The sequence below is a fragment of the Cryptomeria japonica genome, chromosome 11, assembly GCF_030272615.1.
Source record: "Cryptomeria japonica chromosome 11, Sugi_1.0, whole genome shotgun sequence".
NCBI lineage: Eukaryota > Viridiplantae > Streptophyta > Pinopsida > Cupressales > Cupressaceae > Cryptomeria > Cryptomeria japonica.
In genome coordinates this window covers 580,996,891-581,141,069 of record NC_081415.1, presented here as the reverse complement: position 1 = coordinate 581,141,069, position 144,179 = coordinate 580,996,891, and the positions used below count along the sequence as shown (strand labels likewise).

Below are 144,179 nucleotides of genomic sequence, written 5' to 3'. Positions count from 1 at the left end.
CAATCATCTTCATAATTTTAAATAAATAAATTATAAACATTTATTTAATTAATTAATCATTTCATAATTTTCCTCTATAGTCCATCCTTAATTAAATAAATTCAACATTTATTTAAGTTCACCCTTTTGTTATGTGGGAAATGAGGATCATGGCCTATACATGCAAACTAATATCTCAAATCCCCTTGGCATATCATTGGAACATGAATAGGATCAACTACAATCCTTATACGAGAGTTGAGCACTTGGATTAGTGTTCTTTTGTTGCAATGGAGTTGAGATTGTGCAATGTGTGTAAAACAACTAGGTCAAATGATAATATAAAACATAAACATAAAGATACAAAACTAGAAGCAAACACAAAAGTCCAGATCTAGAAATGAGATGTAGAGAAAAACTCTAGTGCTAAAAGTGTTGGATTATGGAGATAGGCACCCTAGTCCTTAGGTGTCTTTGTTAGCTAAGGTTTTAAATTCTAGATCAGGAGCGTCTATAGATATTTTTCTCCAAAATTCAGCCTAAAAGTATCAAATGGGTGAGCTAATCAGCATAGTCTAAGGGTTTTTGCCTATTCAAAGTCTCAAACTGTGCACTTAATCTACTTTGTGCAAATCTACAACTCTCTGCTATCAAATATGTACTTACACACATAAGAGAGAGGTAAAATGGTTGTGTTGTATAGGGGCTTACTTGAGTCAAACCTTGTGTTAGTGTTCCCACCTCCATAACAATAATAATAATGAACATAAAGCTTCCCCTGGATGGGGTAAATCTTAATAAATGAAATGTTGAATTGACAATATTATACCTTAGGATTGATAATGGTGGTGATACAATGCTCTTTAGACATGTTCTCAAGTGTTGATGCAATAAAACAATAAATCATAACAAAATCCATCATGAAATCGTATTTGAAGCTGGGTTGTTGCAGCGTGTTGCTCCTTGTACTCAATCTTGAATGATTGCTACTCTTGAATTGGAATGATAGAATGAATTAGGATTTGTGAATGATAAATGATTGCCTTGTATAGGGTTCTTAAGGTATTTCTCAATTTAGACTGACTTCCAACAATAAAATGAAAATATTAGGATCGGGTCACAAATGGCGAGAATTGACACTTGCACATGTTCAAATCTAGGTCCCTTTTGGAGTGAATACAGTGTTAGGCACCTTAGTCCACTCAAAAAGAGACAAAAAAGGGAAGTGGAAAAGTACCAAAATCCTAGGACATAAGATTTAGTCTCAGTCTTGACACGTGACAAAAGTTGTTGGACATATGTTGTCATTGATGTCAAATGAGTATTGTCTTGAATGTCAAAGGAATGTCAATTGTGCTAGTTAGTTCTATCATTGATGCATTGACATCTAAAAGATTGAAAATATATATTATTATTTCATATCGAACCATTTTGAGTTGTAGTTTTATATGTGGCTATCTATATGATAGTGGACATAGTTGAGGAATGTTTGTGATATCATGTTGCATCTATTCATGTTAGTGAAAGTGATCTAGTGGTCTAATCTATAATGTTTGAGGTAAGTTACTCAGATTGTGAGCCTATTTTGGTAACTCGTGATCAACATTTTGTTATGGTTGTAACGCCCCATGCCAAGGAATGTAACTCCCCACCAAGGAACCCCAAAGGATCTAACTAAACTATCTCAAATAAGAATGAAATATTATTTTATTTTTTTAAGATTAAGTGTGCATCCTATTACAATTTAGGAAAAAATAAAACTTAATTGCACAAGCAGAAGGAAAACTACCAAACTATCCTCTAAGGTTCCTCAATGATGTTACTAAACCACCCATAGAACAAAAAAGAAATTAAATATAACCTTAGTTAATATTTGATCCATTCATGATCATAAACAAGAAAACTAATAGAATAGAATTATCTATACACAATTAATTTTACTAAATTAAGAAACTGAATAGCATTCAATTAACTTATAAGACTAGATTCAATTTAAACCCAATACCCAAAGTTCCTACAACATACAAGATAATGAACAATGAACATATATGCATTTCAAATTACATAAGACCATTATTTCAATTTGCTAACATAGCTCCTACCAAATTAAATCACCTAAATCACATTACATTCACGTCATGATTACATCATAGTTACATCATTTGCCTAGAAAGCACGTACATAATACAATTGCATTTGATATAAACATAACTACAATATGAAAGATGAATGAATCTTCACCTAATCCACTAAGTTGACCATCTCCAAGAGAAGCAACTAGAGAATTAACGAACCCAATCCATGCATGGACAGGTACAAAATCCTCAATGGAGAAGGCATCTACCACCTGACCATGTGGACCTTGAAGGACCACCCCCTGTGTTGGGACATATACATATGGACCACAATCACACAAACAAGGGATAACCAACACAAGGTAGATACCTACCTCCACAAGCATTTAAGGACATAACAACAAATGTAGAAAGACAAACCACATAACAAGGATAACTCTGAAATCTCACACTTATAACACATCATAGAAGTAGGACACTAGTGATCACAAGGGGAGAGTGTCATCACATAGCTTGATATGGGTTATCCTGGCAGGTCTCCATAGGCCCCAACCCCCATACAAGACTCATGCAGACCCAACATACCTTTCAAGAGGACAAGGTAGTTGATCTTGCCATTCCAGGCCTTCCCATCTCATCTTGAACCTAAACGAGCACTCAAGCCATGAGTGAGGCATACATTATCTTGATCAATGTGATTAAATACCCAACCCCTTAATTGTTTTATTAAGGTTATCACTTATTAAGCAAATCCCCCAATGGGTTATCATGGCAATCGCTTTAGGATCCCAGCCCCCATGGAGAGTCACTCCCCCTTATGACACCAAGTCCGCTCAAAATGCACTTCAAAACATCAAATGAAACATCATCCAAGTATACGTCAAAATGTGATCCAAATAGATTCAAAACCAACATTACAACTTCGCCACATACATCCATGTCTCAAGAAAGGCACACTAAGGATCACATGAATGGCTAAACCATAAACCAATCCTCAATTACAATAACCACACTTGGAAAAGTGGAATAAATTGTGAACTAAATGCAATTACAAGAGTATGCATTGTTAATCATTAAATACAATACACCAAATTATTATTAAATTAATTTCATTAAAATAATTAACATCTTTTATTAAAACAGTTGTCACATATATATGTCCCTATTTAATTATTTTTTTAACTACATGACCATACAATATAAATATGAAATTAATCAAAAGTAATTAATTTAATAAATAAAGAAATTAATTGATTAATATCAACATATTTAATAAAGATTAATTCAATAATTCCCAATTACTATTCACCCAAATTGCACTCCCAGGTTAAACACATAGGTGAAAAATAATAATAAATAAATAACTTGTCACTTCACCAAACAGGAACAAAATATTGCTCAGGATATGGCTATTGGGTAAATGGCAAAGCCATATGACAAAGACACAAAGCCCCTAAACTATAATATCAATATGTGAATTTCCATTGCAACCAAATTTTAAAACTTTAAAACTAAAATGGAAATACTACCATCAAAACATTATAATAAAAGAATCATAACCCAGACAATGGAATAGATGGAACTCCAATAGCTATCGCAACCCTAAAATCACAAGCTCAATGAGCAAAACATTATAAATGAAAAGTTATGCAGAGGGAACCCTAAGGTTAAATAAAACCAAACAAAACTCTACACATAAAATATTAGTGCACGAGAATCCTAAAGTCCAAAACCATATATATATAATCATTATGTTATTACATTAGTTTAAAACAAGGTATACATATAAAACTTTACAATATTATCTCCTTGGGAAACCCTAAAATCAAATCCAGCCCAAAACATTATCATAAAGAAATAATTTAACACTTAATACCCAAATTCTATTGGCTAGAAACTGAGGGAAGCCTGGTATACACCTGTAGAGAGGATTCGATGCACAAAAGGCGTGGACGAGGGAGAAAATTGGAATTTTTTGTGGGAAGAAACCCCCACCACATTGGTAGAGGACTCCCCATAGTGGGAGAATTTGCCACATGCGCAGGTACAAGGCTCCCCCACATGGGAGAGAGTCCTTCCCACCACGTGGGTTGAGGCTCCCCCACAGTGTGGGAGTGAGTCCTCCCCACCACGTGGGAAAGGAACTCACGCCTCTCCCCTTCAAAAATAATGCAGAAACAAAATAAAAACAATAAATAATTAAAGGAAGAATACATGGATACCAGTAAGAAAATGCATATCAATAAAAGAATATGCGATCCCCAATCGACTACAAGATTATAAATACAATTTTACAAATGAATATATCAGATTCAGAAAGATCATAATGAAGGTATAGAGGTTGTAGAGCTTTGAGCAAAACTAATCATCCATAAGGATATTACAAGCAAGACATAAAATTAAATTTATATAGCTAAAAGCAAACAGGAGTTGCACGGAACTACCAATCACGCTTACATGGGAAGGAGAAATACAAATGCAAGAGAACTACATTCATCAATTATTGCACAGGAAAGCCAAACCAACCTAGCAATCCAAAATCCAAGCCTGAATGAGAGCAATCCATCGATCCAATGTCAAAACTCTCATGCACTAGCCTTCCTCCAATCTCCTTTCCAAATTTTCTTTTCCAATTTAATTTTTTTCAAATCCAACCAAGAACCCTTTCTTTAGATAATTTTCGAGAATTAAAACCTCCATCCACAGTTTTAGAACTAACTCTCGTGAATGGTAATTTAATTATTAAGTAATTTTATTCTAACCATAGTTTAATATATTTAGTTATTTATATTACATTGTTTAATAATTTAAATTAATTTACCCTTTTAAATTATAGTTTAGTATATTAATTATTTATGATATTATTTTAATTTAATTAATTAAAATATAAATACAAATTTGTTGATTAATCTATTAATATGCTTATTCGTTAATATGTATACAAATATATAAGTTAAATTGTCGCTAATTAAAATAAAACCTCATGATAAATGATTATGATTAAAAATTACCAAAGAATAAGACAAATTAAATCCTTACGCAAAAATATACACATACTCAACATAACTAGGATTATCGCATTTTGCCTATGTAGCATTCCGATCAGGTAAATGCAAGACAGGAAACATTGCTCCAATATCGAGCAGGGGTTAAGGGTTTGGGTAAACGGGCCAATATGATATCTCCCATGACCTCCATCAAAATTTTGTAGGCATGCTCAGACTTGTGGAACCAAGTGGAGTCAATGCCTTGTACCTGCAATCTTACATCGTAGACAAATGCATATACATGAGTAATATACATATACATGCACAATGGTGAAGGGAAATCGTGACATCCCATGTCTTTTCGAGGAGAGTGATAAGGCATCATCCCCTTGCACCATGATCAAGATCAAACACGTAAAACATAATTCAAGTTATAATGCACCTCGTGGGCTAAGTAAATGCTTTAGTACATGGGTCAATACTCATAAACCTTATGTGTGTGTGTGTGTGTGTGTGTGTGTGTGTTAGCACCTAATATTACCTCACAAGTAGAAAACATAAACCATATCATCTAAGACATGTATTATCACCGATTTAACATGGAAGAGGAATCACACATAAACCTACTTAAAAAAATCATTCCAGAATGCAAAATCAATATCACCAAAGCAATCATAACAAAACTACCAATGTCAAAGAGAATATCTAAAGTGCAAACAAACTCATAATTATCTTACATACCCAATCACCAAGGATGGATCGGGGAGGGGCACTACAAGGAATCCTAGAGATGATAAGAGAAAAATGCACAAGAAACACATGAATTTTTATTTTTTTTGAAAGTATTAAAGTGTTGGCATGCATTACAAATACAAGTATAATGCTCAACCTCGAGATATGGTAAACTATTTGTTAACCAACCATGCGCATGCAGAAGTATAACTCTTGGGACTCCATTCAAGATAACTCGAGTCACCTCTAAGGATTCCTTGACATCGCTACATTAGTAATGCATACAAGACAAGATCAATATCTCATGATCCACTAGGAGATAACTAAATCAACCTCCAACACTAAACCAACACATCTATGTTCATTTTAAAACACCAATAGAAATGTTCCTATGATAACATCATGATGTTGGAGATTGTTGGACATTGTTTCTGCTTGGATATGTTGTTGTCATTTATGTCAACACATTCCTGTGATTTTCTCTGGTGTTTGTAGATTGGGAAGATCTTATGATCTGGTTTTGCAGTTTTGTTTTGTTGATCACTGTTTTGCAGAGCTCGGTATTTCTTCAGTATATTTCGATGTGATCAGATCTTGTACTGATATTTTGGGATATTGTTTGGGATGGTCTTGTGTATCTTCATTTCAGATGGATCGTGATTTGGTGCTTTGCAAGTTATCTTTCTTCGTGACAGTTGCTAATTGGTTGTATTCTTGAGTTTCAAACGTTGACAGATGAAGATTTGATAAGTGATGTCGGTGCATTTGTTCCTGATGATTTTGACATGCTCGCTAGTGTTTCCTAATTGTGTCATGTTGTTTTTTATGATCCATTGTTCTTTGTGCGAGTTTTTGGTGGTTTTCATGAACCGGTAATGATTTTCGTGTTATGTGGTATTTCTGGTGGTGTAGCGTGTTGTGGTTGATCTTGGCGTGATTTCTAATGGAGTTGAGAGTTTGGGAATTTGAATTAGGTCCATGTTATGTCATGTAAATCATCATATTGGTCTGGTGGTTGATCTTTATATCGTGTGATGTAATTTTGTAATTGTGAGTTGAGGGTTTAGCCGAGCTTGTTGTCAAGGTTGATGATTTGTATATATAGGTGATATTGTCATGTAATTTAGGTGTCGAGGTTGTGTTTGCATTATTAGAGAGTGGTGTATGTGTGATCAATTGATTCATCTTTCACTCTTGTAATTGAGGAGAGATTAGTGTTGTTGAGAAAACAATTGTGTTTAACCGGAACTATAATCAGGCATTTGGAGATGATATTTCTTTAGTTCATTTCTTTAGGATTGTAGTTTGAATCTCGTTGTAAGTCAGTGAGACTTCCTTGAGGGTTGTAGCCTTTCGAGTCATTATATTTGAGCAGTGAGCTCTAGGTAGTGTGCCTGAATGCATGTGCATCCCCCATTGTAATATTCTCACATACTACTATAGAGTATCATTTTACTGTGGGTAGGTTCCCATCGTGGTTTTTCCCTTAACTAGGTTTTCCATGTGAAAAATCTTGGTGTTGTGTGTTGGGCTTTCAAATTGATTATCTTTGCTATTGTTGCAGTTTATCATATCTATTTTTGTGGTTAAGTTGGTGGATCTAGTGAAGACTGATTCACCCCCCTCTTAGTCTTCCTTCATTATTGTTGCTAATAATTGGTATTAGAGAGAGATCCTCCAGAAGAAGCTTAACCACTTGAGGAGATTCGGGATGGCAGTTGCAAGTGTTATCTTTAAGAAGGACAGTATGAGATTTGATGCAAGTAACTGTACTAGATGGAAGTGCACTTGAAATGTCTTGGAGAATATTACTAGAAGATTACAAAGAATGCCTATTCTACTCCTCTGAATGGACCAATTACTGTTGATGAGATCAAGGAAGTTGAACATAATATTAGAGCAAAGGAAGCATTGCTTAGTGCCCTAACTGATTCTGAGATGACAAATGTAATGGGACTTTAGATTGCACATGAGATCTGGGAGAAGCTTGAAATCATGTATGAAGGTGAAAAATAAGTGAAAGTTGCTAAGTTATAGAGTTTGAAAGTAAAGTATGAGATGCTGAAGATGGGAGAAGATGAGAACATACAATCTTTTATGGTTCAAGTAAATGATCTTGTCCTAGGTATCAGATGTGTTGGTGGAACCCTTGAAGAAGATGAAATAGTTGCTAAGGTGTTGATATCTTTGCCTCCTACTTATAAACATAAGGTTTCTACTATTGATGAGATCTAGAGTGTGACTACAGTGACAAGAGATATGTTGGTTGGAAAGATTGTTGCATTTGAGCTAAGCTAATTTAGAGAATCGCATGAAAAGTCTGAGACAACATTTATAGCATCAACATCTGTATCTGGAAAGAAGAAGTATGATCCTGATGAGTGCAAAATATGTGGATATGAAAGAGAGAGAAGAGAGATGGATGAGAAATAAAAAGAGTTGGATGAGTTTGAAGCATTGATTTCCCAGAGATTGCCTAAAGGAGCCGGTAAGTATGATGGAAAATTGCCTCTGAAATGTTTCTCTTGCAATGAGATAGGACATTTTGCTTCTATATTCCCAGAGAGAATGGCTAAGTATGATAGGCATGATAAGTTTGATAAGCATGATCGGAATGATAGATATGAGAAGCATGAGAAATATGATAAACCTTACAAGTCTAACCAGAAGTATAGGAATCATAAGAACTGTTATTATGTTGTTGATGAAGGTATTACAAATGAAGAGTCAAAAGGAGATGAAGTTGTATTTCTTGCCATTAAGGAAGATGGACCTGTACTTGTTGATTCCACAAGCTGCACTATTGAGGAGAAAGCTTTAGTTGCTAAAGTTGAGGAGAAAGATGAATGGGTGATTGACAACGATTGTTCACATCGTACGACTGGTGATAAATTCAAATTTGTGAGTATGGAAAGATATGATGGTGGAATAGTTAGATATGGAGATGACAAAGCCTGTGTGATCCATGGGAGAGGTTCTATTTATTTTGATGGTAAGCATAACACTGATGATGTCTTGTATGTTGAAGGTTTGAAGCATAATATTTTGAGTGTTGGATAGATGGTTGATAAAGGTTATGATCTACAATTAAAGAATCGAAAATGCAAGATCCTAAATGCCTCCGGTGTAGAGATTGCATCTAGAACTAAGACTGAAGGTAACATTTTTTCATTTGAATGTCGGTGAGAAAAGTTGTTTGATTGCTCAAATTAATGAGAGTTGGTTGTGGCATAGGAGAATGTGTCATGTAAGTTTTGATTCAATGATTAAAATTGGTTCTACACAAGTTGTTAGAGATATGCCTAAGATTGTTAAGCCTGCTAATCCAATATGTAAAGACTGTCAATTGGGTAAGCAAACAAGAATTTCTTTCAAGAGCAAACAGTATACATCTGATGGATTGATAGATCTTGTGCATACTAACCTGTGTGGACCTACAAATGTTAGAAGTGTGTAGGGCGATAGATATTTTATGCTGCTAATTGATGATTATTCCAGGATTATGTGGGTTGTCTTTTTGAAGGAGAAATCAGAAGCATTGGACAAGTTTAAGATATTCAAAGTAAAGGTGGAGACTGAGTCTGGATTGAAGGTGAAGTGTTTGAGATCTGATAGAGGTGGAGAATTTTGTTTTGATGAGTTCAATTCATTTTGTGAGAAGCATGGAATCATAAGACAATTATCTGCTCCTAAAACCCCTTAGCAGAATGGAGTTGTTGAAAGGAAGAACAAAATTGTCTTGGATGCTGCAAGGACTGTGCTAATTGAAGGAAATGTTCTAAAGATATATTGGAGAGAAGATATTAGCATTGTTGTTTATGCTTTCAACCGAGTTCATATTAAAGGTGATACCGATAAGACTCCTTATGAGCTATGGTTTGGTCATGTTCCTATGTAAGATATTTCATAGTATTTGGTAGAAAATGTTATATCAAGAGAGATGAGGATATAGGAAAGTTTGATGCTAGAAGTGATGAAGGAATTTTCTTGGGATATTCTACAAAGAGCAAAGCCTGCCAATGCTACAATAAGAGATTGAGAAAGATAGTAGAAAGTGAAAATGTGAAGGTGGATGAGAACCTTGGGAAAGAGATCAGAGCATGTGGATATGATGATGGACAACATGTTGTTTTAGCCCCTATTCAGACTGAAGATCCGAAGCAGACTGATCTAGTAGAGACAGTTAACCCAGATGTTGTTGTTGCCGGTGAAGAGGTGTAGGAACTTGAAAATCAGAACAATCAGAAGACTCTGAGGTATGTAAGAGTGAATAATTTTGAAAAATTAGATTATTGGTGAGAAGAATAGAGGTGTGATGATTAGAAGAAGGTTAGTTGTTGAAGAAGTATGTTTGATTTCTAAAGTTGAACCTAAATATGTTGTTGAAGCTTGCAAAGATGAAAATTGGATGAGAGTTGTGGAAGAAGAATTAGATCATATTGAAAAGGATAACACATGGGAGCTTGTGCCTAGACCTAAAGATAAGAATGTTATTGGTACTAAATGGGTATTCAAGAACAAATTGAATGAATTCTGTGAAGTTTTCAAAAATAAAGCTAGATTGGTTTGCAAAGGGTATTCACAGAAACAAGGAATTGACTATGATGAGACTTTTGCTACAATGGCCAGACTTGAAGCTATTAGACTGTTGCTTGCATATGTTGCTTATAAAGATTTCAAAGTATATTAGATGGATGTCAAATCTGCCTTTTCGAATGGTGATTTTGAGGAAGAAGTCTACATTGAGCAACCAGATGGATTTTCATTATCAGATGATGGAGACATGGCATGTAAACTGAAGAAAGCTCTTTATGGAATCAAGCAGGCTCTAGAGCTTGGTATGCTAGATTAGATAAGTATTTATTGAAATTGGGATTTAATAAAGGTGTTGCTGACATTAATTTGTACTTTAATATTGAGAATGATAACATCTTGATTGTTGAAGTTTTTGTTGATGATATTATCTTTGGAGGAATGATGACTTGAGTATGAAGTTTTCCAGTAATATGCAAAAAGAATTTGAGATGTCTATGATAGGTTAGATGAAATTTTTCTTAGGTTTGCAGATTTCACAAACTGCAAAAGGTATATTTATATCTCAAACTAAGTATGTGAAGGAATTGCTAAAGAAGTTTGGGTTAGATGGCTCCAAACCAGTTGGAACTCCTATGGTGACTGGTTGTAAATTATCTAAGAATGGTGAATCTCTGAAAGCTAGTTAAAGTTTTTACAGATCTATGGTTGGTGAACTTTTATATCTTACTCAGACTAGACCGGACATTATGTATGTTGTGTGTATGGCTGCTAGATATCAAGTTGATCTGAAAGAGAGTCGTGTCACTGTTGTTAAGAGGATATTCAGATACCTAAAGGGAATTGTGGATTATGGCTTGTGGTATCTAAGTAATGATTATTTCATGCTATGTGCTTACACCGATGCTGATGACCAAAAGAGAACTACCGATGGAGCATTCTTTTGGGGAAAGAAAATGGTTTCGTGGGCTAGTAAGAAACAAGATTCAATGTCCTTATCTACTGTTGAAGCTGAGTACATTGTTGTTGCTAGTAATTGCACTCAGGTAGTTTAGATGAAGCAAATGATGAAAGATATCAGAATTATCTATGATGAGCCTATTGTCATATACTATGATGATTCCAATGTTATTAACATGTCAAAGAATCTTGTGCAACATTCAAAGACTAAACATGTGTCAATCAAATATCATTACTTGACAGAGAAAGTCAGTGAAGAGAAAGTGAAGTTGGAGTATGTATCTACAAAGGAACAAATTGCAGATATTTTCACCAAGCCTTTGCCTGCAGATACATTTTTCTATTTGAGAGACAAGTTAGAGGTATCTACCCCTCCTAATGAGAACTAGATGCATTGAGTTGCATCAATCCAGTGGACTTTAGAGCCTTATCTCTTTATTCAGATTGGTGAGTTGTTGTTGCTCCTCTAGTGGAGTAGTATGTGTTTTAAGGGAGAGATTCCTGAGATTCATGTTTTCTATTTTGAGATCTTTTGCATTGCTGTCAAAGGGGGAGAGAGATCATGTGAAAAAACTGCTTTATCTGTCTTGATCTTGGGGGAGTTTGTTGGAGATATCTTCTTACTTTGCATTGACTGTTTTTCACATTCATATGTTGCCATCAATGCCAAAGGGGGAGATTGTTGGATATTGTTGTTGCAATGATATATTGTTATCATTGATGTCAACATATCCCTGTGATTTTCTCTGGTGTTTGTAGATTGGGAAGATCTTATGATCCAATTTTGCAGTTTTGTTTTGTTGATCACTACTTTACAGAGTTTAGTGTTTCCTCTGGTATATTCCGGTGTGATCAGATCTTGTGCTGTGATTTTGGGATATTATTTGGGATGGTCTTGTGTATCTTAATTTCAGATGGATCGTGATTTGGTGCTCTGCAAGTTATCTTTCTTCGTGACAATTGTTAATTGGTTGTATTCTTGAGTTTCAAATGTTGACAAATGAAGACTTGATAAGTGGTGTTGGCGCAGCTGTTCCTAATGATTTTAACGTGCTTATTGGTGTTTTCTAATTATGTCCTAATTGTTTTGATAATCCGCATTGATCATTGTTTTTTTTTTGTGGTTTTCATGAACCGATGATGATTTTCATGTTATGTAGTATTTCTGGTGGTGTAGCGTGTTGCGATTGATCTTGGCGTGATTTTCGATGGAGTTCAATGTTTGGGAATTTGAATTAGGCCCATGTTATATTATGTAAATCATCATATTGGTTTGGTGGTCGATCTTTGTATCGTGTGATGTAATTTTGTAATTGTGAGTTGAGGGTTTTGCCGACCTTGTTGTCAAGGTTGATGATTTGTATATATAGGTGATATTGTCATGTAATTTAGGTGTCGAGGTTGTGTCTGCATTATCAAAGAGTGGTGTATGTGTGATCAAGTGATTCATCTTTCAGTGTTGTAATTGAGGAGAGATTGGTGTTTCTAAGCAGACAATTGTGCTTAATTGAAACTGTAATCAGGCATTTGGAGATGATATTTCTTCAGTTCATTTCTTTAGGATTGTAGTATGAATCTTTTCGTAAGTCAGTGAGACTTCCTTGAGGGTTGTAGCCTTCTGAGTCATTGTATTTGAGCAGTGAGCTCTAGGCAGTGTGCTTGAATGCATGTGCATTCCCCATTGTAATATTCTCACATACTTCTGCAGAGTATCATTTTACTGTGGGTAGGTTCCCACCGTGGTTTTTCCCTTAACCAGGTTTTCCACGTCAAAAATCTTGGTGTTGTGTATGGGGCTTTCAAATTGCTTATCTTTTCTATTGTTGCAGTTTATCATATCTATTTTTGTGGTTAAGTTAGTGGATCCGGTGAAGAATGATTCACCCCCCCTCTCAGTCTTCCTTCATTATTGTTGCCAACACATGATACATCAAGGATAAAGGAGCATAAGAGACCATACATCATGCCCAATTTTAAGATCAGTGCATATAAATCAATACCAATACATATCCATTAACAATTACACATCCATATCTAATTGGAGTGTTCCATACATACTTGATCAATGATACAATACGTGTTATAATATACAAATGATTACATCATATAAGAAGGAGAGAAAATGAGAACAATCTAGTGTTGAGGAAGGAGTTGAAATCCATCAAGCCAGTCACAAACCAAGACCTCCAATCACCAACAGTGGTTGCCAATGCCACCCAACCATGTGATACCCTCATGTCCACCCCACTGTTCTCATGGAGATATTCACACAACCCAAACAATCATACACGAATACAATGAAGGGAAATAGGTTTACACAAGAGCCAACATGGAGAAAATACTTAACACAAGCATGACATCCAAAAAGAGTCATAAATCCACATGAAGATGATAATGCCAACAAAGCATCACTCACATCAAAGAGAAAAAATCAAGTAGGAGATGGTGCTCGAGCGACAATAAGTAAAATACCAAAAGAATGAGGAAGCATCCTCAATCGACAACAATAAGGACAAGAAGGCACCCACAAGAGAAACACCAAATCTTCCATACAACATATGTCACAATGAGATAACCAAAAGACCCCCAACAGTAAATCAATACTAGAGTGCCAAGTATAGCCTGAATGTCATCATGTGTGCTCGTGAGGATGCACCACATGGAGCTAAGAATTCTCTCATATGGATGAGAATAGAAATCATGAAAGTCCCAATGCTACATGAGCAAGCATGTCTCTCTGAACAAGTACCAATGCTCCATGTGCAGGCATGCCTTCCCAAGTCATCTGTAGCCTCTTACTAGAACTCAAGTCATACTTAGATAATCAATTATCTTAATTAATGTTTTATCCCATCCCAAGTTTATTATTAATTTATCACTTGATTAAGAAACTCCCTAATGTGATTGCTTGCATACCACTTTGGGTCAAGTGCGTGTTGGGAGCTACTCCCTAGGCCCACTCTAGTACATAGTCCTAGGCTCATCCCATTCAATTGAATGAGGTATAAAAAATAAAACATAATGAAATGATTCACTTTATATATGCTCAATAACATCAAAAATATCTTTTACTCATGCCATAACAACCATATACAAGGTATACTCAATTGGTCTTACTACCAAGAGAACGGATCCACTTGATCCCATAATGAAACTCAATCACATAGATGGTACAAAGCATATATTCAATAAATCTATAAGCACTCAAGCATTTGTTACAAGTGCTCTTAACGAGAGCTATTAGTTCACTACGCCCGAGAAGACACGAGTCAAACAACAATAACAACCTCATTGCAAATCAATATACCAACATAAATACACCATCTCGACCATCAATAAAACACACTCAGTACCTCATACATGAAAAAGAACAAGGTATAGAGGTTGGAATCAATGAACACTGAGAGGGGGGGTGAATCAGTGTTTTGAAATTTATAAACTTATTAAGATGATTCTTAAACCATCAAATGCATAAGAATGAAAGTAAAGTGCAAAAACATAAAGCAATCAACCACACAACCATAACATCGGGATTTTTATGTGGAAACCCGGAAAGGGAAAAACCACAGTGGGATTTGAACCCAAAATATTATTATACTATGGTCAAAAGTATGATAATATTACATAAGGGGAATGCACTTGCATTCAGGCACCCTGCCTAGAGCTCACTACTCAAATACAAAATGTCTACAACTCGAAGGAAGGATCATTGCCTTATAGGAAATTACAAATGATTGCAATAATGAATGAACTAAAGTGTAGCATCTATATATGCCAAAAAGTAGTTCCAGTTAGACTCTGATTAACTTTTGCAACTATTATGTCTCTCTGCTTTGTTTTCCTGCACTATCTTACATTGGAGCACCTAAACCTTCAATAACATTCACCAACCTTCACAAATTTACTCATATAGACTTCTTAAACTTACCTCATACATCAAAATGATCAACCAAATATATCCACATCAACAAAATGAATCATTAACTATGTCGGCTTCCAAAAAACCGTATAACATGCAACATGAAAACTGTAACCTTAAGTCAGCTCAATCTGCCCACAAATCCATATGTGGACCTAAAAAAAATGATGAAAAGCTTCATACAAGTCGGCCCAAACTCCTCGAACATGAAATCAATCACTGAAATCAACCCAACAATTCCATAACACACGTTACACCAAAATAGCTCTGTTCTAGCTAAATTACCGAATACCGGACCTTTAATCTTGCTCATGAATCAACACCAAATATCGGGATGACAAAATAGGCCACCAAGAACTTTGAATCATCTACCTTTATCACTGTAACCAAAATTACACCACCAAAATCAGGATGTGCTCAATGATCTCATGCTCTACTGGTTACTGAGTTCCACCTTCCAGACTTATGCCTCATGAACAATATGACTTCTAGCAAATCAAATCTATATACACCGGATGTGATTTCTGAATCGGGTTGCCATCAATGAAAACTCCTAAGCGTCAATCATGCATCAATATTCATCGGAACAATGTCTCTTGCCAACAATAGATACACCTGCTAATCATCATAATAACATCACAAGAGGTCACACACTCAATGCATAACAAAGCCATACTCAAGGAGAAACCTGAAGATCTCCAAAATAGGAAACTGATCTCAGATTGATCCCAAATCACAAGTACAAATACATTTTTTTAAGACACATCATAGAATAATGCTAAAACCATCTCAATTAATTCACATTAGGTTCATTTAGGTCATGAAAGTCAACATAGGCTACAGACTGAAATTGATTGAATGTTTCACACTATTGATTATATGTGCTATTATGGGCATCAAATGTGCCACAATTTGGAAAAACTATCACTCTAAACATCAGATGTGCCATTTTGCATATCAATCGTGCCACAACTCGGTAGATGCACCAGACTACATCAAATACACAAACAAAGTATGAGAGGCCAAGTAGGACAACAAGTCAGACAAAAATGAGGCATGGGAGGTCAACCCATTTGAGAACCACCTCATGATACTTAAAAAACACTATAGAAACACACAAACAAGAACCCTAAAGAAAATTGGGCAACATTTTCCCATTGACACCCCATTCTAACATCAAAACCCCAACACTCATGCAAATGCAACCATCAAACACATAGGGGACCGAATCACAATTACAACGTTAAATTAAGACTTGAAGATCATTTCAAATGAGAGTTATGTACAAAACCTAAAGTAAGGGATAGAAACAATTAAAAAGATAGTGATTGTAATAAACCTAGAAGATAGTTTGAAATGTCAATGATAGTCATATGTCACCAAAGAGCCATAGAGTACCGTGAACTTAAACATATAAGTATGAAGAAACATTCAAAAGACTATTTGAGCAATGGATAAGAAATGGAGAAAAGGGCTCTAAATTAATGAAACAAGTGGAAAATTCTACTCCTAGAAGATCTAGACTTTAACAACCATATAGTACCTTAATTATAATAGAGAAATTATAAGATCCATTCAAATCAGTTGAAGACATTCAAATGTTATATTAAAGAAAGGACTTTATCAATCAGAGAGAGCCCAAATTATCACAGAGCCTGCATAGACCAAACTAAATATAGGAAACCCTATGAAGGGATGACTCCCATTTTCTTTTGTATCAAATTTAGATGTTTTAGAATAGCCCAAGTCCCATTCAACTCGGCTAAAAGAATTGAACCCTATGCAAAAGAGAGGATTTTAATAAATAAATAGGCACCTTTTTGTCTACATAAGTATATTGGAACACAATTAAATTAACAGGGCTTTGAATCCCATATCTTCTCAAAATGAAATATAATATTACGTAACAACATAAATCCCATTCAATTGAGTTAACAAATTTAAGTATTGTGTAAAAGGTTTGACTTTCCTAGTCATATAGTGTCCAAACACTCACATACGAATAAAAGAGCCCAATAAAACTAGGGTCCATGAAGGATAAGTCACATTTCCTTTTATTATTGGAATTTGTTGTCTTGTTTCCCAGTCAATTCAGTTAAGAGATTGAATTATATGCAAAAAAGAGGACTTTCGTTGTTAGTTAAGTACCTAATTCTCACAAAACCAAAATTTAACCAAATAAAAGATGAATTCTACTTAATTTTCAAGGCATCACTTGGTTCAAATCAAATAAGAGAATTAGTGAAATAATACTACTATTAAGCATAGAAGAATCAAAGTAGGGGCAATGTAGATGAATATGCTATTTAACTAGTAATCTTGTTATGTTGAAACTTCATCCAAAGGGAAATAAATGCACCTGCGAAAATGTAGGTTGATGGAAAAATGAATGTGCACTTGAATAAACTACAAACTATAGACAATAAAAAATTAACAATACATACATGAGTTCCCTCAATAGAATTCAAGAACTTGAGAAATTTACATGACTAAACATTATTAGTGTAGACACTGAAAAAAACCCTTGAAACTTGGAAAACATTAAACAATCCAAAAATAAATCATTTTTATTTCATCAATAAATTGGCTCTTTTGTACATAGACAGACATTTTAGTGGATGTCGAACAAAAAACATGATTAACATTGCGTTTAACAAATCACGCATCAACAGATGAACTTTTCAATCAACCAAGCATTCAAACTGGTCAACTTGTCTTATCAATCAATCAACATCAATATCATTGGTCCTTGTCAATATTATCATGGGTCTTATACAGGGTGTGGTATACTCAAAACCAGACTGTGTCCTATCTTAGATGGGGTATTGCATTCCTTGAAACCAGGTAGCATGATTGTCCTATCGTCAAAACAAAACATTATCAACTTTGACAACAAGATCAGAATGGTTGTTCGACTTGTTTGAATTTGTGCATCTTATCTTTTATTGATTTATCTTCAATCATGTTCCTATGTTTCTCAATGATGTCATCAAGTGATTTAGAGTGGTCGGGATGGCTCATGATCATTCTTTTGTTTTTGTCTTCTGTTTGTGGAGTGTTTCATAATATTTTGGGGCAAGTATGTCTTGGGTGTTTGTGTTGGCACGTTCACATTATGGCTGTCACACATACCTCGACCTTTGATGCACCAAATGTCTTAGGATGGTTGAACCATTCCTTGTTTGCAACATGTCTGTTTTACACAAAAGGATTGCATTATCGCCCTAGCTATCAGTTCCATGGTGCATCGCATCCATTTTGCCATATCAATTAAAGGCTCTCACCTACATTTAGCATTTGTGAAAACAAGGTTTCATCACACTAATCATTCTTCACTTATCACTTGCATTTCTTTTGGCTAACATTTCTTCTATCCAATCAATCCTTCTATCTATTCATCAAATCAATTATCATCATGCTATCTATTCTATCTGATCAATAGAGAATTTCTTCATTTGATATCAATCCACCCTTTTCTACAATCAATTAACATTCTTCTCTTCTTTCAAGAGATCATTTATTTATTTCATACATAAATAATCTCTCGAGGGGGCATCCTACCTCCATCTCTCGGTTCGCTGGGGCGTGATTTTTTTTTTTCATTGTTTTTAAGACAGCGCTCATAATCGCATTGTCTCAAAGAGGGTGAAAAATGTAGACACTGAAAATTGTCCTAAGTCTTTGACAATACTTTTCACTAACTTTTTTCGTTTAAACTGATTAAATAATTTAAAATTATTTAACTAGTACTAATATTCTTCTTCTAATTTCCTATAATCAAATAATTCTTGATTATTTAATTATTGTTCTTCTAGACCAATAATTAAATAATCTAAATATTATTTAATTAATATCCATCATTATCTCTTTCTAATCAATTAATCTTGATCTTAATCGACTAATCCTAACTATTCCTTTTCAATTGAATAATTCTCTAATTATTTAATCCCTTTATTCTAAGCTAATTATTCTTCTATAATTAAATAATTATTTTTAATTATTATTTTTTTGGTCGATAATAGTGATTTTTATTAATTACTCGGGATTTTGTACTGACCCGAACCAGGTGGTGCTACAATTAGGGAGCCACCTCCCCAGATCCATCTCCCCCTTCAAGAGGGGGGTCATTACAACTATTCCCATCCTTACCCCGCTTACCCTTTTTTCGCTTCACCTCTATCCATCCATAAGATTTGGCATCCTCCAACGATTTCAGATTTTGAATTTCCATTCCAACCAACCCCTTACTATCCTAGCAATGATTCTCAGAATGATTCCCCTCATCCATGCCTGCATTTAAACCTTTTTGAGAGCTAGGACCATCCTCCATCATCTGTACACCTCCAATAGCATCCTGAAAGGAGCTGCAACCCTCAGGAAAACCTCCCTGACTCGCACCAACCAAACAACCAGCCAGACCTTGCCCATCATTTGAAAGTTCTGGATCCTTCACAATAGAATCATTGATCAATCCCCCAACATCCTAGTGGGATTTCAGATTCACAACCACCTTCTCCACCGTGTAAGATTGGGGGGTAACATCCTTCCACCATGAAGCTAGACTCTTCACCCTATGCTTAGCACAAGATTCAACATTATGTCCAGTCTTAAAGCATCTCCTACACCTAAAATGAATCCTTTCATAATCCATCGACTGAAGCCAACTTCCCTTTGAAGTAGAAATAGAGATCTCTGAAGGGAGATCCATGGACGTATCCATCTCCACCAAGACACGAGCAAAAGTTGTATGTAGTAAATTGAGAGGGCCATCATCAGTCAATAAAAACTTATCGAGGGAGTTTCCAATAGCTTCAAAACATGAGTCAAACCAGTATTGCAACGGAAGGTTTGGAATTCTAATCCACATAGGAGCGTGAATTATTTTTAATTATTTAATCCCCTTTCTCCATTTATTTTGAATTAAATAAATTTATAATTTATTTAATTACCATGTGTGGGTGAAATAAATAAATTTTATTTATTTATTTATGACCCCACTCAGTTCTTCCACTTTCTAATTTTCATATTTTCAATTATCTCTTCCACTTTCTAATTTCTATCTCCCTTATATCTTCAACTTGCTAATTCCCCACTAGTCTTTTCCTCTACTTCATTTTGGCATATTTTGGTGAAAATAGATGTTTCTAATAATTATTTTCACTTATCTCTTTTCATTTCTATTTCTTCCTAAACATTGGAAATACAATTTCCTTTTTATCCTCACTTAACAAGTCATCTCATTTAATCTTGTCCATTATTTACTTTCAATCTCAAATCAATCTTAGACATCCAATCAATCCTCAATTTGCCTATAAATTGGACATTTTTCTCATTCAATTTAAACCACATTTCGAATAACCTTATGCTGCGATTTTCATCTCTCATTTCACTTGCATTTGTGTTTGTAGATGAGATCCACATCCAATTTGAAGGTGAAAGAAGATCAATGGAAATCAATGGAGGCAAAATCTGCATTTTGGTTTGCGTTTTCTTTTGATGTTTTGTCTTTCATTCTCCTATTGATTAAATGAGGAGTATTTTGTCATAGCTAATTAGGTTTGCGGTTGCCTAATTGTGTGCTTTTGATGCCTATTCCCAAATTCCTAGTTACAATTAGTATTTTTAAAAAGAAGTGTATAGAATAAAGATTAATATTGTGGATGTATATGAGTTTTTAACACTTGTAAACCTTGTTTTTGGAAAGCACGGGTTTCAAAAGCACTTAAAAATATTCTTGAATAATATTAAAGCCCAAATATTAAAGCCACCTATGAATTTATTTATTTCCAGAGTTTCACATATAAAAATCTTGACAATAAATGAGTTGGAGGATGCAATCATGTACAACATAATACAATTTATATGTTTGATGATAGGCTAAGGTCAATGCATCATTACGATACATGTAGCTTAACTAAACACACAAGTATTAGAATTAGATGTCCATGTGATTATTGGGAACCTATCATTTACCATCTAACCATTCAATTAAAACAAACAACAATCAGAGGTCAATGCATCATTGAAAAACATTTGGCTGGATTAATACAAAAGAATTGGAATCAACTACCCAGATGACTATTGAAAACCTTTATATACTATAGTAACCATACTACCAACCACCAAGTTCTCGGTGTATCGGTTTTGGGAGGTTATGTAGTGGATTTCTTAAATTTTCTATGCAAACAATGACAAATACCAATAAAAATTTAAGAGTGCTTTTTAAATTTTATAATAAAATACCAAGAAGAAAAAGGAGATAACATTTTTTTACCTATCAATAATTTTTTTTTAAAAAAGGGGTAAGCATTTCACATCTACCATATTAGAGTGATGTTAGACCAAATTTTCCTATGGGTATACATGTGTTTACAATAAAACCTTACAATATCTCATCTACATAAGTGATCCATGTAAACTAAACTAATCCCTGTAAACCAAACTAATCCATTGCAAACTGAAACAATTTAAAACCAAAGACTATATACATGTTCGTTTGTGAGTTTTCTTTGAGCACTGTTGCATGAAAAAATTTAGTGTGCAATATTTATAGGAAGATAGGGTAGCGGTAAAAGACAATAGAAGACATAGCAAGGCATTTTATAAGTTTATCATTTCCTAAAATTTCTTAGCCAACCACCACAAATTAGAATGATTGTCTTCAATTCTCAACAAGGCATTTTTATTATTTTAATTGTCACTCTCTTCTTTGAGGATGATTACGCATTCCTTAGATACCAATCTTAAACAAATATTTGCTAGGCTCTAAAATATCTATTTTTTTGGTATGCCATTAAGATGTTTTTGCATCCCATGAAGATGTTTCTGGCTAGAATACTATTGGTTTTAAAGCGTGAGAGAGGTATTATGTCATTTTGTGGACCAACAAGTCCATAATAGAAGCCTATCGGCCAAATATTATAAATTAAAATATTATATTATATTTACTTGTAATTTTTTTTTTAAGTTTTATTTAGAAGCCTATAAGACAAAATCCCTCTTAACAAGTAGGAGGAAAACCCTAAGCGGAATCATGATGGATTATGGAATGGGTCGGGTCCAAAGAACACCAAAGGATCCTTCAGAGTTGACCCTAAGGCATGGGTGGATCTAAGAAAAGATTTTCGGTTTAAAAACCAGAATAGAAATAATCAATAGAAAACAAAACCATAGGGTGGAGGAGTTCGTTGGCCCAACAAAGTTTTGGGAGAAGCTAGGTAGAGAAGAGATCCAACTTTTGTGAAGAAATCCGGGAGTAAAATTGTTGTGCTTCCTCCAAAATTTCTTAAAACGTCTGCGGATCGACTGAAGGATAGGGCATTATTTGTCAAGTGGAATGAATCTGAGAGTTCACAAGAGGAGATTATGGATTGGTGGAGAGAATCCTATCTAGGCAAGTTATGAATTCGACCCCTTCAAAATAAGTTTCTTCTTATAACATGCATAAATCATAATTTGAAAATGGATCTACTATATGGTATGCCTATTTTTTTAAGGGTTCTAATTTTTATAGAATCAACTGGAACTTAGGGTTTGATCCTCGAAAACATAATATAGTCAAAAAATAAATTTGGATTAGTTTGTTAGGCCTTCCCTCTGAATTCTAGTGGGAAGAATCCCTAATTAGAATATGAGATGCATTGAGCACATATCTAAGTATAGCAGAGGACTTCCTAAATGGGAAATCAGGTAATGTGGGCAACTTGTATGTGGAGATCGATTCAAATATAGTTATCTATAAAGAACTGGAAATTCTATCAGAATTTGGCAGATGGATTCAAAAAATTGAGGAATTAAAGAATAAAAACCCTGGGAAATGTTTGATGAGATAAGACATAAAAACTGGGTTCTCTACCCCCCAACAGGATCAAATAATCCCAAAATAATCAATATGGTCACGAGAGTCAATGAGGAACAATCATATCAAAGAAAGGAAGGGAGTTTTGCAGAAAATAAGGACATACAAAACATAGCGATATTGAATCAGGAAGTTGTTCAACTAGAGAAAGAAAGCCTAGGAGACAACCCAACCGATCATACACATCTAACCCTAGGACAAACTAAAATGAACCATGAAGAGGAAAATGAGGATATAAGGAGCACAAATATAGGGGCTGAGTGTTCAAATAAGATTGTAGAAAATGCAAATGCAAGCCTGGAGAGGAGCTTGGGGAGTAATGAAGGGGAGGTCCATGTCCCAAAGAAGCAGAGCATAAGAGAAACTTTTATTAGTGATCTAAAGGACTTATAGAAGGATAGTGATGCTCTCAATAGGGAGATTTCTGATCTAATAAATCTCCTCAATGTAAAAGGGACAACAAAGATGATAGAGAACTCAAATGAGGAAAGGATCTCTAAGACAAACACAAAAAAACCCTAGATATGGGAATTGCCCTTCAAAATTAGATGGTGTATGCAAATTTATAGGTTTATCCCCTTTAATTGACATATATTTGGAGATCCTTAGAGAATCCAATTATATAATGGTGTAGAGTGTACTGGAAAACGAGGGGATAGAAGAGATGGAGCAAGGCTTACCATGGGAGAATGAAGATCGTGCTAATTTGAAGGAAGAGGAAGAAGGTCAGGCATGCCGAGGATTATGCCTTTGTTGCCCTCAGAAAGAGAAACCAGACCGTGGCAAATCAAGAAGGAAAAGGAGAGGGAGGAAATCTCTAGCTGAACTCGGGCTAATAGATGGATTTGTTGTAGATCAAACCAGGATAACATCAATGTTAAATGCAGGAAAGGGGAAGATCGTTCCCAAGGAACCATAAAGCTACTAAATTGGAATGTTAGAAGCCTCAATGCCCCTAACAAGAGGCACTTAATCAAGCACGGTATTAAAAAGTTTCAACCAAAGGTAGTTTTTATTCAAGAAACAAAACTTAACAAGGAGGAAATGGAGGGATTTAAGAAGGGTCTATGATTTTGGGAATACAAGGCAATTTAAGCTAAAGGAGCTGCAGGAGGAATTGCCATTCCGCGGAACCTAAGAAGACTAGATTGGAGGTGATAGTAGAGAGAAACAACTTGATGGTAGACTTTGTGAAAACTATCAATAGTGTGGTAAGATTTAGAGTGATTAATGTTTATGGGCCGACTCAAACTGATTAAAAAAAGCCTTATGGAGGGACATTGATGAATTTCTTAACAATCATGATTTCCCCCATACAATCATAGGTGGGTATTTCAATGAAATACTACATCTATCAGAAAAGAAAGGTGGAATTCAAAGGGAGCTACAATCACAAGCAAATTCAAGAGAATGGGTCACCCGAAACAATCTCTTGGACATTAAGTGTGAGAATGGGGTCTATACTTGGAACAATAGACGAAAAGGTTTCAGTAATATAGCAGAAAAATTAGACAAATTTTTCTTTAAAGGAGATGTGTTATCCTTTATGGGAGAAATGGCTTCTGCTATTGTACCTCAGGTGGGATCAGATTACTATCCACTAATGTTAGACATTGTGGAAGAACAGAGACCCAAACATGGCGCCTTTAAATTTGAAGACATGTGGATGAAGGGTGGGGATTTTTTTGTTCTCATTGAGAGGTGGTGGAAGGAGGAAAACTTTAATGGATCAAAACTGTTATGCTTTGTTTCAAAATGAAATCAGTAAAACAAAAGCTGTTAAAATGGAACAAAGAAGGAAAAAGGAAGTGCAGAGCTGAAGATAATTTCAGAAGATGTTATCAAATTAGGAATGGACACAAAGCTTTATGATAATTATTAATAATTAATAAAATAAAATTAAATCAATATAATAAAATTTCACCATCAATTACAAGCACTCCAAAATAGAAAACTAAAAAAAAACATTATTAATTGTCTGTGATGGATATCTCAAATATAGAAAAAAACAAGTGAATAGTCAAAAGCTTCCTTTACCAATTTTATTATTATGTTGAAGGCTTTCCTATATGAAATGGACCACTTAGCTTTTTGAAATCAATGGTTCAAAATTGAGGATAATGATGCAAGACTGTAGAATCTTGCATTTATATTAATTTTTTTAAAATAAAATCTTTTATGATATATATTTTTTTAAATATATATTTTTATATTATGTGAGGCCCTACCCCGACTTAGCTTGACATTTTTAGTTATTTTCATATTGAGACTATTATGGATGCTTTGTTTTATGCATTATGGATTTAGAACCTATATGATTCCATGATTTGGATCACATTGACGTATATTGATGCTTCATTTTATGCATTATGATTATGAAACTTTATATGTTGTTAGAATAGAATTACTTTGAAATGGTGAATGTCATTATTGGAATTGTAGGACTTCATTTTGATGATAGAAAAATGATGCTTATTTTATGAAAGGTTCAATTTTGAGAATTATGATAATTGCTTATGTGGAATCGAATTTGAATGAATGGGATATTGAATTATTATTGCCAAATGTATGAGTGTTTGATGTGCAATGAAATCCATGTATTTAATTATATATAATTGTGATTATTTGGAATTACTAATGTGTTAATTGAGATGCACAGGAAAATTATCCATGTGACCATGGAATTAATATGGAGAACCAAACCTAGACCAATGTACATTTGTTAAGCCAGGGGTTGTCTATTTGGAGAGACAACACCCCGTTTGTAATGTATTTTATTTGTGAAAGTAAATGATGCATGTGTGTTAATTTGATTTTATTTAATTGTGTAAACCTACAAGAGACAAATTCCATGTGTGATTTTTATATTGTATTTTATTGTGTCACTTGACACATGTGCTGATTAGTGTCATTGATTTTGACTTGTCTCTTGGAGGGAGTTTTGTTTCTACCAAAGCCATTCAAACACAAGAGTGTGGTCCCAAATTTGCCTTGGGTAAGGAGTCTTGGGAGTGGTCAACTCAGGTTTGACCCGTAGGTTAACTTCAGTTGGGTTTCCAAGGGGTCAAATGGACTCTTAGGGTCAGTTTTAGGGCTTTTCCAAAGGTCCAAAGGGTAGACCTATGGGTTAGGGGTATTTTTAACCATGTGACTACTCCCATGTGACTATTTAGTCACCTCAAAAAGTGATTTTCCCAAGGTGAGCGAAAATTCAACTTAGAAGGTTCTCCTATGATAGACAACCTTCCCTTTTGATGTCAAACTCTCTTCCCCATCCTCTCTCGCCTTTTCCCTTTCCAATTTTAGTAATATGTAAGAGGTTGGGAAGAGAAACCAATGGGAACTCTCACCTTACCCAAGGGGTTGGGAAGTGTGAGAGAGGTCTTCTTAGGCAAGGATTAGGGACTTAGTGAGTAATCACCCACTCTCCATTGTTGGAGATTGTGCATTTTTTTGAAAGGTAGTTGTAGGATAGAATTTTGGTGAAGTGTTGGTGGAAAGTTTGTGTGGATTTGGGCAGCTCATCCCCAACTAAGTCTAACATACCTATTGGCAGATTAAGGTTGGTTTTACTTCCTTTTAGTTATGTTATTTTTTGTTGTTTTGAAAGAAAGAAATGCTTGTATGAGGAAATGTGTATATGTAATTTGTTTTGTAGGAGAAAAATGTAAATTTTCATTTCCATGTTCTTTGTTTATGTGTTCTTGTTTTGGGAGTGTCCAAGGCCTCCTACTCTTGGGAGAGTAGGATGGTCTTGGGGTGGAAGAAGTATGATAGCCTTGGGTGAGAGGCTCTTCTTATGGAGAGTGATCTCAAGGGTGTCCTTTGTGACCCTTGCTGCATAGCCTTGTGTATGCATTTGGGGGTCGGGAGAAAATATGGCTTTTATGCCTTTGGGGGGCATAAGGTGTGGAGATGAATTTGTTGTATTTTGTCTTGCCATGAGGTGGCTTGAGTTGTATTATACTTGCAATCTCCCCAATGGTACTTGGTCCACTTCCACCCGTGGAAAGATCATCACAAGTTGTGGTGAGAGTGTAGTTTGGGATGGGAAAATGCATGTTGAGTGTTTGCCTTTGTTGTTGTGTTGTTTGTTTGTTTGTGACCCGTCTAGTACTTAGTTCTCCAAGCTCGGGGGTGGCTTCTAGTAAGCCTAGGCTGGGAGGTAAGCTCTCCATGGTCAAGTTGTATTTTTATTGCAGGTTGCTTGGGATGGAAAAGAAAGGATAAAGGGATTAGTTGTTGTTCTAAGTTGCAGAAATAGTTCAAAAAAAAGAATGTATTTAATTTGTAGCAAAAAATAAAAAGAGTTATTGTTGTATTTAATTTCCAAAAGAAAAGAAGTGTATTTATTTTATTCATACTCCTATGGAAGGGAAATATTAGTTGGGTTTTCAAACCCATTTGTATTATTATTTACTTTGTATTTAAATTTGCTAAAGAAATATATTTCTCCTACTTTGGTTAGTTTTGCAAAAGGGAAGATGGAATATATGAACTTGTATCTAAATCTTCATTTAAAAAAAAAAGAAAATGAAGTTGTTGCATTTTTGTGTATTCTGCAAATAAATTTATTCTTGTTACTACATGTTTATTTTGTTATTTATGCTGCTGCAAATAAAATAAATCAACCATTTATTCTTTCATTTAATGCAGAAATTAATTCCTATAGTAGTAGCTTATGTTTAAAAAAAAAAAGATTAGCATTCAGTTTTAGTTTTATTTTGTTTACCAAAAAGGATTATATTTTAAGCTTGCTGTTAGAATGCTTTGTAGATATTAGTTACGGAATGTTTGTTTTAAAACAAAAAAAAAAAAACAGAATATTAAGCATATATTTCTTTTAGCCTTTTAAGAAAAGGATATTTTTCCTATTATACAAACTACAAATAACATTAGGAAAATCTCTGCATGCATTTTAAAGATATAAAAAAATAATAAACTCATAAGTTGCCTAAATGAGTTATAATTAAAAAAACAACAATATATATATATATATACCTTCAATTTATTTAAATGCTTCATTCTGAAAAATCTGTTTATCTAAAAAAAAAACAATAATGTATTTACTATATATATATATATATATATATATATATAAATGCTTCATTCTGAAAAATCTGTTTATCTAAATATATATTTAAATGCTTCATTTTGAAAAATCTGTTTATCTAAAAAAAAACAATAATGTATTTACTAGATATATATATATATATATATATATATATATATATATATATATATATATATATATATATATATATATATATATAATGCAGGTTTATGCCTTTTAAGAAATTATTGCATGTTAAACTCTTTAACAAAAAAAAAAGGTGGATATACATACATATATATATATATATATATATATATATATATATATATATATATATATATATATATATATATGTTTTTTTAAACATATTTTTAAACAAAAAAAAAAACCTTTAAAAATTTTTTTGCAAGGAGGGAAGAGTGGGCCGCAGCCATGGGCGGCGACGCCCACAATTTGCGGGAGCCCGCAGCTGTGGGCGGCGACGTCCACAGACTACGGGAGCCGTAGCTGTGGGCGGCGACGTCCACAGTCTACGGGTCACCGCAGTTGTGGGCGGCGCTGTCCGCAGCCCGCAGTACACCCCCGCACCGCCATCTCCTTCCTCCTCCGTGAAAAGCTCTCGACTTGGCCCTGCGAGCCCGCCGTGGGTGTTAAAGAAAAAAAAAATGCCGCTCCCTTCCATGGCTGTCGCTCCCTCCCATGGCCGCCGCCCAACCTTCGACCTGCACTCACACACATACACACACACTCACAAGCCCTAACCCAATTTTCGGGTTAGGGCAAAATACTAATAGTTAAAGAAAAGAAAAAATATATGTATGTTATAACACACATGCCCTAACCCTAATTTCGGGTTAGGGCAAACTCACATAGATTTTAAAGTAAAATATGTGTGGGATGGGTGTTTAAAAAGTTAGGGTTAGTTTGTGACCTTGTAGAATTCTTTTAAAAGTAAATTAATAAAATAAAGAAAAGAAAACCCCCCCTTCTCATATATATATATATATTAAATTCTATATTTATATGGAATCAAAATAGTTATTTGTAAATTAAGTAATGCTCTTTTAATTATTAAATGAATGTAGAAGCATTCTAAAAAGAAGATTTTAAAATTCTTGGGTAGGATAAACCCTTGGGAAAAATAAAACGATATATGTAGGGTCAAGTTGGCCCATTTAAATTTTAAATTATAAGGTATTTTAATTTATGGAAATTTTACTTAATAGGTTTGTTTAATCTAATAACTAGGACAATTAATTCAGTCCCTAGGCGATTAAAGGACTTTAGGAGGGTTATTATAACCCTTATCAATTAATTAGAGATTTTTTGTTAAATGTGGCTAATTGTCAATTGGTGAGATAATGATAATTCTCTTGGAGAATTATTATCCCGCTTTCAACTAGATCATTTATAGTCAAATTAATTTAGATGTTTGATTTACTCAAAACATAGTTAAGACTAAACTAGTTTGCATCATTTTAATAAGTTAGTTGCACTAGGTTAAGTATTTTTTAAAAAAAAAATTATTCCGTTTGTGCCCAAAAGTTTGGGCATGACATATTATTAGAAAAGAATGTGCATAAAAGAAAGAGTCTATCTTTTATTATTATTTTCTTTTGATAAGAATATATTTTAATATCTCCTCTCTGCTCTTTCCTATCGGCGCTCAGCGAAGATTGTAATTTTATTTATTAATAAAATATGGCTTAAGGCTTTTACCCAGCAAAAAAAAAAGAATATATTTTAATATTATTTCTTTTATTAGAATATTCTATTTTGTTTTTTCAAGTTTCTAAAAAAGATGAAGAAGAAATTATTAAAAAATAATTAATTGACTTTATTCTAATTCTAATTCTTCTTTTCTTCATTTAAGGATTAGTTCTTCATGAAGTTTAAAATTTATTTTATTTATTTATGTGTTTTTATAAATTTATAAATAATAATAAAAAATAATTTAAATTAATTTAATTTATAATTATACGCCTTATTAAAATTTAAATTATTTTAGAAAAATTATATTTTAAATTAAAAATCTTCTTTTACAAATAATATCTTTTATCTTATCTTCTTTTATTAGATATTCTAGATCTTGTTTTAAATTTATTATAATTCTTCTTCTTTTGAGGATTAATTTTCATTATTTAAATTATATATGTTTTTTTAAGGAATTATAAGCAATAATTAAAATATATTAGAATTAATTTAATTTAATTTTTTTTGTCTTATCAAAAATTTATTTGTTGTAGAATAATAATATTTAATTTTTTATTTTAATTTATATGATAAAATAAATTTCAACATAAAACCTAAAGTAAAAGTTTAGAGAGAGAGGCCCGTTAATGGGCTCTCTTGAGTGGATCTGGAATCGTCTTTGGGTAAAGCCCAAATATAAGGGCAATAACTGTTTTGAAAAAGGCAGAAATTTGTTGAATGAAGGTGAACTTTGATGGGGCATCAAAGGGTAATCCGAAGCCTTTGAGGGCTGGTTTTGTTGGCCAAGATCGGAATGGGAATATTTTGGCTATTGGAGCTAAGAGATTGGTATAAGGGACGAACAATGAAGCTGAGGTGCAAGCTACGTTTTGGGGAGTGAGAATGGCACAATGCCTATCAATTCCATGTTTACATTTGAGGAGGACTCTCAAATAGTTGTGAATACCCTTATGAAAGGCAAGGCAATGACATGGACAATTAATAAATTTATACAATCAATTAAGAAGGAATTAGAATCCTTTGAACCCTTAAAAATCTCTCATGTATTGAGAGAAGGCAATGATGTGGCCGATGTACTTTCTAAAATTGCCACATCATTGCATGAAGTGGGCAAGGATGGTGTGTGGGAGAAATTTTGAGAAGTCGAGTTGGTCGAGGGATGACAAGTACGATGCCAAACGTGCAAGCTTCAATGCCCATTTATGATGGAAATGCCAAGGGTGAGTTGGAGATTTTTAAATGTAAGGGTGGGTGGTCGTTATTTTGCATTCTCCAAGCGTTGGTGTGTTAAGAAAGCATGTGTGGTTGTGACATGAGGGTGTTTGAGAGAGTTACAACTAAGTGAGATGGAAGTAGCGGCTTGTCGTTATTGGCAAGATCTCAGAGAAAAGGCTGGGAGGGAATTTTCAAGTTTGATGATCCCTCCTTTTTGTATATAATGAAGTTGTTGCTTGGCAAGGACTATTTATAGTTCGAATTTTATTACAAGATAAATATCAACATCATCTCCATGATGGTGGCTTGGGGGTTGATTTTTGGGTTGAGAGAGGAGGTGGTTTGGGTGGTGAAAGCACGTGTTCCAGACCATTCCCTGTGTGAGTTGACTCTCTCATGGTGTGTGGAGTGGTGGGAAAGGGGTTGTGATGACCATTTGATGAAGGCATAATGCTAGGAGGTACGAAAGCAAAATTTTGCCCCTTCATTCTTTGGAATGATGGTGCAAACAAGGAGGCACGAATAGAGGAGGCTCACCTGAGGTTGGAAAATCTCAAGGATTTCATTTGGGAGAGAGAAGTGGAGTTGCAACTAGCGAGGGGAGCCAAAAAGAAGGGCGCATAACAAAACCTGGATTTTGGCCATGAATACTTTTGGGTCAACGACCCAGGCAAGAAGGGTGCATAACAAAAGCTAGATTTTGGCCATGAAGACTTTTGGGTCAACGACCCAAGCAAGAAGAAGAAAAATATAGTTTGTTTAGTTTACTTTTGTAATTGGGTTGTCGGGTCGGTTCTATTTTATTTTGAATTTGGTAAATGGTACTTTATGATGGTGGTAACAAACCACATTCTGTAGAAACAACGTCTTGGTAGGTAGGTAGTTTTAAATCTTGTTGATAGGTGATATAGTGGTTTGACTATAGAGGGTATGTGGTTAGTAGTTTGGTGGTTTTCTCCATGCTCTAAGACTTGGACAAGGGTCAATCCTTGGTTTTGTTATCATAGTATGTATGCTTTACTATATTTTTTTTGCTCAGTAATAATATTGTATTCATTAAGATAATAAAAAGATGTACATAAGACTTCAATCTAAATAAACCCTTTCCAATACAACAAAAATGTCTTCATGGCGTTAACCCAACCAACCCCCTATCCGAACGTGATAAATACAACACTACAAACTTGTCCATATACAAAAACCACAACCCTAACCATAAAGAAGCTAACTTAACAAAATTACCAAAAAAATGGATTTTAACACCGCAACGAAAAAAACAACTGTTTTACTAAAAAAGTGGATTTAACACAGTGACATCCAAAAACAACTGAAAATAAAAAAAGGCAACTATGTCATACTGCTTTATCACCTTTGAGATGTGCTTGCCTTGCCACCTGACCTAGAGCTTGCATTCACCTTTCGTGGTCGAAGGACTCTCCTTCATGCTCCTTCTGCCTCTACCTTTTCTCTTTCAATCACCTTGTCCAATTCTTTGATTTGGACCAACAACTTTAATGCTTCCCAGCCCCGCCGAGCCTCTGTTCTGTAGTAAAATTTACACTTCTTAGACGACCATCTCAGAAAATGAATTATTACCTCTTTAATTCCTTCACCATCCTGTTGCACTCCTTCCCCAATGTCAAACCCCACTCTTGGTACTACCCATTCTAACAACGAATCCAATTTTCCCAGGTAATTTGACGACACCAACGCCTCCATGATTCTCCTCACCATTCCCGTATCATCCCCACCATCCAATCCCCATGCCATTACCAATGAATACACATCCATTCTTGTTTTTTAATGATGTTTGATCCCTTCAAATGCTCTACCCACAATTAGAAATACACAGGGTGCCAAATGTTTATCCCAAAATTTGAAGAAACTTTACACCCTTCGTGAAATCAATTCCCCATGAAAGGGGCACAATTGTTTCTGTGTCTGAAGCATGAAATTTGCTTCCATAACGCTTCCCTTCTCTTTACTACCTCCTTCACCCCTCCACTTCACCACCTCAACACACAGACAACACTCTGAAACCCCACTCAACCGCTTCCTACTCTGCCTTCACTTCAACAAATTGAGGTAGATGACAATTATACAACTTTGCCTCAACTCTCACTCCCTCTTAATTACCCTGCTCAACATAAATTCCCACCGCCATCCAAAGCCTCACACATGCCATAGTCGAACTCATCGAGTACTCGAAAGGGTAACATCACAACATTCTTCACTGACAACTCCAAATTGTTCAAGATTTTAATCCTCCGAGTTTAAATGCCACATGTCCTTGACTCTTAGTTCCCTGATGTTATTAAATCTTAAAGACCATTTAGACAATATGTCTGCTTCCATATTTCCCAACCACTTAACTTGACTAACCTTGAAGTCTTCAAATCTATTTAATTCTTCTACGATATTGAAAATTGAGTTTTATAAATGCCACGCATCTATCGACCCCTTCATAATAGCCTGGATTATCACCAACGAATCCCCTTCTAGATGTAATTTCTCCACCCCAATCTTCCTACAAAAACATACTACCATCAAAGCAGCAGAAGCTTCTGCAACATTGTTAGTCCATGGCTCAATTTTTTTCCCTCCCAAACACATCACCTCCTCTTTCCAATCTCTTATAATAAAACTTGCACCTGATGGTCTTGGGTTACCTTTTGAAGCACCGTCAAAATTAACCTTCACCCACCCTTCCAAAGGTTTTTCCCACATCACCTTAAACTGAGATGAAGAGTTGGATTGAACCCAACCATGCCCATTAACGGGCCATGTATGCTTTACTATTTTAAATTAGTAATATAAAACCAAAAATATCGATCAAAAAAAAGTTTAGCTAGAGAGAGAAACTTTTGATTACTCATTTCATGCCAATAATTTAAGGATATCATGTTTCCTCAGGGATTTATGCACAGGATAACATTTCATATGATTATTATCCCCATCTCTGTCTTTCTCCCCATCTATATATCCTTACCTCTCTCTCTCTCCCTCCCTTTATCCCTCCCACTATGTACATATATATCTCCCTCTCTCCCCCTTTTTTTTTATCTATTTATATGTTTGTTTATCCATCTCTAGAACCCTCTCATTGACATACGCAATCCCCGTTTCTCCCTCCCTATCTCTATCTCTATATCTCTCTCACTCACATTGACACACTCCCTATTTCTTCATCCCTTTCTCTATCTTTATCTCTATATCTCCATCTCTTTCTTATACACTTCTATCCCTTCATCTCTCTTGCTATTTCAATATATCTCTGCTTCTCTCTATGTATCACTTCATATATCTTTATCTTTATATCTCTTTATCTCCTCCTCTCTCATTGTCACCCTCTTTCTATCTCTATTCCCCCCTTTCCCTCTTTCTCGCTCCTTCTGTATATATCTCTCTCTCTCAACCCCTTTACATTTTGCAAGTTATATCCACTCTATCTCTCCTTTATCCTATCTATACCTTTTTCTATCCCTACATATCCCCCTGTCTTCATCTTTCTATCCTTATCTCTCCCTCCCTCCTTCCCTCTCTCTCTCTCCGAGTCCCTCTTTTTATATCTCTCTACTTCTCTGTCTCTAATGCATTAATACATACACTCCTTGTTTCTCTTTCTTTATCTTTATCTCTCTCCCTCTCTCTAAGTATTTGTATCTATTACTTGTCTTTCTCACCTTTCTCTCTCACTCTTTCCAGCTCCATCTCTATATCTGGATACATCTCTCTATTGTACTATATCTCTACTTGTTTATTACTCTCCATCTCTCTTTTACTCCTCTCTATCTCTTTCCAAACATATATCTCTATCTCTATCTCTCTCCCTATCCCTAGCCATCTATCTATATAACTTCCTCTCCCTCTCTCTATCCATTAATCTCTCTTTCCTCTCTCTATGTTTTTATGTCCACTTCTTTCTCTACTTCTATCTCCTTATATCTCCATCTATTTCCATATCCCTCTCCATATCTCTATATTTCCCTTTATCTATATCTGTCCCTCTCCCTCTCTATTTATTGAACTCTATTTAGGCCCTTCCTCTCTACTTTATTTCTCTCCATCTTTCCTTCTCTCAGTCCCTCCCTATCCCCATACATATATCTTTATCTCTACCTATCTCTCCCTTTCTCTTCCCATATATCTTTATATCTCTCTCCTTCTCTTCCAATATATGCATCTCTTCCTCCATCTCCCTACTTCTCTCAGCCTCTTTCCATATCTATTTGTCTATCTCTAGTTCTCTCTATTTATCCATCTCTTTATCTCTCTCCCTCCTCATGTCCAATACATCTCATTATATATATATATATATATATATATATATATATATATATATATATATATATATATATATATATATATATATATATATATATATATATATATATATATATATATATATATATATATATATATATATACATCACTATATTTTACCATCCATAGATCTTTCCATCTCTCCCTCTTCCTTTATAGGTCTCTCTATCTCTTCCTCTCTATCCCCTATCTTTCTATCTTTATTTCTCCATATACCTCTCTCCATCTCTCTATCTATTTTTTTTCCCTCTTCTTCTCTCACACTATCTTCCTCTCCCCCTATTTGTGGACATGTCTCCTTATATTCATTTATCTCTCTCTCTCTCTCTCTCTCTCTCTCTCTCTCTCTCTCTCTCTCTCTCTCTTATACCTCTATATCTATATTTCTTTTTCATATTTCTTCTCCCTCTACCTCTCTCTCTCTCTCTCTCTCTATATATATATATATATATATATATATATATATATATATCTCTTTTTCATATTTCTTCTCCCTCTATCTATATCTAGTTTTCTCTATCTCTCTCTACCAATATATCTCTCCCTCTATATATCATTTTCTATCTCTATTTGTATATTTCCATTCCCCCCTCTCTCTCCCAAGCTTTATTTATTTTTCTCTTCCATCTCTATATATTCCTCTCTCCCCTCTCTCTTTCTCTCTTAATATCTCTCCTTATCTCCATGTTCCACTAGACTTTCTCCATCTCTATCTCCAACTCTTTTTATATCTATATCTTCTTCTCTATCTCTATAGATTTACCCACGTCTCTCTTGCTTTCCCTCAATTTTCTCTCCCTCTTTCTAGCCATATCTCTACCTCTCTCTCGCTCTCACCCTATTGCAAACATAACATGATCCTATTGGTAACGAAACCTATTTATCTTCCCAATACAAATGTTTTGTTTAAGTTATGATTAGATCCTCATAAGTGGATACATAGTTGATTTGAAGCTATCAATTCTCCATTGAGACCTTAGTTTCACAAACAACATCATGACCTACCAATTGGGCTCATGTACTACACAAATTTATGCAAAAAACATACCAAAATTTTCCCTAATTGACCTTCCACACCTCTCCAACACACCAATTGCACACAAAGGTGCAATTGCTAGTTTTTAATCATTTTGAAGATCTTTAAATAACTAAGAATATTCATACCTCATAATATAAAAATCTGACATTCTTTCCATTATTGCCTTTGGATTAACTCTAACTAATCTTTTTTCCGTGCCTCTTAAAATAGTAGGGGCCAAATAAACTACAGGGCCAATCCAATATCTTTCTTCTCTTCAGTTATCACCTTTGAACTAACTCTAACCAATTTTTCTTCTTTGAATATTTACCACAAATCTTGTAAAATAATAGAGGGAGTACTTGCTAAGTACAAGGTGGGAAGGATAGTGGCTCAAGCTCTTAATCCCAGTGGAGTAGCAGCTCGCATTGACCAAGAAAAGGAAGATACCCTCTTCACCTACTCTATACTCTAATTACAAAAACAATTACATTCATTTTTTTACAAATTAACTTGAAAATAAATACCATGAAATTATATACATTCACTTGATCTTTAATATTTCAAATTTTTTTAACCAAGCCAAAAATCAAAACTTATATAGAAGTATGAAATTATATACATAGAAATATGAAATTATATACATTCACTTATTCAAATTGTACCAATTGTTGTGAGGGTTGTTGATACCTTTTGTTCCAAAAACTGAACAAATAAAACCTATTGTTTGAAACAAAAAATATCAATTTTTGTTAAGAAATGTACCAAGAGTTGTTAGGAAATGTACCAATAGTTGTTAAGAAATGTACTAATATTGTAAAAAGTAACCAATCAGGTGATGCCATGTCAGCTGCACAATTATTGGGGTCTTTTTTGCACACCTATTGGTCTCACCTTTTTTTGGCGCTGTTTTGGACACCTTGGCAAAAAGCATGCTGATGTGGCATCATATTTGATGATGTGGCCCTGAAACCTTAGTTATAAGCAGGGGACTTGCCAAGTAAGCTGCTGTAAAAAAAACGAAGTGATTTGAAATTTCCAAGTAGAATTTTGAGAAGCGCAAAGTTAAGGTGCACAACTACTAGATCCTTTCCCCTAGAAAAGTTTCTCTCAATAGAAAAAAAAATTCTTCAAATTTCCTAAAACTTAAATTGCACGGCACCTGTTTCTTCCTTCCTTCCTAGAGAGTGCCTCCGCTTACTAAAATTATTTTAACCCGCGGAGAATAAACCTCCTCACCTTCGCTTTTCCTACCGGGGAAAAAACCAAAACTACGAATTAAAAATCCACAATAATGTCAACAAATATTCCATCCATCCGTAATATCTACGTATATTCCACACTTTAACGTGACTGTCACGCTTATCTTATTTTAACCGCGGAAGGCCAATCCGGTAAAAGAAGGAATCTGAAAAGCATCAGCAGGACCAGTCAGAAACTTACAGTATTCTCCATTTGTCGTCCGTCAAAGCCGACCGGCGTGACCCTTAAAGGGAGAGGAAAAACATACCGTCGTTCGACGCGTGTCTATGCTAGCCGGTTGTCGACGGGAACAAGGGAAAAAAGCAGCACGGGCCCTCGAATGTTTTTAGAAGTTAGTTAAACAATGATATTTCAAAAATTAATTACGTACCGCCGATTGTCGGTGCACCGGTTAACCGGCTAACGTTTAGGTGTGTTTGCGTTTTTAAACATATTTATTTGTACTGGTGGGCCCATTTTTCTCAAAAATCCTATTTCCAGTGTTGGACTCCATTTATTTTAGCTCAATAAATAGCGGCGTCTTTTTTTTTGGTTTTTGCCGCTCGCCCCGCTGCCCTAATCCAGCCCGAGGCGTGCACAGGTTTTGAGTTTTCTGTTTTGATTTTCAGCTGAAGATTTGAAGGCTTTGAGGACTCGATCCCGCGACTTGCTGTGGGGTGTGGTTTTTAGCAGAGGTGCTCTAACTTCTTTTTTGACTATCTTTTTATTTATGAGGTTTTTTTGGTAATGGATAATTTTGATGCACAGCTGAATGAGGGGTTGGATTGAAGGTCATGTTAATATTATGCTGTCTACTTCTTCATGCGAATCCTCGAGTCATATGCAATGAACAAATGATGACTCGAGGCTTCCCATGCAGATTTTGACAAGCACGCAATTTCATTCACGGCCTCCGGCGGATTATTCTCAGTCAAGCGGTCGAACGCTTGTTTTTGCTTTTTTCTGAATACATGATTTGTTTATACGTTTTTTGAACGAAATGTGTACCGATCTTTGAATAACTCAATGGTTTTATTGTGAATTACGGCTAAGAATCGAATCCTGATCAAATAGATCTATTATGTGTTGTTCTTGGAAATATTATCAAATGAAATGAGCAATTGTGCATAACGTAAGATGTTTTGTTGTTGGAAATATTTATCAAAATAAATAAGGATTCCTGAATAAAATTTAGAATAGCGCTAACGCCATTTATAATAGCACTCACGCTTTGTCTGATTAAGTTGCAAAATGAGAAACATGAGAGTTTATGTGTTCTTTGCTCTGATTTGCTTTTAAACATGCTTTTTTTAATGAAGAGCATGTAGACTTATTAGAATTTACAACAGCAGGCAGACTTAGCTTGTCAAATTTGGAAAACGAGGGGATTATGCTTTCTCTTATTTTTGATTTGAGAGCGTGCTATTTGATGGACTATATATTAGTTTGTACAGAAAAAAGGAAGCTTCGCATGTTCTTCTTTATTTTTTCGCCTTATAGGTCCAAATTTTAACATTCTTTTGGTAAATTTAGTCGCAACACAATGAGAGAACTGCTTGGCTTATGGTTATGCAGAATGAATATTCTTTTCCAGATTCATCGTTGACTTGCAGGGCATAATATTTATGCAGAATCATATTAAAATGTAAACTAGTCAATTATCACGTTAGAGTGGCCATTGCTTGTCATTGGAAATATCTGGCAGGGTATTGGATTAGAAACAGATATAACAGTTGAAATTATATGAAATCCTAGATGCTAGAAATTGGAATAATGTATTGCCCACAAATTTAGAGAAGAAATAGACTTCAAATAAGGTAGGTTTAGCATTATGCTTTCTTTAGCTTGTCTTTCTGACGTTCTTAATGTAAATTTATTTACGATTCAACAAAAGAACTGTTCAGGTTAGGGTGATATTAAATGGGTTTTCTTGTCAGGATTCATCGTTGAGGCTCAAATGAAACTTTAATGCTGCATCATTTCAAAGTTAGCACATTATCATGTCTAATACATGGATGCTTGGTGTTGGAAATGTTCATTAAACTATTGGATTAGAGATGGTAATAACAATTGTAGTTATATAAGTACTAGATATTATAAATGGAAATAAGGCATTTTGCATGGCTAGAAAAGGAAAAAAATTCAAAAGAAGGTAGATTTATCTTAAAGCTTTCTTTAATATAAATTGATTTCTTATGCTCTGTGCCTTCTTTATCTTGACTTGTTCGTTTAGGTTTTGCTTGTCTTTCCTTACCCTGACTTGTTTTCTCTGTCTGTTATATTATAGGCAATACAACAGCATTTATGAACGAGTCTTCAAATAGTAAAGCTTATAAAAAATTTGGAAATTTCTAATTAAAGTTCATAATAGAAGGTCCACCCTTTAGAATGAAAAATCTATAAAACACTAAATGTTAGCCTAGATTCTGTTTTAATGCTTTCTTTTTTTTAAACATTGCATCATCCTGTATCAACATGATGGATTGTGAAATAAAACAGGAAGGCCTAACATTTTTTTATCTTGTTTTCTTCTTTGCTAAATGCCAGGTATTGATTTGTCAGATTTAGTCACAACATGACTACAGCAACTGTCTAGGTTAGCATAACCTCAAGTGCATTGCAATTTTCTGATTCATCATTCAAACGCAGATTGCAATTTTGAACATATTGAAAGTTTTAATTAGACCAGCTACAGTTGGAAGCCATTTTCTTAAGTTATATGTTTTTAAGAAAGCATATATAGAACCATTCTTATGCAAAGCAACTTTATTCAAGAATACATGATAAATGTGTTTATCTTTAGGAACTATTTACAACAGCATGTAATCTTCTCTGCCTAACAATTTGGTATGCGACTGTTTGGGAGATAGAAGTGAGGCGACTGAACATGTTTTTAAAGGCATACTGTTGAACATAATAAACCTCTTGTGAGGTTCAAACCCTTGAACAAGAAAATGGAATATCTATCTATCATGTCACAACTGTGTTGGAATTATTCATCAAAATTTCCAATTCAGAACAGAAATGTCAGTTAATGTTAATTACAGACTAAATTTTAGAAATGGAAATAAGGAATTGTATACTAAAATTCATCAAAAGCTGGTAGGTTTTGCTGTAGCTTTCTTTAACCTTGACTGTTCTCTTTGGATTTCAGCTTTACAATTGCCGTATCTTGATTTGTTTGTTTAGGTTAGGTTTTTATCTTTCTTTGTGTGAACACTTAGTCTGTTCTATTATCAACTATGCATCTATTTGTATTTAAGATAGATATTATGAAATAATAATAGAATCCTTGCATTTTGTTCTTTATTTTCTTTTGGAAGAGGTAACCTTGCAAAACAGACTAATTTCTTATCAAAATTAATAAATTAGGTCAAACCCTATTTGAGCCATGATTTTCTCTTTGTTCACTCTGATTTCACGTCAGGTTGCAGCTTTGGCTTTTTGATCTCATTGAGTATTTTGGTCTTGCACACTATGAAAATCATTTTATTCATTTATTTATCTGCCAATTTGGAAGGACTGTTTAAGTTATGACAATGGTAAAAGGATGTATATACTTTTTGGATTCATCATTCAAATATAAAGCAAATTATTAATTAAGGAGTATATTATAATTAGCTTCTTTTTTGGAAAAGGGGTAAAAATTTATTAAGTAGAAGAGCTCAATACAAAGCAAAGAAGCCAGGAAAACCCCATATTATAATTAGCTTAACCAGTTGTAGTTGGAAGCATTTTTTTTAATATAGGTTTCTTACAAATCATGGAAAACATGTTTGTTATTAGGCAGAGCAACTCCACTAAAGGTAGAGACTAAATAGAGGAGCAAAAAGTTATAGAGAAAGTCAATCCGGACAGATGTTTTGTGGATGTATACTTATTTTTCTTCGTGACTTTGTTATGTTGTTCATGATCTTAGAAGTTGTTTTGGTCGGGACTCAAATATCTATAATAATATCTCCTGAATTGGAAGAAGTTTGTGTTTTTTAAATTTAAAGAAAATGATTTATATCTCAAGAAAGTAAAATCAAATTTTTTTATTTCAGAAACATTTTGTGTTTGCAGGACATTTTTAATTGGCAAAGATATTCTATTTCTATTTATTTTCCTAACACCTAGAATCTTGTTTTTTTGGCAATTTGTAGTTAGAATTGGTTTTGGCTCCATATGGTTTGTTGGCTTACTTTTATATTGAAATAGAACTTTATTTCGCTGTATCTCTGGGCATAATGATAAATCTAAATACCTGCCAAATATAGGTATGAAGTGAGTTAGTATCCTATCAGAAATATTAAAGCAAGCTCATGCAGATAAATCTACTGGTAAACCCAATGTAATCCACATTGCAGAAATATAAGGATTATATGTGCAAGGAAAATCAATCCAAGGAAAGACATTCTTTACCTTAAAATGACTTACAAATGATTAAGGACAGTGTCGCTTTAACTTAGAGTTCTGACCTTTACTAAAATGCCCGATAAACTCCTTGCGCTTGTATTTCATTGTGACTCAGCACTGTTTGTTTCTAAATTTCATTACGAGTAACTGTTATTTGTTTCTGCATTTCATTATGGGTGACTGTCATTTGTCTCTGTATTTCATTATGGGTGACTTATTTTTTTCTGTATTATGTCATAAACTACTCAATCATTTGCTAACATTTGGACATTTTGAATAATTCGTCTATTGATTTGCTTAGGTGATTCTACTACTTCGTTCAACTTGATACACCGGTGGTTTATTCTGATTCCGCCATGGAGGAAACACATCCTGAGTTAACTGTAGTTTCTTTGGATTTGATTTCTGTGAAAGATATTGAGTCATCTCAGCCATTGCAAGGTTGTTTTGAGGGGAAGTTTGACTTTCCCTCCCCAAAGCCTCATATTGATCCCGAGCAATCTTTTGATGATCCTGCAAGCAAAACCTCATATTGGATTGATGCATGTGAAGACATTTTAAATTGGGATCAACCGTTTGATCAGAACAAGGAAAACTGCCATGAAGACACATTTGGAGTCCACAATAATGATTTTGGAATTGATATTCTCATGACTGGAGATCCGCTTCAAAATGGAAAGGTGGCCTTTCCAGATAGCAATGACTTGATTATCAAAGATGACACTTATGAACAGAGTATTGGGCATGATAGTCATATTGTAGATGCTTTGGATGTTGAGCTTTTGTCTGACAGGGATTGCAATTTTATTGGATTCACTAATGCTTGTAATGGACATGGGCTTGAAATGACAGAAGCAGAGGATAGCATGGCCAATCCTTGCAAAAGACTTAGAAGTGATCTTCATGCAACACACAAGGAAAATGATAAAGAGCTGATGCTAATGGAAGAGCAGACAAAGAAGCATTCTGAGAAGGTTAGTAATGAATGCCAAAAAGGAACAGAGAGAAATGGAGCAAGGAGGCATAAATGTGTTGATGAAGCTAACAAATTAGGTAAAATAGAAGAAGAGCCTTGGGAGAAAAACATAGACTCGAGAGACAGCTCTAGGAAATATGATGAAAAGGTTGCAAAAATACAAAGAGAGAACTGTGTAGATAATATGAGAAGAGCACAGGAGAGAATCAGAGCAAATGATTATTCTACACGAAGAAGAGAGAGATCGAGATCTGCAGATGATATTGATGAGAGAGAGAGACGAAGGAAGCGCTTGAGGGACTCCAGTAAAGATGAGAGACAGCAAGCAAGGTGTCAGGATGCTTCGAGGGAAAGAGGAAGGTGTCAAGATGTGTCAAGGGATAGAGGGAGGTATCTGGAATTCTCTAGAGAAAGAGGGAGGTTTGATAGGAAGAGGGGCCGTGATTGGGAAAGGGAGATTGAGAGGAGTGACAGGGACTGGAACAGGAGGGAAAGAGAGAAAGAGAGGAGAGATAGAGATGGAAGGAGAGAAAGAGAGAGAAGGGGCTATTGGGAAAGAGATCGATCTGGAAAAATGGTTTTTCGCCATGGGACAATGGAATCTGAAACTGAAAGGGCAAGAGCAAGACTTAAAGAAAATGAAGCATCTCCAGGGCAAATTAAATCCTCTGAAAAGGTTTCAGATGAACCAAAAGAAAAGGTGGCTGAAGAGCGGGCGCGTGATTATCAAATTGAAGTATTAGAACAAGCAAAAGTTAAAAATACTATTGCATTCCTTGAAACTGGAGCTGGGAAGACCCTTATTGCTGTTCTTTTGATGAAAAGTATCTGCAGAACCATGCGTAAGGAAGGCAGGAAAATGTTAGCAATTTTCTTGGTGCCCAAGGTTCCTCTTGTTTACCAGGTAGATCCTTAATGGTTGCTGGCAAGTTTGCATTTTCAGTAGCTTATTTAGAGTTTCAGTTAGATTGTCTGCTTGAAACCCACATTTTTTGAGTGCATTGTTATATATGATTACTATTTATTTTGAAACATCAAAGAGTAGGTATTGATGGAAACCAAGTGGTACTAATGGAAAGTATTGGATATGTGCGTAATGTCATATTTGAAATCTCTTGCAATAATGAAGAAGCAGAAGTACATGTATTTGTCATAAGAAGTTTTGCATGTGATCATATAGGATTTCCAACCATCTCATGTTTTGATATATCAAGTCACTTATTGAATCAAAGTTTGACTGAAAACAGCAAGCAGAAGTGATACGAAAGCAAACTGGCTATAATGTTGGGCACTACTGTGGTGAGATGGGGCAAGATTTTTGGGATGCACGGAGATGGCAGCGGGAATTCGAGTCGAGGGAGGTAAATAATCTTTAGGATTTTTTGAAGTTTGTTATCTTGTCAATGTAAACATAATTTGTTCTTATGTTACTCTATACAAGTAATTATATTATTGAGTGGGCATTCAAATATATTTTCAAAGAATGAATACAGGTGATTTAGCATTTGAATTTGGTTTTTAATCTTTTTGTGGCATACATTCTGAAGGACATCATGGTATACGGTGCAGATGTCTGCACCTTGTGCTTTAGCAAGAATTTCTTTCTGCTTTCTGGTTGGAACTCCAAACTGGAATGCTTAGCTACTATCTAGGCACGTAAAAGTGTATCCATATGAGAGATAGTTTTCCTATACATGCCGAAAAATTAGTTTCAAATACCAAAGGAAGTGGGACTGATATCAAATTGTGACTCGTCTTAACAATGCTTTGCAAGATCTGAAAATACAGCAGCAAAATCTGTTTTCATTCATATGTATGTGTAGCTTAATTTTAATGTCACAAATATTTTGTAAACTTGTTATGTCAGGTGCTTGTAATGACAGCACAAATTCTTCTGAACATCCTGCGGCATAGCATAATAAAGATGGAAGCAATTCATCTTCTTATCTTGGATGAGTGCCACCATGCAGTAAAGAAACATCCTTATTCATTGGTAATGTCTGAATTCTACCATACCACTCCAAAAGATAAAAGGCCAGCAGTTTTTGGTATGACAGCTTCTCCAGTCAATTTGAAAGGTATGGCACTTTAAAAAGTCAAGTTGCTTTTTTGTGCTTCACATTCTTTTGATATTTTTGGTTTGATAATATAGTATACGCTCGTGTAACTTATTAGAGACTGATGAATAATTTTGCCATTGATCTCAAAATTCCAGTCTCTATCAAACTACTATCATCCACTGCGTTTAGTTGCAGTGATTCTGTTTATGTCATTCCTGGATATTTAAGTAACAGCTCTGCCTTCCAGGTGTTTCAAATCAGGAAGACTGTGCAATAAAAATACGCAACCTTGAAAGCAAACTTGATTCTGTTGTATGCACTATAAAAGATAGGAAGGAGCTTGAGAAGCATGTTCCAATGCCACTAGAAGTGGTAGTGGAATATGATAAAGCAGCTATACTATGGTCTTTACATGAACAAATAAAACAAATGGAAGGTGATATCGAAAATGCTGCTCACGCCAGTTCGAAACGGAGCAAATGGCAATTTATGGGTGCAAGAGATGCCGGGGCCAAAGAGGAGCTGCGACTTGTTTATGGTGTCTCTGAAAGAACAGAAAGTGATGGTGCTGCCAATCTAGTGCAAAAATTAAGGGCAATCATCTATGCCCTCGATGAATTGGGACAATGGTGTGCCTATAAGGTAGTGAGTTAGTGCAATGAATAATCACTGTCAATTATTAGTGTCATTTGGTTTATATCCAAGTACTTTGGCTTTTCATTGATAAATAAATTATGCTCTTTGCGTGTTGATTTATTTATTTTTACTGTTTAGGTTGCTCAATCATTTCTCACATCCCTACAAAATGATGAAAGAGCAAATCGTCAGCTGGATGTGAAATTTCAGGAGTCGTATTTGGAAAAGGTTGTAGCTCTTCTGCAGTGCCAATTGACGGAGGGAGCTGCATGTAATAAGGATTCTGAGAATTCAGAGAGTAATAATAATGCTTTGGAAGGAGGATCTGCAGATGAAGTTGAAGAGGGCGAGCTTCCAGATGCTTCTGGTGAAACACATTTCTTTTGTTTTGCATCCTTATGTTATTTTTCTTCAGCCTACCACTCATGAAACTTCTTTTGCTACAGAATAAATTTGGTTTTTCTTCAGCTTCTCATTTCTTCATAAAGCTTATAAGTTCGGACCCAGTACTCTAAAATAAGACCTGAAATATCCTTACACATGCTATTGCTTATATATTAGTTACATACTTAAAAACTCATTGTTGGACTTCTGAAAGAAAAATTGTGAATTTACCATTGAATTATTTTGGCCTGCAGAATTCAGGGTGTGGTTTGCTTTAGTTCTCCTCATATCTAGACATGAATATTGCAACGTTTAGTACTATTTCTGCACATGCTTTGTTACGCCTTTGCTATTTTTTTGCCATATTTCCTATTAATTGTCGAGGGGCAGGGCTCTGCTGATGGATATTTGCTCAATCTACTACTAACGGGGTCTTGGTTGATTTCTTAATTCTTTTCCTTTAGCTACTTAGATGTTTCAGTTTGCTGAGTGTATATATATATAAACAGGAAAGGTCCTTGAGTTTCCAAAAAAGTCCAACATGTCTCAGGGAAAATGCAGGAAAAAAAGGGAATTCATGGAGACATGTCTTCCTCCGTGTACATGATGTCCCCAAGCCCCAAGTACCTCCTCAAAACAGGAAAGGTCCTTGAGTTTCCAAAAAAAGTCCAACCCGTCTCAGGGAAAATGCAGGAAAAAAAGGGAACTCATAGAGACATGTCTTCCTCTGTGTACATGATGTCCCCAAGCTCCAAGTACCTCCTCAAAACAGGAAAGGTCCTTGAGTTTCCAAAAAAAGTCCAACATGTCTCAGGGAACATGCAGGAAAAAAGGGAATTCATGGAGACATGTCTCCTCTGTGTTTTTGCATTCCTGAAATGTCTTGGTTGTTGGGGTGGCCCCTGGAGGATAGGAGATGCATCCTTGTGGAGAACTTGAGTAATCTAAACGAGCAATATCTACTGATATTGAAATGCATTGCATGAGATGCCACATGGCATCTGAGAATAAGCCATTCAAGAGCTCTTAAACAATATCAATTTGGAAACCCTCTGTCTCCACAATTTTCCCTGAGGAACAGCTCTATTCCACGGTGTTAGAAATCATATAACTGGCACTGATCAAAATAATTATTGGTTGTACTCATCAGTGTGAGTGACAGTTTTACTTCAACTATACTATGGGCAATGGTGGAATAATTTTGAAAGCCTTTTTGCAGAAGCTGATGGCTGTAGAGTTTTTTATTCATGTATTTTTGTTAGTTGCCAGAAAATAATAAGTCAGTCAATGCTATAGATTTTACCCAAAAACTACAAACAAACAATGGTTCAGTCCCTTTTATTGAAATACTATATTCATCTGCCATTGCTTGGTGTTGAGTGAGCTTTATCTGCTTGCAGTTGAATGGTGATGTATATTGCCATGTCATGTCAAGTCAAGTCACGAAAGATTGCTGCTTATTGATAGTATCCATATGATATATTATTAAGTTCACCAATGACTATAGAGAATTTGTTATTAATGTATTGTTGTTAGTTGCAAGAAAATTTTAAATCAGGCGATGCTATAGTTTTTAATCCAAAAACTACAGATAGACAATGATCGAATCCCTTTTATTGAAACACTATTGAATATTCATCTACCATTTATTGGTTTTGAGAGGACATTATCTGCTTGCAGCTGATCTACAATGCCTTCCTACTATGTTCTTAGGATACATGATGTTTCATGAAAGATTGGTGCTTATCTGACAATAGAAACAGCATGTCTTATCTTACAATAACTTGCTTGTCCTTTTTTTGGGCTGTCTAATATCTGTGTTTTTTTCTTTTGTGAAGCTGGTGACATATTTGGTACTCCATTTTTTGTGTCTTCTTCTATAAGCACAATCTCTCTCCGTGAATTTTCACCTCATTCTATTTATAAATTTATAAATGCAGATCTTGTTTGATCAGTTTCTTCTCGTTGTCTAAGGCAGGATTTGGACTGGTCACGCTTTGATTGATCTCCATAAATAAAGTCCCAATCTCAGTCATGTTCTTCGTCGAAGACCAAAAATAGTACATGGCAATATGTATAAATCCTATTAGTTTGAGGTTTTCCAATTCTCTGATGCCCATTTCATATAGTTTCGTATGCAAGTCTGATATTATGAAAGCTGCAGATGAAAGCATGTTCAGGGAGCCCCTGAATCTAGTCACAAAGCAAATTGTGCTTGCAGTATGACATATTTCGGAGTGTGTTTCTGTTTGCCCTACTTAAGCTGCATTCAAAGAAGATCTTGAACACTAAATGTGGCAGGGGGCAGAGTTTACTTTCTTTATTTATGCATTTATTTTTCACCACTTCAAGTCCTCTGTTGACTTAACACATTAATGATACTGATTAATAGCCATACTTTGCTTGCCTAAAATAGATGGCAATATAGAACCTCTCATCTCTCATCAAGCTGAGGAGAAAATTAAAAAAATGAGTTCACTAGATTGAGCCAATTGAAACACATTGTTATTTCACAAGAAAAGTTGAAACCTACCTCAATACTTCTGTGAACCAGAGAAACTTGAGGAGAGACTGTCTGAGGCAGACTAGTTGAAAACACCATTTAAAAGCTTTGGGCTGCTGCTGCAAAAAATCAAATTCTCAAGGATCTCTAGGCCTCTGCTGTAAATGATTTCATACTCAAAACTACTTTTTGGCAGCTGCAAAAACATTGGAACTATGCTAAAAATACTCTAGCAAAGTCAAAGAGGGATGGACAAATTCTGAAAAGCATTAAATAACCTTTAATTGAAGAACATAATGCAGATAAGGAGTGTTTGGGCCATCTACTCTTTGAAATTTGATGGGGAGCGTAGCATGTGAGGGGACGTAGCTGTTGCAACAAACCTTAGGAAGCTTCCTTTACTTGCATCTTTATCTTGATTCCCAATTTTTTCTGCCTGTATTGGTTCTAAAGATACATACAAACTTACACTTGGTAAAATGTGTATCTGCTCATGGTGTAATGTCCCCTCTTCAAACTTCAATTATATCCAAACAATAAGTAATAGATAAAATAAAATTATAATTAGAGTTTATTTTTAATAATATCAAGGGGCATGTGAAGGGTTGACCTCTATTGGAGGAAAAAAGTATTTAAGAGAGACCAAGCAAGGAGAAGGAGCATCATTGATAATTCATTTTTATTTGATTATTACTCTGTGTGGAGCAAGAACTATGGTTCAACCAACCTGAGGACGAAACCCCTCTAGGTCTAGAATTTGAGGATGAAAACCCACAATTCCCAAGAGTGCTTTCACATGGAGATCAACATTGTGCAAATTAGAGCTGGAATTTGAATATTTTTACAACTGGCAGCAAATTGTGACTTTATAAGGACAATTATCAAACAGTTTTAAAGGCAGAAAAAGTAGTTTCTCTAAGAAATAAATCACTACAGAATTGGGTTGGATTAACAGCCGCTCAAAAGAATTAAATCAGTCATTCTGAACTATGTTCTGAGCATTAAATCTGATCTACAGAATAAATTATTAATTGTAAAATTTGGATCAATCTCATCAAGATAATTAAGAATTTCATATTTATATTTAATTGTGCAAATTATAATAATTGTGAGCTAGGGTTTGTTATATTTAATAAAAATTAAACAGAATATTACAGTCGTTTAGAGCTGGATCTTGCTAGCCTGTGAAAAAGAAGGATCGGAATTGGTTAAGTAAAAAGCATTGCTAAGGATGCATGTCTATTGACTGTCACACACCTATTAAGGGGCAACTAGATTTTAATTTAAAAATTTGTGCAAGAGTCTAAAGGTGCATACTTTTTCATGAGTAGATGCAATTATTTGAAAATGGAAGAACAACTATTAATACAGCACACCTTCCTATCAGTGGACATAATTTTTGTAAACATAAAAGGCATCTATATTTAAAGCTGCAATCACAAAAAGGAGATTGAAATTTTAATAGCAGGTCAAAGGAAAAAAGCAGAGATTATATTTAGGTGTTTGGAAAGGCTGGAAATAGCCTGGTTTGTGTGCATACATATTAAAAATAGATCAATCATCCTATTCCTTTCGTTTGATTCAAACTTGCAAACCTTGGTTGGCTAGACTAGTTTCAAGTGTTAAGACATCAGTCTTGCAGGATTTTAGGGACGTGCAACAAGAGTTACATTATAACCACAATGGCCTTTGAAAATTTGATGAGTGTTTTGTGATCAAATTCAACACATTTTTAGGCTGTCTTCATTGGCATTCAGTGATTTATGGTAATATTCTGCATCTAAAGTAGAACATTTTTTTTAATTAAATTCCACTATGTTTATTAACAGATATTTAGCATTGAAACAACAAACATATTGATTTTACAAGAGGGTTTTGAGTTGTTCATCATCATATTAGTTTTACAATAGCAGTGCCAATGTTAGTTCAATAAATTTCGTCAATCAATCAAAACAATATCAGCAGTTTGTTATCAAACACTAGATTTCCAAGATGCAGTATCATTTCCAATCAGTGGAGGTTGTATGAATTGTTCGAGAAGAGTTTCTGACAAGAACTAAGTATTGTTCTCATTAGGAATAATTATTAATAGGAGATGGATGTTTATAAAGAAAAAAAATTGATACAATGATGATACATGTTGGGCTGGATGCTCCACATGGCGTAGAAGGATATGAATGCTTCTGAAAGTTGAAGAGCCAATAACAAAAATCAGAATAATTGCATATAGAGAACAACTGCTGGATTTGTTGATAGACCTCTACAACCCTCTTTATATTTGTAGAGGAGAAGAAAAGTTTGAGTCAAGGGTCATCAAGAGGAATACATTTCTAGATTTGTTAATATTGCACAGTAAAGTTTATTTTGAAAAGGATTAAAAAAAATCAGATGAAGAGACTGAGCAAACCTTGGAACTAGTGACAGATACATGGAAGACAAATTTACAAGAGGAAGAGGTCAAGGAAAAAATTGCTGAGTAAAAGTCAAAAGTGGAAAGGGTTAAAATTAGAGCTGCCAAAAATTAAGAAGGAATAGACTAGGGAGGAAGGACAAAATTAATCCACCATACAAATTAGAGATGAAATTAATCTACAAGGTAGCATTTTGGAGGAGCATAAAATTGTGGAGGATGTGGAATCTGGCCCCATTAATCTTCTGCTATGGATGTCACTAGGATTGCCGAAAAAAGAGGGAAGCGTACCTTATTTTAGGCAACCACAGAAGATGAGACCTTAAATTATGTGAGGAATGGGAAAGAAGCCCAAAAGAAGCTAAGTTGATAGCTACTGGAGCATAACATGTGCAAGAATTTAAAGAAAAGTTTTCTTGCATGGACAATAATAAGCAAGAGTTTAGACAGCAATTAGATGTACTAAATTTGTAGATGTACTTCTACATCTTGTATGGGAACCTTAGCAGGTGATGACAAAACAAATAGTCTTGGGTTTGCAAGTTGGAGTGAAAAAGTGAGCATTCCAACCACTCCTATGAGTACTACTCAAAATATGAAAGAGAGTCAAGGAAGCAATAATCGTTTGGGGAATTAATCGGCAAAACAAAAGTATAAAATTTTTCCAAACAATGGGATTTACAAAAAAACATAAAAAATTGCAGAAAAACAATCAAAAACTACTTTTTTTAATATTTTAGGGCATTTCCATAGCATAGAGATATTGTAGGCAAATAAAATAGACACTTGAGAACACATGAATTGCAGGAAATAGATTTTCGTTGTTTATATTCATATCACTGATTACGTTGCACAAAATATACTACACCATAAATAATATCTAGATGGTGATAGATGTCAAAATGTCAATTACAATATAGTTTGTGACTTTGAACAAAGTCAACTTGTAAACTAAGTACAAAATTCCAAACTATCAAATGTAGGCAATGACATGCTAGAGGGCAGGAGGCCTTGATGATGAAGCTCTCGGGTGAGAGCCTGTCCTAATTCGCTCAACCCATTGAGGACCAAAGTTGGCTTGCCTCATGATATCAAAATCTTCAGTCTCAAATGGACGATCAGCAACAACATCAGATGTGAGATGTTTTAATCAGAAATTATGTTTAATCAGAAATCTGTGTCAGGTGATACATTACCTACATTACTTGTTATTGTATTGTTTTTTAAAATCTGAAAATTACTGCACAAGAGAGGTTTTATATTCACTATGACTGCACAAGAGAGGTTTTATGTGAGGCCATTGAATGAGGAAGGGATTGTTGAAACTCCAGGTTATTGTCAAAATCCCAAACAAACTGGCAATTTTTCTCAAATTATGCTTCATAGGCATTTTGTCAAACAGTTTGTATGCAACCTCTTCTGTTGAATTTTCTAACCGTAATTATTATTCAAATATTCTTAATGGTTTGGGAATGTACTTGCATTACAAAGTCATTTTAATCATTCGTAACATTTAATTCATAATCTCAAACAATGACCATTCAACATATACATACATAACAATATTAGTTTCATACATACATAATACATACATAACAAACATACAGAAAATAAAACATACATGTGCAATAAAACATACATGTGCAATAATGGCAAACTTCTTAAAACATATACATACATAACAATGACAAACTCATATTAGTTTCTTAATTTATACATAGAGAGTTTTAATATTAAAACTAAAACATATATTAAAACAAATGTCCAATACCAGTTATTAAAATCTATTAAAACTAATATACATACATATTAAAATATATACATACATTAAATGTAATACCAGTTATTGTATTTTGCATATGTTTTAATATTAATATGGTAATACCAATTATTATATTTTGCATACCAGTTAGTTTTTTTTTTTGATCGGTAAGAGGTCGAAGCCAAGAATTTTATTAATCATAATTTAAAGTTTACATCACTCCACTCGTGCGGGCGCCGGTAGGAAAGAGTGGAGGTGAGAAAACCTCCGGCCTTGCCCGAGACCATAGTCCAGAAAATTTCTACAGCTATTACATATATGAACAGATTTTGAACAATACAGTAGCACCTTGGGCCGAGGGTGAACAGATGGGAAGAGATTATCTTTCCCTTACAAGCCCCTATTACCATTTGCAATTATCACTGTTCTCCTTGTGCCTTGAGTTTGATCATTGGTTGCATGTTGTTTATAGCCTGTTTAGCACCACTGTCATCCTTTCATTTGATAAAGATGGCCTTGCTCCTCCTGCATGGTTAGTATTCAAATCACTTGCCAAGCTTGTTAGTAACATTCAGATAATAAAATTTATCTTCCATACTAGGATTATTCCACAACCATTTATCCGATTGGAATTGCCATTCCAAAAGCTTAAACAGAGAAATGTAAACAAAAAATTATCAACAGTGTCTTTTGACTCCCTTCCTAGATGTTTATAAATTCTTAACCCCATTTATCTATAATTATAAAGTAGTCGATATGACATAATCATCAACAGAGTTTTAAGATAATTCCCTTTTTGAACAATGATCATCCAAAGTTATGAGTCACCTGTTTACTTCCTTTTGCTTATGTACCAAGATGCTATCCCTGATAATGGATGATATCTAGGATACAATAACAAAAGGGGGTAAAGGGGAATCTTTCATGTCTGAATCCGCGTCTAGCAAACACTCTCATCCATGTAAATATATACTGAGAGGGTAATAGAAGTGGATGAATTTCCTGGCAGAATTTAGCCTAAATTCTTACCTAGAATATTTTGCATGCAAACCACATATTACCTGCAGTCTGTAGAATGTCAGATAACCTTTCATTTATAGATAGATCCGCAATAAGTATCAATGAGCATATTTCAACAATTGGCAGGACAACCCAACGTTACAATTGATTTTCTCAGTTCATATAGGTCTAATCATATAGAAATTGATCCCACCTTGATAATGTATCCACCAATGTGAATATATACCTATATATGAGTAAACCCTGTTGCTTATAATCATATATATGAATATATATTCATATTTATGAATCTCAAAACAGAGTACAAATATATCGGCCAATTCTCAACATATGTAGAAATATATGAACAGGAACAATCAAAAGTAACTTGAAATGATAGTTCCAAGCTAATCTTATGAAGTTTATCTAAGTAAAACCATAAAATTAATCGTTGATGCATACTATTTAATTTCATTTAAACCAGTTATGTTTATCCTTAAGATTTGGCGAGATTATTATCTCTTTTGAAGTCTGTATTTGATCAAAAGTTAACATTGTTTTTCTTGATACAGTAATAAGCTAAAGTACCAATCTATGCCGAATATATGGTGACAAGGAAGGGACAAAATTGTCACATTATCTAACCAGGAACCGAAGCCTCCTTATTCCGAGCTTGAAGAAGGGGTCATTGCTTCACCCTCGTCCATTTCCAAGCCTTCTTCCTTTAGGAAGTCCTCGAACCAAGTGGTCTTTGGTGGGTTTCTAACATGAAATAAATGCAGCAGGAAATTTACATTCCTATTAATTGCATCATTTCTCTCCCTGGTAAAGGCTGCCTCATCCATAGTGATAATGGGGTATCTAGGTACCAGCCTATTGTTTCTTATGAAGACATCATAATCTCTTGGCCTTGGAATGGTCCAGTCATTGTCAATATTGACAAGAACCCTCTCCAAATCGCCCAATATCGATGCAATGAAGACCTCCTTGCAGAGGGCGCCTGTTTCATCTCTTTTCTTGGTGGAGGTCACTGTAATGGCCAAGAACATGGCCGCTACATCAGAGTTTGCCCTAGTCCGGTCAGTATTTGTGAGATAGTCTGGGCCGAGGATATTTTCTACAACATCTATTGCTAAGGTATGAGGAAAGCGAATAATGCGTTTGAGGCGATCCCTAGTGATATCCCCATCGAAGGCCATCTGCCTCTTTGAGCTACTCAGTTTGATCAGGGTGTCCATTTCTGGTTTTACTTCAGTCCAGGAGGTATCGATAACATAGAGCTGTACATGCCTAAATTGGTTTGAAAGCTTCTTAATTTTATCATGAAAGCTTGGCTTAATAGTTGTGTTGGGTAATTATGTTCGTGACTAGGATGTCACATCCTTTCTTAAATCTTGCGTACCTCTCATCCTCATCGGATATTTCTAATTGATTTAGTATAAATGTCACATCTTCAAATGAAGATCCGCCTATGGGAATATCATTTTGAGTTGCCATGCTTATATTTTAGCTAATGATCTTTCAAGTTACCGACTAGGACAGCCAGCTAATGCCCTTTTCATCGGGACTCTAACCTGCCATAATGGCCCCGATATCTCTCAAAACAGATTTGTAATGATGATCGGGCACTTTGATTAAGAGTTTTGATTTTTTGTACAGTTGTATATATTTGGATTTGAGTGTGCCCATCATACGAAGCTAATGATTATCATGTTCTTTAAGAAGAATAAATGTTTTATCCTATAATAAGTGATATGTGAATAATAAATAGAGTGTATATAAATATATGATATAACTAATGTATATATTTATATATATAAGATTATAAATTGTATATTTATATATATGAATATAAATGTTTATATATATCTAGTGTATAATTATATATATATCTTAGATTATAAATATATATGTGTTTATATAAATATTCATATATATATTAATATATAATATATATATATATATATATATCTAGTATATAGTCTGTTTTTATATCTATATAAGATGAATAAATATATATTTGTATAGGAATATATCTATATATATATATGTGTTGTATATATATAAGATTTGTATATATATATATATTATGTATATACAAATATATAATCTTTATTTATAAGTATCTTTCTATGTTTATGTATTTATATGTACATATAATAGACAATAAGTATATATATATATACATAGGTTGTATATCTATATATCTGAAGATATATATCCATATGTATATCCAATATTTTAATGTTTATTAAGTTTAACCTGTAGATTGTTCTGCATATTTTATAACATAGTTTTAATGCCAATGTTTATGCAATGCAAATTATTATGTATATGTATATGTATTAATACAAGTGACAGTAAATGATCTGAAACAGAGAATGTAAAAGGTTGTGTTAAATGTTTAATTCTTATCCCCTACTAATTTTGGCCTTAGGTTATCTCTATGTGTATAATGGGACAAAGTGTTTGGTTAATTTGTGGATAAATCTGTGTAAAAGCTTTTATTTTTATAGATTTTGTGTCGTTGTAAAATATTGTTTAAGGATATATGCCAGGTGCCACATGGATCACTGTTTTACAATCAGCCCCCATGTTAGCTAGGGAGTCGGCCCTTTTATTGCCCTCTCTGTAGATATGATTAAAGATGACTCTGTCAAATGTTTTGATGTCCCTCAGTATCTTAGCTAGGGAAGCATTTAGTTTCCAATCAGGCATTGCCCCTTTTCTAAGGGCATTAATGATTATGGTTGAGTCCCCTTCAATGTTAATCCTCTTTACATTCAATACTTTGCATAGGTTTATACTTGCAGCTAATGCATTCAATGCTGCTTCATTGTTTGTGCATTTGCCCAAGGGAAAGGCCACGTGGGCCATTTCTTCCTCCTTTGAATTGTGTAGGCAGCAACCCAGTCCAGCCTTTCCTGGGTTGCCCCTAGAAGCCCCATCAAAGTTAAGCTTGATCCATCCTGCATTGGGGGGTAGCCACTTGCATTCTGCACGTTTTATGTTGTTGGATGGTGGACCTTTCCCTATGAAGGGTGGAATCTTTAGACCCTTCCACCTTAGTCTCATTTTTTCATCCCAATAGGACATATTAACATCCCTCTGATTGTTAGAGGTCTGGTTGTTTACCATTTCAACTATGGTTGCTTCGATTTTATTGGTTAGTTGGGCCCAGTGCATTTAACTATCTTTGAAAACCCTCCTATTTCTCTCCTTCTAGATTTCCCAGATCATAATGGAGGGGCTATGATCCATAAATTTTCATACATACACCCTATGTTCCGAATGGGCCAAGCATTGAAAAGGTCAGAGAGAGTGCTAGGAATAGGGGTGTACCAGTTCAATTGTTTTTTCAACCATCCCCAGCAGTTGTGTGCATAAACGCACGTTAACAACATATGATTAGTGTTTTCTTCCTCCATTTCACATGATGGGCATTTGCTGGGGCCCTCAAATCCTAGTTTTTTGAAGGTTTCATTGGTGAGAAGCCGATTTTGAATTGCCAACCATGCAAACAGGCCAACCTTTGGTAGGCACCTTTTATTCCAACAAAGTGTTAGGGACAGGTTGGTGCTTGGGTTATTTTTCTTGATTAACAGGTGTTTATATCCCTCCTTAGTTTCATACATCCCCTTCTTAGATCCTGCCCACATCAGTTTATCTTTTTCAGAATTTAATGCAGGGTTTCTTGAGGCTAGGATCCTTGCTAAGAGGGATCTCTCCAGGTCCGGCAGGTCTAAATTATTCAGTGATTTCCATCTCCATTGTTTGAGGCCCCAATGCAGTATTCTTCCACATAGTCTTTTACTTTATCTCCCCATAGCTCTTCAAGGATGGGTATAATTTTGTTGAAGTTATGAAGACTATTGATGGCAGTTTGAGCCCCCCAGGAGTCTCTCCAGAATAGGGCATCCTCCCCATTTCCTAGATTCCATGTTAGCTTGTCCATTATGATATCTCTACAATCAATCATAAAGTTCCAAAATCTGGATCCTTTATGTGGATGGGCTGTCCCAAAGATACTTGTGAGATCCGAGTTATGAAGGTATTTGTTAAACAGGATCCGTGCCCATTTAAAGTTAGGGTTGTTATACATTCTCCAAACAAGCTTAGCACCCAGAGCCTTGCTTTGAATTTTCAGGTCCTTGATACCTAAACCCCCAAGGTCTTTAGGCATGCATATCTTATCCCAAGCTATCAATGGTAGTCTGAATTTATCTTCAGAGCCTTGCCAGAAGAATGTCCTTATATGTTCTGTGATTTCTTTTCTCTTAGTTGAGGGTAGATCCATACATGAGAGTTGGTATATTGGCATTGCTAAGAGAACCGACTTAATCATGGTGGCCTTTCCAGCAGAGGATAACCATTTCCCTTTCCAAGAGGAGATCCTTTTTGTAATTTTGGAGACCACCTGATCCCATAATTTGGATGATTTAATCCCTTTGTCTAAGGGAAGTCCTAGGTATTTACATGGTAATTCTCCTATATTGTATTTAAGAATATTTAAGATTTTCCTTTGGAGTTCTTTATTTGTGTTAAAAAAAATAATGTTGGATTTCGAAGTGTTGATTTCCTGTCCAGAAATCATAGTATAGTTGTCTAAGATTTTTTTAAGTGTTTTTGCTTCTGTTGTATTGCTCAGTCCAAACAAGATGGTGTCATCAACAAATTGTTGATGGGTAATTGGTTCCATGTCTGAAGTAATTTTAATACCCTTCAACTGTTGTGTTTCTCTTGCCTTATTGATCATCCTTCCCAAAGATTCTGCCATTGTGATAAAAAGAAAGGGGGAAAGGGGATCCCCTTGTCTGAGGCCTCATGAGATTTCAAAAAAATCTTCTGAGGCCCCATTGACTAAGATTGAGACTCTAGGTGTTGCAATGCATTTGAAGACCAGATTGATCCATTGCTTGTTGAACCCAAATGATTCAAGACATTTGCATAAAAAGTGCCAATCTACTTGATCATAAGCCTTTTTAATATCTAATTTTATCATCATGCTCGGTTCCTTATTATTTTGTACTGAATGGATTGCTTCTTGAGCAATGATTATGCCATCATAAATAGATTTTCCTGGTACAAAACCAGTCTGTCCCTCACTAATGATTATGGGGAGAAGTTTGTGAAGTCTATTTGCAATTGTTTTTGTGAGTAGTTTATAAAGGGTATTGCATAATGCTATTGGTCGGAAATCCTCAAAACAGTCCACTATTTCCTTTTTTGGAATTAAAGCTATGAATGTGTTATTTAGTTCTCTTAGAATCTTTCCTGAATTTCTCATCCCCTCTAGTGCTTCTGTAATTTCTTTCCCCATGAAGCTCCAGCATTTTTGAAAAAAGTGAGCTGGGAACCCATCAGGGCCAGGAGCCTTATCCGGTCCCATCTGGGATAAAGCTGTTTCTACTTCTTCCATAGATAGTTTTTTATTAAGCATCGTATTGTGTTCTTTAGAGATTAATCTGGGAATGCATTTTAAGAATTCACTCTCTTTTGTCCTCCTAGAACCTTCTTTATTATTAAGGATATTTTCAAAATACTCTACTACTTCCCTAGCTATACTATCAGGGTCCTCACTGAAGTCTCCTGATTTTAATTTTATTCTATTTATTCTGTTTATAGCTCTTCTTTGTTTTGTGTTGTTGTGGAAGAAGCTTGTATTTCTATCCCCAGCTTCCAACCAATGTTCCCTGGATTTTGGTTTCCAGTATATTTCTTCTCTAGCGAGGATTTCCTCATACTGGGCCAAATTGGTTTTTTCCATTTGATATATAGCCTATTATCCATCCCATGCCTAATTACCTCCTCATCAGTTCTTTCCATTTCTAGCTCAATTTCCCTTTTTTGTGTGAAGATGTTTCCAAAGTGCATTTTGTTCCATATTGTTAATTGCTGTTTTATCTTTTTTAGTTTGGTAACTACTTTGAAAGTTTTGGATCCTATAACTTCTGTTTCATTCCACCATTTTTCTATTAGTTGTATTAGATTTTCATCCCTTAGCCACATTTTTTCAAAGCGAAAGGGGGTTTTGGTTGGCTTTAGTTCTTCTGATATGGTCAATTAGACCGGGAAATGGTCCGATCCTGAGAACGGAAGAACTAAGGATTCATAAGACTGTGTGAGATTCCCACAAAGGAAGAATCTATCCATTTTTTCTGCAATGTTGCAGAAACCTTGTCTTCTATTATTCCAAGTAAAGGCTTCATTTTTTGTCTTGAATTCCATCAAGTTACACTAATGAGTCCATTCCTTGAAGTCTTGACTTGTTTGGGTCATTTTTTTATTACCTCCCCATTTTTCCTTGGGATCTAAGATGGCGTTAAAATCCCCACCTATTATGTATGTTTGATCTGTGTCACTTGAAAGGAAATCTTCAATTTCATTCCACACTTGTCTTTTTGCTTGTGTATGGATAGGTCCATAGACATTAATTATAATAAATTTTAAGTTGCTTTTGATGCTTATAGCCCAGCCACACATCCAGTTTGGGCTTTTGCTTATAAGTTTAAAGGATATTAGCCTAGGATCCCATATGATGGCTAGTCCACCTGAGGCTCCACAAGCAGTTTGTCCTTCTATTTCTCTGATACCTAATTTTTTGTTGAGGTTTGTCATCTCAGTGTTATTTAATTTAGTTTCTTGTATTAAGACTATCTCTGGATTGAATTTAGCTATTCAACGTTTAAAGATACGTTGCTTGTTAGGGGCATTCAGGCCCCTAACATTCCAAGTAAGGAGTTTCATAACACCATGGGAAGGTTTGTGATTTTAATCTGGCTAGCAGCACATCCTGCTTTGGTTAATAATTCCGCAATTGATTTTCTCCCTCTTTTTTTAGTTCAGTAGCATAATCTGGGGGTAAGCAGGTTTCTAGTCCAGTTAGTTATTATACATACATAGTCGGTATTGAAACTAAAACATATACATACATATTAAAACTAATATACATACATATTAAGCAATAGTCCGTATATATTAAAACTAAAACATATATTAAAACATACACATACATATTAAAACTAATATACATACATATTGAAACATATATTAGAAGCAATCCCATATTAGTTTTAATATGAGTTTCCCGCAAACGTATACATACATAACAATGGCAAACATATAGAAAATTCATACATGTAGCAATTGTTTCCCGCAAGTCTCCATGGTCAAGGAATTTACAGTTTAGAATCTGTGGAACTAGTATAGGAAGAATCGTAAATACTAAATAGAAATACCTCAAATTTTGCAGTCGCCGGTAATGCTCTATCGCGCGACCAAAAAAAACCTTCTAATTGCTTCCTTTCGGATTTCTATTTGCTTCCTTTCGGCTTCAACTTCGTCTGTAAACTTCGGCTATTTATCGATTTTTCTGGACATTCTAGGGTTTTCGTGGTGAGTTTTTTTGGCGTGATTTCGCACAGTGATTAATCACGTTTTTTTGCCGATTAAAATGGAAAAAATCGTTGAAAATCGGAAAAATCGGTCAACGATTTTTTCCGATTTTTTGGGGGAATTGATCGGGAACAGTCCCCATTGCCAATTAATCGGGAGTGATTGGGTTTTTTCTCCCGACTATTGCTTCTATGAAAGAGACTATTACTTTTCACTATGTCTTTTCAATATTTTTGTCATCATGGAAAGTACTCTCAACATGCGAAAAAAGTGAAAGATATGATTCACAGTGGAGGACACCTAGATTCTTTTACTCAAATACAAAATTGGCTATGTACAAAGGAGAGGGATCCTACCTAGTACTTAGGGTTGTCCCACAATTCATAATGGCAGAGGATGCAACACATTGTTGTCGTTTTCGATGTCAGCAATGACAATCAAGAGTTTGTATTTGCTGCCCAAGATCTTTGGTGAATATGTAATGAGAGAGCAGAAGATTGTGGCACCATATGATATCATTCAACTTGATCAGGTCAATTTTTCTTCTTCCTTTTCAAGGCCTAAGTCTATTGAGGAGAATACATATGCTTTTGCTAATACAGGTGTTTTCCAACGGCAGTTGAAAGATAGACATAATGCCAGATACATGAATGAGCAATATTTATTCATACTTGGGTTGAGCAGAGCATATTGTTTCATGACATACCTCTAAGATGACCACCTGATAGAGGATGGTGCATGAGAATGGATTTTTGTAAGCAAAGAGTAACTTGTGAAGGCTCCCTTGCTGATATTCAAACTTGCAATGGTACAGAATTTCCTATGTTTTTATTATGGTATTCATTGGATGGAACCTTTGCTTTTAAAGGTAACATCATCCCACAAAACTCACACTGGTGAATGCAAGTTCATACATCAGATGGCAATTAGTCTACGGGATTATATTTAGAACACTCCTGCCACCTATCTATGAAAGGAATTTATTGTAGAGTGAAGATCTTTCTGTCATATTGGAAAAGGGGAGAAGAAATTTGTCTTCACCATTATTCCAATGCAACCAATACCATCCATAGTGCATAACTATAATACTCCAATACTGTACATTTTGGATAAGTGGGGAGGAAGGCAAACATTGGCAGGAAGCATCATATTAGTTGCACAGAATAGTCAACCAGTAGCTGATCTCAAATTCACCTACAAGGCTATTTGGGCTACTACTGATATGTTCACAATCGGCCAATCTCATGAGGATGAAATGACATGCATAGAGACACAAAAATAAGGTGGGTACTTCAGGATACTTGGTACAGCAAAGGCACAACATCATCTTGCTCCTACTGCTGATTTTGAACAGCAACATAATTTTGTTTGTAGGCAGCCATCTGCTTATCATGCTTGTGCTGATGCTGGAAGGGGATAGGTATGCAACTAAAATTTTGTGTATGATTCAAGCTATGAGGATATTTCTGTCTTGTAGGAACAGAGCTAGACCTCATAGAGCTGTGTATGATTAGCAACCAGAGGAAGGTAACCCAAGAGAGTGCTACTTCAAAGATACTTTTGGGGAAAGACTTCATTGGGATGTTCTCACTGATAATAGTTTGGGTGATGTTGAAATAATTGACATATTTTGTGAAACATTCATCTTCTCTACAAGTACTGAATGATTCATTAGTGAGTGGGCATCAATTGCAAAGGTTGTAACTCTTTTAATTGGAAGAGGAAAAATCAGTACACTTGCAACTCATGTCATTGTTGGGCAAACAATGTGTTAGTGATTAATTGCTTGGATTGACAAAATGTACTTGTTGCTCTTCAAGATGGCAGGGCAAAATCTTGAACATTTTGCCTAAGGCAGTACTGCAAGTGGCTCAAGGGTATTTTGAGGCAGAAGAATAGGATTTGAGTGGTATGGAACTGCATACAAATGACATCAGCCTTATTTTGGCATTGACGGACTATCTTGGTAGATAGGTTGAGGCAAGCATATTAACAACTCGTCAGGGACATCATTGTATTATAGAGTCAGGCATAACTGAGGCAGTCAAAGAAGCATCATGTGGTGCAGAGTTTCAATTTCGTAAGTATATCAAAGTAGTGCAACATAAGCTAACTACATCACAAGGTGGATCGAAGATTGGAAATTACAAATCTCCAAGGATTAGTTTAGTTTGTCATTTGGGTGGACTGTAATGCCTTCTTTTCAAACTTAAACTATGTCCAAATAGATAAAGGTATATGATAAAATGTTTTTTTAGTAATATTGAGGGGCATGTGAAGTGTTATGTTTATTGGAGGAAAATGGTATTTAAGAGAGATCAAGCAAGGAGAAGGAGCATCCATTACGAGATTACATTTTGGTTTAATTATTAATCTTTGTTGAGCAAGAACAATGTTTCAACAAGCTTGAGGGTGAAATTCCTCTAGGTCTGGAATTGCAGGATAAAAACTCACAATTTCCAAGAGTGATTTCACATGGAGATCACCATTGTACAAATTGGAGTTGGAATTAGAATATTTTTACAACTGGCAGCAAATTGTGACTTTTTAGGGACAATTATTAGATGGTGTTGAAGGAAGAAAATTAGTTTCACTTAGAAATAAATCACTGCAGAATTGGGTCAGATAAACAGCTGCTCCAAAAGAATTAATTTAGTTATTCTGAACTATATTCTTAGCATTAAATCTGATTACAGAACAAACTATTAATTCAATTTTTGATTAATCCAATCAAGATCATATAAGGATTTCATTTTTATATTTAACTTTGCAAGTTATTATAATCGTGAGCTAGAGCTTGTTATATTTTAAAAAATTAAATGGGATATTGCACATTATATCCCTGGCTTCCCACTGAAGCGAATATTCTATACAATCTTAAAAACAATGCAGAGAAAGGGACTCCAATTTCTCTTGCAGAAGTCTTGCACTCCTTGTACTTCTGTCTCCATTCACTGTCTATTTGCTGTAATTTTGATCTTAAGAAAAAGCAGAGAAGGGGCCTCCAATTTGCTTTCCCAGGCAAAACCAGGACAGGAGAGGGTTCAGGCAAGTGACCATGAGCTGCCTTAAACCCTAGATGCTTCTTTTAATTCTGTTTCTTTTAAATGTGACTTCATTAATTCATTGCCTATTCTTGCTTCATGTTCATGTCATTCAAAATAATAATGAACTCCAGTCATTATTAACCAAAAATGTAATTTTTTCCCAAACAGTCCTGAATTGAATGGTTCAATGTTGTCACCTATTTATTTTACTACATCCTTGTTATTTTTCTTTTTTCCGTCATGTTTATGTCATTTGAAATGTTTGTAAATTCTGGTCTTCATTAACTCGAAATGTTATTTTTTCCCAAATAGTCCTGAATTGAATGGTTCAATGTATTCTTGCTTCATGTTCATGTCATTCAAAATGATTATGAATTGCAGTCATTATTAAAAAAAATGTAATGTTTTCCCAAATAGTCCTGAATTGAATGGTTCAATGTTCTCACTTATTTATTTTACTCCAGCCTTCTTATTTTTCTTTTTTCCATCATGTTCATGTCATTTGAAATGTTTATAAATTCTGGTCTTCATTAACTATAAATGTAATTTCTTCTCAAATAGTCCTGAATTGAATCGTTCAAGTTCTCACCTATTTATTTTACTACAGCCTTGTTATTTTGCTTTCTTACATCGTGTTCATGTCAAATGTTCACAAATTGTGGTATTCAGTAAACTATTAATGCATTTTTTTCCTGAATAGTATTGAATTGAATGGTTCAATGTTCTTCCATATTTGCTTTCCACAACCTTGTTATTTTTCAAAATTATTTTTATAATTGTATTAAAGGGAGTTTTTCTAACATATTGCTCAATTTAAATGTCTAGTTGTCTCTGGTGGTGAGCATGTTGATGAGGTCATTGGCGCTGCAGTAGCAGATGGTAAAGTGACCCCAAAAGTGCAGTCATTGATAAAAATTCTTTTGAAGTATCAGCATACCGAAGATTTTCGTGCAATTATTTTTGTGGAACGGGTTGTATCTGCTTTAGTCCTTCCAAAGGTTTGTTTTTTTCTGCAGTTTTTTATTGTTTTGCTTCATCAGTTGGTTATCAACTTTTGTCTGAACACTTTTTGTTTTGATTCATAGGTGTTTGCAGAATTACCATCTTTGAATTTCGTGAAGTGCGCAAGTTTAATTGGGCACAACAACAACCATGATATGCGGACAAGGCAGATGCAGGAAACAATTGCTAAATTCCGTGATGGTCGGGTATGCTATTACATTTTGTTTATTTTATTTTGTGCAACATAACCTTCATTTTTCGCTTGTGATAGATATCTTGATGTTAAATTTTATTGCAGGTCACCTTGCTAGTTGCAACCAGTGTTGCAGAGGAAGGATTGGACATCCGGCAGTGTAATGTTGTCATTCGCTTTGATCTTGCTAAAACTGTCCTGGCCTATATCCAGTCACGGGGCCGTGCTCGCAAACCTGGATCAGATTATATACTGATGCTTGAGAAGTAATTATTGAGCTGTTCCCTATAGTATCACTTTGCTTAATCTATAATATTTTTTAAATATTTAAGTGTTTTTTTAAACAGCTATTTCTAGTTGAAATTGACTTTCTATTTGTTGATTTCACATGTTTTTGCTTTCCTTCCTTGTTTAAATATATTATGATGCCGCAACTTGTTTACAGCATTTGTTATTTTGAAAGTGTGTTTGGGTTGAAGTTACACTTTTTCTTACACTCTTTGATGAACTTGACATAGTTTTCTTACGCATTTGTAATTTTGAAAGTGTGTTTGGGTTGAAGTTACACTTTTTCTTACGCTTTTTGGTGATAACCGCTTTAGGAGTTAACAAAGCCACGGTTGCCAGTTTTGGATGAACTTGACATAGTTTTCTGATCACCGAGCAATTTCAGAAAGAAAAATAAAAAATCATAAACATCAAATATGACGAAGCTATAATCTTACACCTGCTGATTTTGATAAGATTTATATTGAACTCTTAATATCAAAACATTAGGTTACACACATCATCATCAATTTTTCTGATCTGTTGAATGCACATCTCTTTCCTCTATCGCACTGATATTGTAGGTGGGAAAATCTTCTCTCCTCATGTAATGTGCGTTTGGACCTCAGACTTGTGATCAGCTTGCTTGAAGGTTCCTCATCACGTTAGCAGTGGATTTTTTTTAAGTTGAAAAAAAAAAAGTTCGATGGCACAATTTCTTGCTGCATAATTTTTAAAAATAAATTTATCTTAGACTATATGAATAAGAACAGGTCTGCATTATTTCACAAATGAATACAATAGTAGGCAGGTGAAATGTTTGTTCTGTTCTCTCTCCTTAATGACAATCTTTAAGAAATGTGAAATGGTTAGCAGCCACTTCCATTGATAATGACGGCAATTGCAAATATACCAGCTATTGCCCTGGTTCAGACAAGTCAATAACTGGTTTAGGCTATGTTAGGGACTATAACTGGGTCAACTCATTTTACAGTGCCATCCTCATAGGGTTCAACTCAGAGACAGATTACCAGTTTCTTCATCTCATTAAGGGCTAATTGGATATTTGATTTTTTTAATAGCTTCCTCACTGGTCCAAGAGTCTCTAATGTTCCTAGGTTTCTTCCCTAGGGTTTTATAATCCAGGACATTTTTTAGGTGACATTCTTTGGAAAGTATATGGTGATATTTTATAATCCTTGTAGCTCTTTTCTTGTTATCGTCCAGATATAATACCATTTCTTTTGTTATGGGCAAGATTCGGGCTATTCAAGGACACTTGTGTAATTCTTGTTTAACTATCTTGGAGACAAATAAAGAAAAATTATATTACTTTAATGAATGACCAAAGTATGTAAAGGGGACTCTGAAGTACAGCAAGTCAGAGCTGCTAATCAGAAATGGTAAAAAGACTTATAATCACAGATAAAAATTCCGTAAACTAAAATTAGATCATGAAGTATTAAGTAGAATAATCTAATTAGAGGGGTGATACTTGACAAAGTAGTAAAATAAAAATGATGATAGAACCAAGAGAAAGGAGCCAAATGGAAGACAATGCTCTATTCTGCATCAGAAAGGAGAAGTAGAAGGGTCAGAATTCTGGTCAATTGCCAGAAACAAGAAGGCTCAGCAAAGATGTTTGACTTACAAAGTAACCTCTCAAGAAAGAAACATTTATACAGTATGATGAGATGAAAAATGTAAAAGGCTATTACTGCTTTCCCAACTCAAAACTTCAAAAAATCTGAAATTTTCTATCAACCTTGATGTTTGGCTTCCTGGATGCTTATTACTTTCTCAAGGACAGACACATCCTATGTTCTACAGAATGGTAATGAGTCTTATAGTTTCCTAAACTGCTAGGAAGACTCCAAGTTATTGCATTAGCTCTACTCTGATCTGTTTTTGTTATATATATGCATACTATAGATAGGTTCAAAGTGGATATAATATGTCTATTTTGGCCAAGTTATCAGAAAGAATGTATACACAAATGCGCATGCATATTTCTTTTTTTCTTAAATATCTCGCAAATATTAAAAAAATAACTTGAATGATGACCTTAGAAATTCAAACTTCTATCAATTGTGTGCAATCACAACATTGATTCAAGTATGAACACACATGCATGTTTCTTTTTTTTAAATGTCTCGCAAACCATAAAAAAAATGTATAAATGACGACCTTAGAAATTTAAATTTCTATCACAACATTGATTTAAGTATAAACATAAAAGAGCATTAAAGCAAACACAGGACCAGAATCCTTGTCTATCGCCAGAAAAGAATAAAGCTCAGCAAAGACATTTGATTTACAAAGAAATAACCTTTCTAGAAAGCAAAATTTATACAATGATGGAACACAAAATGGGAAGATGCCATTACTACTTTCCCAACATCAAATCTTCAAAAGTCTTACTTTATCAATCTTTCTCATCAACTCTTGCAAATACTATGTCCTGCAGAAGAAGTAATAAGTCCCTTAGTTGTTTTGATCTGGTAGGAAGATGATGCCAAGGTATTGTGGATCTACCCTGACCGGTTTTTGTTACTTCTGCAAACACCTAAAAGATAGAAGCCAGATTTGAATAATCAAATAGCGAATTGACTTACCTTTTACTGTCTAGCCTCTTAATTTTTACCATATAGAAGAAAGTGTAACCACTCTTTTATAACATGGAAATGGGAACTAGGAAACAAGAATGGATGAAATGTGACTAGAGATGTGAAATTGTTTCCTGCACCACAGGTTTTTGGGATGCAGGTCCATTTTGTATGTATTAAGGATCCCTTGTAGTTTAGCATGCAAGGGAATAAGATGCAATTAATTCCATTTTTTTTGTCTGGGGAGTGATCATACATGCATTAATGGGGGGACTAATACAGCATTGAAAAGACTGCCACAGATAATGACCTAATTGTGTACCGTGAGCTCCAACTTTATGTGCAAACTAGCCAATTAGAGTTTACTTTCTAATTGTCACTAATATTGTTTATTAGGTAGCATGTATGTTGTTAGTATGCTGCTACACACATGTTGTTAGTGTACTGCTACACACAACATGCTTTGATAGGGGATAGAGAGTCCTTATACTGAAGTCTAATATCTTCAAACTTTTGCTACTCAGATCATATCTTAGCACTTCTATTTGATAATGTAAAAAGATGCTTCAAGCCTTACTATTAATCCATACAAACAAAACAAATACGTGCATCTCAACATGGAGGAAAGCAATGGCGAATTCAAAGTACGAACTTCACTTCTACAAGAAATTTAAAACCAAAAACTATCATAGGTTGCTATTGTAACAGCTTCATTGACCACCTTCTTCATCATCGTATGATTTTAGGATTGCTGAGGTTGATCATCCAGCTGAATGACCTTCAGAGTCTCTTCCAGAGATGGATCCTTTTCCAGTTTCATCTCAAAGAACTTTGGGTCCAGGTCCTCCATGTGTACTGATGGCATCAATTTTCTTGCCAGCAGCACATACTCTCTGGCTTGAGCTTGATGTAGAGCCCAGCTCAACTCAACCATTTATGTTTATCTGTCCATAGATTGCAGATCTTCATGGATGTCCAAAATATTAAATACCCCAAGCAGCATTATTGACACCTTATTTATGTAAACAACCTTTATTGCATTCAAGTGGGTGGCAGATTGACTTTTATCTTTAATTTTATGTATTATACTGCTTTGAAATTTAACTGTTTACCTATCCGACTGTCCAATTGTGCCTTGAACAGATTCATCGTTGCCCACTTCACTAGTTTTTGCCTTTGATGCCTTCCACCAGTGCCCCTTCCAGAAATTTATAGCTTGCTGCCATTGCCCCGTTCCCCTCATCCACATCAAAACCTTAATCCATCAGCAGTTGCAACTTAAAATCATCCACAAAATAGTAATTGATCAGCTTTTTTTTTCTGCTTTTCGATGATATTTTCTAACATTTTTCATTTCTGCAGCCTACTACTCCATCCTTTAGGAGGAATCAGGCAATTTTGTGATTTCCTTTTACTTCTTTTCCACTGGGCCTGAAAGAAATGGTGGAGAGCCTTTGTCTTCAACCAATATCCTGAAAACTTGCTGTTGGAATGGTGATTCCTTGGGGCATGAGGGAAGATAAAGATCTCCACACACAGGACAGATGGCTGTTGCAAACTCCATGCTGCTACATGATGCCACCGAGCACAAATATTCCGTGTAACACTCACAGCTCTCTTTTTGAGCATCTTTAGTTGATAGGAATTAAGATAGGGATACCCCCAATCTTTCATAATTAATTGATTTAGTGGGGCGCTAGGAGCAAATTTTCATTTGGAAGATATAAATCAGCTTTGAATTGGCCAAATAATTTGCCACCCTTGTGCCTTTTTATTTTACATTAAACTTCTTGCTCAGATTCTTACAATCACCTATGACTTTATGCAGGAACAATTGCTTGCAATCTCTTTACGAAACTGCCATTATTATCAATTGAGATTCTCCTTCCACACACAACTTCTGCAAACCTTTCTAATTAGCCAAAATTAGCCCTCTCCAGAGGGCTTTTGCTTCTGTGAATTTATTTGGAGCAACTTAAAGAACTTCATAGGAAAGCTAGAATTGCCCTTCCTTTGCAGTCCTTTAAAATTCCCCAACTTCATAACATGGTTGGGTTCACATGAGAAGCTCCATCATAGTTCAACTTCAAGATTCTCCTTTGGGGTGGAATTCAGTTGTCTATTCCACTTGTGTGATCTTTCTCCCAACCTTTTTATTTGGGATAGAAGTCAGGACCAGGCCTCAATCCTTTGCAGCCAGATTGTCATCAGATCTGGTTGTCTTATTTTACGGATCAGGTCTTCAGAAATTCTTTGATACTGTGGATTACCGTGCTGAGAATAACCCCCTCATTGAGAGCTGAGTCCCAAATCTGCAAGCAGGGGCCGAGGCCTAATTTTGTTTTCCCTGGATTCAAGCATCTCCATCAAGGTGTTGGTTTGGCAAACACCATCCCAAATTTACCAAAATTCTCATCTGAGATTGCATCCACATATGGGTAGTGATTAAGGAGGTGATTCATCTGTTCTTTCACTCATGCAAAACAAACAACACAAGGGGCCCTATGAAATCCTTTTTCATTAGGTTTTTCTAAGTGAGGATTTTCCCGAGCAGCTAGCCATAAGAAAGCTTTGGTGTTTTGTAGACCACACTTAAACCAAATTTTCTTTGAAGGAAAGGAGATCTCTCTCTCCTCCACTGCTGAGCTTATAATCTTCTTTGGCCAAATAATCCCCTGTTTTTTGAATATATTCCAATTAGTCTATCTTCTTTCTTGGAGAAATGAAAAGGATGGATTACCACCTGTGGCTAATGTAGATTCGGTTTATACTTTACTTCCATGAACACTTCTTGTAAGTTGTATCCGATTTCCAATTGGTTCTATCACTGTCAGAATAATCATAAACGTTAGGGCCCAAAGCTGTGTTCAAATGCTGCTGGAGATGCTTCAAATTTTCATTCTGATAGAGATGCTTAGAATCAATCAAGGAGTATTCCCATACATACATCTTATATCCTTTTCTCACATCCTATCATAAGAATGGCTTGAACAGTCTGAATGCAGTTATCAAACTCCAGATATGGGATTCTTTGATATGATTTATAGCAGCAAAAATTCTTTCATGTGTGAGGGAGGATAGATTCCTTTTTTTTAGAAAATACTTTGGAGAGAATTGTGCTCCACATAGATCCTCTAGGTCAGCTTGTCCTGGAGAGCCAAATTTGTGTTCTTATTAATTCTAATAGGCCTCCTTATTCATCTGGCTGTCTGATCTTATCTTAGCTTACGAAGGCAACTTGTTACTCTTCAGGTACTCATTCCATGGGAATTTTAAAATTTCTGAATCCTTTCAATTACCTGCCCCACCTTCCTTGGCATAGGCAATATCAAAAGGACATTAATATGCATTGCCTGCAAAGTGGATTTAATCAACTGAAGCTTTCCATCAAAGAAAGTCATCTACTCTTCCAACCCATCTAGTTTCTTCATTATCCAGTTTATTGAAGATATTAAAAGATTTATAGAATTTCTTGAGTACTTGCATTTTTATCCTGCACTTAAAATTTAAATACGTATGAGACTTCAACTATGGCCAATTTAAATCTGGATGTAGTTATTGTTTCTGCGACTCTTGATGACAAATTATACATATTGCATGGTGCTCATATAGATCTTGGATCTGTGTTTGGACTGTATACACAATTTTCCTACAAATTGTTACAAATGAAGCATCTTCTTTTAGATCTTGAATAGCAAACATGCTTAATTTTTTTTACTAAAGTTTGCAAATATTGTGTATGTTTCATGTTCAGTTGATCTGTAATTAGAACATTGTGTATTATGATGGTTTTTTTGCAAGTTTTAAGAAGACTGTTGCCTAGTACTATTCCTGTTTTATTTAGTGTTTTAAGTTCGACTTTTGTTTTTTGTATGAAATGAGTATTTTCCTACAAATCCTGTTTCATATCTGGGATGTTTATGAGTGGCCTTGACACTGTAGGGATCTGTGCTACATAAAGTAGGTTTACAGGTTTGACTCTGAGCGGGGTAGTGTATACACTTCGTTTAACAATATGTAATGTAAATGGAAAACTAATCCTCCTTGTGGGCTTCTACAAGGTGGGTTTTCATATGCCAAATAGGTTTCTGACTTGGTGACCTAAAAACTACCTTTATATTTACCTTTTATAGGTTAGAATTTGTTATTATTGCAGCAATATTCTGCATCATGTTTATGTGTATAAATCTGTTCTTTGGCTTTGGCTATATATTTGCATATTATACTTTTTTGGCATTAAGAAGATACATCTGTTTAAGTAGTTTTTTAACAAATGTGATTATACATTACCAGGGGCAATTTGTCTCATGAAGCATTTCTTAGAAATGCAAGAAATAGTGAAGAGACCTTGCGCAAGGAAGCAATTGAAAGAACTGATCTTAGCCATCTTAAGGATTCATCCAAGCTGGTTTCTGTGGAGACAGCACCTGGAGCTGTTTATCAGGTTGCAAGCACTGGTGCAATTGTTAGTTTGAACTCTGCTGTGGGACTCATTCATTTCTATTGCTCACAACTGCCAAGTGATAGGTATAACTCATGACATTTGTTGATAATGTCATTTAAACTATAAATGACTCAAAAATTGTATAATATAATTGGACCATAAAAATACTAAAGTCATTAGATGCAAATATCAATATTTCTTGTATGTATCTTCATTGCAGGTATTCCATTCTGAGACCAGAATTTACTATGAAAAAGCATGAGAAGCAAGGTGGATCTGTTGAATATTCTTGTGAGCTTCAGCTTCCTTGCAATGCACCCTTTGAAAATCTTGAAGGACCTGTCTGCAGTTCGATACGTTTGGCACAGCAGGTTTTATCATTTGTACTTGTCCTTTATTTGCTGGTTCAAATTTGCTGTACTGTTTGATATTGGTATTCTTCATTTGACAAGATTTGTTGCTACATTTGTAGGCGGTGTGCTTGGAAGCATGTAAGAAATTGCATGAAATGGGGGCGTTCACAGACATGCTCTTGCCTGATAAGGGTAGTGGTGAAGAAGGAGAAAAGGTTGATCAGCCTGAAGAAGGAGAACCTCTTCCTGGAACTGCTCGCCATAGAGAATTTTATCCAGAAGGAGTTGCAGATAGTCTTCAGGTATGCATGTGATGCTTTTATCTTGTCTATTATAGTTCACTGTGCAATATGGTATTTTAATGTGTTAAAAGTGATTTCCAAATAATTTTTTCTTACAGAATGAAGGTTCCATCTACTTGCAAATAAGTGATAACAGCATTCAACCATTCATTAATGTTCTGCTTTCTGTTCTTTTTATTTGTAGAAATTCATTTTATTTTCTGATTGTATCAACATAGCTTGTAGCTGCTTCTAAATGTCTAGGTTTAACCACCATGCATATCTTTTTAGGCTGTTTGAATTGTCCTCCTTAGTTTTTTTTATCTTGATTGCCATCCCAATAAGTTGGGACATATCATGGCAGTTGAGTATTTCAATCCAGTATAATATTTAACTACAAAGTTACAAACATTTCTCTGTTTCATATTATCTGTTGATTTCATTAAGCCCACATCAGGATATTTATTCAAACTTCCATGGGAATATTTATTCAATGTGGATTCATAACAACCTTTGTTATGATCTCATATCTTCTCAACAAATTTTTTGCATGTATACATTAACATATTATACGTTATCCACTTAACAAACACATTATAATAACTATTAACCAATAGGTTTAAATAACTATTTAAATAACACTGTCTTAAGTATATTCAACATATGCTATGGTGTAATATATTAAATTACCAACATTCCCCCTGTTATCACAACATAGTTCAAAGATTGGAGAGAACATGCTTTGTATGTGAATTGGGACATACACACAGCTCAACATACTTGAAACAGTTACCCGGATGCCTCATGACATCTCCTCAGCAGGAAACAATCTCTTTGAACAATAGATATGAATGAGGACATCTCTACCATTCACCAAACACAATTGTGGGAATTGGTCTTATAATGGTTAAATGAATAGAGACATATTCAACTGTTCATAACAACACTGAATTGTGACACTCTCAAATATATTGTTACAGACAGTGTCAAGATTGGGTTTCACTATATTTCCTGGAGGGGTATTGGCATCACTGGACAACATGAGTAGTGGGATTACCTCACAATTACTAAGTGGAATTAGCCTCACCAAAAATATACATTTCATCTTTATGTGGAAGTATGATGTTCATCGTCACTTTTAGTGGTGATCACTGTCTTCAGTGTTGCTTCATATCTTTGTCGCACTGGTTTGTCACTGAAGCAATAAACCAGTTTCTGTAATAGCAGCATACTCAAGAGTGGTAGTTATTCTCCTCTGGAACTTGATTCAATGAGCCAGGTTGATCCAGATGGTCTTGCAGACCATAAAGTGTTACATGGAGCTCTGATTATTTAGGCTAGTTTTTCAATGGTATTGACAACAAGAAGTGCATCCATATGATGAGAGCGCTTCCCTCAATTGAAAATGTTAAGGATATCAAGTACATCTGAAAATGCATCCTGTTACATTATGAACTTAATTGGTCAGAAAGAGGAATTTATAATAAAACTCAAAAACCATCAAATACAAAGTCTAAAAAATATTCACAAATGATTTTGACTTAATAAAACAAATGATCTGGTAAAGTTACAACTTCTGCTTGAGCCTGGATAGAAAGATATTGATTTAGTTTGATATGCACAAATTTGCACAGACCTAGACCACGTAACCCTAAAAACAATTAAATAATAGATTGTAAGAACTGTAGTGAAACCCTTTTGGTGGAAATTTTACTGTGCTATAATACCCATGCTGGTGAATTTTTGTTGAAAAATTCATCACGGGTCTTGAGATATCAAATTTGCTTGGTTTGCAGCTCTTAAACCCCAAAACAATCAAATTTGGCACAGCATAGAAGCTGAAGCAAAATCTATTTGGGGGTTGTTTTACATTAATATATTTAACAATCTGGCAAAAATTTAGTTAACCTGGATAATGGTTTTTAGAGTTAATGTTGTTTGTTTAGTCTAGGAGTGAAATATCTGGTTAAAGTCTGAATTTCAACATGTTTAAAAACCCAAAGACCTCAATTTTAATTAAAAATAAACATTCCCTCTCTCTTGCTGTTGTGTCGCGATAGCTAGGTAATGGCCATGTGTGCATACCCTACTGAATCTAATGGGATTTTTAATAATTTTTTTTTTACCAAAACTATGAAAAGAATGCATAAAAAGTGTTCAATGGTCAATTCATGTTAAGAGCATTGGTCATGAAACAGAGCCAGGAGAAAACCAGTGCTGTTGTGTGCAAAATTTTATAAATGCTAGTGAAACTGAGGTCTCAGTATGCCCTCACGTGGCTTCCGTAATTTATTAGAAACAATAAATGGGGTATTTATGTGAGAGGCACAATAGAAATAACAAGACTTAAGAGTCATAAAATATTTGGATAGGGGAGCGGGGGGATGGAGGAGATGAATGTGGATATTTGGCATGTTAGGTGCAAAGACTGGAATGCACATAAGTTATTATGTTTTATTTATATAATATATTTATTTTATATTCAATATCAATTAATTTAATAAATAAAAACTTATATAAATTATATATTTATATATTATGGATTAAAATATTTTTTATATATTATAACATTTATATAGATATTATGAGTAGTTTTATATATTTTTAACATATCTATTGGAGAACACAAGCGAACACTGAGAGGGGGGGTGAATCAGTGATAATCGAAAACTTCAATCTAGTGTGTGTGCGAGGGGGTGAATTAGTGATAATCTAAAACTTCAATCTAGTGTGTGTGCAAATAAAAAAAAACCAAAATCATACACACACAAGGACACACCACACGACACTAGTAATTACGAGGAAAACCCAATGTGGGAAAAACCTCGGTGAGAATAGCTGCTGGAGTCTACTGCTTCAATCCAGCCTCACAAGTAAATCATAGTTACAATATGTTTTAGGGCACCAACCCAAGGAGCACCAATCCCTAAGATTTTGAGCACCAACTCAAGGAGCACCTACCCTTGCTCTGAGCACCCACTCAGAGATACGTAGTGATTCAATAAACAATTTATTACAATTATAGAAACCTTGTTACAAATGAGTTTTGTAACACCTATTTGTTGCTCTGAAAGATGTACCTTAATGATACTTCATCTTTGTCTCTCTGTCTCTGCTTTCTTGTCTTTTCCAAATTAGTCTTTTGTTTCTGCTCAATTTTCTGCCTCTTTCTTTTGCAATTACTTCTTTGATTTTGGCTCTACCTCTTTTCTCAGGTTTACCTCTGCAACACTTTCTTCTCTTACCTGTTCAGTAATCACTTAATCGAACTTATCCTGCTCTCTGCTTCTATTTCAACAAACACATTACACTATGTCCACTGCTGAGTTCTTAAAGCACACATCACCTCCAAATAGTCAGTTGGATCATAAATCATCACACGCAGGACAACTGTTGTTCTTCCTCATTGTCATGCCCCACGATTTGTACAATTTCCAATGTAGCTTGTAGATCGTTCACTTAGTCGGTTTGTATTTGGCCTTAAAACAATTCAAGTTTCTAGATGCGCCAACCTATGTTCATGATCAGCTTTGAATCTAAGCAATCGATCTGCTAGATTCAACTAGGAGGACTTGATCATAATTGTCATCGTGGCAGTTCCACGCGCCACATCATCTTTGTGTTTGTCGACATGCAATGTGTCCTCAAAGTCTTCTTAATCTCCTCAATCTGCATCCAGGTCACTTGATCAAACCAAGTCAAACATCCACGTGGACTATCGAACTGCAGTCGTGGCATGCTCTGCAAACATGTTGCACGTATCGGGTTGACTCATTTCGATACAATTCCTCAAATCTCTATCGGTATAGGAGAAACATGCTAGAACGACAGTATAAGTCATTTTGATGACATACTGTCAACCTCCCTTTATCAGTATAGGATAAACATGCTAGAACGACAGTATAAGTCATTCCGATGACATACTGTCAACCTCCCTTTATCAGCATAGGTATTCTGAAATGCATACCCATCATCGGATTAACATTTGGACACTAACCTGTCAATACAAACTTATTCCGATGACTCGACTTAAATATCTTCTTGACAAACTCTTTCTCTAATCCCTTAATCTATTCTATGTGAACCACCTAACAAACATGCTTTAATAGCTTTTAACCACTATGTTTAACTAATTGTTTATACCTATCTCCTAATCTAACATCCCTTGAATAATTCAACACAATTCAACACAAATTGCTGGCAAGGACTGGGCAGATGACAAGAGAGAGATGCCTTATTCCTATCTAGTGTGACACAACTCAACACAAATTACTGATGAGGATTGGGCAGATGAGAAGAGAGAGATGCATTAAAGGATAAAACAAAGAGAGATTATTTTAACATGGCAAATGCAGCACTAACGTTTTATACTTATTGCACATTCCATGTTTTGGTGCTGGTTTCTCTCATTTTTTGCACTCTGGACATCAAATGGCAGGATGTGGTTAGATGAAGAGAAGCATGGAGAAGCTTGATTAGATGGCAAATGACTCATTGTAAAAGATAGACATAAAAAAACGGGATTGACCATTTAACATTTCAAAGTCTTATTTTAAAAATTTCATGCCAACAAATGGTCTTTTGATGATTGATAAGGATATGGAGGATGAGAGTTGGGATATGGTGATTTTGAACATACAATTTCCTATTAAATGCATGCATTCACCCTTATTAGCTTCATTGTCCTCCAGGTTGACAAGTAGGACAAAGTTATTTGTCAAAATTTCAAGTAGAAGAATGAATAGACCTAGGTTAGCATAAGGAAGCTGGATCTTAAATGATTTTAAAACGAATCTGGAATCCCTCATGGCTAATGAATATGAATCTACTTGTTGCCAGAGGTTTAATTCAAATCTAGTAAGCTTAAGGTTAAACACCTGAGTGACAATTTTTGTAATTAGGTATCCTTTAGCAATGTTATTTTTAGTAGAAAGGTTTCACACATGCAAAAGGCATTATTTTCTTGCCAATGGAGTCTTTATCATGCTTCATACTATTTTCAATTACTAGGTGTGTTGCAATGAAACTTTTCTTGGACCAGCAAACTATGACTTTAGCCGGCCAACTTGTTTTTTATTTACTAACTGGCTCAAGACATTAATCTGGAAGATTTTATTTTTGCATAAAACATAATGCTTTAGGGATTATCTGCAAGCACTTTCACATTCAAGCATGTAATTTTAAACCCTAGGTATGTTAATCAGATTTATATAATTGATTATGCCCTAGGTTGTAATCAGATTTGCAGTATTTTAATAAGCCAACATAAATCCCATAGTATCCATCTTGTAATGCCGGTGGAGGATGACTTCAAACTTTAACATGCACACTTGCAAGTCATGAATACATACATAATTTTTTCATGCACATCATGGAGTCTTTCCATGTCATCGATCACGCATATCCATCATTTATTGTCTTTACCCCAGTCTTCTCTCAAAGAAGAATGTAACATCATAACCTTCCATCTTGCACACAAGCAAGAAATGGAATAAACATAATCAGAATATTGTAGTCTTCCATCTTGCACACAAGCATAGAATGGAACTACATAACATAGTCTTCCAGCTCGCACACAAGCATAGACTGGATCCACTTTACATTGCCTGCAAAGGGTGGAGAGGATCTTTTCTACCATTTTACATTGCCCGCAGAGGATGGTTGATACAACACAATGTATCATAGAGATTGAGACTCCCTCTCAACCAAGGTGGTGTTCTCCACAACTCCAAGTCTATCTCAAGCTTCAAGAGACTTGGTGAGGACATCTGCAACATAGGATTGTCCTGCCATAAAACACTGAATTGTCAGGCATCAATATACAACCCTGATAATAAATCAAAATAGCACAACAAGACTTTTAAGAAATTACACTACTTCTCTTGATGCAACACTTGCAACAATGTATTTATCTACAGTAATACTTAATGCCACTGAGGACTGTCTCTGTAGGTCCAAGAGATCGCAGTGGGTGAACGTTTGAAGAGTTTTCCTTGTCCGTAACACTTCTTGACCAATCTGAACTTAAGCAGCTTCAACCCATAATCAACTGTGCCTCGCAAGTATCTTATGATGTGCTTGGCTACAACACGATAAACATGTTTGGACAAGCTCATGAGCTGACTGAGAGCATTCATTGCAAGGCATATGTCTGGTCTAGTGTTAACTAGATACATCAGTGATCCAATCGACTGCCTGTACTCTGATGGATCTGCAAAATCAGAGTTAGCTGCAGAAACACTTAACTTCTTTAAGTTAGATTCCATAGGAGTAGACATGGGTTTACAATCCATCATTCTAAATCTTTTAAAAAATAACAATAGTATACTTTCCTTGACTTACAAAAATTTCGTTAGACCTTTGCCATACTTCTAGACCTAGGAAATAATGCATTAAACCTAAGTCCTTCATTTCAAATTCTGAAGCCAGTTCTTTCTTACATCTAATGATAAGTTCATCTTTACCAGTAAGAAATGAATCATCCACATATCGAACTATAATTAGCATTTCATCATTGGATGACTTAAAGTAGATGTTAGAGTGAGCATCATTTTACAAAAATTCTAAACTTAACAAGTATTCTTTCATACCAAGCATGAGAGTCTTGTTTGAGGCCATACAGAGCTTTCTTCAATCTGCACACCTGAATCTCATAACCCCTTAAGATATATCAAAATAGCTGGAACTCCTTCTCAGCAGTAGCTGTGTCCAATCACAGCTTCCAAGGTACTTGAACTTCCTTTGAGTGTATGCCCATCCCAATAATTTCCCTTGAAGATTTAGTATGCCCTGTTTCAGAAAAATTCCAAGCCACTGAAAGATCCAATCAATTTCTGTACTCCGGGATAGGAAATCATACTCTATGATGAAATTGAAAAAGGAACAAAATGCTTGACTTAAGAATGAATTACATGCTAATACTCATAATAAAAGGTAATCAACCAACATAGGTTAGAGTATACCAACTCAGAAGGAGACGCTTCTCCTTAACTTTTGCACAATCAAACTTTTATGTTAATCTCAATGATCCTGTCCATCTATCTTTCAATAAGGTGGACCCATAGCACAATTGTTGAGATAAGATGGGGATAAATTCCATCAAGAGATTACACAACAAGATTGCCAATAAATGTTATCGATAGAAAAGTCCTAAGAAATCAACAATACATTCTAACTTCTACTATGTAGGAAGGAGCATCATCATAACCAATTAACTGAAAGCAATCTGTCATGCAGTTATTTTAACAGATAACTGACACATAATAAAACTGCATTTGCCACAACATTTAGTGACATGAGCTCAAATGTAATAAGTATGTTAACTTGGGATAACACAGGCACAAACTTGCTTGCAGACCTACAAGGATAAACACCTGTCACAGGGAACCTCAAAACATGATTGGCCCAACACGGGTTAAATCAAGGAGAATATCTTTTTCCTTTCACACAAACCAACAAGGGTTTTACAAAACTAAGTAAACACAAAAGCAAATAAACCCTATGTAAACAAATTGGCAAAGTTATTCAACAGGAATACTTAATCTTCAATTATCATAAAGTCTCTCATCACAAAGTTAATAAAGAATTAAGGAAAATACACTTGTTGATGTTTAGATAACATTGACACTGGAACCGAAAGCTTCCCCAAAAGAAACTATCTTTGCAGTGTATCTTCAAAAGCCATACTTCACAATCTCCTCTTGATGTGCCTTAGCACAGTCAGCTAGGGTTTGAAGATTGGTGGGTATACAACTGATTTTGTTAGCAATACAAAATAGCAGTTGCATGACTAGAGCAAATAAATCTACCATACCATCTGAGGTGGAGAACCCAGTGAGGTATCCTATCACCATTTTCCCTAATCATGCCATCCTTGTCCTATGCCTCATGATTTACACATCAATTCATTATGATGGAGAGTAGGAGGGCTGTCACAGTAGGGTGCCCTGGAAGTCCATCCTTCATAGGCCCAAAGGCAGCACCCTCCGTACCCCTTTGGCCTCATGGGACTCCCCGGTCTTATACCATGAGGTGGCATGCCTAGAAGGTGACCCCATCACCGTTTTCCTCTAACTGTCACTTCTCTTCCTCTATCATAAAATTAATACTCAGAATACCAACAGTAATATCTCATAATTCAGATTTATTTTAGCAGGTATGAATATAATATACTGTTTAACAAGGATATCCAGAACGGCAATATTCAATTAAAATATACAGAATACAATATAATGAATATGCAGAAATATACAGATACCCTTATGCAGAAATGGTCATCAATTAGATGTATGTGTATAGGAAACGATATCACTGGAGTTCAACCCAATTCTGCTGAGAGAGATGTAGAAATCTGAATCTTATTATGTCTCCTTGGGCGCTGGAATGGTGTCTTATATCCTACCTCAAATGATGAGAGGTTGTTCTTCTTCTCAAGAGTTCGTGTCATTTGTGAGAAAACACCTCTTTTTTGTTTATCACTCGAATCTCCACAATGAATTAAAGAATGACTCCTTGATGAGGACTTGATGATGCCCGCTAACTTCACCCCTGTCATTATCTTAATAAAAGACGAACAACAACCTGAAGGTAAGAGCTTACTGAAATCTGATGGTTAGAATGACCTTGGCTTTGATACCATGTAATTTTAAACCCTAGGTATGTTAATCAGATTTATATAATTGATTATGCCCTAGGTTGTAATCAGATTTGCAGTATTTTAATAAGCCAACATAAATCAGAAATAAAACAGTAGACAAACAAGCATACCCTGGGAAAACCTCCAAGGAGGAAAAACCCAGCATGAAAGACCCACAGGCCAGATTATATATTCTCCTCTAAATCATAAGTACAATACTTAGCTTGAATCTGATCTTCACATATCAGATCTGTCCCTTTGCATGCTTCAAAACTTGCATCAAAATCCACTATGTCCTCCTGGACAATTTCGCACCAATCTGGATAGGTTTGCACTCTTCCTTGAAGTTAAGTTCGCACCCTTCTTGAAGAATTCGCACAGCAGAGCTAATTCGCATTTGTATGAGATACGAACTTGATGATTATAGACTTGCAAATGTCTCTTATTTATACACATTGAAGTCCTTGATTGCAAGTTGGCCTCCTTTGGTTTTGGCGCTAATTTAATTAGGTGGCGTGTGTTTAGGATTGGGCTGGGCATATATTAGAGTCACGTTACCCTAGGATAGGGCCCGGACCTAAAGGGGGTTTGGATGTTGCCTTAAGGCAATCCGAACCCATACATAACCCTAGTTACAAACAACAAAGCAGCATGTATGCAAACTCACTAGCATGCAATGTGACCAATATGATGAATAGCAATTAATTAATTAGTGTATATCTTAAAAAGATTTATTATGAAAAATATTTGAAATTTTTGTGACTTCTTAAAGAAACCTTTTTTCAAATTAATTAAAATAAAAATGAGATACAACCAAAGTTGCAAGTAATAAGAAAAATATTTACTTGTTAAGGATAGATAGTAAATGTAAAAGAGGACCTAGAATTCTATTTTCTTAGCATGTGGATATATTTGCACGATCTTACTTTGAAGTCGGAAAAATAAATTAAATGTTTGCATATCCTTTCAAATGTTTCTAGTATCATCAAGTGCTCTTGTATTTCTAGTATCATAGTTTTGCATATTATTACATTAGTGCATATCTGGGCATATGGGGAAGTTATGGGGAAGTTATAATGTATGTAGATTGTACATATGATGTAAGGAATTCTAATTTTTATTTTGGCAGGGTGACTGGATTCTGATTGGAAAAGATGATCAATGCAATGAAGAAAACTTAGTCACATTGTTTATGTATAAAGTGAAATGTGAAAATGTGGGAGTTTCAAAGGATCCATTTTTGACTCAAACTTCAGAATTTGGAGTGCTTTTTGGTAGTGAGATGGATGCAGAGGTATTTTTTGAATTTTGAGTATATTAATCTGAGTCATTCTTTTTCTCAAGAGGGGTCACACATAATTTATATATAGAAAATAAAGGTACATTTTAATGCAGTGACTTGAAGTAAATTGCGTATGTATTGTGAACTTGGCAGGTGTTATCAATGGCCATGGATCTGTTTGTAGCTCGCACCATGATCACTAAGGCTTCTCTCCAGTACCGAGGAGCAATAGATTTCTCAGAAAGCCAGGTTTACTCTAATTTTTTGCTAGTTCTTTATAGATTACTAAGGATTTCATTTTGTTGTGGTTCTCTAGTCAAGTTATTCATGATTGCCTCTTCTTTTTTTTTTTCTGCAGCTAGTGTCATTGAAGAGTTTTCATGTGAGGCTCATGAGTATTGTGCTGGATGTGAATGTGGAACCTGCCACTACGCCGTGGGATCCTGCAAAAGCATATATATTTGTTCCTCTCTTAGCTGATAAAGTTTTAAAACCAATAATGGAGATTGACTGGCTTCTAATTGAAAGGGTCTTGGGAACTAAAGCTTGGAATAATCCGCTTCAGTGTGCTCGACCTGATGTTTACCTTGGTACTGATGAACGAACGCTTGGTGGTGACCGAAGAGAATATGGCTTTGGGAAATTGAGAAATGGGATGTCAATTGGGCAAAAATCACATCCAACATATGGGATCAGAGGAGCAGTAGCACAGTTTGATGTTGTAAAAGCTTCAGGATTAGTTCCTTCTCGTAATGAAATAGATAAGTTGCAGGATGAAGCTCCTCCCACAGGGAAGTTAATGATGGCAGATGGATATGTTGATATAGAGGATCTTACAGGCAAAATTGTAACTGCAGCACATTCGGGGAAGAGGTTTTATGTTGATTCAGTTCGGTTTGAGATGAATGCAGAAAGTTCATTTCCCAGGAAAGAAGGTTACTTGGGTCCTCTAGAATACAGTTCATATGCTGACTACTACAAACAAAAGTATGTACACCAGCAAGTGGAATTACATTTTTGTAGTTAACCTGTTATATACTTAGAGGACATTGACATTCTATATATATTTGCAATTTAGTCCTTTCCACTCTCTGCATTGTAGCCTATTATTGTTTTTACGTGTTGGGTTTGATTTTTACTTCTGCTATTTTGACTGCATATACTTTTGAGTCCCATTGACTTGTTTTGATTATTTGCAGAGATTGAGGTTTTTTTTTGGTTCATTCTGTTTTCCTTTCGTTTAGAAGGATCTTACTCTTCTGTCTATTGCTTCTGTTCCAGATATGGAGTTAAATTGGTTTACAAGAAGCAACCTCTCGTAAGAGGACGCGGCGTCTCATACTGCAAGAACTTACTGTCCCCCAGATTTGAATCTACTGAGAGTGAGTGACCATCTGGAACTGGTGTATCCATCATCTATCTCATCATAATTTGTTTCAATAGAAAAAATCTTAAGTAATGTAATCTCTGATTTGGGGAAATCACAATTGAAATTGCAGGTAATGCAGAGGAGACACAAGACAAGACTTATTATGTAATGTTGCCACCAGAAATTTGTTTGGTGCATCCATTGCCAGGTTCCCTTGTTAGAGGTGCACAGCGTTTACCATCAGTCATGAGGAGAGTTGAGAGCATGCTCCTTGCAGTTCAGCTTAAGCATACAATTAACTATCCAATTCCTGCTTCCAAGGTATCCATCAGTTATTGAAAAAAATAGTACTGTACAAGCAAAACCATTCCCAAAATTGCAAAATTGATATTGTGTAACTAACTTTTAAGATATCCCTGACAGATCTTGGAAGCATTGACTGCTGCATCATGTCAGGAGTCATTCTGCTATGAAAGAGCAGAACTGTTGGGTGATGCATATCTGAAGTGGGTTGTTAGTAGATGTTTATTCCTCAAATACCCTCAGAAACATGAGGGACAACTTACTCGCATGAGGCAGCAGACTGTAAGTAATGTTGTACTATATCAATATGCTCTGAGTAAAGGACTACAGGCCTATATTCAGGCTGATCGCTTTGCTCCATCTAGATGGGCTGCTCCTGGTGTGCTTCCAGTCTTTGATGAGGATACCAATGAAGCTGATAATGTAGATTTGCTCAGTGAAGTGGAGCACAGCTCACCAAAAGAAATGGTGACTCATAAAAGCACACATCTTGAAGACAGTGATGATGAATCAATGGAGGAGGGTGAGATTGAAGGAGATTCAAGTTGTTATCGAGTTCTTTCAAGCAAGACATTAGCAGATGTTGTTGAAGCTTTGATTGGAGTCTATTATGTGGAAGGAGGAAAGAAAGCGGCTGCCCATCTGATGAACTGGATAGGTATTCCTGCAGAATTTGATGCTGAAGAAGGAGAATTTGCTAGGAGAAGATGCAAGGTACCGGAATCTGTGGCAAGGAGTATTGATTTTGATAAGTTAGAAGGGGCATTGAATTGTAAGTTCAATGAGAGAAGTTTGTTGGTTGAAGCAATTACACATGCCTCAAGACCCTCATCAGGAGTCTCTTGCTATCAGCGACTAGAGTTTATCGGTGATGCAGTTTTAGATCATCTCATAACAAAACATCTATTCTTTAGTTACACCGACCTTCCACCTGGTCGGCTCACTGATCTGCGTGCTGCAGCAGTGAACAATGAGAACTTTGCACGTGTTGCAGTGAAACACAAACTTGATATACATCTTCGACATGGATCAACTGCTCTAGAAGCACAGGTACCGTGGAATTGTCACTGGATGCCTTAAGCAACCAACTTGTTGATTTATGTCGCTTATTTTGTTCATGTCACTAATGTTAATTAATCTCGTTGCAGATACGTGATTTTGTAAAGGACATTCAAGCTGAACTTGATAAACCAGGAGTGAATTCTTTTGGTCTGGGAGATTTCAAGGCTCCAAAAGTCCTTGGTGACATTGTGGAATCCATAGCTGGAGCAGTTTTTCTGGATAAGGGACTTGACACAAAAAATGTTTGGGAGGTAATGTCAATCCAGCTTTACTCCACATGGGAATAATAATGATTAAGTAAATAATAGCATTCAATATAGAGGAGCTGAATGTTATTGTACAAAGTTAGCTGTTCATTGGAATGTAGCTTGATTTAGTTTTTCTGTGTACAGATATTCAAACCATTATTACAACCAATGGTTACTCCAGAGACACTTCCAATGCACCCAGTTCGTGAACTACAAGAGCGCTGTCAACAGCAGGCTGAGGGCCTAGAATACAAGGCCTCACGAACAGGGAATCTAGCTACAGTTGAAGTTTTTGTTGATGGTATTCAGATTGGTGTTGCTCAAAACCCACAGAAGAAAATGGCACAGAAATTGGCAGCTCGAAATGCTCTGGTAATCTTAAAGGAGAAGGAAGCACAGGCTAAGGCTAATAGTGGGGATAATGCAGATGGACAAAATGGAAAAAAGAATGGAGCTCAAACTTTTACACGGCAAACTCTGAATGATATTTGTCTCAGGAGACAGTGGCCAATGCCTCAATACAGGTAAGTTTTCTATTGGCAACCTATTAATTAGAAATTTGAAGAGAAGCTTGTATGGCTGCAAAATTACTAAGTTTGTTATATCATGCTGAGCACACCAATTTTGAGTATCAGATTGAGACATATTATGTTTGTTTGACTTCAAAGAATTGATGCTATGACAAAAAGGGACTTAACTGAAACGTTACTAAGAACCCAGTTGAGTATGTATGTCAATTGCAAGTCTGCTAGACATCATAAGACATTGATGTTCAGATTGAATGGCCCTAGATTGAAATTGAGTAATCTATTTGCAATGTTAGATGGTTTTGGTTTCCATTTTATTGACAACATCATTTTAGGGTTCTGAACCCTGGCAAGCATGTCAAAGTCTTAAATCCACTTCTTTATTTCAGTAAAGATATTGATTCGAGTTATTAACTTATATCTGTAGGAATATTTCATTGCCATCCATGCCCCTTTCTACAATTCACAAAAGGATTTGTTCCCTTTTTGAATATTTGAAATTTTCCTTGCATATCTGAGATCTTCTCTTAAGAGTATTAGTTCTAATCCAGGACAGTTTCGCCCAGTTAGTAATAAAAATCTTTCAGGGTGTCAATGCCAAAGTCAAATCCCTATTGGTTACAAATGCTTCTCTTTGTTCAGGACTTGAAAGGGAAATGATCAGAGAGAACTCTGAGCTTAATTGTTCTTCGTTGAACAGGATGAACTTTCTTTGTTACAGTAGGCACAATCTCATTGAAAACAAGGGCATGGGCATATCTGATTACTTTGAAATTGAGCCAAAGGAATTATCTTCCTTGCCAATGATCATTAATTCCCCACTTTGTTCCTTTAATCTATAAAATAATGTTAGTTTAAAATAAATTTACTGTATAAGACCCTCCTAATCCAACAAAAAAATGTACAGAACTGATACAACAAAGCTAACCCCTTTTTTCTGTTGTTTAGCTGCCTGTACTTCCGGTTACAGTGAAAGGCATTATTCATTTTTGGGCATTAAGTTACATCATTTCGTTTCTCTCATTTCAACCAGCAGTTCTTATATAAGGCCATTATTCTTACTGTTATTGGCTCTTTTCTTGACAAATTACTAATTTTGGTATCACTACTCTGAATGTATTATCTTCTTTTATTCCCATGGAACAATTTAAGTCTTTAATTTGAAAAGCTGTGTATTCGTTATCCGTTATACTTAAACACTTATTGCTGAATTGCTGCTGTTAAATAATTTATAATTACAGTGGCAGCAAGGCACGGAGCATTGCAACTGTGTAAATAAAAACTAAAATGCAGCCAACATATATTTAAGAAAAATAAAAAATAAAATAACTTCTTAGTAAATAAAATATAAGCAACTTTTAAGTAAATAAAAATAGAATAATTCTCCAATAGTTCTAAAGTAAAATAAATTAACTGTACTACCGACCAAAAAAAATAAAATAAATTAACTGTACTAGTAATACCAACCACTTCCATAGAGATACTAAATATATGCACCCTTAGTGGTTTCCGATTCTGTTTCAGAATCATATCTTGATAGATACAATAATCAAGTACTACAAAATACTGTCCTACTTGCTGCAGCTTCTGTTATTAAACTCTTTGCTCAATGCTCGATGATCATCCATAACTTTTATATTATACATCATTGGCCGTGAAATCTTTATAGAATGATAATCAAGCTGCTTTTATTACAGGTGTGTAAGCGAAGGTGGCCCAGCCCATGCAAAGAGGTTTACATATTCTGTACGTGTACATACAACAACAGGAGGATGGACTGAAGAGTGCAGGGGTGAGCCTATGCCTAGTGTGAAAAAGGCAAAGGATTCTGCAGCAATGGTGTTGTTAGAACTTCTGAAGCGTGACACTAATCAATGAAGGATACATTTTGCTACAGCCGTTCAGTATATTTATGCAATATTTATGACATGCTGTGGAAAGGATTCGACAGCAATGGTGATATGGGAACAGCATGAGCATCTCTAGTCAATGGAACTCATTATGCCACAGCCTTCCATTATACCGTATTTATTACACCTTTCAATGTTAAACTCGTTTTGCCACAACCTCTTATACCATATTTATGACACAAAAATGAAAAGAGATTTTCTGATATTCAATATTTCTATGCTTAATTTCAGATACTATGGTGTTGGAGATTTATCTAACACCAATGCAAATTGCAAAGGCATACACAATACATACGAAGTAATAATTCAAATGATCCTTAGGGATACATTTTGGCAGTCTGATCTGACTTCTTTCCCACTTTGCAAAATAGGACAATGCAGGTTGTGCTAATGGTCTAATCGAAATAAATGGTGTGAAGTTATTCTTTCAAAAAGAATAGAAGTTAATCTTCATGGGTATGAACTTTTGATCTTAATTTCTGAATTGACACTTAATACGTTTGACATGACAAGGGTAAATTTTAACAGCCGTTTGAAGTATAATTATGTGTTGTCCCATCATTTGAAGAGTTAGACCTTTTTATGGGCATGGTAACATTTAAAAGGAAATGAACACCGACTACAATGAGTTGAAAAAATCAAATTTATGATTTAGAGGTTTGAAATATATACCTAAATAAAAGTCCTAAAAGTCTGCATTCAAATTCCTTGATGGTGAGTGTGGTGCGTATCAAATCCTTGAACCTCTCCATGTTTACCCTGGCTCCTTTGGTTGACCCAAACCCAAAGTCTAAGATCTCCCTCTCATGCTACAATAGGGACCCACTACCTTTATCAATAGTGATTGCCTTCATGTAGAAGGATTTGATCAAACTTGGCTTTATAAAGAAGTTGAGAATGTCATATTTTGTTAAAAAAATAATTATCCCATTATGCTATAGATGATCCACAACATGAACTACAAAGGCAAATGTCTTGGCTTCTACGAGCAAGGTCTTCTTCATCTTATAGATCTCTTTGCAAATGATTGCATTGCCAACATAGGGTTTGGTGTCTACAATGAGTATTATGATGCTCTTATGGACTTTCCTAGTATTGTTGGACAAATCTCTTTTGATCTTCTCATAAATGAAGTAGGTGTTATACCTATTCCATCAAGGAGCTTGCTGCTATGAACTTGTTTCATGATATTGCCATTGTTGTCATCCACCTTATTGCCCAACACCCCAAACTCATTAACTAGGGCCAACAAGATCCTCCTACCTTAGGATATTGCCAAAACTGATGAGGCAATCCTTGATCTCATGCAATCCTATGACCACATTCTTGTGGGAGATCATAAGAGGGCATATGGGATATTGTGCTTGTTTGCATACTTTGGGGAACAAGGACTTTCCAACCTTGAGAAGCCATTTGAATCAAAATACCATAAAGACATCTCAATAGACAATGAGATTTTTTGTTGGTTGTAGCATCTTTCCAAGATGGGTCACCTCTTCTTATTGGAGTCATAATGAACATTAGTTTGGGTACAAAAGAAGAATCAAAACTCATGCAATTGGTTGTTGCTTTGAATCTTTAATTGGCAAAAGATATTTATGCCAATGCTACGAGAACACACTAATATATTTTCATGGTCCTATGTTAATATGCTTGGCTTACATCCAATTTTGGTTTTCCATCATCCAATGGTATGACCTAACACCAAACTAGTATGACACAAGCTTATAAAATGCATTGTCAAGTAGCCCTCCTAGTGAAGGAACATCAAAATATCTTAGAAGTTCAATTTATCTTGCCTATTGACTACCACGAGTCTTCAACATCATTTGAGTCAGCAAGAAAACCAAAAGCATTAGGGTGGGTGTGGATTTCAAATATATTAACAAGGCTTGTAAATATCTTAGAAGTTCAATTTATCCAGCCTATTGACTACAATGGGTCTCCAACATCATTGGAGTCAACAAGAAAACCAAAAGCATTAGGGTGGGTGTGGATTTCAAATATATTAACCAGGCTTGTCTTAAGGTCACTTTTGTCTTCCCAACAATTATATTATAGTGATCTAATGATAGGCTACAAAATATTCTCTTAATGGATGGATTCTTTGGATACGATCATATACAAATCACCCCAGATGACCAACACAAAACACCATTTATCACCCCATGTGGAACATTTTGCTACAAAGCCATGCCCTTTATCCTTAAAAATGTCGATGCTAGTTATCCTAGAGCCATGATTGTGATCTTCCATGACACACTACATGACATTCTTAAAGATTATGTTGATGATGTCCTAGGCATATCCAAACTCAAGGCACACCATCCAAGTATTGTGCATTGAATCTTTCAAAAACTTTGGTATAAAGTTCAAATGAACCTCAAGAAACATCTTCAAAATTACACCAAGAAAACTCTTAGGCTTCTTTGCTCCAAATGTGCCCTTAAAGTGGATTCTAATAAGGTTAAAGTTATAATTGAAATGTAAACTCTAGAGAATCTCTATGTAGTTGATAGCGAAAGTTGATCGATGACTTCAAAAAGTACTTTTTGGACATTTCTTTTGAACAAATTCCAAGGAATGACAACAAAGCAGTGGATGACATGGCTAGAATTGCCTCTTTGCTCCAGACACAGGGAAACCAAGATTGTTAGGAATTCCTCGTGGAAGTACTGTTTTCTCCCGCTTATGACTATCCTGATACCCAACTAATATGTCACCTAGTCGGACCTAATTCCTCCCTTTATGGACAAATTTATACCTACCTGAAAGATGGTACCCTCTTTCCTGACCTATCAAGAAATCAAAAGCGAAATTTCATTCGACAATTCGCTCGTTACACTATTGTTGCGGATACACTCTATAGACGAGGTCTGGATGGTACTCTCCTTAGATGCCTCGAGCATGAAGAATATGGGAAGGCTTTAAATGAAGTTCATAACAATATCTGTGGTACTCATTCAAGTGGTCTTACTCTTTCGAAGAAACTCATACGGTTGGGTTACTATCGGCCAACTATGGAGAGAGATTCCTTTCAGTTCGCCAAAAAGTGCAAGTAGTGTCAAATCCACGACAATCTCATACATGCACCAGCACAGGAGCTCCATGCCTTGGCAACATCTTGGCCGTTTTGTCAATGGAGTCTTGACCTAGTGGAAAATATTCATCCTCCTAATGGTCACAAGTTTATTCTTAACTATCGAATACTTCACGAAATGGATTGAAGCAATGCCACTCACAAATGTCACGGGGAAATAAATTGTTGTGTTCATCTTGAACTATATCATATGTCGCTATGGCATTCCCATGACTATCATCATTGACAATGGGCGACCTTTCAAAAATCAAGATGTACAAGAACTCTGTGAGAAATTTCAGATCTAGCACAGGTTCTCCATGCCTTATTATCCCCAAGGGAATCGTCAAGCAGAAGCGTCTAACAAGACCATTTTGAAACTTTTGAAAAAGACAGTCAACAACGCCAAAGATTGGCATGTTCAGTTGAACCTTGCTCTATGTGCTTATCGTACTAGTATCCGCACACCCACAGGTGCCACACCTTACTCCCTTGTCTATGGATATGAAGCAATACTGCCAGTGGAGGTTTAAATACCTTATTTGTGTGTATCTCTAAAAAGGTCTCATTCCAGATGAAGAACAACGAGTGGCTAGATTGCAAGAGCTGGAATTGTTACAAGAACATCAACATCATGTCGTTGATCATTTGAAATATTACCAACAAAGGCTGTCACACAGTTACAATCACAAGGTCAAGCCTAGAATGTTTCAAGTCAGTGATCTCGTGCTCAAGGAGAATCCGTGCAACTAGCAGGATCGTGAAAAGAAAGGGAAGTTTGAGCCGATCTAGTTGGGTCCCTTTGTCGTCATAACTGCATATGGGTCTAGTGCCTATTAGTTATCAACACTCAAGGGAGATCAGCTCGAGGAACCCATCAAGAACCTACATCTAAAAAAGATCTATATTTGAAAAATACAAAAAAAATTTAAAAAATAAAAAATACAAAAAAAAAGAGAGAAAATTGTAAAAAAATCAAATATGGGTAAAAGTACAATAAAACAAATAGTGAAAACTTGGAAACATGCGCTATTTTCAGCTAGCTTCTTCATCTATTTGGTCACGCATCTTTCTGATTGTGTCCATCTGTCATTGTATATATCCACAATAAAGCCTCTTGTACCTAATCAAGGATCGTGCGTACATTCTCAGCATGGTTTTTGGATCATTGTATATACCCATAATCAATGGACTAGGGGCAAAATATTGAACCTCTTCGACAACAACCTATATTGAGCTTCAATGCAACCAACATCGAGACAACACTTATAAAAAAATGAAAGATCATAAAATCCAACAATGAACATTGAGCATAAGTATTAAAATCAAATCCAATATCGAACAAACAAACAATCAATGGATGATATCTTCTGAATCATGTCTGCAACACTTTGGTCTAAATGTTCGACTGTTGTAATCTGATTTTTGAAATCACGTTTCCTGAGCAACGCAAGGATGTCTTGAACTAGAGAAGCAAGGATGGGGCATGATCTTTTCTTTGTTTGTTGTCTGTCAGTTAATCATTACTACTGTGCAAATTTGTCATGGAATATGATCAATCAAATATCATCAATGGCATTTCAGGTTTGCATAGGAAAATGATTAACTTCTATCTGTTTGCACACAAGAAATACTCAGGTCATCATGGTTTTATCATACCTTGATGCTTGTGTTAACTTGCAATATCAAAATCCATGTAAGCGATAGTCAGGTCATCATGGTTCAATTATACCATTGATGTTTGCATTTGCTTACAACATTTTAAAAGGCTCAATGATGATAAAAAAGCATGATCAAGTGACCAATCCGATGACAATATTTGCATTAGTTGCATTTTTGCATATTTAGATTAGCTTGCATTCATATCGCACTCATAGTGCACGATGAGGTCAGGTATTATTTCCCAAGGTTGAGGTTAAGTGATGTTATCTCGTGTATTAAGAGATTGAGTACATTGGACATTAACAAAAATAATTATTTCACTTGCATCGCATTGCATTCATTAGTATTCCATAATTGTAATTCATTAGATTCATTCTGTCTATAAGCTTTGCATTGCATCAATAATTTTGTACGGAGTTGCATTCAAGCAATTAGTGCATATAGTATCATCATAGATTAGCACATTCATGTAATTAACTCACACCATTGCATTTTCATAACATTTTGCACTTCACATCATATTCCTGCATCATTCCATTACATAGAATCGTCCATAAGGAAAATCCATACATAAGATCACATGTAACATAAAACCGCATTGCATTTATCATAATTATATCATAATTAGGTACAAATGCATAAATCATCACATGTTAATAACTATGACGTATGCTTCGTTATTTATATTCTCATAATTCATCATCATTCATTCATCACATTACACCATTATATAAGAATGTATCACATAGTAAATATTCATCAGTGCATTATTTCAGTCATTACATAGATCATTATAAATATGCATGTCACAAACATTCATCATATAAACATGTACATAAGCATGAAGTACATCATAAATAGCATCATAGTACAATGCATCTCGTAATCATAAATGCATAAACTGCATAACATAGGATCATCTAGACATGTAAATAAATGCATACATTCATCATGTAAACCATACAAACCACATAAAGCATGTAAAAAGTATAATGCACCCAAGAAGTAAGTAATTGCATCCATCATATCATACAACATCATAAAAGCATATAAACCATATATGAATCTCATCAAATAGTGACTGCATCTCATATATAATCAAAATAATCGATGTCCAATGTGCAATGATATCACAACAATATCAGAGATACATCACGAAAGTACTTAGCAAGGATCATCAATGTCTCATCAAAATGTGTATACAAAATCAAATGGCGCATATCAATGTCTCAGGTGCGGTGCTAAGAAGGACTCTCTCCGGAATCAGTAGGTCTAGCACTGCCACCTGAAGGACCGCCTGGATCCCTCCTAGGGCCTATGACGCCCCGACTCTCTGACCGCTGTGATGCACCATGCCTGGAGCTCTGCGCATATGAAGTTGCCCGTCTCTCTGGAGGCACAACCTGGAAATAGAGAGTCCTGTAATAATCAACTCGCCCAAACTGATATGTAAGCTCCCTCAGAGCATCCCCGGTCAACCCCTGAGAAGACGTCCGCTGTAGAGTCTGTATCAAGGCTTGTGCTTGTCCATGCCTCTCTATCGCAGTGTCTAGCTCTGCGCTCAAAGTCTGCACCTGTGCTTGTGTTTGGGCTAGTTGTGCTTGTAACTGCGTCACCTTCACCTATAACTACTGCACTGAGCTCTACAAACCTCTGATCTGTGTCTCCTTCTAATTGGGTGGGCACTCTAATCTGAATCTGTTGAGGCTGCTGTTGGGCCTCTGTCTGAGGTGCCTGTGCCTGTACAACTCCATCAATTGCTCCTGTAATTGTATCCTATGTAGGTGCTCCTCCATACCTCCTCCTAAGGACCACTCAGGTCTCCCAATCACTGGATAATCCTCTAGGAGCCCTAGAGTTGTTGGGCCATGCTCTACCCACTGATGTCGTGCCACCACCTCCCTGTCCTCCATCGCCACCACCCCCGATCCTCCATCGCCATCGCCTCCGTCTCCACCATCTCCCCCCTCATCCCCATCTCTCCTCCGTCTGGCAACCCGACAAGGTGGTCGATTCTCCCCATCGTCAAAGGCTGGCATTGCCTCATCAACATGTGATAATCTAGGGAAGGGGTGGGCCATAAAATACCGAACATACTCGATGGTAGTCATTGGATCAATGACCCCTGCCAAATAGTCCCAGTCCTGCCCTCCAAGTGTCTGATACTTAGCATATGCTACATCAGGTGAGATAGTCAGCCCCTAGTCAGCCACGTCCAGTCGTCGACGTGTATATATGGCAGTACCTTGTGGTGGTCCTTGCACTCTACGATACTGCCTTAGGACTCAGGTGATGATAAACCGCTCAATAATATAGGGTGTAGATCCAATGAGGTACCAGGAAGTAAAAATATATGTCATCTAAGGTGCATCCTTTGCCCATGGTTTACAATCTCTATATGGTCTCCAAATGACAGTATCGAGATCGTCAAGAGCTCATCGCCAGTACTCGAGTTTGCCCAGCTGTCGTTGGACAACCACACCTGCATAACCGTAAACATATGGTCTCCTAACAGGATGATCCCTATCTTCCAAGGGACATGTAATGGCCAGATGCTCCCAAGCCCAAATCTAAAGAGGTGTCACATTGACTGAGAGAATAGTAGCCCCAAGATAGACTACGCTTTATAAATCATGATATAAATGGGCCAACATGCAAGATCCCCATGAGAACCTTATACCTTATGTAATCATGTGCTCCAGTAGATGACCCCAACCAATTGACAATCCCTTTTACTTGTGATAAGGACAAAGGAATTCTTTGACGAAACCAACAAGAACTGAAGGAAGTGGAGCATATGCCATGTCAATCATCTCCTATCAGGGGATGTCATAGCCACAAATATTGTCATCATGAAAGTGTTGGATATTGTTGGTCATTGCTACTGCTAGGATATGTTGTTGTCATTGATGTCAATATATTCCTATGATTTGCTCTGGTGTTTGCAGATTGGGAAGATCTTATGATCCGGTTTTGCAGTTTTGTTTTGTTGATCACTGTTTTCCCGAGTTCAGTATTTCCTCTAGTATATTTCGGTGTGATCATTACTCAAGAGAGAAAGTCAGTGAAGAGAAGGTGAAGCTGGAGAATGTATCTGCAAAGGAACAAATTGTTGATACTTTCACTAAGCCTTTGCCTATAGATACATTTGTCTATTTGAGAGACAAGTTAGGGGTATCTACCCCTCCTGTTGAGAACTAGATGCGTTAAGTTGCATCAATCCGGTGGACTTCAGAGTCGTATCTTTTTATCCAAATTGATGAGATGGTGTTGCTCCTATGGTGGAGTAGTCTGTTGGCTTGATTGTGTGTCTCAGGTGGAGATACTATCATGAGTTAGGTTATCTATTTTGAGATCTTTGGCATTGTTGTCAAAGTGGGAGAGAGATCATGTGAAAAACTGCTTTATATGTCTTGATCTTAGGGGGAGTTTGTTGGAGTTTGCTGGAGATATCTTCTTTCTTTGCATTGACTGTTTTTCACATTCATATGTTGCCATCAATGCCAAAGGGGGAGATTATTGGATATTGTTGGTCATTATTGTTGCTAGGATATGTTGTTGTCATTGATGTCAACATATTCCTGTGATTTGCTTCGATGTTTACGGATTGGGAAGATCACATGATCCAGTTTTGCAGTTTTGTTTTGCTGATCACTGTTTTGCAAAGTTCAGTATTTCCTCTAGTATATTCCGATGTGATCAGATCTTGTTCTGTGATTTTGGGATATTATTTGGGATGGTCTTGTGTATCTTCATTTCGGATGGTTTATGATTTGGTGCTCTGCAACTTATCTTTCTTCATGATAGTTGTTGTTGTTTGATTATACTTGAGTTTCAGATGTTGATCGATGAAGATTTGATAAGTGGTGTTGGTGCAACTATTGCTAATTGTATACACCTGAAAATGGTCTGAAGATAATTAATTAAATACATAGTTATTTAATTAATCCCCCTTCCCAATTAATTGAATTCACAAATAATTTGATTAATTTCCCCATTCCTCTACTTGTGATTAAATCTAAGGATTTATTCTTATAGTTCATTTAATAATCCCCCTTTGATTAATTAATTTTAAATTAATTAATTCCCCTCATTTTAGTCAATTCTTCTAATTGCTAATTAAGATTAACAAACTCAAGTTTGTTGAGATTAATTACCATTTTACTAAATATTTGAATTTCTAAATTCAAATATGAGCACATGGCTCCTAACTTTTAACCACCTAACCTAACCATCCCCTAACCTAACTCATTTTATCTAATCCTAGGGTCTAACTAACCCTATCCTCTTGCACCTCCTAACCTCTTATGGGTTGGATATTCTCCCCTTGAGACACATGATAGTTTTGCCACATCTCTCCTCCCTTGGACACTTGCCCTCTTATGAGCAAGGCTTCTTGACACTTGTCATCACATAGATGACAAGTGTTCCTTCCTCCAACCTCTTCTCCAACTTCCTCAATCTTGGCCCTTGATATCTTCAGATCAAATTAGGACCATCGATTCCTGCCACCTCAACTTTGGCCTTGGAATTCCTATAAATACCCCTCATTTTGGAGCAATAAAGATCCCTTGCATTCATAGTTTTAGTATCATTACTATAGACATTTTTATTTCAATCATCTAGTAATTAGCATTTTGGATTAATCATAGCATATTAATCTAGTTTCTTAGATCATGCATTTCATACTATTTGCACAATCAATCATGAATTAGCTACTCAGCTCCTGAGTTGCCACTTTGGAGGTCATTGATCCGTTGAGAGCCAAACAATCCACCACCTTCAAGGTCCTCAAGAATAGAGGAAAATAGGACATCTCAAAGGAGCTTTTGGTTTGCTTTTGTTTAGCTTTCAATTTGCTTCGTAATTCCATTTATGTTGTCTCATTATATGTGTATGCCTATTCTATTTACCACATTTTTAGCATCACACTAATAATTCTAACGTGCTTGTTGGTGTTTCTTAATCGTGTTCTTTTTGTTTTGATGATCCACATTGATCGTTGTGCGAGTTTTGGGTGTTTTGCTGAACTGGTGATGATTTTTGTGTTATGCGATTACGGTTGATCTTGGCATGATTTCCAGTGGAGTTGGGCGTTTGGGAATTTGTATTAGGTCCATGTCATGTCATCTAAATTAAAACCACTAGAATCAAAACCTAAAGCACTAAAACCCTAACTTGGAGCGCTAAAACAAGAAAATTAACGCAAAAAATCCGAGAAATAAGCTATTTTTTTAAAATCGTACAAAGCTAGGGTTTTCTCGGTATACGTACCAACAGAATGTACTTCGAAGGCCACTGATCCCGTCACAAACGCTTGATCAATTGTTTCATCGAGGAATTACCATATTCTCTCAGAGCTCAAAATTTCATAACCAAGTGTGAAAATGACAAGTGAGTGGTGAAAATGTTTTTTACTTTTACTTTTAAAGGGGTCATTTAAGTGGGATGTTTTATCTCATTATTTTTAAAAATCAAATTAATCAAATGGCAGGGCACTATTTAAAATTTCTTATCGTGAGATGAATTGGATAAAAATTTAAAAATTTGACAAATCTAAAATTTTTTCAAAAAAAAAAAAAAATTCAAAAAAAATTTAAAAATCGCAAAAATCCTAAAAATTTGAAAAATTCCTTCGATTTATCTCTCGAGGGGCATACACATGTCATTTAACAAAAATCAACGACCAGGGGCAAAAATTGAATTTTTTGACGTTTTTCATCAATATTGGTATCTGGGGCTCATTCTACATCGTTTTGCATGTTGAGTGAATTTTTCTTTGAATCAACGTGTTTGCAATGCATCGCTTCAAAGAGGGGAAAATGTATACACTGAAAATTAGTTTGAAATTTTTTTTTAATTAAATACGAAAATATTTAATTAATATGTCTTTTATTCTTCTACTGTATAAATAAATTTAATAATTTGTTTATATAGTTCATTAATTCTTATTATTCCCACTTTAATCTTTTTCCTCTATTTTCCCAATGAAATATGCTAATTAATTAATTTGCGTATTTAATTATCCGTTTCACTAAATTTGAATTTAAAATTCAAATTTGAGCACATGGCTCCTAATCCTAACCACATGCTAACCTAACCCACCCAATCCAACTAAGGGTTTAATAAATCCTATCTCCTCCAGCCTCCTTGTGCTAACCATTTTCTTGAGTGTCTATCCTCTCTTGGAGACACATGGCACCCGTGCCACTTGTCTCTAATCTCCATGCCACTTGCCCCCTTTGTTGGCATATATTTGGAGATTCCTTGCCACTTGTCCCATTAGGGATGGCAAGTGTCCCTCTTCTCAACCTCTTTCTAAATTCTTCAATCTTGATCGTCGATTTCTCCAGACTGAATCTACACCATCGATTCTTGCCACCTCACCTCTGGTCTTGTAAATCTTATAAATACCCTCTCTCTTGGCTATGAGAGGACCCTTATCACTTTAAGTATTCATTTGCAATCTTGGCATTCAACATTTTAGCATCCTTTGCATCAGTATAGCATCATTTCATAGAATTAGTATCATATCTTTGCATTGTTATCATGGCTCATGTTGCATTATTAGTTTAGTTATCATATTAGTGTAGGAATATCATACTTCATATTTCACCATATCATTGCATTTACATCAAAGCCCATTTCTCAGGTAGTCATCTTGCACATTCAACTGAGAGCCACCATCACGAAAATGCAAGATCCTTGGGAATAGAGAGTGATGGGACAACATTGCGGAGTTTTTATTTTAATTGCTTATTTCATTTAATTTCCCTAAAAGAATGCTCATTGTGTATGTGTGTTTATTCTCTTATTAATAGCTTAGAAACACTATATTTTGCACACAACTACTACTCACATAATTGCTAAAGTGGATCCTTTGAAGTACTTGCTCTCTAAAGTGGCACTTACAAGTACAATGGCAAAATGTATTGTGCTCCTTGACGAGTTTGGCATTGAGTATGCCAATCAAAAGGCAACCAAATCATACACAATTTCAAACCAATTAGCATAAGGTCATTCCCAAGTAATCATCTATTGATCATAGATTTTTTGGATGAGTCCATCTTGCATGTTAATGAACCCCAAACATGGATGCTTTATTTTTCTGTCACATGGTTTTAGATTAGGCATCATTTTCATCACATTTTTGGGGCTTATGGTTTCAAAGACATTTTGTATTGGATTTCCTTGCACCAATAGCATAATAGAATACAAGTATTGATATTAGGTCTCAAAATAGCAGTACAATGGAACATCCAACATATGCAAGTCTTCTATGATTCATAACTAGTAATCAAGCAAGTCAATATGAGTTCCTTGCCAAGGATGATACACTTTTCCCATATAAGTGCATGGTGGACAATTTCAAATGGCACTTCCTAGAAATATCCCTTTAAAAAATCCTTTGCACTAGCAATAAGGCTATTGATGCCATGGACACCATATAATCTCTAGATATGCTTGACAACACCCACAAGTACCATTTTATTGTATAACAACTCCTCATTCTTGTATATGATGTCCTTGAATTTGAAATGATATGTAAAATTGTTGGTCCCAACACACAATGACACACCAATATCTACAGTTACATCCAAGACAACATTATCCCACCCAACCTATCTCTCAACAGATATAAATCACTCATAAAACATGTCTCAAATTAAATCTCCCTTGGTGGCACGCTATAATATAAGAGCTATGATGGCACCTTACTTAGATGTCTCAACATAGATGAGGCTAACTTACACTTTAGGAAGTCCATAATAGTATGTGGTGCTAATACTAATGACATGATTTTTGCTAAGAAGCTACTTTAGATAGGATGTTGTTGGCCCACCATGGAATTTGATGCTTATCAATATGTAAATAAATGTCTAGCTTTTAAAAAGCTCAAAGAATCTAATACATGCTCTAGCACGCGCTCTCTACCCCATTAGCACTCTATGACCCTTTTCTACATAGGTCTCAACCTCACTTGTAGATCAAACCCACATCATCGAATGGCCATAATTTCCTCATCAAGACCATTGAGTACTTTACCAAGTGGATAGGGTTGTTCCACTTACCTTCATTATTGGAACCCAAATAGTCAAATTCATCCTCAATCACCTCATCTACCATTTAACATCCCCTATGCTATCATCACTAACAACAAAAAATCCATTTAAAACCATGAAGTGTGATCCCTCTATGAGTGGTTCCATATCAAGTACAAGTGGTCCTTGATGGTATGATGAAAGAATAAGTATCCGATCAACTACTGAGAGGGGGAGGGGTGAATCAATAGATAGAAAAACTGATAATAAACTTCACCAATCAATCTCTCAAAGTAAACTTAGAATAATAACTCTCTCAAGATAAAAACTCATAAGATAAATCGGTTATCTGTTACAACAAATTAACAGTAAGAACCTTCTTCATATCTCAATGCTTCTGGTTATCATGACTTATAAAAAATAGTTAAGTAGTTAAGTAAATCAACCATGAAAACATAACCACAAAAACATTCACCACTTGACACAAATATTTTTGACATGGAAACCCAAATAGGTAAAAACCACGGTGAGATGAGACTCACAAGATAATATCTAAACTAATCTGAAGTTCACCTTGTTAGGAGCCTAGCCTGTTAAAGCTTTACAAAAAGTCCTGTTAAGAACTGATCCTGTTAGGAATCACCTAGTTAAGGGATTGACTACAAATGCCTTGTTAGAAACATTACCCTATAAGGAGTAGCCTCAGTAGAGGATTTGAAAATCCAATCTAATGGACCACCTTTTTAGAGGATTTGAATAGCACCAAGCTTGTTAGATCTTACTCGGTTAGGGATTTCAATTCTGCTGTAATTGTTAGAAAATAATAGGAGTTTGTTGATTTGTCTGAATAGCACTACACTTGCTTGATCAGATCCATTTTATGCTCCTATCTTCCTTTACTCAAAATGCAGATACATCATCCAGTTCGACAACCACACACTCAAGTGAACTGTGTCTATCTCTTTGCCAACTCTCTTAAAACTAAACAACTTCATCGACCTTAAATACAAATCAATAGGTCGGTAACACAACAAAAACCTAACTCTCATCGAGATTACAAACAAATTCAGTTCAAGTATGACCGTTGGATTAAATAGCAATCTCTACACATCAATCAAGAAAACCTTGATCACTCCTTGATCACCGCTTCATTGAACATAATAACTCATCACATGCTTTGCATTAGATGCAATACATTTGCTCATTCCCTAGACAAAAACCTTTACAACAGCTCGCCAAAATATCTTGGAATTGTCTTCATACAATAATCATGTGTGTCATCATGATTACCGCTCATCATCAAATCATAAACTAATATAACCAATTCACCAAACTTAATTGGTCAGGGTTTATAAAAAACAACAGGTAGGGTTTACTGGTCACAACAATAGATAAGGTTTACATTGGTTACGGGTTCTCCTCACAAATTCTTCCTACCAGTTACAGTAACAATATTACAACAATATCAACAATATCATTACTGGTTTATTGACATCAATGACAACATAACATATCATGTAAATGCCAACAATCTCCCCCTTTGGCATTGATGGCAATACAAATATCAACACCATTGATTGCTGCGTGATTGTGAATAGGAATCCTGGTTTACATTACCAAGTATTCACCATGCTCACCATGTCTTCAGCTTGTTGCTGGTTCTCCTTCCCATAATCACATAATTCTTCTCCCCCTTTGACAACAATGCCAAATTGAAAGTAAAACATGTAATGTCAAATTTCACTGTGCATCATTAACAATTTGCAACTTGATGCTCCCCCTGTGGAATGCATCCACTTCTACACCAATCCTCCTGTAAAATTCTACAAGTAGCTCCAGGACTGATGTAATCTACATCATACTTAATTGACTTCATAAAGAGGGACAACCCCTAACTGACATCTAAGATATTGAAAAGTAGTCTTAGGCAGAGGTTCAGTAAAAATATCTACAAGCTTCTCCTTGGTAGAAATATGCTCCAAGATAACATCTTTACACTGAAATGTTTCCCTCAAGAAATGATACTTCAATTCAATATGCTTGGTTCGTGTGTGCAAAACAGGGTTCTTGGAAATATTTATGGCACTTACGTTATCACATAAAATCTTTATAGGTTCTGAAATCTTCATCTTAAAACCTTCCAAAATGTGCCTCATCCATATAGCCCTTGTGCAATTCATGTAAGCTGCAACATACTCAGCTTCAACAGTAGATTGTGAAGTACAACTCTACTTCTTACTACTCCATGAAACAAGCCTTCCTCTAAGAAAAAATGCTCCATCGATTGTGCTTTTCCGGTCATCAACATTTCCTGCCCAATCTGCATATGTGTACACCTTCAAGTCAAAATTTCCTCCATATGGATACCATAACCCATAATCAATGGTACCTTTCAAGTATCTAAAGATTCTTTTGGTTTCTATCAGATGTGTTTCCTTAGGATTCTTCTCAAATCTAGCAACTATGCCAACTGCATGAGCTATGTCCGGTCTGTTGTGAACAACATAGTGCAATTTTCCAATCATTGACCTGTATTCCTTCTCATCAACAGATTTGGACTTATCTTCCTTAGACAACTTACAACCTGTAACCATAGGTGTCCCAACTGGTTTACAGTCACTCATGCCAAATATCTTCAAGACCTCTTTCACATACTTAGATTGTGTGATGAAAATACCATTCTTGATTTGTTGTATTTGCAAGCCTATGAAATTTTTTATTTCCCCCACTAAAGACATTTCAGATTCATTTTTCATTTCATCTGCAAAATTGTTGCTCATGTCATCATTACATCCAAATATGATATCATGAACAAATATTTCGCTGACTAGTATTTTATCTCCTTCAGATTTGAGATGTATGTTACTATCATCACTGGTTCTTAGAAAGCCTATCTTCATCAGATATGTATGAATCCTTTCATACCATTCCCTAGGTGCCCGCTTTAAGCTTTATGCAATCTGCATACCATTTCTTCCTTACCAGTCAGAGCATAACCATCTGGCTACTCAATGTATACTTCTTCTTCAAGTATCCCATTCAAAAATGCTGACTTAACATCCATTTGGTATACCTTGAATTTCTTGTGTCCTGCAAATACAAGTAAAGTTCTGACACCTTCCAGTCTTTCCACTAGTGCAAAAGTCTCACCATGGTCTTCTCCTTCCTCTTGTGCATAACCTTTGCAAACCAACCTAGCTTTATTGCGAACCACAACACCATCTTCATTCAACTTGTTCTTGAAAACCCAATTAGTTCCTATCACATTTTTATTTACCAGCCGGGGTACCAGGGTCCATGTGTGGTTCTTCTCAATTTGATCTAATTCCTCCTCCATAGCTTTAACCCAATGATCATCACCAAATGTTTCCTTAATAGTTCTTGGTTCAATAGTGGAGATCATGCAAGAATTTTCTCCGATTCTTCTTCTAGTTAGTACTCCAACATCCTTATCCCCAATAATTTGTTAAGGATTGTCATTCAGTCTCACATATCTTGGAATAAAATGATCATTATCTTCAGGTTCAACTTCTTCATTATCATCATCTTCTTCTAAATTTATTTGTTCCAGTTGGATTGGTACATCAATATTTGCTTTGTTGGTTTCAGATTTCACAGTTTATGGTTCCAAAAACAAAATGCAAGGATCTTCATCCTTTTTCTCTGAACTGGTTTCCTCTGAGACTTTAGGAAATTCATCCACCTGAACATCAACACTCTCAACAATTCTTTGTGTCTGGTTGAGAAAACACTTGTAGGCCTTACTCTTGGTGGAATAGCCAAGAAATATACCTTCATCACTTTTAGCCTCAAATTTGCTAATATAATCACCTCTCTTAATTAAACATTTGCTTCCAAATATTCTGAAATAACTAACATCAGGTGATCTATCATACCTATATTCATAAGGAGTCTTGTCCTTACCTCTCTTTACCAGAATCTAGTTCATAGTGTAGATAGTTGTGCTGCAGCTTCTCTCCAGAAAGTTTTCGCTACACCTCCTTGTATCAACATCGTCTTAGCAACTTCAACAATTGACCGGTTGTTTCTCTCCGCGATACCATTCTGTTGTGGTGTCCTTGGTGCAGAAAGCTGCTGCTTGATACCATTTCCTTCACAATACCTAGTGAATTCCTTAGAAGTAAATTCACAGCCCTGATATGTCCTTGGACACTTTATGTTCTTGTCGATGTCTTTCTCAGCTAAGGCCCTGAATGTCTTGAACTTACCAAAAGCTTCATTCTTATCCTTCAAGAATGTGACCCACGTCATCCTTGAGAAATCACCAGTGAAGATATGAAATATATGTCATCTTGAATACTTTTTGTTCTTATTGGTCCACAAAGATCTATATGAACCAAATCTAACAAATGTTACGCTGAAAAAGATTTGTTCTTTAAAGTTGAGGATGTCACCTTTCCCAACTGACATTCTTTGCACAAAGCATTAACCGGTTTGTCTAACTGAGGCAAACCTCTCACTATCTTGGACTTACTCACTTTAACAATGTTATCAAAGTTTATTTGACAAAATCTCCTATGCCAAAGCCAACTATCATCTATCTTTGCAATTAAACAGTTACCGACTTTAGGATTAAGATGAAACAAGTTACCTTTAGTTTGCTTCCCGGTTGCAATCAGTTCACCTTTATTGTCATAGATCTTACACATACCATTTTTAAATTCCAATAGGTATCCTTTGTCATTGAGTTGTGCCACACTCAAAAGATTGTTCTTTAGACCTTCAACCCAATAGACATCATCTGCACTACTCTTCCCATTAAGAGAAATAGTTCCCTTACCTTTAACCATGTAGGGTGAGTCATTGCCAAATCTTACAACTCCAGGATCAAATTCCTTCAGAGAAAGAAATTTGCTTCGATCATCGGTCATGTGATGTGAACAACCACTATCAATGATCCAATCAGTAGAGTTATCCATCCTGGATACTAATGCCTTCTGGTCTGAAATCTCTTCTTTAATGGCTACAAACACAATGTCTTCATTAGCATCACCATCAGATTCCTCTTCAGTGATACCACCATCAACAACAATAAGACAATCTATTTTGCCTTTACCCTTGTACTTCTTGAATTTCTCTTGTTTGTGCTCATTATCACCATTAGGACAATTAGCAACAATGTGTCCAATCTTGTTGCATGCAAAACATATCAAAGGTAATTTGCCTCTATACTTACCTGTACCTCTAGGCAACCACTTGGCCAACAATGCTTCAAGATCAACTAAACTGTCTTCATCATCAACTTCTTTGCTAGATCTGGATTCATAACTATGACTGACATCTCTACTTTTCCTCATAGATGGGTTAGAAACAAAAGCTCTAAATGTAGACTCAGATTTCTGTACACTACCATCATAACCATTTAATTCAAAAGCAATAAGCTTGCCAATGATGGAGTCAAGAGTTACCTTAGTTTTGTCAATGGACTTCAGCTCTTGAATAGCTGCAACTCTGATAGCATAGACCGGTAGCAGGGTTCTCAGTACCTTACTGATCACTGTGGAATCTTCCACTTTACCTTCTGCACTCTTAATTTCACCGACTATTTCTTTTATCCTTTGACCATACTGCTGGATATTCTCACCTTCAGCCATCCGCATGTCATCAAACTTTCCTCTTAGACTCTCCTCTTTAGCAATTTTAACATGTTCATCACCACTATAAATCTTTTCAAGTTTTTTCCATACCTCATATGCAGTTTCAAGACCATGAACATCTGCATACTCTGCATCATACAAAGAACTGATAATAGCCTCCAATGCTTGATGATTTTCTTGTTTCTCTTTCTTCTGATCATCAGTCAACATCCCAGTAGGTGTAACATACTTAGTATCGACATGTTCCCAATACTGACTTTCCAGACTCTTGATATAAATTTTCATTCTGTCACTCCATATCATGTAGTTCTCTCTATTAAACTTCGGACCTTCCTTCTTCATCATGATCAACATATCTTTACCTCAAGTTGTTAGGCTAGACCTTAGAGGACCTAAATTTCTCTGATACCAATTGATGGTATGATGAAAGAATAAGTATCCAGTCAACTACTGAGAGGGGGGGGGGTGGTGAATCAACAGATAGAAAAATTGATAATAAACACCACCAATCAATCTCTAAAAGTAAACTTAGAATAATAACTCTATCAAGATAAAAACTCATAAGATAAACCTATTGTCTGTTACAACAAATTAACATTAAATACCTTCTTCATATCTCAATGCTTCCAGTTATCATGACTTATCAAAAATAGTTAAGAAGTTAAATAAATCAACCATGAAAACATAACCACAAAAACATTCACCACTTGACACAAATATTTTTGATGTGGAAACCCAAATAGGTAAAAACCACGGTGAGATGAGACTCACAAGATAATATCTGAACTCTTCTGAAGTTCACCCTGTTAGGAGCCTAGCCTGTTAAAGCTTTACAAAAAGTCATGTTAAGAACTTACCCGGTTAGGGGATTTCAATTGTGCTATAATTGTTAGAAAACAACAGGAGTTTGTTGATATGTTTGAATAGCACTACACTTGCTTGATCAGATCCATTTCATGCTCCTATCTACCTTTACTAAAACTGCAGATACATCATCTGGTTCGGCAACCACACACTCAACTGAACTGTGTCTATCTCTTTGCCAACTCTCTTAAAACTAAAAAACTTCATCGAACTTAAATACAAATCAATAGGTCGGTAACACAACAAAAACCTAACTCTCATCGAGATTACAAACAAATTCGGTTCAAGTATGACCGTTGGATTACATGGCAATCTCTGCACATCAATCAAGAAAACCTTGATCGCTCCTTGATCACCGCTTCATTGAACTTGGTAACTCATCATGTGCTTTGCATTAGTTGCAATACATTTGTTCATTCCCTAGACAAAAACTGTTACAACAACTCGCCAAAATCTCTTGGAATTGTCTTCATACAATAATCATGCATTTCATCATCATTACCGCTCATCATCAGATCATAAACCAATATAACCAATTCACCAAAATTAATCGGTTAGGGTTTATCAGTTACAACAATAGATAAGGTTTACATCGGTTACCGGTTTTCCTCACAAATTCTTCTAGTTACAGTAACAATTTTACAACAATATCAACAATATCATTACCGTTTTAATTGACATCAATGACAACATAACATATCATTAATGCAATCTTCATGCAAATGCCAACAATCCACTCCATACTATCCACTAGATAAGGACTAATCTAAGCCATCGAATAAGACCATCCTTAAAATCCTTAAGAAAATCATCAATGACACTACCATTGTAGGATTTATTGCCATTGATGTCAAAGAGAAGATCGGTGGCATGTGATTTACCGTATGCCAAATCTATGGCACCAAGATCAAGATTTCATAAATGAAGGGGAAGTCAATTTATTTTCTAAATTGCATAAATAACAAATCATGACATTCATGATATTTTATTTTTGACAAACCCGCTCTTAGAGCCACGCACTGTTAAGGGTAATTAAAATAATTTTTATTCATTTTTTGGAACCCCCTAAAATAGGGTCAACCCCTCTTGGAGCAAGCGCCCACCTTGGGTCAAGGTATTAAATTAAATAAATATATTTATTCCTATGATGACTGGCCTACATTAGGAGGATGTGCCTCTTGATAATAAGGTGTTCTGGAAGAGATATGTCTATTGGGAAAAAGGTGTATATGAGAGGTATTTAAAGGAGTCTTTTGGTACTCCATTGATCGCCAATTTATTGCAAAAATCATTCTAATTTCTAGAGTAGACTTGAGTTTATATGAAAGGTAGAAAGAAAGGTTTATTGTGACATTATTAATTAATCATATGCTTGAGAAGATTTATGAAAAACATGTTGGTGAATATTTTCAAGGCTACATTATGCAAATTGTGTGAAGATTATATTGCAGATCCGAGTGAGAGTTTTAGAGAAAAATTTCAAGGCCTATTTGTGTGAAAGAGTGGGCAGATCTTTATTGAAGTCTTTAAAGGGATGTAGGGTAGATCCAACAACATTATAATCACCCCTCTTAGTATAAGTGTGCGTGTGCGTGTGTGTTTTATTTACTCGCGATTGATATTCTTAATTAAACCTTATACTTTGGGATTACCAAACCACTATCCACACCCCAATAGGTGCCACGCTATATTCCCTCATCTATGGTGCCAAAGTGATCTTACCAATAGAGGTGAACTACCATCATCATGGGTCTCCTTATACCATCTCGTATCTAAGGAATGTTGACATGTGGTATGCCTACGTGAGTTATAACTCCTTAATGAACATCCTCTTACTACTCTTAACTATGTTAAGGGTTACCAAAATTGAATGCATTCTAGCTACAAAAAACACTTCCAAACCTATGATTTTGGGGTGGGAGACATTTTTGTCAAGGAGAACCAAAAGAATACTATTCAAAAGAGAGAAGAATGGCAAGTTTGAGCCTCATTGGTTGGGCCCATATGCCATCGCATAAAAAATTGGATCACAAGTATAGATTGTTTCCATAAAAGACAACTATGATCTAGATACATCCATGAATATCATACATCTCAAATGCTACTATCCCTAAATTTTATGCAATAGTCTTTCAAAACAAAAAAATCCAAAAAGATCTAGAAAATTAGCAATTTTAAAAATTCATTAAAATAGTGAAGATATAAATTCACATTGGTAAAAACCACTATGTGTGGCTCCTTAGGAAAGTACCATCATGAAAACCTAGCAAGCATGCATCATATGTAGTAATCAACCACACTTTCTCAATCGCTCACTCAAGTACACCCCCATTTGTTCTTATCCTTTCATATCCATCCATCATCTCCTCTATATTTTAATTTTACCTTAAATAAATCTCATTTGTTAGATTGATCACCTAACAATACCTGATCACATATAAATATATATCCCCACATATGCCCATCCCATTTCATTACACTTTCACCCCATCTACTTATTTTTCTTGGTTTTGTGTTAAGGGAACCCCTATCTTGCTTTTGTGAATGTTACTTATAGAATGGATTATATGCATGTCCCCACTAAGGAATGAACTTCCTATCCTTCTCCATCACCTCCTTTTAGACCATTACACTATATCCTTACTTCTTCTTCATAACTACCTATCCTACATCCCGATATATTATCCCACATCCTAAGCTTTCACAACTATCTTACAACTTGAGATTTTATCCCATATCATAATCTTTTATGCTTATATTGCATATTATGTTTTTATCCCATATCAGGTAATATTTTACACTTATCCCACATCTTGCATTTTTATCCCCTATCCTAGGCTTTTAATGTTGTCCCTAATACTTGAGCTTTAACACAGACCAAGTTATGTTTAAAACCTATAAAACATGTACATTGAAACATCATTAACATTGCAATATTTACTTTAGAACAACCTTGATAACCTATCATAATTTATTTAGCATTAATCCTATCATATCCTACCAACACTACCTTAATGGGATATACCATTCCTACATCAGGTACAATCCATGATCTACTCCTTCTTGGCAAGAGGTACAAATGATGTATGTTAGTTGATAGTTTCCATTTTTTGTGCTTTGTCTTTTGTAATTGATGATATGCCTATTCAAGATCACCATGATCTCTCTATATCATGGCATGTCTCAACTTGTGTATATTAGAAGCATGGTCTTTTGTTTCTATGTGTTGTGTTTGTTGGTTGTCCCCTCACATGACCCACTAATCTTATCAACCACTTTTTCTATGTGGGACCATACCTATACAATTCCACTCCCCTATTAGTCAAGAATCACGAGAAATACATATGCACTAGACCTTGTCATTGCCTAGTGACTAATGAGTAAGCCTAGAGAGGTTGAAGGAATTGGCCTTGCAGGGATGGGGTATCGGGGAAGAGCTAGCTTTTAGTTCAAAAAAATATTAGCCCATTAAGGAAGAATTCTTAATTATTTAGTTGTACACGTTCCCTTACATGACCTTTCAAGGATATTAACCAACCATCAACCACCTTGTTTGTATAGGGAACCCACTTGTATATGTTGGTTATTCCTTCACATGACCTACTAAGACCATTAAGCACCTCACATGTGTAGGGTCCTCCTCATGCTCAATGGTCATTCCCTCACATGACCTAACAAGGTCATTTAATGCCTTGTATCTATAAGAGCATCCTTGTGTTTATTGATCATCCCAACACTAGATCCACTAAGGTCCTTTTGATCTTATAGGTGCTAGAGAAACCTTTTTGTTTTCTATGTCAATCCATTCAATAGATACATTGTTACCTTGGTGTTTATACCCTATTGTTTATTATTCTTTTCTATATCAATTTAGGATCTCTCCATATGCAAGCATAAAAAATTCCCTCCTTCCCTCTAATATATTATCTCATATTCACTTTTATCATCCCCATCTGTCTAATCTACCACTTTCACTACCCCCATGTACCCTGTCCTATTGCCTTCCTCTCATATTATACCATAAACAACATCTCATCCTTGTCTCCATCATAATTATCATGCATCCCTATGCAATTGACTACAATATGATACATTTCATCAAAGATATATAATCCTAATGTACATATATTCACATCATGATGACATATATCACAAATTTAATTATAATCGCAATCCAATAAATTTACAAAATCACCCCATCCATACTCTTATATTGCATACATATCATAAAATCAATTGTATATCATAAATTACATCCATTCAAAAGACACCATCATCCATACATTATGGCATAACATATATTCATCATTAATCATTCATGCATCATAAATACACAAAACATAACAAACTACAATAATTCATAGTCACATATAAGTCTCATATATATCTTCATCAAAATCATGCTCATATTATACTTATACATGTAAAAAATAATGGTCTAATATGTCAAAACAAGAGTACAATGATTCTCTATGGAGGTCTGATAAATATGTCAAATATGTATCATGTATACAAGTATGGCACATATCTACAATCTCCCAAATATGGCTAGCTCTAGTTAGAATTATCATTTGGACCCCTAGGAGGTAATAGTGGCTAACCCACAAATAATGTGTGGTCCTACCATATCTACATGACCTCACATGCCATTAACCTCACAATACATGATGGTTCCTTGTACTTTGTTGGTACATCCTTCTCGTACAACTATTTATAACATTTTTCTTCTCATCCTATCTTTCTTGCCCACTTTGCATGCCTATACATCTGTATCACTATCTAAGATATACCTTGAGCAGTCACCGGTTAGGAGGGACCTCAAATAGATCAATCTGGACCAGACAACAAGAGTAAACACAACATAAACACAAGGATATGATGGAGGAAATGCAAAATTGAATGAATTATATCATGGAAACTGATTACAATCAACCGGTAACAACTAGGTTACAAAAATCGACTCATTGGCCTGCTAAAACATGCTTAATTACATAACAGGTCACAACCGAGACCTCAAATCTTAAGATCTATCTTCTATGTTCTATATCTTAACTGATCTGCATTCTAATGTTTAATTATAATAATTTATACGATCCAAAGGGATCCAGTCGGCCCAAAAAGGGATCAAGTACGGAAGAACAAGACCTAACGTGTAAAAACTACAAGGTCGGCCTCCACCAAAGAAATTCTTCCAGAAAATCCAAAGGATGAAGTGCAGATCAAAGGGAAGGTCAACCACACGCCAAGGAACATCAGAATCAACGCTCAAGGCTCCGCAAGCTATAGAAGGGATGTGGTAGATTCCGGTAGATTACAAATGCAAATAGGTCCAGGCAACCGGTACCAGAAAAATGTCTCGAAAACCAGTAGCGATAACTTGCCGAAAAATGATCCAAATGCTCTGCAGTTTGGGAATAAGGTATATGATCAATTCCTCAAGCAAAAATCCAACTCCTCAAGATCTAGTTAGCCAATGCTAGATAATGCAGAATGAAATGCTGAAATTGCAAAACAGAAAGGAAATATTTTTGGTTGATGCAAGATTTCCATGAATTGGGTATGCTCCTACATCAAACATTCAAGGTTGTTGAAAAAGTGAGTCTCTCACTTTGTTGGGGTCGGAGGAAAACCAATAATCTACCTCTGCCTAAGAAATCCAAGATGAATCTTCAACTGGTTTGCCTTTCCACTTCACAAGATACTCCTTATACTGACTTCTTTGGGTATTATGGCCAATCCTACTATCCAAAATGTCTTCAATTTCATTTGGTTCCTTCCGGGGCAACTGTTTTTCCAAGTCTGTAATATTGTCCTCATTGAATTCCGGTTCATGATACTGATGTAGAACTACAATGTTGAATATAGGTGAAATACTCAGACTATCCGGTAACTCCACTTCATATACATTTCCGAAACTAAACTTTCTCAAAATCTTGCAAGGTCCAAACTTCCTCATCTGCAACTTGTTATAACTTCCAACTAAGAATCTTTCTTTTCTAAGATACACCATCACTTCATCACCAACTTCAAATTCCTTATGTCTCCTCTTCTCATCTGCTTTCTCCTTATACTTGATGTTCATGTCCTCTAAATGCTGCTTAACTTGAAAATGCAAGTCCTTTATGTGATCTGCAAAGTCTTCTACTTCTAAAATTCTTTAGTCTTCACTGCTAATATCTCTTAGGTCTGATATACCTCTAGGGTGTGATTCGGTAACAATCTCAAAAGGTGTCCTTCTGGTACTCCTGTTTACTGAATTATTGTAGGAAAACTCTTCTTGTGCAAGAATTAAATCCCAACTTGCAGTTTTGTCTCCAACTAAGCATCTTAAAATTTTTCCCAAGCTCCTGTTAACTACTTCTGTCTGTCCATAAGTCTGTGGGTGAAAAGTAGAACTGAACTTCAAATCTGTCTTCATCTTCTTCCAAAGTGTTCTCCAAAAATAACCAACAAACTTAGTATCTCTGTCTGAAACTATGCTCTTAGGTAATCCATGCAATCTCACTACTTCCTTGAAAAATAGGTCAGTTATATGCACTGCATCTGATGTGTTCTTACAAGGTATGAAATGAGCCATCTTTGAGAATCTATCCACTACTACAAATATAGAATCATTCCCTCTCTGTGTTTTAGGCAATACAAGTATGAAATCCATGCTTATATCTTCCCAAGGTCTCTCTGGTACTGTCAAAAGGCTTCTACAATCCCACATTCTGACTACTACCTTTTGCAACTTGACAAACTCTATAACTTTGCACATATTTCCTAACATCCTTATGAATCTGGGTGAAAAGTAATGCTCACTCACCATTGCTATTGTTTTATCAACACCAAAGTGTCTGGCTAATCCTCCACTATGTTTCTCCTTTATCATATTCTCCCTCATAGAACTCTTAGGTATGCACAACTGAACTCCTCTGAATAACATCCCATCCCGAATGAAGTAATCCAACCACTTTCTTCTATCTACCGCAACCGGTTCTCTACATGCTCTCCAAGGTTTTGCAAAATCCGAGTCATCATCATACAAAGTCTTCAACTCCTCAAACCCTAATACTGTCACTCTCATTTATGTCAGCAAATTCCTTCTTCTACTCAATGCATCAACAAATTTGTTAGATTTACCACTTCTATGCTTCAACACAAAGGTGTAACTCTGCAAAAATTCTAACCATCTCATATGTCTCTGATTCAACTTACTCTGACTATTCAAATACTACAACGATTGATTACCAGTATACAACACAAACTCCTTAGGCAACAAGTAATGTTTCCACTTCTTCAAGGCTTGAACTATGGCATAAAATTCTTGATCATACACAAAATATCTCCTCTGGGCATCATTCAATTTCTCACTAAAATAAGCTACTGCTCTCCCTTCCTGATTCAATACGGCTCCAATTGCAGTTCCACTTGCATCACAATCCACTTGAAATACTTTGTTGAAATCCGGTAAAGCTAACACAGGTTGCTCAGTCACTTTCTGCTTCAGCAATTCAAAAATTTTGTTTTCTTTGGTGGTCCACTTGAATTCCTTCCTATCTCCCCTCATTGTCTCAGTCATAGGGTTACAAACTGAATTGAAATTTCTGATGAACTTCTGGTATAAACTAGCCAATCCATGAAATAATCTTACCTCTCCAATACTTTCTGGTGTAGGCCATTCAACAATTGCTTTTAATTTCTCAGGGTCCATCTTCAAACCATCCTCAGATATCACAAATCACAAATAGACTAACTCTTCATTAATGAAAGTACACTTCTTAAGATTCATCAACAACTTTTCTTCTCCCAACCTCTGCAAAACTTGACTTAAATGCAATAAATGCTCCTATTTTGTTTTACTAAAAATCAAAATGTCATCCAAATATACAATAACAAACTTATCCAATAATTTCTTCAATACCTCATTCATCAACCTCATGAAAGTACTTGGTGCATTACTCAATCCAAAAGGAATCACCAACCACTCATGCAATCCTTCATTTGTCTTGAATGTATTCCTCCACTCATCTCCTTCTCTGATCCTGATTTGATGATATCCAAACTTCAAGTCTATCTTCTTTGTGTTGTCTCAACGGCTTCCAACTGGGCTGCAATTCCTCATAACATTTCCATCACATCAGGATCTGCATTCCCATGCGCTCCACCATTCCTATTTCCTCTCCGCGCCATCTTCACACCAATCCTCTGCAGCTACAGGTCAGATCCATAATTCGCCACTCTACAACAAAATTTCTCAGGACAACGCAATCTCAGGAACAAAAGTCACCGGTTAGGAGGGACCTCAAAGAGATCAATCTGGACCAGTCATCAAGAGTAAACACAATGGAAACACAAGGATATGATGGAGGCAATGCAGAACTAAATGAATTATATCATGAAAACTAATTAAAATCAATCGTTAACAACTGGGTTACAGAAACTGGCTCACTGGCCTGCTAAAACATGCTTAATTATAGAACAGGTCGCAACCGAGACCTCAAATCTTAGGATCTATCTTCTATGTTCTATATCTTAACTTATCTGCATTCTAATGCTCAATTACAATGATTTATACGATCGAAGGGGATCCGATCGACCCAAAAAGGGATCAAATGCCGAAGAACAAGACCTAACATGTAAAAACAACAAGGTCAACCTCCACCAAATAAATTCCTCCAGAAAATCCAAAGGATGAAGTGCGAATTAAAGGGAAGGTCAGCCACATGCCAAGGAACATCGAAATCAACGCTTAGGGCTCTGCAAGCTACATAAGGGATTCGATAGATTCTAGTAAGTTACAAATGCAAATAGGTACATGCAACCGGTACTAGAAAACTGTCTCGAAAATCGGTAGCGATAACTTGCCGAAAAATGGTCCAAATGCTCTGCGGTTTGGGAATAAGGTAGATGGTCAAGTCCTTAAGAAAAAATCCAACTCCTCAAGATCCAGTGAACCAATGCCAAAAAATGCAGAATGAAATGTTGAAACTGCAAAACAGAAAGGAAATATTTTTGGTTGATGCAAGATTGCCAAGAACTGGAGATGCTCCTGCATCAGACTCAAACAAGTGTCAATCTTGGTCTTGCCATGTTTTCAATCACCATTTCTCCATATATGCTTATTATAAGTAGATCACTAATGCATCTTTGAGCCTTAATTGTGCATCTCTACCCTATCCCTTTGCTTGCCCTTGTGATTAAGTTGTATCTCTCTTTCTCATCATCATGTATAACTCTACCTGAAACCTCTTCCTATCCACCTATAAAATATTTTTCTCCCACCTCATGGTGTCCATATTTTCATGTAGCTTATCCCTATGCCCCAAAAAGTCTTCATGTCCCCCAAGAGTTGAAATCGCAATGCCTTGGTCACATCCCTCTCTCTTTGATAAGCATATAGATCTAAACTCATTATTTCCAACCATTCTTGTACATTATCCTGTTCCAAATTCCATATCCTATTCATCATCTCTTACCCTATACCTTGATGAAATGGCTCAATATCCACCCTTTCCTTGGCCCCGAATGGATTTTTCCCATGTTCTCCCCCTAATCCTATTGTCATAGCTCCATCATATTGCATAGTCACACACTATTTTCTATGTTTCCCATCACTGAGGATAGTATTTCATATACCTCACATGTACCCTTAATACTTAGGCATTAGTTGTACCAATAAACAACTCACCCATGCCATAAAGTCATCCATATATACTTCCCATATGCTCACCTCTCACAAAAAAATGTAAATAACAACTCTCTTTGTAGCCTACTTTATGGAAAGTTGAGGTGCCTCAATACCTTGTGAGGCAAATACTACACCACCACATGTGTTGATTATCCCATCAAAAATCATATCAATTATACAAATACCAAGTTCTCATCTCCTAGTCATATGTTGGGTTGTCTACAGTCCCTCCATACTACCTCATTTATGTCATCAATCACTATCCACCAATATGCTAATTTCCCCATCTATACCTATTGCATTAGTCTATGTATGTATATCTATACATGTATCATGTTACTCGTCGCTTTCATTAGTCTATGTATGCATATATACATGTATCATGTTACTCATCACTAACCTGCCAGTAGTTTTAACACCATAATGTGCGTCCATGCCTTTTCCTATAATAATGTAACTCCACATCCCAAGCTTCATTTTTCCTTATACATGATCATATGCATGTCTCTATATATATTTACTAGTAAACAAAAGGCCCATGCATACAACCTTCCCTCCTCTAGCATCCTCTCCAATGCTCTCACCCAACGAGTAAAAAATCCTTGCAATATCTTGTTAGGTAGTAAAACGCTAAAAATAGGGGAAAATCCTCCAACACTCCCATCCTTATTGTCAAGTACATCTCATGACCTATTATTGGTAAATCATTTGTCATGAATACTCACTCTAGTGCCTCGTTATCCCTCTCTAATTCATACTCCACTATCATGCCACATATAGACAATCATATTATCCTCCATATATCCTTGAAATTGATTGTCATCTCTATTGTAAGCAAATGGAATAATCTTATATCATTGTGCCATCTCTCAACCAACATTCCAACATCACTTTGTGTGCTTGTAGAAATGTCATATTAGCTAGCTCATACAAACCTACCACCTTTATAAATGCATGGCTAACTTCATCTTCCCTCATCCTCAAACTCATCACCACTAACTATTACACTGGTGACTCTAAGGGGGGTAGTTGTGTTGGATATTGCTGCTGCTAGGATATGTTGTTGTCGTTGATGCCAACATATTCCTATGTTTTGATGTTGCAGAGAGTTGTTTGATGATCCATTGATTGCAATGAGTTGGTCTGGTTGGTTTATATGCTGAATCAACTAGAGGTACTTCATTCTTAATTGATTTCATGATGCTATGTGATGATTTGATCGATTTGTGGATTCCGGTATGGAGATTGGTTTTCAGTGTTTTGGTCTTTGATTCGTTGTGCTCCAATATGATCATATCATGTGTTGCGGATTTGGGAGAATGTTTTGGATGTTCGTGTGTATCTTCATTTCAGATGGTTTGTGATTTGATGCTCTGGAAGCTGTCTTTCTTGTTTGAGTTGTTGTTGTTAAGTGTTCTTGAGTGTTAGCATGTTGATTGATGAAGAATTAATTAAGTGGTGTTGGTGTAGCTATTGTGGTGGTTCTGACGTGCTTTTTGGTGTTTCCTAATCATGTTCTATTTGTTTTGTTGGTCCAAATTGATCATTGTGTGTGTTCTTGAAGATCTTATGGGTCTGGTGATATTCTTTGTGTTATGTGGTATTTTTGGTGGTGTAACATGTTGCCGTTGATCTAGACAAGATTTTTGGTGATGGTGTGCATTCGAGGAGTTGATTTGGGTCCATCTTATGTTGTTCATGTCATTGTATTAGTCCGGTGGTCGATTTATTTATCGTGTGATGTAATTTTCTAATTTGATGTTGAGGGTTTGGCCGACCTTGTAGTCAAGGTTGATGATTTGTATAAATAGGTGTTATATCTTTGTAATTGGTGGTGTGGTGATGTACAGGTGTTGATTCTACATTATGAGAGAGTGGTGTATGTGCAAACAACTGAATTTATCTTTTGATATGATGTATTGAGCAGAGAGTATTGCAGAGCAAACATTTGAGCTTGACCAGAACTGTCATCAAGCATTAGTAGATGTTATTCTTCCAATTCATCATTGCCGGATTGTATTATGAATATCTTTGTAAGGTAGTAAACCTTCCCTGAGGGTTGTAGCCTTCTGGGTTATTGTACTTTGAGTAGTGAGCTCTAGGCAGTGTGCCTGAATGCATGTGTATTCTCCATTGTAATATTTACACATACTACTCCAGAGTATTATCTTATTGTGGGTAGGTTTCCACCGTGGTGTTTCCCTTAACCGATTTTTCCACGTCAAAATATTAGTGTTATGTGTGTTGTTATTGTTGTTATCTTTCTTTGTGCTTTAGTTGATCAGATCTGAGATTGTGCATAATTTTTTAATCCGGTGAAAACTGATTCATCCCCCGCCTCTCATTATTCCTTCCTTGTTGTTGCCAACAAGTGGTATTAGAGCTAAATCCTCCGGAAGAAGCTTAACCACTTGAGGAGATTTGAGATGGAAACTTATGTGTTCAAGAAGGAGAGTCCTAGATTTTATGTAAAGTTACCTTTGAAATGTTTCTCTTGTAACAAGATAGGACATTTTTCTTCTAGGTGTCCTAAAAGAATATCTAGGTATGATAAGCAGGATACATTTAAAAGGAATGATAGATCTAATAAGCATGATAGGTATGAGAAGCATGATAAATATGACAAGCCCTATAAGACTAACTAGAGGTACAGATATCAGAAGAGATGTTATTATGCTACTGATGAAGGTGTGACAGATGAGGAATATGAGAATGAGAATTAAGAAGATGAATTTGTATTTATTGCTATCAAAGAAGATGACCCGATACCAATGAATCCTACAAGCTACATTGTTGAGGAGAAAGATTTGGATGCTAAGATTGAAGAGAAATATGAATGGGTAATTGACAGCGGTTGTTCACATCATATGGCAATTGATAAAACCAAATTTTTCGAATATGGAAAGTTATGATGCTGATATAGTAAGATTTGTAGATGATAACACTTGTGTGATCCATGGTAGAGGTTATATTTCCTTTGATGGTAAGAAAAATACTGATGATGTCTTATATGTCGAAGGATTGAATCATAATCTTTTGAGTGGTGGACATATGGTTAACAAGGGATATTATTTGCAATTCAAGAATGGTAAATGCAAGATTTTGAATGCCTCTGGTATAGAGATTGCATCAGGGACTAAGACAAAAGGTAATATCTTTCACCTGAATGTTGGTGAGAAAAGTTGTTTGATTTCTCAGATTGATGAAAGTTGGTTGTGGCATAGGAGGATGTGTCATGTTAACTTTGACTGTATGATAAGGATAAGTTCTACTCAAGTTGTTAGATATTTTCTAAATACTGTAAAGACTGTTAATCTGGTAAGTAAATAATGTAAGGTGGGAAAGAAAACAAGAACATCATTTAAGAGTAAGTTGTATAAAACTAATGGATTGTTAGATCTTGTGCATACTGACTTATGTGGTCCTACTAGAGTGAGAAGCATGCAGGGTGACAAATATTTAATGTTGTTGATTGATGACTATTATAGAATGATGTGGGTTACCTTTCTAAGGGAGAAATTAGAAGCACTAGAGAAATTCAATATATTCAAAGCTAAGGTGGATACTGAGACTGGGTTGAAGTTGAAGTTTCTGAGATCCGACCAAGGAGGAGAATTTACATGATTCATTTTGTGAGAGGAATGGAATTAGAAGCAATTATTTACTCCTAGAACCCCTCAAAAGAATGGAGTTGTTGAAAGGAAGAATATAACAATTTTGGATGTTGTTCAAACTATGTTGATTGAAAGAAATGTAGCGCAGACCTTTTGGAGAGAAGTTGTTAGCATTGCTGTTTATACATTCAACTGGGTGCGGTTATGTAGATGACCAGAAGAGCACTACCGATGGAGCTTTCTTTTTGGGTAATAAATTGGTTTCATGAGCAAGTAAGAAACAAGATGCTATATCTCTATCTATTGTTGAAGTTGAATACATTGTTGTTGCTAGCAACTGTACTCAGGTAGTTTTGATGAAGCAAATGTTGAAGGACATTAGAGTTGTGTATGATGAGCCTACTGTTATTTACTATGACAATTCAAGTGTTATTAATATTTCTAAGAATCTGGCACTGCATTCTAAAACAAAGCATATATCAATTAAGTATTATTTCTTGAGGGATGAGGTCAGTGATGAAGAAGTCAAATTGGAGTAGGTATCTACAAAGGATCAGATTGCAGATATTTTTACTAAGCCTTTGCCTGCAGATACATTTGTGTATTTGAGAGACAAGTTAGGGGTTTTTGCCCCTCCTGATGAGAACTAGGTGCATGGAGTTGCATCAATCTGGTGGACTTCACAGTGTTATCCTCTTATCCGGGTTGATGAGTTGGTGTTGCTACTTATCCGGAGTAGTTAGTGAATGGTTCAAATGTTCAAGTTGTGAGTTTATCCTAAGGGGGAGAGATCGTTCCTCTTAGAGGAAGAGATTATCTAGTTTGGAGATAAGCATGATTTTTTTATGTCTTTGGCATTGTTGTCAAAGGGGAGAGAAGCATGTTAAAAACCGTCTTATATTTGGATCTTTGTGTGCATGATATTAGGGGGAGTTTGTTGGTGTTGATTTATTCCTTTGCATTGACTATTTTTCACATTCATATGTTACCATCAATGCCAAAGGGGGAGATTGTTGGATATTGTTGCTGCTAGGATATGTTGTTATCATTGATGTCAACATATTCTTGTGTTTTAATATTGCAGAGAGTTGTTTGATAATTCGTTGATTGGAGTGAGTTGATCTGGTTGGTTTATATGTTGAATCAACTAGAGATACTTCATTATTTATTGATTTCATGGTGCTATGTGATGATTTGATCGAGTTGTGGATTCCGGTATGGCGATTGGTTTTCAATGTTCAATGCTGCAGTGTTCTGGTGTTTGATCCGTTGTGCTCCGGTATGATCATATCTTGTGTTGCGGATTTGGGAGAATGTTTTGGATGTTCATGTGTATCTTCATTTCAGACAATTCGTGATTGATGCTCTGCAAGCTATCTTTCTTGTTTGAGATGTTGCTGTTAAGTGTTCTTGAGTGTTAGCATGTTGATTGGTGAAGACTTGATTAAGTGGTGTTGGTGCAACTATTGAGGATGGTTCTAATGTGCTTGTTGGTGTTTCCTAATCATTTTCTATTTGTTTTATTGGTCCACATTGATCATTGTGCGGGTTCTTGAAGATCTTATGGGTCTGGTGATATTCTTCATGTTATGAGGTATTTTTGGTGGTGTAACGTGTTGCGATTGATCTTGGCGAGATTTCTGGTGATGGTGCACATTCGAGGAGTTGATTTGGGTCCATGTTATGTTGTTCATGTCACTGTATAGGTCCGATGGTCAATTTATGTATCGTGTGATGTAATTTTGTAATTTGGTGTTGAGGGTTTGGTCGACCTTGTAGTCAAGGTTGGTGATTTGTATAAATAGGTGTTATATCTTTATAATTGGTGGTGCGGTGATGTATAGGTGTTCATTATGCATTATCAGACAGTGGTGTATGTGTGAACAAGTGAATTTATCTTTTGGTGTGATGTATTGAGGAGAGAATGTTGTAGATAAGACATTTGAGCTTAATCGAAACTGTCATCAAGCATTAGCAGATGTTATTCTTTCAGTTCATCTTTGTCGGATTGTAGTCCAAATATGTTTGTAAGGTAGTGAACCTTCCTTGAGGGTTGTAGCCTTCTGGGTTATTGTACTTTGAGCAGTGAGCTCTAGGCAATGTTCCTAAATGCATGTGCATTCCCCATTGTAATATTTACACACACTACTCCAAAGTATTATCTTATTGTGGGTAGGTTCCCACCGTGGTTTTTCCCTTAACCGGGTTTTCCACATCAAAATATTAGTGTTATGTGTGTTTTTGTTATTGTTGCTATCTTTCTTTGTGCTTCAGCTGATTAGATATGAGATCGTGCATAATTTGTTATCCGATGAAAACTGATTCACCCCCCTCCCCCCCTCTAAGTTTTCCTTGTTTTCGCCAACAAGTTTCTCCTACATCCATCCCAAAACCCTTTTTTAGCTCTTCCTTATGTTTAATGTTATCCATGCAAGTGAACTACAACTTGCACACAAATTCTATTTTGCACAAATACTGATCTATAAAAGTGTTATTATTTTTACAAAGTGTTAAACCATTCATTCCATTCAAGTGAACTACAACTTGCACGTGCAAGCCTTATTTCATGTAGGCAATAATTTAAGTGCATACATCAATTTTAATAGAACAAGTGTTGATTGTGATGGAAACATTAATCCATGCCCCCTCACAAATCAACACCTCCATTTTTCCCACTTTGGACACATATTTATTACACATAAATGACCCTAGGGGTTTTAATTTTGATACATGCTAATTCTCATATCTTTATGGGTTCCCCCTACTATCACACTCACTTTTCTTGATGGGTATGACATGGTATATTTACCATCTTCTCGTAGCTCTATGTGATTTTGTGCTTTGATCTCTAAAGGCCCATGGTGCAAATGAAGTATTCTACCCCCTAGGCCTATTTATAGGCCTCTTGAGCCTCCCAAACCCCAATTTTAACTCAGCTCGCTCTTTTCTCCAATATTTCTAATTCCCTTATTTTTTTTCCTCTATTTCCATTGATCACCATTTTTCTCCTTTATCTGATTTTTGCCTTCATTTCTTCATTTTAACAGCTCCCCTTGACACCTTATTTTCCTAAGTGATGTCTCGAAGAGATATCATCTCATCATATTTCCTTCATCATTTCTCCCAACCAATTGAAGCATATTCTTATTCTTCTTTGACACAACATCACTTCTTTTCATTGTGTCTAAGGTAATAAAGTGGGGGAGGCTAATAAACATGTCAATTTAGACGTCCACAACCCCGTACCAACACCTTTAATGTTGTCATCAAAATTTGTATGTTGAGGAGTTGATGGGATTAGAAACAAGGTTAAATAGATTATAGATTAAATAATAGTCAAAAGATAGCAAACTATAAGGAATCACACATGTCGAATGTGAATCTAGAACAAGAAATAGGTTACTTAAAAGTTAGGAAACTAAATTGCAAAGCAACACAGAGATATTCCTAATTGTAATGTTGTAAATTGTACTCTTAATTGTGAGCCCAATTTCACACTCTTCATGGTACTTGCTTAGTATCCATTCCCCTAGATCATTCTAGGACCATTTCTAGCCTTGATGTCTTAATGGATCCAAATAATATTGAAAATGTGATTAAATTTTGAAAATGCTTAAATGATGATGAACAATGTGGACATTCTTCTTTTCTACATGAATTTATTGAACTCTTTTCTTAGAACTATTCATACATGTTTAGTATTAGTCCTCAAATTGTGACTCATAACATTGTGTTGCATCCCAATGTCAACCCTATAAAAAAAAGATTCAAAATATGAACCCAAGATAGTTTTGTTGATTGAGGTTGCTCGATTGAGAAGTTCCTAGAAGTCGGCTTTATCCGCCATATTGACTACTATCCTTGTATTTTGAAGATTGTTGTCATTGCTAAACTAAATAATTGTATTTGAATATGTACTAACTTTAGATATCTTAATAAGGCTTCTTTAAAAGATGATTTCCCCTTCCCAACATTGACATGAGTATTGATTCCACTAATAGCCATGTGTTATTGTCCTTTATGGATTGTTTTTGTGGATAGTGTGTATGGTGAAAAGTGAATAATGGAAATAACATTATTGAAAGACTTAAAATAGATTCAACCACAAAACCCTAGCCTAACAACAACAAAGATCCACCATAACATATGAAGATTACCTAAGACAATGCAAATCAACAAAATCACAAAGATTATACCATCGCATGTCCACTAGGGTTTGATTCTTCATTCTTCCTATCTCCATTGATCTTGCTTGATATGTTTGCTCTCAGATTTTATGTATGCACAAGAGCTTAACAAAGAACGGAAATGTGGTTGATAACTTGATCACAAAAAGGCTTGATTGCATAAGATTGATTAGAATGCTTGAGAGGTTGATAATGAAAGAAGCATCCTCTTATATAGAGAACACTTTAGGAAATGGAGGGATAAGATTAAGAGGTGTAAAAGATAGATGGTCGGCTAGGATTAGAGGTTAGGTAAAAGAAATAAGAAAATAATGAGAGGGTAGGTAGTGTAGGAATTAAGAGATGAATGACATGTGTCATGGGTAGAAAAGGCTAATGAATTAATTAAATAAATAAAGATTTGTTTAATTAATAGAAGAAGTAGGATCAATTAAATAAAATAAAATATTTATTTAAATTAGGAAAATGACAATTTAAATAAATAAAAGTATTTATTTAAATAAGAAAAAGGTTTAGAAGAAGCTAAAGTGAATTAATTAAATAAATAAAGATTTATTTAATTAATAGAGAAATTAGGCTTAAACAATTAAATAAATAAAATATTTATTTAATTAGATAGGACAATTTTAGGTGTCTACAGATAGAACCAAATTTTCATTAATCCTCAAGACCAATGTGAAACAACATTTATAACATTACCATTCCCTTAGTTGAACTGGAGAGCTTGCTTGGGGGAGGAGAAGGCGACAAATGGCAGGATTCAAATTTCAAATTCTCTGCAAGGCGGGAACTCTGGTTCTAATGGAGGAAGCGGGATTGATGGAGCTGGCCAGATGGGGGAGAAGGACAAGCCTCCAGATTTTCTGCAGGCCGATGGTACTCTGCCAGAGAATAATGTGGGTCCTAGAAATGCGATTGGGGGGTCCAGCCCACATGAAGAGGTTTGTGAGAGTGGACAAGAAATTAGAAAGTGGTCAACCCTCTTTGGAACTAGACCTACTGGGAAATCTTCCCTGCCTCTTGTCAAGAATATATCGGATCCGAATTGTGGTAAGTTTGCCATCTCTATCCCTAACTTGGTAGTGGATCATAACATAAGCAATATGTCGAACTCTCTGGTGGGTAAATTTATGGGACCACGTCCAAACATCGAGGTCGTTAGGGCCTATGTTAAATGGAAATGGGCTTTGAAAGGTAATGTTGAAGTTTCAGCTCTGCCCAAAGGTCTTCTCACCTTTGCTTTTTCATGTGATGAAGACAAAATAAGGATACTCTGTGGTAGCCCTTGGTTGGTTGAAAAGATAGCTCTGGTCCTCCAGAAATGGCATCTGAATCTAAATATGAGTGATTCTCTTCTGGTGCAAGTCCCCGTTTGGGTTAAATTACCAGGTCTGCCTCTTGAGTATTGGGTAGAAAGTATTTTCTTAGATATAGCAAGCTCTTTTGGAGACCTCCTCTCAATAGATCCAATCACAGCTTCAAGAAGGAGGCTCACTCATGCCAGATTTTGTGTAGGGATCGCCCACGATGCAGATATGCTCGAGCAGATAGATATCATGTCGAAGTTGGGAACTTGGAAACAACATATTGAATATGAATCCATCCCCTTTGTTTGCTTCCACTACAAAAAAGCAAGTCGCTGGGCTAAACATTGTCCTATCAAGCCTAAAGGGGAGAATAAGCAAGCCAAAACTATAGTAGAAAGTAAAAAGGCTCCGGAGAAAAAGGTATGGCAAGTCAAAAATTCTGAAAATAAGGAAACTAATCTAGTTGATATCAACTGTTTTGGACCTCTGGGGGAGAATAAGGAAGTGGTCTCCTCAGCCTCTGTCTCTAAACATCTCCCCCCCCTAGGAAGCTCTGAGGAAGGAACGAATGAAAGCAAACAACCCTCTGGAAGGGTAGATCCGAAGAGAGGAAATAATAGATCAGAATGAATCTTCTAAAGAAAATACCTAGATGGTAATTGCTGACACCTTGGCTAGTAAGGAATCTTCCAATGAAGAGAATCAGAAGGATAAGAATATTAAGGAAGTGGAACAATCTGAGGAAGGGGAGATCACAGGTTCACAAGAAGAAAAGGCTGACTCTTCCCCTCTCACAATCAATTCTAATTTGCAAGAGGCCCCAAAATGTGCTATATTGGGTCTGAACCTTTCAGATTCATATCAAGCCTCTAAAATAGTCAATAGCTCTTCACATGATTCTAGGTCACCTAAATGGGGTAATGAAGAGGAAATTTCTAGAATCCTTAGTAACCCTGAAGCGGTTTTTGAGAAAGAAGCCGAATGGAAAATTCCAAAACACAGGAACAAAAAAGGATCCACTCCCTCTGCCGCCCAATTAAGGAAGTCTAGTAGAATTGCTCAAGTTGATGTAGGGTATGTCTCCTCATCCCTAGGACAACCTTCAAACCACAAAGTCAGAGATAAGGAGGCCAACAAGAACATAGTAGGTGGGACTCAGAGTACTCTGAAGGAGTTAGGAATTGGTAAGTAATCATGAAGATTGTTTCTTGGAACATTAGGGGACTTAATAATCCCCACAAGCATGATATTATTAGGAATATGATTAGGGATAGTAAACCTGATATTTTTCTTATTCAAGAAACCAAGACGAGTAGAGATAAGGTAGAAGCTTTGAATTTCTTTAAATCAGGGGGCATTTGTGGTGGTAGCTTGGAAGGTGCCTTTGGAGGCATTGCAACAATCTAGAATCTCAATAGTGTTAGAGGTCAAGTTCTTATTCAAGAAAGCATTTTTTCTTGCATCAAATTTGAGCATTTAAAAGATGAAACCTCTTGGGTCCTCACAAAAATTTATGCTCCTAACACCTTGAAATCCAGAAGCAATTTCTGGAAAAAACTTATGGAAGTAAGGGACAACTTCAAGAACCTCAGCTGGCTGGTCATGGGAGACTTCAATACCCCATTGAGAGAGTAGGAAAAAATTGGTGGAAGAACAGTTGGACAACAGACTGACCCTCATGGATTTTATAAACACTTAGGCTCTTAATGATGTGGAGATGCAGGGTTTCAATTACACTTGGACTAACAGGAGGGATGGAAATGACCTTATTCAAGTTTGCCTTGATAGGGCTCTTATTTCTGATGATTGGTACAGACACTATTTATGTTCTCTGTCTGCTCACATTCATGTTGGGTCTGACCACTATCCCATAACTCTTATTGCTGACCCCAGAAATAGGAGAAGGCATTTTCCTTTTAGATTTGAAAAAATGTGGACTTTACATTCGGATCTCACCCATAAAATTCAGGAATGGTGGAACATTCAAGTTGAGGGTACTGCCATGTATAGAGTTGTGAAGAAACTTAAAAGCATAAAAGACAACATAAGGACTTGGAATAAATCCAGCTTTGGGAACATTTTTGAGTCCAAAGGAAAAATTTAGGAAGACCTCAATAAAATACAGGTCCAAATCCAGAAGGATGGATTCTCTACAATGATTATCATTGAAGAAAATGAAATCCTCAAAAGATACCATGAAATCATTGCTAAAGAAGAAGCTTTTTGGAAGCAAAGGTCTAGATGTATTTGGCTGAAGGAAGGAGATAAGAATACTAGATTCTTCCATATGTCGACAATCAAACATAAAGTGGCTAATAGGATAAAAAAATTGATGGTGGACAATGTGGAGTTGGTTAAGGAGGAGGAGATAAGAAATGAGGCCAAAATTTTCTTCTTTGATCTTCTTTGTAGGGATCAAAGCTTGGATGATGATGTTCAGAATTCCTTCCTTCAGAACATTCCTTGCCTTATTGATGAGCAGAAGAATGCCTTCCTAAATTCAATCCCTTTGAATTTGGAGATCAAAAATGTTGTCTTTTCTTTTGAAGGTAACAAAGTCCCTGGACCTGATGGCTTCCCTATGTTCTTTTTCCAAGAGTTCTGGGATATTGTTGGGAAAGATGTCTCCAGTGGGGTTAAAGAATTTTTTGGGGCTAGAAAACTTCTGAAAGAAATTAATGGCACCTTCATTTCTTTAATCCCCAAAATTCAAGGTGTTGACTCCATGGATAAGTTCAGGCCTATCTTCTTATGCAACTCATTTTATTAGATAATTTCCAAGGTCCTAACCTCCAGACTCCTGAAAGTCCTTCCATCTTTGATCAGTCATCAACAAAATGGTTTTGTGCCAGGAAGGCAAATTCTTGATTCCATCATAACTATCCATGAGAACATCCATTCCCTTGTTATGGCTAAGAAGTAGGGTTTTATTCTCAAGCTTGATCTATCTAAGGCCTATGACCGGGTTGATTGGTCTTTCCTCATGAAGGTCCTTTTGGCTTTTGGCTTCTCTAACAAATGTGTGGACCTCTTCAAGCAGCTTATCTCCTCTGCCTCCTTTGTTGTTCATGTTAACGGATCTCCCTCCTCCTTCTTTGAAGCCTCTAGAGGATTGAGGCAAGGGGACCCCATCTCCCCTATCCTCTTCATAATTATGGTTGAATGTTTTGGTAGGTCCATGGAAAGCATTGTTACTAGAGATATTTTTAAAGGTCTGCAACCCTCCTCTGCAGATCATACTTTCTCCCACCAGCAATTTGTGGATGACACCATCATTATGGGGGACTCAAGCATTTTGGAAGCCAAAATCCTGAAGGACACCCTTTGTAAGTTTGCATCTGCTTCTGGACAACTTATCAACTGGGTTAAAAGTGAAGTGTTTTTCATCAACACTCTTGAGAGAAGACAACATAGAATCAACAAAATTATGGAATGTCGGATTGTGGATCTCCCTACTACCTACCTAGGCCTCCCCCTGGGCATTGCTCCACCTAATTCCTTTTGGAGTTCTTTGGTGGATAAATTCCAAAGAAAGCTTGCTGGTTGGAAAGGTTCTCTCTTAAGTCAGGCTAGAAAGCTACAACTTCTTAGAGAATCCCTTCAAAGCATTCTTATTTATGCCCTCAGCCTCTTTAGAATTCCAATTAAGTTTGCTAATGCTATTGAAAAAATTCAAAAAAAATTTATTTGGGCTGGGGTAGAGGAAAAGAAAAGAATGGCGTTAGTGGCTTGGAACGAGGTTTGTAGATCGAAAAGTAAAGGTGGTTTGGGCCCGAGGAGAATCCGGACCCTCAATGAAGCTCTTTTGTCTAAACAGGTTTGGAGACTGTTCCACTCTGATAGTGAGTGGTGTAAAATTTGGAGAAGTAAGTATTATCTTCTGTCTTCTTCTCTTTTCTCTTTCATTACTTCTAAATTTAGTATTAATGGGTCTCACATTTGGAATAATGCCTCTAACTGTAAAGACAACATTGCTAAAGGGGTGAAATGGAGAGTTGGTAATGGTAGGAAATTTAGATTTTGGGAGGATCTCTGGTCGCTTGATAAGATTTTGATGGAAATCCTTTATTTGGCCCCTTTTGCTGCCCCCTGTAAAAGAGTCTTTGGTTCCTTGGTTGAGGGGTATTGGATAGATGACAAATGGCAGAACATTGAAGGTATTCACCCTGGCCTCATCAATCTCAAGAAACACTTGTCTTCTACTTGGTTGAACAATGAGGAAGATATTCTTATTTGGAAATTTGAACCCAAAGGCAACATTATTGTTTCTTCAATGTATGGAGTGCTATCTCCAGCCCCCTTCGAGAACCCCTTTTGGTCTAAAGCCTGGATAAAGGGTCTTATCCCAAAGATCAATATTTTCTACTGGACCATCCTCCAAAACAAAATTTTTACTTTAGACAATTTGAAGGTTAGAGGTTTTATCTTCCCAAATAGGTGTGCTTTATGTCTTGAGGAGGGAGAGTCTGTGGACCATTTGGCTATCCATTGTTCCTTCATTGCTTCAATTTGGGACAGTTTTCTTAAGAATTTTTGTATGGAATGGGTGTTTCCTAACTCTATCCAAGATTTGTTCCATTCTTGGAGTTATCATTGGTCTAATCCCACTTTGAGATCTTTGTGGTAGCTCTCACTCCCTCACATCCCGTGGGGGATCTCGAAAGAAAGAAACAACCGCATCTTCAGGGATACTTCTCTCACCCAGGTTGTTGTTTTTTAGAAAATTCAAAAGGATATTGTGGAGAACATTAGGATCATTGGAGAACCATGCAATCCTGTCAACCCCATGGAAACTCACATTCTCAACTCCTGGAATCTGAATAGTGTTGTTAGTACTGATTCCAAACAAAGCAAGAGACTTGAAGCTAGATGGCACTCTCCCCCTCATGGTTGGCTCAAAATCAACTTTGACGGAGCTGCCAAAGGCAATCCTGGCCCAATGGGATGTGGTGCAATTCTTAGAGATGAAAATGGCAGTTGTAAGGAAATGATTGTTGTTCCTATATGTTGCCAAACTAACCACATGGCAAAAGCTATGGCTGCTCTCCAAGGCATTCTCCTGGCTAAAAGATGGAACTGTCCCTATCTATGGATTGAGGGGGACTCTAACAACATCATTAAATGCCTTAAGGGAATTTCTAAGCCCTCGTGGACTATCAACAACATTATAAAGGCTGCTAGAGATCTCATCAACACCTTCGATAAATGTTTTATTTCCCACATTTATCATGAAGCAAATGGCCCTGCTGATTGGGTAGCCAACGTGGCAGTCACTCACAACAATATGGTTACCTGGAAGGGTGAGGAGGGTCTCCTCAATGACGTCAGATCGATCATCTTCATGGATCGATATAACTGCACTCCAAAGATCATAAATGGATAAAATAATGATTAAAAGTATTACTTGGAGGGCTATTACTAATTATCATTGTGTCAGTATCATTAATGACAAGATGAATGCCACCTTTTCCCACGCTTTCTAGGTATTTGGGGTCACTTCAAGAAATTTCTTTCCTGTAGCTTTCTGCAACTCTCGGCTTTCTATTTTGAATAGCGAAACTATGGGAGGTAACAGGCGTTGCTATGAGCCCAACAACTATAATGAGTGGAAACAAAAGGAGGAAATTTGAAGCATCTTGCAGAAGGGCGGGTTTACGAAGTATATGGAGAGACTCCATGGGAGGGATGCCAAAATCACTAATTTTTTGTGCAAAAATTGGAGGAAGCAATTTCTATAGGGACATAAAGCTTAGCAAGGAGGCCATTGAGTGATACCCTGAAATGACTAAGGAGAAGAAGCACCTGGTTAAGCTAGGAAAGACCTACTACCCTCCTAGGGCATTTGTTAAGCCCTGGAGGGAGGTTCTGTTTTCTATTATGTGATACATTACCTTGGATGGCAGATTCACCAAAGTGTATGGCTATCATTTTGTATTGCTCAACCATTTCAGGTATGATGAAAAAGTTAACATACCCTATTTCTTGATTTGTTTAATGAATGCTACCATTAAATCCCATAGAGAGAACCCTAAGGGAGATACAGTCATGCACCAAGGTCTCATGGTTTTAATTTATGACCATTTAAAAGCTAACCAAATTGCCCACCCTCAGCCTTCTATCTTTGAGTCTAAGGAGGAAGGATCAGATTCTGATATTTCTATGGGTGATGAGTCTGAAAGTGATTGAATAAGTGAGATAGAGGAGATTCTGGAAGACTCTGAAGTTGAACTTGGTAAGAAAAGAAAACAGGTGAGTATTAAGTCATCCTCTTCTAAGGGCAAGAAAAAAAGTAAAGAAAAGGTCTTCCAGATTCACTCCTCCTCAGAGGAGGAGGTCTCTGAGGACTCTGAGAAGGATGGATTCCAGTCCCCTCGGAAAAAGAAAACTAAAACTTCCATTCAGAAAAGGAAGGACAATTATGAAATGGAATTGGAGGATAAAGTGTAGAGAAAGGATCCTGACGTCAACCAAAAAGTGGAGGAAGAGATCACAGGGAAAGGTTTTAATTAGAGGGTTGGTGGAAATGTTGAACATATCACTAGCGGAGATGTTCCCAATAATGAACAGGACAATGCTGGTGAGAAAAGCCCCCCTTCAAATCCTCCTATAGAGGGTTTGAAAGGGTTTGTGGACACCCTCGATTGGTTAATTAACAGTCACAAGAAAGTTGTGGAGGATACTAAGAAGTTGAGCCACAGGGTTCAAATACTGGAGACAAACAGTATTGGTGAAGGTAAATCTATGGTTGAATATGTTGATGACTTGAGTAAAACTGTTTCCAGAGCTAAAAATATTAGAGACACCTTCAACCCAATGTTTGAGAAAATGGGGAAGGCCCCTGGAAGAGATAAAAACCAATGACAATGCTACGGACTAGAGAATGGCGGAAACTGACAACAAATTCAACAAAATTGAAAAATGCCTCAAAAGCATTGTTGAACAAAGCCATAACATTTAGAAGGCCTCGGCTGACAACACCAAAATTCTTATCAGCAAGCTGGAGAACGAGAAGGATTCCCTGGAGCTGGAACCTAACATTGAAGGTATGGGAGAGGTGCAAGGACCTAGAACGAGGACCAGAGGCAAGAAGAAGTTGAAGAAACCAAACAAGGAAATTGAAGAACTCAGAGTTGCTTCGACAAACTATGACCTGTTGGTCACTAAGGCGGTTGATCTTCTTAAGTCTTTGTAATTGTTGTTTGTTGTTTAGGTCTTTTATCTTGTTTTTTCGCTTTGTTGTTCCTTTCTTTTGTTGTCTGTTTGGTTTACTGGCCTTCTTGCCAGTCTTTTGTATGGTGTTTCTATGTTGGTCTGGTTGCTCTATGTTGAACTATCTTATGCTCCTATGTTAAAGGTTTCGGGTCCTTAACTGTTTTTCATATTAATCAGAACATTTATAACATTGTAGGGAACAATTTTTTGGGTAGTCATGCATTTTGGATTAAAGAGCAATGGTGCAACATATCAATGTGTTATGACTCTCATCTTCAATCATTACATCCATGAATATATTGGAGGACTATGTCAATGATATCTTGGCCAAATTCATTTTTCACCTAGATAATGTCAAAATACTTCATCAAATATTTGAATGCACTCATAAATATAATATGTGCAATTGAATCCTTAAAAATGTGTCTTTGGCACTGATAAGGGAAAAAATTTAGAATTTATTGTTTTGTATAGTGGCATTGAGGTAGATGTTAACATGGCACCTCCTAAAAACATTTCTCAACTGCATAGCTTATAAGGAAATATTTAGACTATTCACATATTTGTCTCACATCTAGCAGATCAAATTTTTCCTTTTAATCAACTTCTCAAAAAGGATAGTACTTTGAAATAAAACTTTGATTGTCGAAATCCTTTGATGATTTAAAACATTACTTAGCTAACCCTCCTATCTGACAAATAATGGTTTCTAGTAATCCTTTTCTCCTCTATACATTTGTTTCATCTAATGTTCTTGTAGCATTATTTGGCACAACATGATGCCGATAGTAAAGAGCATATCATGTATTGCATAAATTTCACTTTACTTGATTACGAAGTTTGATATTTTGCATTTGTGAAACAAAGTATTTCTCTTCTATTTGTAACACAAAATTTGATACATTACCTTGTTAAAACTAAAATGCATGTCATTATAAACTTTGATCCATTGAAACATATTTTCTCTAAAATAGATCTTCCAGGACGTCTTGCTAAATGGATTATGTTGTTAATGAAATTTGACCTCAAGTTTGTCTCTCAAAAAGAAATTAAAGACCAAGCATTGATTGAACACTTAACTGATGCTCCTTCACCTATTTCTCTTCCAAATTAAGTTTCTTTTCTTGATGACCTTGTCCTTCCTTTAGATGTTGACAAAAAATGGGAATTGTTCTTTGATGGTTCTAGATGTCAAACTAGCTTTAGTGCCAGTGTCATGTTAATACCTCCTTCAGAAAAACCAATTCCTCTACCCTATCATATTAATTTTCTATGTACCAACAACATTACTGAGTATGAAATCCTTATTGTTGGTTTGAGTAGTGCTTCATCTTTTAAAATTCAACACTTGCATATCTTTGGTGATTCATAGTTGATTATAAGACAAGTGACTGGATTTTATCAAGCAAAATAAAACAAACTATCTCAATATAATGACTTAGTCTTATCACTGTTAAAGGACTTTGCTTCTTACACCATAGATATGATTCCCTAGAAAGACAATCGACATGTGGATGCAATGGCAAGTGTTGCTCCCTTATATCCCTCCATGATTCATCCGTGGATTACCAATTTATTATTCATAATCTTACTTCACTAGTTATTTCTTATTACTTTAACATAGATTATGATGAATGGTGCTCCAATATAATCCAATATTTGTGTGATGACACCTTTTCAAATCTTACATCCAAGAATTTTCAATCTCTTATATGTGGTCTTGTTGCATGCTACATCATCTTGTCTAACATTCTTTATCGATGAGGATATGATGTTCTTCTCCATGTTTTTCTCAATAAATTAGAGATCCCTATTTCCCTTGAAGAAGCCCATTCAATTGTTTGTGGGGGGCATTTTGGTGGTAAATATTTGGTTCAAAAACTACTTCATATGTGTTATAATTGGCAAACTATGGAAAAATATTCTTTCGCCATTGTCAAAAAGTACCCTCAATGTCAACAACATAGCAATCTAATCCATGGTCTTGCCCAAAAACTTCAAACCCAAGTAACTTCTTGGCAATTTTCTATGTGGGGTTTGGACCTTATTGGAAAAATAAATCCTCCTCAAGGACATACGTTTATCATCACAACTACTAATTACTTTATGAAATGGTTCAAAGGCATTCCAATTCAATCTACAACTACTAAAGTAATTTAGTAGTTTCTTCTTGATAATATTATTTGTTGATTTGTTTTACCTTCCACTTTTATTTATGATAATGACACCTCATTTAAGAACAAATGCGTGATGGAATTCCTCGATAAGTTTCACATTCAACATAACTTCTCTACATCATATTATCCTCAATCAAATGGTCAAGCTAAATATTCTAATAAAACAATGGAGAAAATCCTTCAAAAAATTGTTAATAAACATGGTAAGGATTAACATACTCAATTTTCCTATACATTATGGGTTTATTGAACAAGTATTTGTATGGATATGGGTACCACCCACTATAACCTTATTTACGATGTTGATGCAATTATTTCTTTAAGGTAAGAAATTCGTTCATTTCGAGTTTCTCTCAAGGGTATCCTTGATGATAATTCTTATAGAGAGCAATGCCATTTAAACAATTTGAAATGGTCAATCAAAAACATATAAATACTCTTGAACATATTCAAGCTTATCAAAATAATATGTAACACAATTATAATGAGTGATTCATTCACTGTTCATGTATGGTCAGTGACTTGGTGCTCTATGAGAATCAATGCAATGTGAATGCTCCTCCAAGTGAAAAGGGGAATTTTAACATGAACCGGTTAGGAAAATACATCACGATTAAAGTCTATTAATGAGGTGCATATTAATTATAGCTATAATGGATGGTAGGCTTCTCAAGGAACCCATTAATTCTATGCATTTATGTAGATATTATGCTTAACTTCTTTTCTCTTTCTCTTTCTCTCTCTTTCTGAATGGTATGCTAGTGTTTTCTTCTTTAAAACATGTAATATTAGTTATATTTTCTTTCTATTTAGTATACATTTCTTCTTTCATGAAAAACATTAGGTTCTCTTGAATTCAATTTATAGTTTCTTTTCCATATATTAAGAAATAACATTTTTGTGTTAACATGCAATTTAGTCATTCATCTACCATGTTAATTAGATCATGATTGTATTTTTTCAAACAAACATTCGCTAGATCACATTAACATCTAATTTAATATGGATACATTAAATCACCATTTGTTGTATCTAATTGAGCACTTTAGATAAGTTGTTTAATTAAATCACATTTTTCACACATGACTCAATTTAATCATTGTTGTATTTATTAGGCAATCTTATTAGGTTATTTAATCAAATCATAATTACATTCAATTTGGCATACATGTTCAACACTTATGTTTTACTTAGATCTTTGTCACATTTAATCACAACAATATGACACATTATTTTGCATTAAATCACAAGTGACATCTGTAGACACCCAAAATTATTTAAATTAATATTTAATTAATTACACCTCCTCACATAAATAATTTTTTTAATTGTGTTATCTCGTTATTCTTCTTAAAATTAATCAAATATAATTTAATTAATTTTGCCTTCCCAGCCATATGATTAATTTATCAATTAATCATATAATCCCTCATTCTTCTAAAATTTGATTTAACTCCCAAACTTACCCAAATTCTTCAATATTTCTCCTAAGCCCAATTATTTAATTAATTTATAATTAATTAGATAATATCTTGATTCCTACAAATCCTCCTATTAATCCCTTTCATCAAGCTAATTAACCAAGGCCTAATCTTCATTAACAATTTTCCACAATTTTAAATTACTGCATATCTCCCAAGTCCACATGTGACTCCCCCTCTTAAATGCACTTGCATGCATAAGTAATTTTCACTTGCACCTCATCTTTGACCTTTGGGTGTGCACACATGTGTGAGAATTCTCTTCCCATAAGAGCCACCCTACACTTTCCTCTTTCATCCACATGTCATCCTCCTCAATCCTATAGCTCTTACACTTTGCCAAAAGTTTTTCCACTTGTCATCCTCATATTCTTCCCAAGATGTGCTCACACATGTGTGATCACAAATTTCCCTCTTTCACATGACAAGTGTTCTTACCAAGAATTTCCACCTTGTGACACATTCCAAGAGGCTATGAACCCTAGCCACTTCATCTTCTCTCACTCAATCCTAGCCCTTCACCAACTTTCAATCTCAACCGTCCATTTCAAATTTAAAAATATATAAATTGGAATCTCCTCTCTTCACAAGAATCATCCACTTCATTTGTAATCTCATGCTACTTGTTTGATCATCATATTCCTCCCATTTTACATCCTTATCATGCCCATTTGATCATCCAATCCATCCCTCATAACATTATCATGCTCAATTTTCTCCACAAATATATGATCATTTGAACATCCATCATCCCTTATATCCTTTCAATCCTATTGTTGTGTTAGTTGGAGATCATTCCACATTCAATCCTATTGTTGTGTTAGTTGGAGATCATTCCACATTCAATCATGAAACAACAAAGTAATGGACATGGGTGCATCTATTTCCTGCTCAATCTGTGAAGCTTGAAGGTATATGATTTTAATGTTTTGCACTTAGATTAGGTGTTAAACATGTTATTTGGCATATTACTTTTCATTTCTCTCATTTTAGCATGCCCAAAGGGAGCCACGTCCCTAAAATTCTAACAAAAAATTAAAGTTTTTGTGAGTTGACATGCGCAAAATAGTGGAATGGTGTATGCGACTGCGAAACACCGTCTACGCCTCTGAAACAGTGTCTCTGCCCTTGAACACCATCTCCGCTCTAACAGTTTTTCTAACTCTGCAGGGTTTTCAAATCTTCTAGTTTTTTTAAATTGACTGTCTATTACAGGACCCTGAATCGACATCTCCACCTCTGGAATGGCATTTGCGCGCTAGCCATTTTACTATCCGTACATCGGTTTTTGTGCCCCTGATTTGGCATCTCTGCTCTCACTAATAGTATGGTTTTATGCAAGATTTAGATATTTCAGATTTTGAACTAATTGTCTGTTGTAGGGACCTAAACCAACGTTTGTACCTCTGTTGTGATGTTTGTGCTTCGGTGTCTTTGCAGGCTTAACACCGTCTCTACCTATGTAGAGTTCTCTTGGGTTTTTATACTAGCACTAACATTTGTGTAGCTTGTTCATGACCATCGAAGACTATAAACAAACTACTAATCTGCGATCTTGCAGGTTTGCTAATCAAAGGCTTATTTTTATCACTGAGTGGATGTTAGGTGCATTTTCTTTTGAGTAGTGTAGATCTTGTTTGTTGTATTTGCAAGGTAGTAGGTTTATGTTCTCTCCTTGTGCAAACTTGGGTGATCAAAAAGTCAGACATACCCTTTTGTTTTGTTAGATTAGAATCTGAAATATCATGGATATATCCTCTCCCTTTTGCTGGGTGCAAGAGAAATCATGGTATTTCCTTAGAAGCCTGCCTCCTAGTGCATTTAACATGTGAGAGGGAACAACTCAAAGTGATACTTTCAATTTGATCTGCTATATAAATGGGCTAGGGTGAAAACCCCAGTCTTCTTGGTGAAAAATGTATCCCAATGATTCCCCCAATATCCACATTCATGTGAGATACATAAAAAATTCTCGCACGAGGATGAGGAGGGGCTCTTAAGTGATTCATCGCCGAATGGATAGCCACCAAGTCCTCGAATTATGACTAGAAACCATATGTTGTAGTTGGCCCAAAACCCATACTCACCAATTCAGGGAATGTGGATTGTATCCTGAAGTTAACCCTTCATGTACCCTTCATTGTAAGGTATGAAATTTTTTGATTAAAAAAAGGTTTATGAACCTTCGGGGATTGAGATCTGGTATGCCCATGTTGTGGTGGGAGAGCTCGTGTCACCAAGTCTTTCCATATTTACTTTGTCTGAGGTGTTGCTATTTATAGTGAAGGGCCTTGGTGTGTAGTATTCACTTTCCAGCTTAGGTTGTACATGATTATGAGTGTTTTCAATTTATTGAGACTAGTTATGTTAAATTTGAGCTAATCTATGCCCTCCCTTCTCTCACGCTTGCTTAAGAATTAAAATTGGCCAATGTGTATTCTTGTTTGACATCTCTTGCCAAGAAGACAAATTTCCAAATTTGATCAAATTTACCAAAGTCCTGTTCAAAATTACCTTTCGGTGTTTGTGTCCCTATTTCAGCATCTACGCCTACAAAACTTTGTCTCCATTTGGCAAATCCCTAACTAAAAAACACAATCTCTTACTATAAAATGACATCTCCGCCACTGATTCATTATCTCCACCCGAGCAAATTGTCAGCCTGTCTCCTTGAACGTCAATACACCATATCCAAAAGTCTCTCAAAAACCTAAAGAAATCCATTAATCGTCGAGTAAAAAAGAAGCCTAGTCAAAAGGAAATCCTAAAGAGGAGAAGCTTTTTGAACAAAACCACAAGCTCTTGCTAAAACTTTGAGTCTTCCTACACTGTTTCCAAGACTTTATTAATGGCTTTACCATAGAATTCGAGCAAGAATCCTTGAGATCATGAGCCTTTGAAGAAAGAGTAGCCTGGTCACAAAGATTAAACGAGAATCGCCACATCTCACCATCTAGTATTCCTCAGCCAAAAATATCTTACTAAAGCTTTTGCTACCCATCCATCTTTTATCCACTATTCCAAATTCAATCTTTTGTAATCCTTGTGGACATAGTGCATCAACCAAAAATCAATCTTTTGATCCAAATCACATCTAGTAATCATTGATCCCTAAACCAAGGTTAGAACTTTGCAAAAGTCTAGTCTACATGTTTTATCATTTCATAATCCCTAATTAGTATAGTTCTTGAGAAACTATCTATCTCAAGTATTATACCTAATTGGCCTTGATCCTTTGGGTTGATCCAAACCCTCATCCACGTCCAATCTTTCTTAGGAACTTAGCCTATCCTAAGTTGGAAAAGACTTAATCCTAATCTAATCATAATCAAAGGATCTATATTTAACCTAACTTGGTTTTTACCTTGCTTTCAAACCAAATCATTGGTCCCTACACCTCATTTAATTTTTGTTGGGAACTTTGTCTATCCCAAGTAAGAGAAGATTTTATCCAATTCAACCCAACCTAATCCTAATCAAACAACTAAGGTTCTATCCAAACCAATCCAATTTCACCTAATCCTATCCCAAGGATCAAATTTGTCAATCATCAAATCAAAGTACTAAGTCAAAATCACCATCTCATATTCCTTCATCCCTCTTTGATATTTATGCATTCATCGCATTCTCACATTCCTCTATTCTTGTCACCTTGAGGTTACCCTTGTATGGTCAATACACACACACAAAACCAAAATATGGTTTCTCAAAGAGATGAACTTACCAATCTCAATTGCTATTTTAAACATGAGAATCAAGAAGAGGAAGTCCTTGTGGACCAACCCAAACATTCACCTCACTTGCAAATTTTCTTATGGGATTTGTATAACCAAGATGATAGAATCCAATCCTAGTGGCTTCTTAATAGATCTTGTTAAACATGGAGCAAGACTATCACCTAACTCTGATAGGTCTATCCTTGACATTCCTATGAAAGTTGATTTCATGGATAGGCTCATACTTGACACCATCCTCAATCCCCATTCAAGCACTTTCATAATTGCAAGCACTACCAATCCCACCATCTGACCATCCATGAATTTTGCACCTTTGAACAATTTCGCCAACTACATCGATACTAGCCTTACAGCCATTAGCATGGCACCCACATTGTACCCCCCAACCACTTCGTAAGTGGCTACATATTCTTAGCAATACATTGGTGGAGGCATTCCAATTATGTCTACTCATATCCCATCCATATCCAATTTGAACCCTAGGTTCCACAATGTCCAACACTAACACTTAATCACATCCCAACCACCTAACCTAGCCAAGGAGATCCACGATATGAAAAACATAATCAAACACCTAAAGGAAGGGACGCGCAAGAAGTCTTATACATTTGAAGAAATATGTCCTTGTCCTTTTGACCCATCACTCTCAGTGGCTCCTTATCCACTTGACTTTGAGATTCGTGAGTTTGATGGGTATAAAGGAAAAGGAGATCCTAGAGAGCATGTTAGAGAATTCTACGTATCTTGTCAAGAGGTCTCTTATAGTGGCATTTACCTAAGAAGACTCTTTCCCAAAAGTCTAAGTGAGCTTTCTCTTGGTTTGTTCATTACCTTACCTCATGGCTCTATCACATCATTCCCTATTGTTGTTGAAAAATTTGTGGCTCATTATGAGTATAATATTGAGAATGACGTGTCTATGGTTGACCTGTGTAATACCAAGCAAAGAAATGGAGACACCTTTGCCAACTTTTTACAAAGGTGGCATCACCTCATTAGGAAATTCGCTTGGGACATCCTCGAGTCATACCAGGTTGAGTTGTTTCTTCACAACCTCGTACCTAAAATGCCCTTTCATTTGAGTTACCAATGACTTTAGAGATTTGAAGAATTCACTAAAAAGAGTCTATCTCTAGAAAGAGTTCTCCTTGAACAAGGGGTCCTTAAGCCATATCACAAAAAATTCCCAAGGGTCGTCATCCAATGACAAGTCTAAGTATTAGGTCCAAGAACAAAAATGTTGTCAATGATGGTGTGACCGATGCTAAATGTTTCCAAACCATTACTATACAATCCAGGCCCTCAACCACAAATAACCCACCTCATACCCAATCTAATCCTCAAAACCAAACCAAAACCCCTAATATCATATGCGTTCTTGGCCAACCATCTCGTCCTAATAATCAACCTTAGCAAGAGTACACCCCACTTGCCAAAGTTAAAGAGGTTTTCCTACAAAAGCTAGTCTAACCTAATGTTGTGATCTTTCCTATGAGCCATCCTTATGAACCAAATCAATCCAAGCCTTAGTGGTACGATGAAATGAATATTACTATATGCTAGAAATGTGGTCTTCCACCTACAAGAAGGAAAACACTTCAAACACACCAATGAAGCATTGAATTAGATGTTAGAAATCAAAACACACGAATAGATTAAAAACTCTAAAATCGCCTCATTGTCCTCTATCTATAAAGATCTCTAAGATTCAAGGTGGCCCTCACTTGGAAGAGCACTTGATCCTAAAGATGACAACCTAGAGAACGAGTTATATGAAAAGTGCTACTAGAATCGAAATGGATGCAACTAGGATTCTAGTGAGTGCTAAGAGATTAAGATGGAGATGAAGGATGCAAAGTATATTCCAAATTGAAAGCTAAGTATGCTATGTGAGTTAATTAAACTAAGATGAGAATGCAAAACTTATAAAAGAAGTGAAATTAAGCTAGGATGAAAGATTAAAATGCAACTAAACGAAGCTAAACTATGTGCTATGGATGCTTGAGGATGATGTTGATGCTTGGTGATGACAAAAAGAGCTCCTTAACCTGCAATGCAACTAAAATTTTGATGCACAAAAGACTTGATGAATTGAAGAAGGAATGGGCTCTATTTATAGGGAAAATATAGAAATGGATGGTTGAGATTGAGTAATCTCAACAAGGGCTAGGAATGAAAGTTATCAATCCATGGGATAGATTCAATCCAATCCCAAGTTGACAAATGTCACCTTGAGAGGGCTTGAGGGGATGCTAAACAAGCATTAGATGATAATCAAGTAATCAGGGATAACCTCAAGGAGTGACATCGTGGATATGTCATTAAACAGGGAGGCATGCTACTACCCAAGAGGTAAACTCTTGTGCAACATTGGTAAATGGTTAAGGTACAACCATAATGGCTAAGGGTTGTGGATTTGTAAAAGGCATTAAATGCCTTAGAAGACTTTTGGGGCTAATTTGTAAGGCTTTTACAAATTTGGGGAACTCAACAAGTTAGCTTGTTGAATAAGGTAGAGTCTTCAACACATTTTGAAGACTTTCCCCAAATTTGGAGAAGCGACTCCCCCAATTTTAGGGATGGGACATGATTAGGAGAATAAGACATGATTAGGATAGGATTAGAAGGCTTCTAGAAGAATGATTAGGGGAATGTAGGATTTTGCAAGTGGGTGAGGGAAAATAGGTAATTTTGGTAAATTAAAATGACTTAATTTAGCCAAAAAGGGGATGCAACTTGCATTTGTAGGATTTTGCAAGTGGGGGGATTTTTAAATAAATTTTGATTTATTTAAATGCAAAAGGGATTTTAATTAAATGTGAATTTAATCAAAAAGGGGAAAAGGGGATTTTAATTAAATAAAT

The 144,179-nt window shown here is 35.7% G+C and overlaps 2 protein-coding genes across 2 annotated transcripts; both read left to right on the top strand.

Annotated features, from left to right (window-relative positions):
- Nucleotides 1-38,141: 38,141 nt before the first annotated feature.
- On the top strand, nt 38,142-89,001 carry LOC131072917 (endoribonuclease Dicer homolog 1). Its single transcript, XM_058009214.2, has 21 exons — nt 38,142-38,305; nt 42,310-43,888; nt 44,232-44,345; nt 44,852-45,062; nt 45,292-45,686; nt 45,819-46,047; nt 65,006-65,178; nt 65,266-65,388; nt 65,481-65,641; nt 72,542-72,775; nt 72,913-73,063; nt 73,165-73,347; nt 83,091-83,255; nt 83,397-83,492; nt 83,602-84,230; nt 84,525-84,625; nt 84,743-84,933; nt 85,036-85,965; nt 86,064-86,228; nt 86,370-86,749; nt 88,450-89,001. Exons 2-21 carry the CDS (start codon nt 42,365-42,367, stop codon nt 88,628-88,630), a joined length of 6,336 nt encoding a protein of 2,111 aa, XP_057865197.2. The 5' UTR covers nt 38,142-38,305; nt 42,310-42,364; the 3' UTR covers nt 88,631-89,001.
- Nucleotides 89,002-126,234: 37,233 nt separating this feature from the next.
- On the top strand, nt 126,235-127,338 carry LOC131860351 (uncharacterized). The gene has a single exon (XM_059214747.1). It carries the CDS (start codon nt 126,235-126,237, stop codon nt 127,336-127,338), a length of 1,104 nt encoding a protein of 367 aa, XP_059070730.1.
- Nucleotides 127,339-144,179: the final 16,841 nt, after the last annotated feature.

Excerpts from the sequence above, each read along its gene's own strand:
- LOC131860351 (XM_059214747.1), top strand. The coding sequence starts at position 126,235 with ATGGGGGAGAAGGACAAGCCTCCAGATTTTCTGCAGGCCGATGGTACT.
- LOC131072917 (XM_058009214.2), top strand. The coding sequence starts at position 42,365 with ATGGAGGAAACACATCCTGAGTTAACTGTAGTTTCTTTGGATTTGATT. Across the intron at positions 72,776-72,912 it reads TCACAACTGCCAAGTGATAG|GTATTCCATTCTGAGACCAG; the intron begins GTATAACTCATG and ends TCTTCATTGCAG. Across the intron at positions 84,934-85,035 it reads ATCCAATTCCTGCTTCCAAG|ATCTTGGAAGCATTGACTGC; the intron begins GTATCCATCAGT and ends TATCCCTGACAG.